The sequence below is a fragment of the Schistocerca gregaria genome, chromosome 3, assembly GCF_023897955.1.
Source record: "Schistocerca gregaria isolate iqSchGreg1 chromosome 3, iqSchGreg1.2, whole genome shotgun sequence".
NCBI classification, from domain to species: Eukaryota; Metazoa; Arthropoda; class Insecta; order Orthoptera; family Acrididae; genus Schistocerca; species Schistocerca gregaria.
This window is the reverse complement of record NC_064922.1, coordinates 382,357,673-382,495,716: the sequence shown is the minus strand read 5'-3', so window position 1 is coordinate 382,495,716 and position 138,044 is coordinate 382,357,673. Positions and strand designations below refer to the sequence as shown.

Here is a 138,044-nt window from a genome sequence, read left to right as displayed (position 1 = left end):
CAGCCTTGGAAGAGCCAGTCCTGACAAAACTCTACCATCTGGTGAGCAAAATGTATGAGACAGGCAAAATACCTTCAGACTTCAAGAAGAATATAATAATTCCAATCCCGAAGAAATCAGGTGTTGACAGATGTGAAAAATCACCGAACTATCAGTTTAATAAGTCACAGCTGCAAAATACTAACGTAAATTCTTTACAGACGAATGGAGAAACTGATAGAAGCCGAACTCGGGGAAGATCAGTTTGGATTCTGTAGAAATGTTGGAACACATGAGGCAATACTGACCCTACAGCTTATTGTAGAAGAAAAATTAAGGAAAGGCAAACCTACGTTTCTAGCATTTGTAGACTTAGAGAAAGCTTTTGACAATGTTGACTGGAATACTCTCTTTCAAATTCTGAAGGTGGCAGGGGTAAAATACAGGGAGCAAAAGGCTATTTACAATTTGTACAGAAACCAGATGGCAGTTATAAGAGTTGAAGGACATGAAAGGGAAGCAGTGGTTGGGAAAGGAGTGAGACAGGGTTGTAGCCTCTCCCCAATGTTATTCAATCTGTATATTGAGCGAGCATAGGTATTAAAATCCATGGAGAAGAAATAGAAACTTTGAGGTTCGCCGATGACACTGTAATTCTGTCAGAGACAGCAAAGGACTTGGAAGAGCAGTTGAATGGAATGGACAGCAACTCGAAAAGAGGATATAAGATGAACTTCAACAAAAGCAAGACAATGATAATGGAATGTAGTTGAATTAAATCAGGTGATGATCGGGGAATTAGATTAGGAAGTGAGACACTTAATGTAGCAGATGAGTTTTGCTATTTGAGGGGCAAAATAACTGATGATGGTTGAAGTAGAGAGGATGTAAAATGTAGACTGTCAATGGCAAGGAAAGAGTTTCTGAAGAAGAGAAATTTGTTAACATCGAGTATAGATTTAAGTGTCAGGAACTCGTTTCTGAAAGTATTTGTGGAGGGTGTAGCCATGTATGGATGTGAAACATGGATGATAACTAGTTTGGACAAGAAGAGAATAGAAGCTTTCGAAATATGGTGCTACAGAAGAACGCTGAAGGTAAGGTGGATAGATCACGCAACTAATGAGGAGGTATTGAATAGGATTGGGGAGAAGAGAAGTTTGTGGCACAACTTGACTAGAAGAAGGGATCGGTTGGTAGGACATGTTTTGAGGCATCAAGGGATCACCAATTTAGTATTGGAGGGCAGCTTGGAGGGTAAAAATCATAGAGGGAGATGAAGAGATGAATACACTAAGCAGATTCAGAAGGATGTATGCTGTAATACGTACTGGGAGATGAAGCTTGCACAGGATAGAGTAGCATGGAAAGCTCTGCATCAAACCAGTCTCTGGCCATCATTTGTTGGTGGCCAGTCATGCAGACAGACCGCTTTTTGGTTGTCATTCCCATGTAGAACACAACACAGCAGTTGTAGCTTAGCTTTTAGATTACATGACTGGTTTCACAGCTAGCCCTGTCATTGATGGGATAGGTGATGCTTGTGACAGGACCGGAATAGGTGGTGGTGGTGGTGGTGGTGGTGGTGGTGGTGGTGGTGGTGGTGGTGGTGGGAGAATGTACGGGATCTATGCCCATCCTGTCACAAGCATCACCAAGGCAGGGTTACATGTGAAACCAGTCGTGACCTACAAGCCAAGCTACAACCACTGTGCTGTGTTCTATGCGGTTATGACAACCGACACACTATCTGTCTGCTTGTATGGCCACTGATAAACTGTTGTCATAAACAGCTGGACCACCCAACTGGTGAGCATGGAGCCCAAAGTGGTGTTCTTCATTTCAATGACTGCTTCATAGCATGTGCCATCTGGAGTGTTTCTACCAACAAGCTTTTCTAAATTGTGGACATGGGAGCTCTCCCTGCAATATATCCTATGTTCCTGTAACCGTCCTCATCTCGATCTTTGCTAGTCATCATGCTCTACCCACCTATCACCTTCCCTGTTCTCATTCCAGCACAACATAGCCATATATTCCACCAACACACTCACAATCTTTACTTCTCTCCTTTTCCACTGCTCCCTCCACCCTCTGTCTAACCTCCTGACTGCATGTAGTCACCATATCTCTCCACCTTGTGCCTATTTGATCCCAAAAGCAGCACATTACTGTCCCCCTCCCTATCCCAGACATCTCCTTACCCCCACCACCCAGACTGCTGCCACTCACAGGCTGGTCTCAGCAGCCAGAGACTGGTTGCAAGTGCGCACAGCCGAAAGCTTACTTGTTTGACAGTCTTTTTGTTGTGTCTATCTGCGACTCAGAATATCTGCTCAATGGTGAGTAGCAATCTATCCCTTTCATAATTTTGTGGTTATTGTTTTAATTTGAATTTTAACAGTTGGATGCACAGGGAGTGCACTGTCTGTGTGCAGGCACAGGAGCAGCTGCCCATCACCTAAAGTGCTGCTTTTTTTGCACAAGGTTTTTGCTGCTGAGGGACCTTTCACCATACCTGACATGGAGAAACCGTACTCACCACAGTGAGTGAGTGTGTGTGTGTGTGTGTGTGTGTGTGTGTGTGTGTGTGTGTAGGGGGGGGGGGGGGGGGGGGGGAAGGTCATAACGTTATTCACTTAAGCCAAGTTGGAGAGTCAGTGTGGGGTCTGGATGTCTGGCCTCGTCCATCCACCCTTTTAGTGAACAAGAGGTCCCTCCATGAGCAGGGTCTGAATTGGCACTCGAGGAGGGTTTGCCGATTGAGAGCTCTCTTGTCAAACACATGATGGAACTCCTTACAAATGTGTGTCCAGGACTGAAAAGAATGCTGGCGCGATACATCTGCCAGTGGGGCAAATTCGAGATGCAGAGACAGCACTGCCTGCAGGTATCAGGGGTGTAGGGTGCAGTCATTTACAAGTTGTGGCTCATGTTAGCGTCAATGGTGTATGTCACTTGGGTTCTGAGGCCATCCTCAGTTCTTAGGGGCCGTTGGAAGAAGTGGTGAAGACTGCTGATCTTGCTCTTATGGTGCAAGCAGTGCTCGCCACTTGCAGTGTTGCACCCAGAATTGTATTGTATTTATTGGTCCTGGTTTTTTTTTTTTTTTTTTTTTTTTTTTTTTTTTTTTTTTTTTTTTTGCATAAGAAATTGGACAAGTCAAGTTATAAGTACACTTCTAAAAGTGATTTCTAGGCAAACTTATTTAAGGTTACAATAATATACTTACCGTATTAAGTATTTACAGGGTGACAGTTATTGAACTGTGTGAAATAAAATCATCGTAACTTCTAAACAGTCTGCTTTGGAATGTTCAAACTGCATGGTTGGCCAGGGGACATTATGGGAATTATGGGAATTAGTATTCATGTGCATATGCACCTTCTTGTTGTTGGCTATTTGCAGGCCTACTTTGCAAGCAATAACAGCCCAACTAAAGCTCAAACGAAGTCTGTGACCAAATCCAAGAGTGCTAACAATCAAGAATTAGATTTGCAAGTTTGTGAGAACAGGTAGTCTTTGTGATGACAATGTCTGTCATCCAAAAAGAGTGAAAACACTTGAAAACACCGAGAAGACATGCACTGTGTTTCAGACAAGTTGCACAACAGGTGGGAATCAACCGGGAGATCTGCATCTCCTCCCATATAAAATTCAACCCATCAGCCATTAAGTCCCACGGCCATGGATCAGGGGTAGTGTTTCGCCAACATATTGGACACAGAATTGATGAACAGGACTTTGATGTGAATTTGGTTTGGTTTAGCGACGAAGCCCACTTTCATTTGAAAGGGTTCATCAGTAAGCAAAGTTGGCGCATTTGGGGGACTAAGAATCCACATTTCATGATCGAGAAGTCTATTCAACCTCAGCGGGTGACTGTATGGTGGGCACTTTCCAGTCATGGAATAATCGGTGCAATATTCCTTGATGGCACAGTGACAACCGAATGGTATGTGAAGGTTTTGGAAGATGATTTCATCCCCATTACCCAAAGTGACTTTCATTTAGACCAGATGTGGTTCATGCAAAACGGAGCTCAAACCCATCAAAGCAGAAGAGTGTGTGTGTGTACCTGAGAGCCAGAATGCGGTCCCCATAGTGCTCCTCCCAGACATCAGAGGCCATTGGCATGGTCATTGATTGGCGGCCACCATATTTTCCGGATCTGAACACATGTGACTCCTTTTTGTGGGGCTATATTAAAGATGAGGTGTACAGCAATAACCCAGAAACCATAGCTGAGCTTGAAACAGCCATTCAGGCAGTCATTGACAGCATCAATGTTCCTAGATTTCAGTGGCTCATGCAGAATTTCGCTATTCGTCTGCGCACATCACCACCAATGATGGCAGGCATCTCTAACATGTCGTGGCCTAATTCCGAATATCGGTAGTGGCTTTTACATGTTGAATAAAGTGTCCACACACTAGTTTTTTTTTAGTTCAACAATTATTTTAAACACACACACACACACACACACACACACACACACACACACACACACACACACAATCACACAATTCATAAATTAAAATATTCTTCAATACAGTAAAAGCAGTGATGCTGTTAATATGACTCCAGAGATTTTCCAAAGGTTTTGAACTCAGTAATATCTTTTATTTTATCAGCAAGTTTGTTATAAAATTTAACTCCCATATGGAAAGTACCTTTCTGGCACAGAGATGCACTGATTTGGGTTGTGTGTAAAATTTTATGTTTTGTCTGGTAAAGTGATTGTGAATATCACAGGGTTTTTTTTTTTTTTTTATCTCTGCAGTCCTTACCTATAACATGTATTTTAAGAATGTAAGGGAGTTCTATAATGTACACACATGGTAATGGAGGAATACCAGGTATCGGATAGAGGTTTGCAAGGATCTCTAGGTTCGCATCCAAACAATATTCTTATAGCCCTTTTTTCTAGTATGAATGTGCTATTAGCTGTTTTAGAGTTTCCACAGAGTGTGGCTCCATATTTAAGCAAGAATACAAGTAGGTGTGATATGCCTTCATTACTGTTTTCCCACTACAGCATGATTTTAGTGAACAAAGAAGGTAAAATATCTTGTCAGTCTGCATTAAGGTATTCAACATGCTTATTCCATTTTACATTGCTCTGCAAGCCAAAGTCCTAAGAATTGGTTTCAGTACTGTTGCCAACTAGTTCATCATTGATGGAGGGCAAATATTATGAACATGTCCTTGTTTGGAACATTGTGGAATTTTAGTATGATTTTTTTAATACTTATTATAAGCTGGTTATACTGTGCCCATCTGCTGTTTAGTGACAACATTTACTGATTACTGTAATTTTTCATTGTTGTCTCTTTGTAGTAGAATCTTGGTCTCATCTGCAAATATGATTGTTTTACGCACATCCACATTTAAGTTGAGGTCATTTATATAGAGAAGGATCAAAAGGGGTCCCATTACTAATCCTTTGCAGTACACCGTATTTGTTTTCTTTATAGTCTGATAAGTGTTCAGATACAGTTTTAGGTGGATATTTGTATGCCTGATGCACACTACATACTTACAATTGCACAGGTGTTGGACAGACCTTGAGTATAATATTTTTCAAGCTCAGAAAGTAGAGTCTTATGGTCCATCAAGTCGAAACCTTTTGACAGGTCAATAAATACTCATATTGATTCCTGTTTCTTGTTCATCATGCTTCATATGGAATTTATGCACTCACAAATAGCAGTAGTTGTTGACCTCTTTCTGAATCCGTGTTGTCCATTACATCTGGTTTCGAGCGAAGTGGAGGCTATAAACCAGAGGCTCTGTTGACTGTGACAGTCTATGCTGCAGAGTCCTGGATCTGCTTTATGGAATGGGGAATTGTAGGACTGTCTGATTGATCAGGGGTGCACTTCATAAGCAGCATCTACTGGGGTAGTGAATGCTTGTGGACAGCACATGGGGACTTTTTAGGCAAGTTGTAGATTTAGATCCTCTGGAGTCTGGTTGCCAGTCAATTTTTCAAGAGTGAAATCAGCTCGTGTACAAAGAAGAGACACTGTCAAAATTTTATCAGTAAATTGCTGAGCCTTTGTTACAAAGTTTACTGTCTTCCAGAAAAGCTGTCATGCACAAATTATACTTGGAAAGGGAACCTGAAATAGAAAGATTCAAAACCTTTAACAAGCATGGAACATACACCGAAAAGAGAGGTTAGATGCTATGCAAGAGAGATTGTTTATTGCAATCAAGAAAAATATTGTGTGTATGAGATTGAGTCTGACTGCAAAGTTATCTGTACACGCATAACCAACCTACAGGACCTCTAATTGAACACTGGATGTTTTCATCGGTCACGCGATTCCACCGCAACAGGTGTGGAATCATCCAAAGTAAGTCTATGCTCAGTAGCAAGGAAGAATCTTGATCATGCGGCATCAGTTGGAGGTGACTACTCTACAGAATACAGACTGGGTCACCCAGAGATTCATTGCAGGTGGAACCAACAGTCTCATGAAGTAGTTCTGATTACATTTTATGAAAACTGTCTGAAGCAGCTAGTTAAAAAACACTACACACACACACACACACACACACACACACACACACACACACAATGAAAATATTTTAGATTTTATAGTTACAGACACACACATGCCAACTGGCTCCACAGATGAAGAAGAGATTGAAGAAATGTATGATGAGATAAAAGAAATTATTCAGATAGTGAAGGGAGACAAAAATTTAATAGTCATGGGGTACTGGAATTTGATAGTGAGAAAAGGAAGAGAAGGAAAAGTTGTAGAAGAATATGGAATGGGGTAAGGAATGAAAGAGGAAGCTGCATGGTACAATTTTGCACAGAGCGTAACTTAATCATAGATAACACAAGAAACTGAGAAAAGGTGGGAATTTAAGAAGGTGGGATCTGGATAAACTGAAAGAGCCAGAGGTTTTACAGAGTTTCAGAGACAGCATTACGGAAAACTGACAAGAACGGGGGAAAGAAATACAATAGAACAAGAATGGGTAGCTTTGAAAGATGAAATAGTAAAGGCAGCAAAGGATCAAGTAGATAAAAAGACAAGGGCTACCAAAAAAAAAAAAAAACTTGGGTAACAGAAGAGAGGCTGAATTTAACTGATGAAAGGGGAAAACATAAAAATGCAGTAAATGAAGCTGGCCGGAAGTGCAAAATGACTAAGCAAGGATGGCTAGAGGACAAATGTAAGGATGTGGAGGCATCTATAACTAGGGGTAAGGTAGATACTGCCAATAGGAAAATTAGGGAGAATCAATTGCATGAATATTAAGAGCTCAGATGGAAAACCAGTTCTAAGCAAAGAAGGGAAAGCAGAAAGGTGGAGGAGTATGTAGAGGGTCTATACAAGGGCGATGTCCATTTCCATAACATTGCCCTCAAGTACAAGGACGTAGATGAAGATGAAATGGGAGATATGATATTGTATGAAAGCTGCACTGAAAGGCCTAAATCAAAACAAGAACCTAGGAGTATACAATATTCTATTAGAACTACTGATAACCTTTGGAGAGCCTGCCATTACTAAACGCTACCATCTAGTGATCAAGAAGTGTGAGACAGGTGAAATACCCTCAGGCTTCAAGAAGAATTTATTAATTCCAATCCCAAAAATAGCAGATGTTGGCAGGTGTGAAAATTACTGAACTCTCAGTTCAATACGCCACGGCTGCAAAATACTAACACAAATTCTTTACAGGCAAATGGAAAAACTGGTAGAAGTGACCTCAGGGAAGATCAGTTTGGATTCGACAGAAATGTTGGAACACATGAGGCAATACTGACCCTATGACTTATCTTAGTAAATAGATTAAGGAAAGGCAAACCTACATTTCTAGCATTTGTAGACTTGGAGAAAGCTTTTGACAATGTTGACTGGAAACCTCTCTTTCAAATTCTAAAGGTGGCAAGGGTCAAATACAGGGAGCGAAAGGCTATTTACAATTTGTATAGAAACCAGATGGCAGTTATAAGAGTTGAAGGACATGCAAGGGAAGCAGTGGTTGGGAAGGGAGTGAGACAGGGTTGTAACCTATCACCAATGTTATTCTATCTGTATACTGAGCAAGCAGGAAAGAAAACAAAAGAAAAATTTGGAGTAGGAATTAAAATCCATGGAGAAAAATAAGAACTTTGTGGTTTGCCAATGACATTGTAATTCTGCCAGAGACAGCAAAGGACCTGGAAGAGCAGTTTAAGAGAATGGACAGCATCTTGAAAGGATGATATAAGATGAACATCAACAAAGACAAAACAAGGATAATGGAATGTATTCAAATTAAATCAGGTGACTGAGGGAATTACATTAAGAAATGAGACATTTAAAGTAGTAGACGAGTTTTGCTGTTTGGGGAGCAAAATAACTGATGATGGTCAAAGTAGAGAGGATATAAAATGTAGACTGACAATGGCAAGGAAAGTGTTTCTGAAGAAGAGAAATTTGTTAACATTGAGTATAGATTTAAGTGTCACGAAGTCATTTCTGAAAGTATTTGTATCGAGCGTAGCTATGTTTGGAAGTAAAACATGGATGATAACTAGTTTGGACAAGAAGAGAATAGAAGGTTTCGAAATGTGGTGCTACAGAAGAATGCTGAAGATTAGATGGGTAGATCACATAACTAATGAGGAGGTATTGAGTAGAATTGGGGAGAAGAGGAATTTTTGGCACAACTTGACGAGAAGAAGGGACTGGTTGGTAGGACATGTTCTGAGGCATTAAGGGATCACCAATTTAGTATTGAAGGGCAGCAAGGAGGGAGACCGAGAGATGAATACACTAAGCAGATTCAGGAGGATATAGGTTGCAGTAGTTACTTTGAGATGAAGAAGCTTGCAAAGGATAGAGTAGCATGGAGGGCTGCATCAAACCAGTCCCTGGACTGAAGACGACCACAAGAACAACAACAACAACAACAGCAACAACAACAAGTTTCAGACACTTGACATATTGACAGTGTCAATATAAAGACAGTAATTAATGACCATATCATAGTGACGATTGTTACTGAAATTCATATACCTATCAAGAAGACTAGGAAACATTCTATGTTAGAAATGGTAGATAAGCGGTTGTTAGCATATTCCTTAGATGATTAATTGACATCATTTAGTTCAAATATGATGTACATAGAGGAATTCTCGAAAAAGTTTAAACACACAGCAAATTGCACTCTGGAGAAGTAGGTGCCAAGTAAATGTACCAAGGATGGAACAGACCCTGTTTTATACTCTGAGTGCAACAATCTCTGCTTCCTGAGCATTTTCTGAATTTAATTATTAAACTGTGGTGGATGAGGAAATGCAGACAACTTACACAATTATATGTTACAAAAAACATTGCCAAAAACCTGAGCAAATTCCAGTCCTGTAAAATCACTAAGCAGGTTCAAGGGTTCTAACCATTCACTCTTTGACCAATCTGGTGTGGCAGAAGAAGATAGCAAAAAGAAGGATATACTTTTGAATTTTGCATTTAAGAAATCATGCACACAGGACAATAGGTTCCCAGATAAGCGAATGCTTTAAAGACAACTATATTTTATCGACTAACACATTTTTTCCTTGAAAAATTGCCTCAAAAATTCAGATGCATCTTACACTCAAAATTAATACAAAAATGTCCAGTGTTTGATTTAAAATTCCTGTCAGTCTTAAAAATGGCCAAATATTCGAGGGCGTGGGCAACCTATCTATATCTGGCAACACTGGATTGAACTGGTAGTAGCAGTGCACCAGTGGGACGAACACAAGTTGTGGGGATTCACAGGCTTGCTAACGCTGTCTCACTCCTGCCCCACTACCACAAACCCAGAACACTGTCTAGCCTATGATGTGCCGTAGCAGTGTATGGTGCCAGTGAACTTTAAACGAAAGTGATCTGTGTTACTCTTAACAGTACAATATTTGTCAGTAGCTAGTTTGAAATGGAAAAAAATAAAAGGTATTCAAATGATGCACTCTAAATTGAAAGTAATAGCGTGTGCAGAAGACTGTGGAAACAGAACAACTGAGTAGCATTTTAGCCCTCCACCAACATAAAAAAACCATTTGCGACTGCAAGCTAGTTAAGAAGAACTGAAAAAAATGAGGAAGACTAAACGTGCAAATAGTGGATTGAATGCAAAATTGCCAAAACTAGAAGATGACGTTTCGAAATGGATTCAAGGTCACTGTCAAAATGGCACTGGAATTAATACAAAAACGATTCAAATACACAATTGTGAGCTAGTGCTGAAGTGGAACTTAACAGACTTTAAGGGTGGAGCTGGTTGGTGTTACAGGTTTAAGAACCATCATGGACTTTGTATGTGAACTAAAACCAAAATATCACAGAAAATGCCACAAGAGTATGAAGAGAGAATGTTATCTTTCCATTGCTTTATTATTCAACATCAAAAGAGAACCAGTGTGGAACTGAGGCAAATAGCGAATATGGTTGACCTCCTCCGACATTTGATGTGCTGAGTAACACAACTGTTGCCGTGAAAGGTTCTAAAACTGCAACTATAAAAACAAGTGGACCTCAAAAAAATGCACTACATTGTTGTACTTTCATGCTGTGCTGACAGTACTAAATTCAATGATCATTTTCAAGAGCAAAACAATGCCAAAACCTTCTGAAATACCGCCAGGTGGCGGATTTTACCTACATGACAATACATCAGTTTAGTAGCCATTTTAAAAATTATTTGAAAGAGAAACTGAGGGAGGGAAATGCAGAGCTTGCTGTTATTCTGGGAGGACTGACTTCACAATTGCAATCTCTTGATGTCTCAATAAATAAACAATTTAAAGTGTATATGACAGAGGAATGGAAAAAATGGATAATGGATCAAACCAACATTAATTCATGCCGAAAGGAGCTTTAAACTTACTCTAGACCACAACAGTTTTATCCACTGACATATTTGTTTGATTGTAGTGAGGAAAGACATTGTTAAATTTTCCAAGAAGTGCAGCGTAAGTAATGCTCTCAATGGCAATGAAGACCATCTTATTTATGAAGAAAACGACGACGAATATGAAGAAGAAATTTCAGATGACAATTTTCAGGAATTTTAAAGGTCAGTCAGTTTTATACACCAAGGTTTTTTTTTAGTCTGGCTTTGCAATTTTACAATTAAAATGGTAAAAATGATATTTTAAAAACTGCTTAAAAATTAAGGTGTGTCATATGGTAAATAGTAGAGCCCAGTATGTTGCCTAGATGGTGAGAGTTCATCAGAGAAGGGTATCGTCCGTAGTGCCCCAGGGAAGTGTGATGGGCCCACCCTTGTTGCATATATGTAAACAGTTTAATGAATACAGTAAGCAGCAACCTGCACCAACTAGCCGATGACGATGTTGTGTATGAAGTGTCATCACTGAATTACTGTAGGATGATACAGGGTGATTGCAACATTAATTCTAGTTGCTGTGATGAATGGCAGCTCAGACTTTCATGAACAGTCTGCAGTGGGGCACTGTGTCAAACACTTTCCAGAAATCTAGGAATATGGTATCTGCCTGGTGCCTTTATCCGTAGTTTGTAGGGTATTGTTTGAGGATAGCACAAGCTGAGTTTCACGTGAGCAATGCTGTCTAAATCTATACTAATTTGTAGATAAATGCTTTTCTGTCTCAAAGAAATTTATTATATTCGAACATAGAATACGATAGGGAGCAAACTGGTGTTAAGTATATACGTATGCCAGTCTCCAGGTCCGTTCTTTTCCCTCCTTATATACAGGAGTCACCTGCGCTCTATTCCAGTCACTTGGACCTTTGTATTGGGTGAGAGATTTGAAATAAACACATACTAAGTTGGCCAATGCCAACGTCTACTCTCTATAAAACTGAATAGGAATTCAGTCCACACTGGGTGACTACTTCATTTTCAACTCTTTCTACTGTTTCTTTATGTCAGGGATGGCTGTTTCTACATTATCCATACAGGAGTGGATGTAATGATCAAACAGTTGTGGGTCGAGCTATTTCAGTCAAATATTGTGTAAAATACAAATATTTAACTCATTATTTGTACAAAAATATCATAGGCTTATATACCCCAACCACTCCTTGGGGGTGAGAAGCTGCAAGATGAAAAAAATATTTGTTAACAAGCAGTATTTACCCGAACCACAGCTTTAGGGGTCGCTAGAATTCTTCATAACAGTGACAATGGGACAGGGAGGGTGCAAAGACAGTGACATATCAGCATATCTCTAATGCCTGAAGGAATGTCTACCAAAATTGGCACACACATCACTTGCTGTCTGTAAAAATTTACATCTACATCTACATCTACGTCTACATCATTACTTGGCAATTCACTATTAAGTGCCAGGCACAGGGTTCATAAAACCACCTACCATTCTTGAACAGCACATGGGAAAAACAAACACTTAAATCTTTCCATGCAAGCTCCGATTTATCTTATTTCTATATGATGATCATTTTTCCCTGTGTAAATGGGTGCCAACAAAATATTTTCACACTCGAGAAGAAAGTTGGCAACTGAAATTTCATAAGAAGTTCCTGCAGCAATGAAAAAGTGTTCTGCAAATAAATCACAGTCTTTGCTTTGCTTTCCCCACATTATCTACCTGATTGTTTCAATTCAAGTTATTTGTAATTGTAAATCTGTAAGTATTTAGTTGAATTCACAGCCTTTAGATTTGTGTGATTTATCATGTGCCAGAAATTTGGTGGACTCCTTTTAGTACTCATGTGGATGACTTCACACTTTTCATTATTTAGAGTCAATTGCCACTTTTCCCACCATACAGATAGCTTGTTTAAATCTGTTTTACAATTCGTTTTGATCATATGATGACTTTAAAAGATGGTAAATGACAGCATTATCTAAAATATTCTATGAGGGCCAATCAAATCATCTCCTAAATCGTTTATGTAGATCAGGAGCAGTAGCTGGCCTGTAGCACTTCATTGAGTAACAAGATATTACTTATGTTACTTTCCGACAGGAAATCATGAATCCAGTTGCACTACAGAGGTGATACTCCATAGGCACACAATTTGATTAGAATTTCCTTGTGATCAATGATGTCAAAACCCTTGGAAATCGAAAATGTGGAATCAATTTGACGTCCCTGGAGCTAGCTCTCTTTACCATGTGAGAATAAAGACCTAGTAGTGTTTCACAAGAACGATATTTTCTGAATCCATATTGGCTATTTGTCAATAACTGTTCGAACACAGTTTGTGTAGCAAACTCCTACTGCAATTTGACATTAGTGATGTGTGTGTAATACATCAGATTACTCCTATTTTCTTTCTTAGGAACTGGTGAGAGATTTGTGCAACTTTCCAGTCTTTTGGTGCAGATCTTTCTATGGGTGGGCAATTGTATATGATTGCTATGTATGGAGCAATCATAACTCTGAAAGGAAATTGACTGGTTTGGAATTAGGAGCAGAGGACTTGCCTTTATTAATTGTTTTAAGCTGCTCGCTACACCAAGGATATCTACTTCTAAGTCACTCATATTGGCAGTTGTTCTTGATTTGAATCTAGAATACTTACTTCATCTTCTTTGTGAAGGAAAATCTGAGAACAATGTTTAGTAACTCTGCTTTTGTGGCACCGCAATCAAGAACATCACCATTGTTATCATGCAGTGAAGGTATTGACTGCACCTTGCCCTTAATATACTTTACATATGACGAGAATCTCTTTGGTGCAAACTGTTAGTCATCTCAAACTGAAGTTTGTGCTAAATTTCAAGCTTCTATAAAACTTCAACAATCTTGGGGATTCTGTGTCTTTTTAAATTTGGCATGTTTTTTCTTTTGGTTCTACAACACACTTCTGATCTGTTTTGTGTATCATGGGGGATCAATATCATCTGGCATATTAAGAAACCTTCAGTAGGGCTGAGAGTTTCGGGTGAGAAGGGATAACATAAAAGCATGTATCAAGAACATGTGGAATCAATTGCAACAAAATTTGATATATAAAATTATTGTAGAGAGTGCTAGTGATAAGCAGTGACAAAGAAACAATTGAAGATGGCTCGTTGGTATTCCTTTCCTGTAAATAGCTGACTTGGGATACTTTAAAAGTAGGAGGTGCAATATGACTTTTATCGGCCTTTTTTTTTAGGATGCAAAAACAACTAAGGTCATACGCTCCCATGTCAAAACTGTAAAAGACAAAGACAAAGAGTCCCAATTGACTGAAGACAAGACAGCTAAAAACAGGGATGTGGAGAAAGGTCTATAAAATATGCCATAGAAGAACAGAGGTCCAGAACTAAAAATTAAATGGCCTTTGTCATATTTCCACAATAGATAAAAGGTATAACAAGGCTGACACCCCGTGTGTCATTTGCTAAAATAGGAGATATCTCAGATGGCAAACACAAATGGGGACAGGAAAATAAGCGTTTAGAAAAGGGCATTCCATCAGGAAATGGTGGACAGTTAAAAGTTGGGTGTAATGTGCACAATGTGGTGGGGGAGCATCACTTAACACATGGCAATGACTAAAAAGGCAGCCCCCGATACGTAACCTAGTTAAAGTGGCCACCTCATGGAGAGAGGGCCGAGAGGAGGTCGTCCGAGCCGCTGGGAGAGGCTTAATAATCCGGAGCTTGTTCCCTGGAAGGGAGGACCAGTGGTGATGTCCAAGTGACACCACATGCTGACTGACAGTAACACAGAGATCATCAGAGGAAATGTAAGAACTAGTGGGCTGAGGTACGAGGACTGCAACCTTGGCAGCAGCATCAACTCCCTCATTTCCTGTCAGACCGATGTGACCAGGAAACCACATAAACATCACAGTGGCTCCATCAAGAGTGAGCAAGTGACAGCTTTCACAGAACCATCACACTAAGGGATGGTTGGTGTGCAGCTTGTGGAAGCTTTGAAGTGAGTCTGAGCAGATGAAAACTGAAAAGCCTGTGTCGCTGGATATACTGCGTGATCTGGTACAGGGCAAAGAGCTCTACTGTAAATACTGAGCAGTGTTCCAGAAGCTGATACCGAAAAATTTTGACACCAATGATGAAGGCATACCCGCACCACTGTCAATCTGAGAGCCATCAGTGTACACAAAGATACAGAAGATCCATGCCAAGTAATGAAACTGAAGATGACAGAGCAAGGCTGGAGTAGTGTTCTTAGAAGGCGAATGAAGGCCAAGGTGTGAAGGGTTCACACCAATCAGGAAATTTACAGTGAGCATGAAATTAAGCTGTCTGAGCAAGAGCCAAAAGTCAACTGCAGTACGTAAGAGAAGAGGGATACACCCCATACTGGTGATCAAAGGAGGTATTGAAGAACGAGGCATAGGATGGGTGAACATGCACGGTAGACAAAAGGCATGTATATCTGCTGAGGAGAAAGCACGGCGGTAGGACAGCAGTAGTTCGGCAGTTTCTGCATACAGACTATCAACTGGGCTAGTGTAAAAGGTGCTAGTGGCCAAACGGACACCACGATGGTGGATAGTATTGAGATGGCGTAAGAGGGACGGATATGCAGATGCATAAACAAAACACCCATAGTCTAGTTTCGAACGGACAAGGGACCAGTACCCCACGAACTACAATTGAGAACATGTATGATACAGAGACCGCATACAGTGGACTGCCAGGTAAGACATGTGGGAAGACCAAGAAAGTTGCCTATCAAGCATGAGCCCCAGGAACTTTGTAGCTTCAATGACTGGAAGAACAACAGGCCAAGATGTAAGGATAGTAGAAGAAACCAATTGTGCCACCAGAAATTCATACAGTTTTGTCAGTGGAAACACTAAAGCCTTTGTCAATGCTCCATGAATCAAGACGATTGAGACACTGCTGAAGATGTTGCGCAATGAGACAAGTCTGTGGAGAGCTGAAATAAATGGCAAAATCATCAACAAAAAAGGAGCTAGAGATGCCCGGTAGGAGACAGGACATTAAAGGATACCAGTCCTCCAGCAAGTGTCTTAGGCTTTCTCCAAATTGAAAAACACAGCCACTGTTTTATTTGTGTTGTTCAGCACATCAACTGTACTGTGAGAAAGATCACTGTAGTGAGCCAATAAATTTGCCAGCGTGTTTTGGGGGTCAAACATCATGCTACATGGCTCAATACCACAAAAAAATTAATGTCCTCTCTCTCAAGTCACAAGGTATAAAACAGCCAAGAATCAGACAGTACGAAGTGATCGTCCTTTTTCTTGAAATGACAATTGGTTACTGGTAGAATAAAAAGTTTCCTCTGAATTCAGATGAAACAGCAGGCTAAAATGCGCTAGGGCTACAGATGAAATGAATGTAAAAATACATCTAAAACATGTTAAATGTAGGCTGTTGTTGGGCCATATGAGAGAGAGAGAGAGAGAGAGAGAGAGAGAGAGAGAGAGAGAGAGAGAGAGAGACACTGACTTTAATTTAATGTGGCAATCTTGGAGCAAGTTTTAAATTCTTTCCTTTCTTGCCATTCAATTTGGAACTGTTTTGCCATAAATGAACTCATGACAAGAGCGGTCATCAAAATACAACACAGAACTGTTTCTTGCTTGTATTAAACTATCGTTAACTACTGGGTGCTTTGCAATGCTCACAACTTAAGTAATTAATATGTCTTTAAGATTTCTTTTGCATCATCATGTAATCATTAATGCAGACCTCTCGTTTTCACTTGTGAAAAACATATCAACTGAAACACTTTTAAAAGCATACTTTTACTAACAAAAAACTGAAAACAAGCTGCTATAATAATAAAACAGACAAACTACGTTGTAAGCAAATATTACATCTGATCACTGCTAATAAAATATTTTCTTTAGACAACTGTTAAGACACATGACAGTTATCAAATACACATCACCATTCAGCTCACAGATAAAACCATGGTGAGAAACAGAATGCACTGAAACCTGTGACTGTTTCTGGTTGTTCCAAATTAACTAGTTCTTCCCAGAGAACAAGATGGTAAAACATATGCTCTACAGAAAACGTGTGATCTTTACATAAATCTTACCCATAAATATTAACACAGATAACTTCTCTGAAACTGTTTCAAACAGGTTCATGCGGTATGCGTAGCACAACACAACCTGGGTCTCTTGCCATCGATAATTAACTTATATAAATAAAGATGAAACCACACAGAAAGAATGATGCTGCACTTTGTCAAAGAGTTTGTTGATGAAGTGTTACTAGTATCCGTAGCCACAAAAACCTAAATAATTCTTAGATTAAGTTTTAAGTTTAAGTGTTACAACACACTTCGACAACAAAGCTTTAAAGACATTTTATGATTCTTTTCTGTCATCTAATGATAGTAGCTGGCTTCTACTTGATATGCTAACTGAAATGTATTCATGCCTTTTGCCACTGCTCCCTCGACCATTTTAGTAACACTTTAAAAATCTGAAGTGGACACTTCTGACACAGCATATTTTTTCCTTCATTTTGCTCGTGGCTTCATCTATACTGTGAGCAGTGACCAGTTCCAAAAATTTAATTACTTTTACACATTCTCTTAATCTGGGATTTTGCATACAACAAATATGGAATTTACTACTGATAATTACATATATATTACAACAGTCACAAAATGAATTTCACCAGGCAGAAGCCAGAAAGCTATTAATATACAATGTGATACGAAAACATCTATAAAACTTTTAAGTGTAGAACACTTCAACATGTCATTCTTTCACTTTTCAGTCTGATATGGCAAGAATTTAATGATTTGCCACATCTTCATTACGCATTTTATTCTCCTGTTTGACTGTCTCACACATGTGATCCATCTAACTGCCCACACAGTTCTGCCATGCCAAACCACCACATGCCATTGATACGATGAAGTAAATCAGAACCTACAAGAAAATTGCAGACAAACACAATTAGCAAAATGAAGTTCATATTTATGAAATGCAAAATTTTAGCAGTGATATACAAAATTTTAACAGAAAATTTAATGTAAATTTCAAAAACAGGAGAATCCCACGTAAGTCTTCCCACAATCCATGATACAGAAACAGCAACTGTATAGTGTGTTATTAACTAACAAATAATAAAAACATAAAAATCAAGTGTTATTTACTTAAATTTTATCTCTATAAGAAAGAGCAATTATGACACTGAAATAATGTATGATGAGATAAAAGAAATTAGTTATGTAGTTAAACGAGATAAAAAATTTATGTTATGGGAGGAATGGAATTTGGTAATACGAAAAGGAGGGGAAGGAAAAATAACAGAAGAAAATAAAATGATGGGAAAGTGATGAAAGGGGGAGCTACCTGGTAGACTTTGGCACAGAGCACAATTTAATTGTTGGTGACAGTTTAAGCATGAAAGCAGTTCAATCACGTGAAGAGGCATGGAGTCACCAGAAGGTTTCATACAGATTACGTAATGGTAAGAGAATTTAAACTGAAAAACACTTACAGGGACAGATATGAGCTCTGACCATAATTTATTGGTAGTGAACTGCACATTAAAACTCAAGAAACTGCAGAAAATTAGGAAATTACGGAGATGTGACCTGGATAAGAACCAAAGCTTGTTAAGAGTTTGAAAAAGTATTAGGCAATGATTTCATAAAACAGAAGGAAAAAACAACAGAAAGCACACAGGTAGCTACGAGTGATGAAATAGTAAAGGCAAAATGGGATAAAACATGCAAAAATACAAAGTCCAATAGAAAACCTAGTGTAATACACAGGTTACTGAACTTCTAACACTTTAATTTCCTAGATGGAATAATGCATAGAATAAAGGCAACCACTAACCTATAGCTGACGGATGTGGGGCCTGTAGGATCACTGAACAGAATACAGTATTTACACTAACTTTCGACTTCTTGCATCATCCTTAGCAAAACACATATTCACGCACACAACTACACACATGGTAACACCTGCAGTTGCTTCTTGTCTTGCCGTGAGTACGGTGCAGTTGCGTGCGTGTACTTTGTTGAATTTAACTGATGAAAGGAGAAAATGTATAAAGATATCAAATGAAACAGCAAAAGGTAATACAAATGTCTAAAACATCAGAGGTTGGCAGAAAGCGCAAAACCGCGAAGTATGAATGGATAGAGGAGAAAGATGCATGCATGGCTATGGGAAAGGTAGAAACCAGCTAGAGAAAAATTCAAGAAACCTTTTGAGAAAAGAGAAATACCTGTAGAAATCTTCAGAGCTCAGATGCAAGTCAGTGCTGAGAAGAAGAAAGGAGACTGAAATGTGGAAGTAATATACAGACTAGCTACAAACAGGCAATGAACTTTACAACAGTATTACAGAGAGAGAAGACAAAATAAATGAAGATGAGATGGGAGATATAATACTGCAAGAAGAATTTGACAGAGAACTAAAAGACAGTGTCGCCAACTGTAGGTGCTTTCCTGTGGCTTCTATCTCAGACTTACTGAGATTCTTGGGAGATTATCCCATGGCAAAACTATCCCACCTGATGCGCAAGGTATATGAGAAGACAAAATACTCTTTCATTTGAAGAGAAATGTAATAGGTCATTGTTGCAAAATACTGACATGAGTTATTAATGGAAGAATGGAAAGTCTGATAGACGTTCACACCAGGAAGATCAAGCTGAACTTGATATATTCTTCATTATTATCATTGCTGACAAACTGCATCTTGTGGTGCCTCATCTGATATTGGGCAGATTGAAACCTGTAATAATTAATGAAAGAAGTAGTGAACTGAACAGTGTTTGTTCATTCATTACAGCAACCGTGATCATGGTTCCTGACACATGGCGTCTGACTGCAAGTTATTGTATGCTCTCACTGTCATATGAAATTACAGAGTATATCCAAGTATTCACTGACTGAAAGAAAATGTTCAGTGTTACATATAATCTATGTTGTTAAGAAAGTTATACTTCCTATGAAACTTCCTGGCAGATTACAACTGTGTGCCGGACCAATACTCGCACTCGGGACCATTGCCTTTCGCGGGCTCTACTGACTGAGGTAGAAGTTTCATATCAGTGCACACTCCGCTGCAGAGTGAAAATCTCATTCTGGAAACATCCCCCAGGCTGTGGCCAAGCCATGTCTCTGCAATATCCTTTCTTCTGCAAGATTCACAGGAGAGCTTCTGTAACGTTTGGAAGGTAGGAGACGAGGTACTGGCAGAAGTAAAGCTGTGAGGACGGGGCGTGAGTCGTGCTTGGGTAGCTCAGTCGGTAGAGCACTTGCCCGTGAAAGGCAAAGGTTCCGAATTCGAGTCTCGGTCCGACACACAGTTTTAATATGCCAAGAAGTTTCATATCAGCACACACTCCGCTGCAGAGTGAAAATCTCATTCTGTATACTTCCTATTGTTGCATCTAACAATTAAAGATAGCTTCTCCTTTCTTGCAAATAACCGCATAAAATTTTCTTCATGGTAGTAGAGCTTGAGAAATGTTTTGTTGTTGTCGTTGTTGTTGTTGTCATGGTCTTCAGTCCTGAGACTGGTTTGATGCAGCTTTCCATGCTACTCTATCCTGTGAGGCTTCTTCATCTCCCCGTACTTACTGCAACCTACGTCCTTCTGAATCTGCTTTGTGTATTCATCTCTTTGTCTCCCTCTACAATTTTTACCCTCCAATGCTAAATTTGTGATCCCTTGATGCCTCAGAACATGTCCTACCAACCGGTCCCTTCTTCTTGTCAAGTTGTGCCACAAACTCCTCTTCTCCCCAATTCTAATCAATACCTCCTCATTAGTTATGTGATCTACCCATCTAATCTTCAGCATTCTTCTGTAGCACCACATTTCAAAAGCTTCTGTTCTCTTCTTGTCAAACTAGTTATTGTCCATATTTCACTTCCATACATGGCTACACTCCATACAAATACTTTCAGAAACGACTTCCTGACACTTAAATCTATACTCGATGTTAACAAATTTCTCTTCTTCAGAAACGCTTTCCTTGCCATTGCCAGTCTCCATTTTATATCCTCTCTACTTCGACTATCATCAGTTATTTTGCTCCCCAAATAGCAAAACTCCTTTACTACTTTAAGTGTCTCATTTCCTAATCTAATTCCCTCAGCATTTAATTTGACTACATTCCATTATCCTCGTTTTGCTTTTGTTGATGTTCATCTTATATCCTCCTTTCAAGACACTGTCCATTCCGTTCAACTGCTCCTCCAAGTCCTTTGCTGTCTCTGATAGAATTACGATGTCATCGGCGAACCTCAAAGTTTTTATTTCTTCTCCATGAATTTTAATACCTACTCCGAATTTTTCTTTTGTTTCCTTTACTGCTTTCTCAATATACAGATTGAATAACATTGGGGAGAGGCTACAACCCTGTCTCACTCCTTTCCCAACCACTGCTTCCCTTTCATGCCCCTCGACTCTTACAACTGCCATCTGGTTTCTGTACAAATTGTAAATAGCCTTTTGCTCCCTGTATTTTACCCCTGCCACCTTTAGAATTTGAAAGAGTATTCCAGTCAAAATTGCCAAAAGCTTTCTCTAAGTCTACAAATGCTAGAAACGCTGGTTTACCTTTCCTTAATCTTTCTTCTAAGATAAATCTTAGGGTCAGTATTGCCTCATGTGTTCCAACATTTCTGCGAAATCCAAACTGATCTTCACCGAAGTTGGATTCTACCAGTTTTTCCATTCATCTGTAAAGAATTCATGTTAGTATTTTGCAGCCGTGACTTATTAAACTGATAGTTCGGTAATTTTCACATCTGTTAACAACTGCTTTCTTTGGGATTGGAATTATTATATTCTTCTTGGAGTCTGAAGGTATTTTGCCTGTCTCATACATCTTGCTCACCAGATGGTAGAGTTTCATCAGGACTGGCTCTCCCAAGACCGTCAGTAGTTCTAATGGAATGTTGTCTACTCCGGGGGCCTTGTTTCTACTCAGGTCTTTCAGTGCTCTGTCAAACTCTTCACGCAGTCTCATATCTCCCATTTCATCTTCATCTACATCCTCTGCCATTCCCATAATTTTGTCCTCAAATACATCGCCCTTGTATAGACCGTCTATATACTGCTTCCACCTTTCTGCTTTCCCTTCTTTGCTTAGAACTGGGTTTCCATCTGAGCTCTTGATAGTCATACAAGTTAGCCATTTTGCACTTCCTGTCGATCTCATTTTTGACATATTTGTATTCCTTTTTGCCTTCTTCATTTACTGCATATCTATATTATCTCCTTTCATCAATAAAATTCAATATTTCTTCTGTTACCCAAGGATTTCTACTAGCCCTCATCTTTTTACCTACTTTATCCTCTGCTGCCTTCACTACTTCATCCCTCGGAGCTACCCATCCTCCTTCTACTGTGTTTCTTTCCCCCATTGCTGTCAATTGTTCCCTTATGCTCTCCCTGAAACTCTGTACAACCCCTGGTTTACTCAGTTTATCCAGGTCCCACCTCCTTAAATTCGCACGTTTTTGCAGTTTCTTCAGTTTTAATCTACAGTTCATAAGCAATAGATTGTGGTCAGAGTTCACATCTGCCACTGGAAATGTCTTACAATTTAAAACCTGGTTCCTAAATCTCTGTCTTACCATTATATACTCTATCTGATACCTTTTAGTACCTCCAGGATTCGTCCACGTATACAACCTCCTTTTATGATTCTTGAACCAAGTGTTAGCTATGATTAAGTTATGCTCTGTGCAAAATTCTACCAGGCGGCTTCCTCTTTCATTTCTTTCAAAATGGTTAAAATGGCTCCGAGCACTATGCGACTTAACATCTGTGGTCATCAGTCGCCTAGAACTTAGAACTAATTAAACCTAACTAACCTACGGACATCACACACAGCCATGCCCGAGGCAGGATTCGAACCTGCGACCGTAGCAGTCACGTGGTTCCGGATTGAGCGCCTAGAACTGCGAGACCACCACAGCCGGCTTCATTTCTCTCCCCCAGTCCATATTCACCCACTGTGTTTCCTTCTCTCCCTTTTCCTACTCTCGAATTCCAGTCACCCATGGCTATTAAATTTTCGTCTCCCTTCACTACCTGAATAATTTCTATTATCATACATTTCATCAATTTCTTCATCATCTGCAGAGCTAATTGGCATATAAACTTGTACTACTGTAGTAGGCATGGGCTTTATGTCTATCTTGGCCACAATAATGCGTTCACAATGCTGTGGGTAGTAGCTTACCCGCACTCCTATTTTTTTTATTCATTATCAAAACTACTACTGCATTACCCCTATTTGATTTTGGATTTATAACCCTGTATTCACCTGACCAAAAGTCTTGTTCCTCCTGCCACTGAACTTCACTAATTCCCACTATATGTCACTTTAACCTATCCATTTCCCTTTTTAAATTTTTTAACCTACCTGCCTGATCAAGGGATCTGACATTCCACGCTCTGATCCGTAGAACGCCAGTTTTCTTTCTCCTGATAACGACGTCCTCTTGAGTAGTTCCTGCCCGGAGATCCGAATGGGGGACTATTTTACCTCCAGAATATTTTACCCAAGAGGACGCCACCATCATTTAACCATACAGTAAAGCTGCATGCTCACGGGAAAAATTACGGCTGTAATTTCCCCTCACTTTCAACCGTTCGCAGTACCAGCACAGCAAGGTCGTTTTTGTTAGTGTTACAAGGCCAGATCAGTCAATCATCCAGACTGTTGCCCCTGCAACAACTGAAAAGGCTGCTGCCCCTCTTCAGGAACCACACGTTTGTCTGGCCTCTCAACAGATACCCCTCCGTTGTGGTTGCACCTATGGTACGGCCATCTGTATCGCTGAGGCACGCAAGCCTCCCAACCAACAGCAGGGTCCATGGTTCATGGGTTTGTGGTTACCAATGCAAAAAGTGATTAAAACTTCAGTGAAAAGCTGACAAAAACACAGTAATTACAGTTATTTTTTAAGTGAACTGTTACACACTATTTTTCCTATATTTAACAAACAAAAATGTAAAGTTTCAATCAAAATCAGTTCCATACTGAGAAACTCATTAATTTTAATGGGAGCAGGAAGTTCTGATTACAAGCTTATTTAGAACATGGCAGACTCAGACTGCATTTGTGGTACCAAAATTGACCCAAGAAGAATTCAGGTAAACCTACTGCTAATTTTTTGGCAGTTATTGCAATGGTTAAAAACGGGTGCAAACTAAATTTTAGACATGATGCCTGTGATATAGACAGCAGGAAGGGAACATCTGTGTGCTCAGTGATAAATAATTTGTTATAATGATAAATAATTTGTATTTGAATTTAAATGACAGAAAAACTACTACATTGTACTAAAGATGTAAATTTGTCTCCAACTGAGAGTAAAGAACCTGTTACATGCATGATATGTCTAAGTGATGCAAACCAGATTGCCATTCAATAAAGCTCGTTTAAGAGCTTCGCAAGTATTACACCTGATTCACACAGGCAAATGGCGGTGTATTTGTATTTTCTGGATAATGAAATCAGTGTGTTGGGAGCTTCCAAGGCTTACAAAAACCTAGCAGAAAACGAAACCAAGAAGAAAATAAAAATCATCCATTTAGTGGTAAAGAGTAGTGTAAGAAAGATTTTGAAAACTTCTTGAACAGAAATGGTATTGGGCATCAGAAGACTACTCCATACTCTCCTCAGCTGCTTGCACTTTTAGACAACATTAACACAGTCACTGATGGAAAGAAGTGATTGTATGTTATTTGATGTTAGTTTACCTAAACAATTTTGGGCATAGGCAACAGTGACAGCTGCCAACATTATGAACAGATCACCTTTTAAAACGATTGATGGAAAGACACCTCTGGCGGTGTTGCATGGAATTCATGAAAAATCGAAACATAGTCTTTTCTACGGTGGAAGCAGAATACAAAGTGATGGCATTGGTAGCTCACGAAGCTCTGTGGCTTCAACAGCTACAAACAAACTTTGTGAACATGGAATAACACACTAGTCACACATTGTAACATTCAATCCTGGATTTTCCATTGTTTGACACTAGCCACACATTGTGACAAAGTCCATTAAAGACTGAACTGCTACGATGCAAAGGTGAAACACATCAATATCTGTCTACACTATCTCACGGGAAATTTTGTGAGAACAAAAATCAAGTTTGTGTTCATTAAAGGATGTGACATGGTAGATGACTAAAGGAAGAATATACGAAAAAACCATTTGTATTTTATCGATAAAATGTGTTTGCAATCTGGTGGGGATGTTAGACATTACAACGCAAATTGTGACTTGCAGACATGTGAAATTTCAGAATAACTAAGTATTCGCTGACTGGAAGATTACTTTCTGTGTTATGTGTTGTCTTTAGTATTAATAAAGTTACATTTTCTGTCACTGAGTTTAGAAGTTGAACACTACTTTCGTTCATTGTCAATTATTGTTATTTACAATTATTTCAGAAACCAGACTGCAGATGTAAGAGTCAAAATGCATGAACAGGACACACATTAGTTTAGAAGAGACAGACAGAATTACAATCACCCATGTTATTTCAGCATGTACACTGAACAAGTGGCAAAGGAAACCAAAGAGAAATTTGAAATGGGAACTAATGTTCAGAAAAAAAGAAATACTTTGAGGTTTCCTGATGAGACACTAATTCTGTCAGACAGGAATGGACTTGGAAGAGCAGTGTAACAGAATGGATTGGGTCCTGTAAAAAATTTATAAAACAAAGGTATAATAGAGGTAATACAATGCTGTTCAGTTAAATCAATCACTGCTGGGGGAATTAGATTAAAAAATAAGGACACTAAAAGAAGTAAATGAGTTTTGCAGTTTGGAACACAAAGTAACTGATGGTGACTGAAGTACAACATTTAAAATGCAGTCTGGCAACAGCAAGAAAAGTATAATAAAAAAATAAAATAAATAAAAAAGGGAATTTGTTAACACAAGCATTTATAGAAAAAATTGCTTTTAAATTTTGAATACATATTCAAAGGTTTTGATGCCTTTTCTGAAGGCATTTGTTTGGAATATAGCCTTGTATGGAAGTGAAATGTGGGTAATAAACAGTTCAGATAACAAGATACTAGAAGTTTAGAAAAATGCTTAAGATTAGGCAGGTAGGTTAGATAACTAACTAAGAACTACTGAATCACACCGGGGAGAAAAGAAATTTAAGGCACAACTTGACTAAAAGAAGATATGGGTTGACAGGATAATGAGGCATCAAGAACAAGATACCATCACTCAGTTTCATAATGGAAGGGGGCAGATGGGGGGGGGGGGGGGGGGAGGAGGGGAGGCAGAGAGAGAGAGAGAGAGAGAGAGAGAGAGAGAGAGAGAGAGAGAGAGAGAGAGAGAGAGAGAGAGAGCGCACTAGTTGGGCAGATGTGCAGAATCTTTTATGGATTTGACTAGCATGGAGAGTTTCATCAAACCAGTCATCGGATCAAAGACAATAAAAACAACAAATTCATTTCAAAGACTTACAGCAACGTTTTCTGTTAAACTTCATGTCACTACTTCTTTTGAGGAGTAATGTACATTTGATACAATATAATTTTCTGTACTACAACTGAGTCTTATCTGTTATAATCAATGTTTATTTTTACCACAATGATCATTTAAAATCTACACACAAAATGTTGTAAGGCAGATCAAATTCTCTGAACTGAATTAAGGTTTTTTTCCTTTTCTTTTTTTTATGTAGATCAAAATAACTAGCAGAGATGCCTCAAAGATGCACATTATACTTCCAAAACCAAAGAAGCCAAATCTGCTACAGAACCAACAGCTCTTCTAAGGTAATAAGGAATTTCACATGATTAACAGATAAACTAATATCAATAATGAAAGCAGGATACACCAAAGGCATGCAAACTCACTACTCACCGTAATAACTACACCAATAATAACATAGAGTTTGACATTCTTCCAGAACATTGACCTTGCAAGATTTCGGCTAGTTTTCCGAAAAGTGACCGACTGAAAACAAAGATACAGGTATCAGAATGTGAGGTCACATATCCAATAATTCTGTACGTTCCTAAACAGTACTGGGTACTTACATTTGCACTGAGATTTTCAGTCTTGTTCACCAGAAGCTCCAGCCTTTCCCCTCTTCGTGCAACATTTTCTGTGAAGAAATATTTTCATTTGAAATAGAGTGTCTATGCCAGGTTGCAATTACAACTTAATATAGTTATAACATCCCAAATATGCAGATGCCTCTACCACTCTCTTTTTTCCTCCTGCCGCCCAAAACATCCTTTTCCCCGATTGAATTTCATTTCACTTTGAGTATTATACTTCATAATACAGAACAAGTTTTCTCAATTTTGGTAAGGTGTGTGTTTGCTAACAACGAACCATTACTTGCCATACTACACCTCAAGCCACATTTTTTTTTCCAGAAAAATGTGGCCTTTGTTCCAAGACACTGTGTCAAGGATAACTCCTTGGCTATGACTGGAGATTTCACATTTCTTAAGATTCATGTGTATTCTCACACATACCAGAGAGGACTTTTATTGAACATTTGTTCAATTATATAATGGCATAATATGAGGGCTATCCATAAAGTACATTACGTTTAGGAATTAAAAATAAATGAAGTATTGGAATTTTTTTATATACAGATGAAAGCCACACTTAAATACTACTTTTCTACATAGTTGCCATTTAAATTAAGGCACTTATCATAGCGATGGACGAGCTTGGAAATTCCTTCATCATAAAATTCGGCCGCCTGCGCCTTCAACCACATGGTTAACCAGTAACCCGGTAGAAATACGATTTTTGTGGATTTCCTGGAAAGAGGCACTACAATAAATTCTGAAAGGTATTGCCAAACTCTGCACAACCTCAGAAGAGCAATACAAAACAAGCGCAGGGGAAAGTTGGGCTTAAAGATCTTGCTGATTCACGACAACGCCCGTCCCACATGGCAAATGCTACTCGTGAAGTTCTCTAATCTTTTAAGTGGGAGTTGTTTCCTCATCTGCTGTACAGTCCCGACCTGGCACCGAGTGACTTCCACTTACTCCCAGCAATGAAGAAGTGGTTGGCTATGCAGCGTTTTGATGACGACGCACAGCTCCAAGAAGAGGTAACCACTGCTTTCTTTGTTGCAGTTATTTCTTTTCCACTTTCATTGCTGAAGATATTTCTTTTCCACTTTGTTGCAGTTTGTTGTCAGTTTCTTTGTCATGCCGGTTCATTGCAGGTTTCTATATCTTAGTTGTTCAGTGCTAATTTGTTTAGGGAAGAGGCTTCTAAGAAATCTGAGACCATACAGTGAGTTCTGCATTTTCATGAGAAATTTGCCAGTTGATACAGTTGCGATGTGTTTTGTGAAAAGGACTGTTTGAAATGTCTTCCGACTGGGGCCACAGGAGAGTGAATTGTGCTGACTATTTGCATATCCATAAAAGAGTGATATATATAAGACAAACAAAAAAACAGACTTTGTTCAGGTTGAAAATATGTGTTCTCATTTGAAGACTGTTTCAAAGTGAATATGTTTCCAGTGACAACTTTGTGTGTTCTAAATGTTTTGACATAACAACAACAATGATAGTATCTGAACCAGGTGAAGCCTCCATGGTGCAGATCATGCAGATTTTGCATCAACAGAGGAAGAATTAAACACCCCGAATCAGTCAACTACAGAGGTGGGTGTTAGTCCTGTTAAACTGGTCAGTGAAGTCGAGTCGTAAGCTTTATGCATCAAGAAAGTGCAGAGAAATCACTAAAGCTATGTATGAACACACTACAGCAAAACTGACCACACTCTTCAAAGTAGAAATTCCATCTTCAAAATAAAATGAACCAAAGCACTCTTGCACCTTTGCCAAGAATTTTTCACAAATATCATTTCAGCTGTTGAATATTGTACATTCTACAGTGAAAAGGTGCAAGTTTTAACTATTATTCCAAAGACATTTTCAAAGAAAATGTTTTGAACCACGTGTCATTAGTATCAAAATACATGGTAGACAAATCAAGAAATGTGATGTCTGTAAAAGGAGTCTCTGGAAGACCAGATCCCCATTATGGCCATCCTGTAGAAGCAGCTCAAGTTCAAATAGTGCAGTCATTTCATCTGGAAGATAAATGGGACTGTTCTCACCAGAGTGCCAACAAAAAAAAAAAGACCCTATAACTGTAATAGTTGAAGGTCAAGAAGCTGTGAAAGTGAAAAGGTACACGACTCGCAGTATTAAAGAAACAATTGCAATTTATAAGAGCAACTACATAACTTCACATACTGGAAGATCAAAATTTTATGCACTGTGACCTAAGTGGATAGTTCTACATCCACCTAGAGATGTCTGTTTATCTGTGTACTGCACAAATTTTGAACTTTGTGTGGTAACTTTGAAGAACCTACTGGGGCACGTGACATATGACACCTTGGTTAGGCGTGTGAAGTCATTAGTAGTCTGTGACGCAAAGCGAGCGAGTTGTTTGTTTTAAGAATGTGGTGACTGTCCTGGAAAGGGATAGCTGCCTTTAGACACCTGGCCTGGAAGATGTCACAGATAAATCTGTTGGCATTACATGTGAGACAAGGGAGGAAAATAAACAAATTAAGAAAACTGTTGCCTTTGACCGTTTCATTGAAGATTTTATTAAATGGTCAGTGAAGCGGTGACACATCAGCATCTGAAGAAACTGCAACAACACATTGCAGATGTGAAAGGCTGTGTACAGGCTGAAGAACTATGTTTAGTGTTTCATTGCGATTTTGCTGAGAAATGGTTTGTAATTCTCCCACAAGAGTACAAGGGTATCATTGGAGTAATGGCCAGGTTTCAGTTTTTACAGGAAGGACATATTTTCAAAACAAGACCACAAGTATTGCAGTTGTAAGTGATGACACAGGACATGACTCAGCACATGCTATGCTATCCATGTGTAAAATTCTTCAACTGCAAACAGGGGCAGAGAAGATAATGTTATTTCTAATGGTGCTCCTATTCATTTTAAAAATTGTTACCAACTATTTGAATTGAGTAAGTCACTTGGGCCAACCGACTGGGTATACAGTGCTACTGGTCACGGGGATACGGCCTTGTGATGGTGTAGCAGCCCTGCTGAAGCACCATGCTACTAAATTTAATCCTTCCAGACCAAATACAGCTGCAATTCAAAATGCTGAGGATTTTATGAGAGTCATGAAATCTTACACATCCAAAGTCCTCGTTCTTTCATGCAAAGAGGAAATCGAAGAATTCTGTGAGCAGAAAAAAGAAGAATGGTCCAAACAAACTACTCCTGTGAACAGAATTCAGAAGATTCATATTTGGACTCAAAGTGATGAGCGAACTCATATTGCACGCACTTCAAAGAAAAAGAAAGAAGAAATTTTGTTCGTTTGGCCAACACCTCAGAAACAGCAAGGTACAGTTTGTTGCTGGTCATTCCCACATAGAAAGCGTCACAGTGTAGGCAGGTCAGTTGGTAAATCACATGGGTGCTTTCACATGTGGCTCTGCCTTTGATCGTGTACACCTTCCGGGTTACAGGACTGGAGTAGGTGGTGGTGGTGGTGGGAGGGTGCATAGGACAGGTTTTACACAGGGGGCGATTACAAGGGTAGGAGCCAGACGGTAGGGAAGGTGGTTTGGGGATTTCATAGGGATGAACCAAGAGGTTACGAAGGTTAGGTGGACGGCGGAACACTCTTGGTGGAGTGGGGAGGATTTCATGAAGGATGGATCTCATTTTGGGGCAGGATTTTAGGAAGTCGTATCCCTGCTGGAGAGCCACATTCAGAGTCTGATCCAGTCCCGGAAAGTATCCTGTCACAAGTGGGGCACTTTTGGAGTTGTTCTGTGAGAGGTTCTGGGTTTGAGGGGATGAGGAAGTGGCTCTGGTTATTTGCTTCTGTACCAGGTCGGGAGGGTAGTTGCGGGATGCGAAAGCTGTTTTCAGGTTGTTGGTGTAATGGTTCAGGGATTCAGGACTGGAGCAGATTCGTTTGCCACGAAGGCCTAGGCTGAAGGGAAGGGACCGTTTGATATGGAATGGGTGGCAGCTGTCATAATGGAGGTACTGTTGCTTGTTGGTGGGTTTGATGTGGACGGATGTGTGAAGCTGGCCATTGGACAGATGGCGGTCAACGTCAAGGAAAGTGGCATGGGATTTGGAGTAGGACCAGGTGAATCTGATGGAACCAAAGGAGTTGAGGTAATTCTGGAGTTGTTCTTCACTGTGAGTCCAGATCATGAAGATGTCATCAATAAATCTGTACCAAACTTTGGGTTGGCAGGCTTGGGTAACCCATGAATAGGTTAGCGTACGAGGGGGCCATCCTGGTACCCATGGCTGTTCCCTTTAATTGTTGGTATGTCTGGCCTTCAAAAGTGAAGAAGTTGTGGGTCAGGATGAAGCTGGCTAAGGTAATGAGGAAAGAGGTTTTAGGTAGGGTGGCAGGTGATTGGCGTGATTGGAAGTGCTCCATCGCAGCGAGGCCCTGGACGTGCGGAATATTTGTGTATAATGAAGTGGCATCAATGGTTACAAGGATGGTTTCTGGGGGTAACAAATTGGGTAAGGATTCCAGGTGTTCGAGAAAGTGGTTGGTGTCTTTGATGAAGGATGGGAGACTGCATGTAATGGGTTGAAGGTGTTGATCTACATAGGCAGAGAGATGTTCTGTGGGGGCTTGGTAACCAGCTACAATGGGGCGGCCGGAATGATTGGGTTTGTGAATTTTAGGAAGAAGGTAGAAGGTAGGGGTGCAGTGTGTCGGTGGGGTCAGGAGTTTGATGGAGTCAGGTGAAAGGTTTTGTAGGGGGCCTAAGGTTCTGAGGATTCCTTGAAGCTCCGCCTGGACATCAGGAATGGGATTACCTTGGCAAACTTTGTATGTAGAGTTGTCTGAAAGCTGACGCAGTCCCTCAGCCACATACTCCCGACGATCAAGAACCACGTTTGTGGAACCCTTGTCCGCCGGAAGAATGACGATGGATCGGTCAGCCTTCAGATCACGGATAGCTTGGGCTTGAACAGTGGTGATGTTGGGAGTAGGATTAAAGTTTTTTGAGGAGGATTGAGAGGCAAGGCTGGAAATCAAAAATTCCTGGAAGGTTTGGAGAGGGTGATTTTGAGGAAGAGGAGGTGGGTCCCGCTGTGACGGAGGACGGAACTGTTCCAGGCAGGGTTCAATTTGGATAGTGTCATGGGGAGTTGGATCATTAGGAGTAGGATTAGGATCATTTTTCTTCGTGGCAAAGTGATATTTCCAGCAGAGAGTACGAGTGTAGTACAGTAAATCTCTGATGAGGGCTGTTTGGTTGAATCTGGGAGTGGGGCTGAAAGTGAGGCCTTTGAATAGGACAGAGGTTTCGGACTGGGAGTGAGGCTTGGAGGAAAGATTAACTACTGAATTAGGGTGTTGTGGCTCCAGATTGTGTTGATTGGAATTTTGAGGTTTTGGAGGGAGTGGAGCTGGAAGTGGGAGATTGAGTAGATGGGAGAGACTGGGTTTGTGTGCAATGAGAGGAGGTTGAGGTTTGCTGGAAACGTTGTGAAGGGTGAGTGAGTTGCCTTTCCGGAGGTGGAAAACCAGGAGATTGGATAGTTTTTTGAGGTGGAGGGTGGCATGCTTTTGTAATTTGCGGTTGGCCTGTAGGAGGATGCTCTGAACAGCCGGTGTGGATGTGGGAGAGGAAAGATTGAGGACTTTTAGTAAGGACAGGAGTTGACGGGTGTGTTCATTGGCTGATTTGATGTGTAGGTGAAGGATTAGGTGGGTGAGGGCAATGGATTGCTCAGTTTGGAACTGGTATAGGGACTGATGAAAAGAAGGGTTGCAGCCAGAGATGGGAACTTTGAGTGTGAGGCCTTTGGAGGTAATGCCAAATGTCAGACAAGCCTGAGAAAATAAAATATGGGAGCGTAATTTGGCTAGGTCGAAGGCATGTTTGCGGAGGGAATGTAAATAAAACTTAATGGGATCGTTGTGGGGGTGTTGTGAGGGTGACATGGTATTAGAAAGTGGAAAGTGTAACATGAGGCTGAAATGAAAATGAAAATAAAAATATATGGGGAGAGATAAAGGAATTAGAAATCAACTGGAGATCTGGTGTGAAAAAAGGCGAAAAAGAGTTGGTTAAAGTTGAGCTATGTTGATCCTGTGGTGAACTTGGGTTGGCAGACAACTATGTGCATAAAGGTTAGGTGGTTGTGTTGCCGCCAAAACACGTTAAAGGGTGGAGAAATTAGAGAAAATTTCGGAAAAACTACGTGTAAATTTATTAAAAGGAGTGGTTTTTTGGTGGCAGATTATGAAAATGAGGCTAACAATTGTCCGACGAAGAAATAATGACGTTAAAACCTGTGGGAAGTGGCTAAAAATGATCAGTGATGTGGGAAAAATGGAAACGAAGCGAAAGTTATTGGACTGTTTGTGAACTAGAAACGGTGGATCATAAAGCAATTATCTTTCAAATAAAAAACCAACAAAATATCTAGTACTGTTCCAAAAGATTTTAAAATTTTTTCCAAAAATCCTATCTTCAAAATGGTATGCACAGTGTAATTTTTTGAGGGCTGTATCTCCGAGCAGAAATTTTTTTTGGAGGAAACAAAAAGATACGTATTTCTTCACTTTAACATATGCTAAATTCAATAACATCTGAGACAATGAATGTCAGATTTTTCCTAGCCTGTCTGAAGTTATATGGACTATGCCTAGTAAAAAAATTAAGGCCTGCCCCAAAACGGCCCACTCCACACTCTTATTTTAAGACACCAATGCTCAAAAGTCAATAGAGCATTCAAAACTGGAGACTGTGGGACTGAAAGTTGTAACCATACTACAAGCTGACACTCAGGGTAAAGAGAAGAGTTCACCAGCCTTCACACACACAGAAGAAAGAGAGGAAGAAAAAAAAAAAAAATCACTTGAAGCTCTCAGTAATGCAATTATACCTATTAAGACATGTCGTTTTATTACATGCAGGACCTTTGGGCATCCTATGGATTACAATCAAGTGACTTAAGGCTTGGCAGTTTTACAAAAAAACTTACTAGGATTTCTCAAATGCATGAGCTAAGGTTCCCAATGAAAATCAAGTCCAGGAACACTGCTGAATATTTTAAACCAAGAATAGATCACTCAAATATAAAAGTCAAATTAAGAAGAGCGATAAATAACAATGAAATTTTTACATTAATTATCTTACTGGTTAGAAAATAAAGACCAGTACTTCTCATCCAACCACCCATCGAGTCAGACTTCTCACAAAAACTTCCAACAGTTGTTCTGATACAAAGCTAGAAGCCAGGAAGAAATATGAAAGTCACAGAACACACCTACTAATGAAGACAGTGAACTTTTATCGTCATCGGGATTAATAGTAACAACATACAGTAACTCTTAAAACATTCGGTCAGTCTCCACACCTGAGTGGTCAGTGCAGCTGACTGCCATGCGGAGGACTTTTATTTGATTCTCAGTACTACCGAGGATTTTTCCTTAGTAAGAGGACTGGAACAAGGTGTACTCAGTGTCATGAAGCCAACTCAGGAGCTAATTGATTGAGAAGCAGCGGTTCCAGGTCACGAAAACTGACAATGGCTGGGAGGAGTGGTGTGTTGACTGCGCACCCCTCCATACCACGTCCAATGATGACATGGCGGTTGGTAAGTAGTGATGTGTCCACCAGGCCTGTGGACACAGTTTATGTTACTTAAAATACTTCTGAATTCTTGATAAAGTCTCATTTAATATAGTCATTTTGCTATCTGTATTTCTATACAATTGTTAATTAATTTTTCAATCAGTCCCATAATCTGTTTTGCTTGCTCTTACTGTCTTTACTTTTCGACAACGTATGGTAGTCATTGAAAGTCTACCCTTTAGTTCTGGATCTAATGGTTAGTTCTATCACCAACACTGTTTCATTATTGGTTGGTTGGTTGGTTGGTTGGTTGGTTGATTGGGGTTGAAGGGACCAAACAGCAAGGTCATCAGTCCCTTGTTACAAAGGCGGTCAGTTCCGACAGAGGGACAGCTCAGAAGAGTCAAAAACGATAAAAGGTAAAAGGCTAAAAAAGTGCAGTTGTGTCGTCAATGATAAAAACACAAGGAGGGAAGTCAGTAAATGGGCAACCTCAAGAGAGGAAATATCCCACCTGTGATGCAGTACAAGCAAGACCACATGCTATTTAAAAGCGTTCAACCGCCAGAGTGTAAAAGGGCGGATTGTAGAAGGGATTAAACAAACCTAAAAGGCGATAAAAAACAGTAAAAGGGAAAAAAGAAGGAACATGGCCAGGGAGGGGAGTCAGGAATCTCCAAGCACAGCCTACAGTGGGAGACATCCCAACCCTCACCGCCCTGCCCCTACTCCAGAGGGAGATGAAAATCCTTAAAACTGAGAATAAAAACCACTTTCACGGAGGAAACTGAGAACCAGTTCAACCATCCGGGAATCGTCTGCTAATATTAAGGGTAAAGCGCAGGGAAGTCTGTACTTAGTACGCAGAGCTAAAAGAAGGGGGCATTCCACCAAAATGTGGGCCACTGACTGGAAAGCTCCACAACCACAAAGTGGGGGTGGCTCACCACGCAAAAGAAAACCATGGGTCAGCCTGGTATGGCCGATGCGAAGACGACAGAGGGTGGTTGAGTCCTTTCGCGAGAGGCGTAAGGAAGAACGCCATGGGACAGGTGTCACCTTAATCGCACGAAGTTTATTAGACAAGGAGGTAGCCTCCCAGGATGTGGCCCATGATTGCGCAAAGTGGGATTTGAGATGAAGCCGTAAATCCGCCACAGGAGGGGTGACAGGGAATGGGGGATAAGTGACTGCTCCCCCAGCCAAACGATCAGCAAGCTCATTTCCTTGGATGCCCACATGGCCAGGGACCCAAAGGAAGCTAACAGAACAAGCAGCATGGTGGAGATCAGCGAGATGGTCATGGATGGAGGAGACCAAGGGATGACGGGAGAAACACTGGTCAAGTGCCTGAAGGCCACTCATTGAGTCTGTACATAACAAAACGCGATTGAGCTTGGACTGTTTAATAAAGGCCAGGGCCCGGGAGACCGCCATCAATTCCGCAGTGAACACCCCACATGCATTTGGCAGGAGATGATTTTCCATGCCTACAGAGGAGGTGAAGGCATAGCCCACACGATCAGCAGATTTAGAGCCATCAGTGTAAAAACCAACAGCATCCCGAAACTCAGATAAAATGCGGCGGAAAAAACAACGGAACACCATCGGGGGAACGGAATCTTTCGGACCTCGGCAGAGATCCATCCGAACTCGGGGCCGAGGAACTAACCAAGGAGGTGTGTTGGGGAGGGAACGTGGGATACAGGAAAAGGAAGGAAGCTGAAAATCACGGCGAAGAGACGCTAGGCGGAGCCCAACCGGTAAACCCGCCCGAGGACGGGAGTCAGGTGGGCGACTTCCTTGGGCAGGGAACAGGATAGAATAGGAAGGATGAGTGGGAGAGGAACGGACAGCGATTGCATACGAAACCAGAAGCTGGGAGCGCCGAACGGAAAGGGGGGGGATCCCAGCCTCAACCAGGAGACTATCAACAGGGCTAGTCGGGAAGGCACCGATGGCCAAACGGATACCACGATGGTGGACCGGATCCAAGAGGCGCAATGTAGAAGGGGCAGCTGAACCGTAAACTTGACAACCATAGTCCAAGCGAGACAACACTAAGGCCCGATAAAGGTGGAGGAGAGTGGAACGGTCAGCACCCCAAGAGGTGTGGGCAAGGAAGCGAAGGACGTTTAGTTTACGGAAACATCCTATCTTCAGGCGTCTGATATGAGGCAGCCAAGTGAGCTTGTTGTCGAAAAGAAGGCCAAGGAAACGAAACTGTGGGACCACAGGTAATCGTTGTGCATTGAGATAGAGCTCTGGATCGGGGTGGACTGTCACACGGCGACAAAAGTGGACCACTCGCGATTTTAAAGGAGAAAACTGAAATCCGTGTGAGATGGTCCATGCAGAGGCACGCCGTATAGCACCCTGGAGCTGCCGCTCTGCAGCGGCCATCGAAGAGGAACTAACCCAAATGCAGAAATCATCCACATACAGAGCAGGAGTGACCAAAGGACCGACGGAGGCCACAAGTCCATCTATAGCAATGAGGAACAGAAGTACACTCAATACGGAACCCTGAGGGATGCCATTCTCCTGGGTTCGCGGAGAACTTAAAACTGTACCAACCCTAACCCTAAACGAACGATGAAACAAGAACTGGCGGATAAAAATCGGGAGTGGGCCCCGAAGACCCCACTCATGAAGTGTAAGTAAGATATGATGGCGCCAAGCCGTATCATAGGCCTTGCGAAGGTCGAAAAATACAGCAACCAAATGGCGGCGCTGGGAAAAGGCCTGCCGAACTGCGGATTCCAAGCGAAGTAAATGATCGATCGGAGACCGTCCCTCTCGGAAGCCACACTGGTAAGGGAACAACAGACGCCGAGATTCGAGGACCCAAGTGAGCCGACGGGCTACCATCCGTTCAAGTAACTTACAAACAACGTTCGTCAGACTAATTGGCCGATAGCTGTCGACGAACAGGGGGTTCTTACCGGGCTTAATGACGGGAACCACGATGCTATCCCTCCATTGAGAAGGGAAGTCACCCTGGAGCCAAATACGGTTTAATACCCGGAGAAGATGTCGCTGTTGTGGAGCACTGAGATGTTGAAGCAGTTGGTTATGAATGGAGTCTGGGCCAGGGGCCGTATCATGAGAAGAGGAGAGTGCGGAAAGAAGTTCCCATTCAGTAAAAGCGTCGTCGTATGATTCTGACTGGCTGGGGGTAAAACATAAGGCGGAAGCTTCGGCCCGCTGTTTCTGGGGAAGGAAAGCAGCCGGATAGGAGGCTGATGCCGACGCTGTTGCAAAATGGGTCGCAAGGTGTTCCGCGAGAATCAACGCGTCCGTGCAAAGGCCATCCGGGAGGTGAAGACCCGGGAGGGTAGACTGCCGATGGCAACCTTGGAGAGAGCGAAGTGTAGCCCATACCCGCGACAGAGGGACAGCAGAACCGAGGGAAGAAACAAAGCGTTCCCAACACATCCGTTTGCTCCGTTTGATTAAGTAACGGGCTTTTGCGTGAAGGCGTTTAAAGGTAATAAGATTGGCAACGGATGGATGCCTCTTAAGGTGTTGCAAAGCTCGACGGCGATCACGGATGGCAACGACAATGTCCGAACTCCACCAAGGGACCTGCCGGCGGCGAAATGGTCCAGATGAGCGCGGGATAGCAAGGCTAGCAGCGTGAACAATCGCGTCAGACATGTCACATATGACATCATCAATACCATCCGACTATGAGGGAGAAAAAACGACCTGTGCAGTATACAGAGGCCAATTGGCACGTTGGAAGGACCAACGAGGTGATCTGTCCATGGGGGAGCGGGAAGGGAGCGAGAGAATCAACGGGAAGTGGTCACTATCGCAAAGGTCGTCGTGCGGTGACCATTTTAGGGAAGGGAGGAGGGAGGGAGAAGAGAGAGAAAGATCAATGGCAGAAAAGCTACCATGACCGGCACTGAAATGGGTAGGGGAGCCATCGTTAAGAAGGCACAAGTCGTGGTCGGTAATAAACTGGTCAATGAGATGACCCCGACTAGATGGAAATGCACTGCCCCACAAGGGATGATGTGCATTAAAATCGCCAAGTATAAGGAAGGGAGGAGGAAGTTGCTGAAAGAGGGCACTTAAGGAGGCAGGTGTAGGAGTTCTGTCAGGAGGGAGATACAGATTGCAAATTGTGACCCCAGAGTCCAGGTGGATCCTAACAGCAACTGCTTCCAATGTAGTTTGGAGAGGAATCTACGTGCTGGCAATGTCCGTTCGGACCAACGTGCAAACTCCGCCAGACGCCCGTAGGGGGCCCGACCCGATTTCGACAGAAAGCACGGAAGCCACGGAGGGTTGGTGAGTGACCACCAGTAAAATGAGTTTCTTGGAGAACCACACAAGCCGCAGAGTAAAACGAAAGAAGGGATTGCAACTCCGGTAGGTGACGGTAATAGCCATTACAGTTCCATTGGATAGCCAAAGAACGACGAGTCAATTGGGGGGTGAACAGGCTAATGTCAGTCATGCCGGTGGGTCACCACCCGTCACTGACAAGGAGGGGGCGACATCCATGAATAACAGGTCAGAGTCAGGTTGTGAAGATGGGGACGAGACCTCTGGCGACACCAGAGACTCCTTGTCCCGGGACTTGTGCTTCTTCTTTCTTTCTGTTTGGGATCGTGGAGGGCTGTGCAACAAAATGGAGCCAGCCACAGCAAGATCGGGAACAGAAAGAGAGCGGGCGATCTGGGGGCCCGCAGACCGTGGTTCTCGTGGTGGCCGCGTGGCAGCAGACCTTTGGCCTGGAAGGTGCCGGGAAGGGGGATCCCGCGAGGGGCGCCCATGACCGGCAGACGCCGAAGAAGCAGGACACTTCTCCAGCCGGGGAGAGGAAGCGGTGCCCGGAGGGGATGGTGTGGGAACCGCAGGGGGGAGGGGGGAGGAAAGGGGTTCGGGACTGGGGTAAGGAATGAGGAGGAGGGGGTGAAGATACTACTGAAGCATAACTAGTTGTCAGGGTCACTGGATGAAGGCGTGTATACTTTTTACGGGCCTCGGTATAGGTGAGACGATCAAGAGTCTTATACTCCTGTATCTTTTTCTCTTTCTGATACACTGTGCAATCCAGTGACCGTGAAGAATGATTCCCATGACAATTTACGCACACAGGAGGGGGAACACAGGAACTTCCCTCATGGAACAGATGTCCACAGTCACCACAGAGGGGGGCCTGCGAACAGCGCGAAGACATGTGGCCAAAACGCAAACACTTGAAACATCGCATAGGTGGTGGGATGTATGGCTTCACGTCACACCGATAGACCATAATCTTGACCTTCTCAGGGAGGGTGTCCCCTTCAAAGGCCAAGATAAAGGCACCAGTGTCAACGCGGTTGTCCTTCGGACCCCTCTGAACCCGCCGAACAAAGTGAACCCCCGCCGGCTTAGATTGTCCCGAAGTTCCTCATCAGATTGAAGGAGGAGGTCTCTATGGAAAATTACACCTTGCACCATGTTCAAGGACTGGTGTGGGGTAATTGACACAGGAATCGTACCAAGATGGGTACAGGCACGGAGAGCTGCAGACTGGGTAGCTGAAGCAGTTTTAATCAACAGCGACCCAGACCGCATCTTGCTGATAGAGTCCACCTCGCCAAACTTGTCTTCGATGTGTTCAACAAAAAACATAGGATTCGTATGAGTAAAAGTATCCCCATCAGTTCTGGCGCAAACCAGATAGCGAGGGAAAGGTTTTGCCCCCAGCCGACGAGCCTGGCCCTCCTCCCAGGGGGTAGCCACGGAAGGGAAGGCGGAAGGGGCAGAGGAAGCAGCACGTGAAGAATCTTTTCCAGTCAAAGAGACGGCCGGAGAACGGCCAGAGTTGTGGACTCTTACGCGTTTCATGAGCATAGTGTCCGCCCTGATACCACCCACTCCGATCAGGGGCTCTCCTCATGGGCGCCACCCAGCCACAGCAAGGGCCGTCTGGCACGGCGGCCATTGCTGGGAGTTCCGATGCTCCAGGACGACAAGCAACCAGTCCTAGGCTTACATGAGGAGGTCACAGCTCAGGTATCAGACGTGTGATCCCTGTGTTTTCAGGCGGCTCAACCAAAAGGGTACATAGCGACCCCACCACACGGGCTGGCTACCGTGCTGGCTATGGACCCTAGCGTCAAACAACGACGTAAAGGAAACGATGGAATCAATGATGGTTGCACACGCCGGAGACACTAGGTAAGGTGCTCTTCCCCAAATGGCTCACACTACAGAAGAAAATTTAGTGATGGAGGTCAAACCCCAGAGGGGACCAGAGAATACCAAAAGGATGAAGGAATTACAGAACAAGGCCGAATTGCAAGGTCAACAGAACCAGGAGAATAGCAGGGCCAACATAAGGAGGGACACCATAAGTAGGGACACCAAGAGAGGGAGAGGAGAGGTCGGAGGGAAGGATGACGGACAGGAAAGGAGGGGAAGGGAAAGGAAATGCAGCCCGGAAAAAGAAGGAAGGCTGCAATAGCTCGGGGCCCCGTGCTCGCCACGCACGTACTCACGAAAGGACCGCGAGCCCCCTGGGGGCGTTTCATTATTATTCTTTTATGTACTTAGAAAGCAAATTTAACATTGCAATCTTGTTCAAACTTTTGATTACTGATTTGCTTTAAAATTTCTATCCTCATATCAGGCCTTTGCACCATCATCATCAATACTTGCTAAAAAAGGCCCCTCTCTTAGTAGCATTTTAATATCTTCTGAACAACAATGTAATACTTCCTCCTCTTTTCTTTCTTTATATTGTTAACCTTATTATTTAGAACTTTTTCATTACGATTTTTTGACTCCCATTATTGGTTATGAACTGCAGATTGAAATTCGAGAATTAGAAATATATACAATATTAAGGAATTGGGAACGGGATAGTTTCAAAGAACTACAGGTTGTTTAAAGTTTCAGGTCAAGTACTAGGAAATGTTGGTTCAAGACGGAGGAAAAGAATACAAAAGAAAACAAATCGGTAATTGAGAGACAAAATGATGAAGACAGCAGAGGATTGCATAGATTAAAATACAAGACTGACTGAAATACTTGGATAATACTGAAGGTATTGAATTTATTTGAAGATTTCATTTTAAGAGTGGAGCACCTTCATGCCCACACTATCATAATGATCATCACAAAAGATCTACAGTTACCTCTGCATTTGTTAGTCTTTGAACCTAGTTCCTACAGGATGTGAGATCAATCTTCCCCCTATGACTGGATATGATTACTGACCAGTGCAGGTCCATCAGTGGATGTGAAAGAGATGACAATGACTGAAGATTAGCAGGTTTACAGGCAGAGGAAGAAAAGAGCTATGGTAAGTGTCACAGGATAAACAAAATTAGCAGTAATCTGGATGGGTAGTAAGGGCAGTAACAGACTGCTTGCTATCTGTCACAGATAATGCAACATTAAGTTATGTTAGTCGCGGGTATCATGCAGCTTGATACCATTGTCAGCCATATATTTGTCATAAAGAGCTTTCTCTGAATCTGTGTGGCATTGCTGTGCTCCGCTATGGTGCACCATCTATGGCATTCTTTCAATGGTGACTGGGTGTGGCAAGCTGCCAATCAGCTTCTTCAGCATGTTCCACAGACAAGGCCTTGCATGCTTCCCTTTCTTTCACCACAGCTTCTCCATGGCACACAATGGAATGGTACATCCTTTTCAGGTGCTGGCTGCACTGTAATCATTCCTGCTTGTGGCCAGAGAGTCAGAGCACATGACCCAATTGAAAAGCCTGTGTTGCCAGATGTGAGGCCTGATACAGGGTGAAGAGCTCCGCTGTAAATACTGAGCTAATACCAAAAAATGTCGGTTCCAATGACAAAGGCACATCCAACACCACAGTCGGTCTGAGATCCATCAGCATACACCAAGGTACTATCGCAAAGTTCCGTGTGAAGGTCGTGAAACTTACAGCGATACAGCGAGACTGGAGTAGTGTCCTTAGGAAGCGAATGAAAGCAAAGATCAACACGGGCTGCACCATGAAGCCAAGGTGGTGAAGGTTTTAAACCCATTGGGAAAGTGGCAGGTAGCCTGAAGTTAAGCTGCCACAGCAAGAGGCAAAAGAACTCCAGGCGGTAACAGAAGAGCGATGAGCCCCATATTGGCAATCAAAGGAGTCACTGAAGGAGGCGGCACAGGATTGGTGGCCACACAAGGTAGACCAGCAGCATGCATATCTGCTGAGGAGAAATCACAGTAGTAGGACAGTAGTAGCTTGGCAGTTTCTACAGACAGACAATCAACCAGGCTCTGTAAAACGTGCCAGTGGCCAAACAGATGCCACGATGGTGGACAGTACTGAGATGGCGTAAGAGGGATGGAGGTGCACATGCATAAATGAAACACCCATAATCTAGTTTTGAACAGACAAGGGACCGGTACAAATGGAGGAGGGTGATCCAATCCGCTTCCCAGGAAGTACCTCTGAGGACATGTAAGACTGAGGAACCACATACAGTGGGCAGGCAGGTGAGACGCATGGGAGGACAAAGAAAGTTTCTATATGAGCATGAGCCCCAGGAATTTTGTAGTTTCAATGAACAGAGGAACAACAGGCCCAAGATCTAAAGGTGGTACAAGAAATCAATTGTGTGCCAGAAATTCAAACAAACAGAGGAGAAACAAAAGCCATTGTTGATGCTCCATGACTAAAGACAATCGAGACATTGCTGAACACACCGCTCAAGGAGACAAGTCCATGAACTGTAATAGATAGCAAAATCATCAACGGAAATGGAGCTACAGATGCCTGGTGGGGAACAGGCTATAATAGTGTTAATGGCAATAGAAAAGCGGATGATGTTCAGGAAGAAACACTGTGGCACACTATTTTCCTGGATAAAATTGTCTGACAAGGCAGAGCCCACACGTACCTTGAAAATTCAATCCTTTAAAAATTCCTGAAGGAAATGGGGCATGTGGCCACAGTAGCATCAAATGTAGAGAGTATGGAGGATACCAGTCCCTCAGCAGGTGTCGTAGGCTTTCTCCACATCAAAAAACACTACCCCAGTCTGGTATTTTGGTAGAAAACCATTCATGATATCGGTTGACAGAGCGATGAGATGGTCAACTGAAGAATGGCACACTCAAAATTCACACTGTGCAGTGGTTATTAAATTGCAAGACTTGAACCACCATACCAGCTGGGCATGTGTCATACATTGTATCACCTTGCAAACACAGCTGATAAGAGAAATGAGGCAATATCTAGAAGGAAGGTGTTTGTCCTTACTGGGATTAGGTATGGGTATGACAGTTGCTTCACGCAAGTGTCTGGGAGAAAGTGCTTGCCTCCAAGAGAGGGGTTCTGCAACATCTGAAGGTGAACATTGTCTGGCCCTGGGGTGGAAGATGAGGATGAAGTGAGAGCATGATGTATCTCCCTCACAGTAAAGGTGCATTGTAGAACTCACGATTCTGAACAGGGAAGGGTATAACTTTGCCACCTCCACTCATTTGGGTGATAGTACGTGGAGCTTGAAATCTCTTCAAAATAGTGGTCCAAGGTGTTGGAGATAGCAATAGGTTCCAATATGACACAGTCTGCTACTGTCAGGCAAGAAATTGGCTAATGGACCTCGGTCCCAGAGAGCCATCGGAGATTGGCCCACATGACGGAAGAGGAATTAGAACTATTAAAAGAACTAGTAAATGAAATCTAGCTAGCTTTATGATATCCCAAACAGCGCTACAACACTGTGCATCCAACTGTTTACAATGAATGCAGTTTTCCATCATAGGATGATGATTAAAAATGCGGATAGCATGTCTCCGCGGGCGAATTGTGTTGCAGCGTGCCAGAGTTCGCTAAGGGACCAGGACACGGTGCGGTAAAGAGAAAGTGCAAGGAATGAAACATTCTGTGGTGGTAAAGATAACATTTGTAAGACATTCTACATGGTCATCACAACAGGGAAAATGTTTTTTGTTGCAGGTTGCCAGGGAGGAGTAAATACTCCAGTCAACCTTTGAAAGCTGGGGAGGGGGGGTGGGGGGGGGGGGGCAGGAATCACCAGTCATATAGCACATGGGAAATGGTTGCTTGAGTACATGTCGAGGTGCCTGTGGTGTCTGAAAGGAACGCAAGCGCTCTCATGTTAAGGCAAATGAGGTTATGAAGACTGAGAAGGTCAGCCATGAGGGAACCTCTCTGACAGGTTCTGGAAGAGACCCAAAGAGGATGGTGCATTAAAGTCACCAAGCCGCAGAAAGGGGTGAACGAGTTGCCCAATAAGCTGGAGGAAGTCTCCCCTGGTGACAGTGAATGACTGAGGAATGTAAATGGTTCAAAAGGAAAAGGTCAAGTGAGGAAGGAAAATGCGCACTGCAGCAGGTTACATGTCCACATGACTACATCCTTCGTGGAGAAAGATGTAGCAAGAGCAGTACTGTAATTGCCAGATGATAGAAACACGCAGTGTTTCCGACTAGCCAACATTTTGCAAGTGACAGCATAAGGCACTTTATCCTTCACCCGGATCTTTTGGACAGCCTGCTCATCAAGATACATGGAACAATCACAGGAGGAGACAGAATGGTCGCCATTGCAATTGATACAGCAGGGAGAAAGAGGCAGACAAATGCTCTCATGAGCATTCCTACCACAGGTTACACATTTGGATGGGTGTCGACAGGACATTCAAGTGTGGCTGTAACGATGACACTGGTAGCAGCAGAGTGTATGGTCGGACTGTAATAACTTCATAGCCTGCTTTGATCTTTGAAGGAAGCACCACTATCAGAAGTGAGAAAAGGCCTGCATGTGGGCACTAAGGATGCATCTACCGTTTTCATCACCTGCGGTACTGCAACGACACCCTGATCAGAGAGATACATTTGGATTTCTGTCTCGGTCAGGTAATCAAGCAACCTATTGTAAATAGTACCACAGGAAGAATTCCATGTTCGATGGGCCTCGACAAGCATGACAGCCATGGAGGACTGAAGGAGTGAAGCTGCAAGCAGTAGTTGTGCTTGAGAATCAGAAGTAGGCTCCAGAAAGTAAGTGGGAGCAGTATTTCATAGAGATGGCAATTGCATCATCACCCTTCTGAATAATAAATGGATTTACAGTAGGAAAAGGAGTGACCATCTTCAGTATATGAAACCATGAGGAAACATAGTGCAGTGGAGAGAGTCTTTGAATTGTTAGCCTCATTCCGTTTATATTTAGTAGATTTTTGATCGTGAAGATGATTGGCTCATTGGGAGAAAATCCCCACGATTTCCAGCATCTCCATTAGCACACTCCTTCCAACTGGGGGAACTCCTCAGAGGGGCACACCCACCTTAACTGATTGTTCACGCCTCCCAAACACCTGACAGAGGGTCAAATCGGCTATTCGGGAAGGTAGCAGCGCAGGCAATCACCCCTCTGTAGGCCTGGCCTGTACCAGGGGTATGTGTGAACTCAACCTGTTGACCTGGGATTGGGAATTACGTGTTACCTAGTCATCTGTTATGCGTCAGATGTATGGGCCATTCTTCAGGAGTGCACAGGGAGGAAGAAGAAAGAGAGGAGCCTCAAATGTCGAAGCAGAGGAAGGATAAGAAGGGGAACAAAGAAAGAAAAAAAAGAACAAAAGCAGTGAAGAGATTGTTCTGATATTGCCTACTGAAAACACAGAACATTTCAAACAAACATCTGAGACATGTTCCCCAAGGGAGGAGAAAAAGAATATCAAGGAGACAGGCATGCAGCATGCAGCATGGAAGGGAAAAGATGCTGCAAAGGCTATAGCCCCAGGGAAGCCAAGCACAAACCCGCCAAAGCATGGCAAGCCCCCTGGGAGCATACATAAATTTTAAAACCCAAACTTTACCATTCTAGTGTGTAACACCCTTATTCAATATTAGCAATGGTGCTATATCTCTTAGTCTTCTCTACAACTGAATTTCTCGATTATTCTTTCCCAAATGACCTATCACAGTAAGTATATTTACATAATCTTTTTACTCCAATAATGATTTGTGAGTTTGTCAAGCTGGGGATTATCACCTAGCCAATGACAGTTATAATTTACAAACAAGTAAGTACAGATCACAAATATACTGTTTACTGTTTCTATTGTTTTTATATCTCCAATGCATACAAGTGACACTGACCCAGCCCTGCCAAAAAACCCAGTTTATTGCTTCACACTAAAAGTTCAGGTATGCTGCAAATGCAGCACAAATGATTAAACTGGTGATCAAAAGGATGGTAATTTTGTTGTCAGTATCCCAAAACAGTTACCTCAGTGAGTCAATCTCACAAGCAGTGCCAACCAACTGATACTTAAATCAGAAATTACACACAGCACAAACAAGGCCAACTCATGAAATACTGTTAGCAAGACAAAGATATTCTTAGACACACGATAACCAGCTGTCACTGCATGACTATGAATAACGCATTGCTTGATAAGCAACCACATGAAAGAATAAGCTTAAAAAGAGTAAATAACTATGACATCTGATAATATAATATTCCCAAATGCTATTCAATGTATATATAATTTAATATGCACTTACCTATATTTTTTACCATAATATCTTTCAGATCATTTAAGTCACCACGGACTCTAGACATAGTATCGATCTCCTTCGATTCTGAATAATGTCTCTGAAATAAAGATTATCTTTACGTAAGTACAAAATAATACTGAAACCATGAAAACTTCAACAATGACTGGTGAATTATATGATAAGAAAAGGAAACCCTACAGATGAGATAACTAATAATGTTATTAGTTCTACTGCCACATTTTGTTACACATAACATTTTAAGGCATTTTCTAATGTGTATGTTTCTCACATATTACAGTTGTTATTGCTGTGTAACACTATCATCTGATACAATTAGGTTGATAAGTAATTCAGTACTAGGAAATACCAGTCAGCTTTAGATTAATAAACTGTGGCTAAAAAACCGATTCTTAACAATATAATAAATCTTACCATCTCATTTGCTAAGACAGGTGCGAACTCATTGTTCATTCCATATGCTAGGGCAGTGCTTGCCCTTGCACCATATGTTAACTGGAATCTCTGCTTTATCTCAGCTAGGAACTGGAATGCTCTTATTCTTTCAAATTCCTGAAGGAAAAAATAAATTACAAATGAATTATGGGGCTCTTACTGCAATAACTGTATCAAAGTTACTGATCAGCTTAGAAATCTTGATCCAGTAGACAGTTACACCATCTACCTACCAGATGCCTACCTGGAACAGTACCAAGAAATGTGGCACACTGGTTGACACAAGGGACTCTGGGAAAGAACGATGTTCAAATTTCCATCCAGCCACCCTGATTACGGTTTCCCTAAATTACTTCTGGTGAATGTCCCAATGGCTTCTTCATGAAGTTCACAGCCAATCCCCTCCCACATCCATGTCCAAATGAGCTAGTGCTCCAGTCCTCAATACAACAGAACATAAAATACTGACCTGCCCTCTTTCCTTTCAAAAAACAGTAGCTGGGTTCACTCTTTAAATAAGACAGTTCTAGCTTTTAGCAGTTGCTACATTTCCAGGATAAGGCAAGACAATAAGCAAGTCCAAATATGTAATACTAGTGATCGTGCAGCAGCAGTCATTTCTGGTAAGGTGTTAGTGGAAATGGTTGCCCACAGTTTCTTTCAACCAGTCTGACATGTGGCAAGTAACGAAATATTGTTTGTGATTACTTTTAAAGAGTGGCTTATCACTAAGAATGATTACACATATAGATGTGTGGGAGAAGGCGGAGTCCAGCGATTGCATAGCTTACTTTAAAATGGCAACAAGCAGGCTGACAAGTATCATACCATGGTGAAAGTTACTTCCACTATCCCAGATCAAACTACCTCCACCCAAATGGACTACAACTACCATTCCACGTATTCTATCATATATGGATTTGTGTAAGAGGGAGTTAAATGAAAATGAAACAGATGGAAAATTGTAAGCATACAGATAGATATGAAGTAGTAACTGGAAAAAAAAATATTTTGTGTAAAGAAAACTTATGTTAAAGTGACACATTTCACATCATTATGAAATGTTGTATTCATTATCTATGAAAGAAGTATTAATGTGTGTAACTGTTTCGATGGGAAGCCCTTACACAACCCCCATGCAATCCCAATCTCTCCCCATGCGATTTCCGTATTTCACCCTGAAGAAAGACATTCCCGGCTGTTAATTTGCTTTGGACAAGGAGGTGCAAGTCTGGGTACAATCACAGTTCCATAGGCAACTGCAAACATTTTTTCATGAAAGCACAGACCGTCTTGTCTTGCACTGGGTTAAATGTATTAACAGTTAAGGTGATTATTTTTGAAACAACATACAGTTTACTTACTTTTTCCAACTATCTTATTTTCATTTGATAGTCCCTTACACAAGGCAAAAGAAGGAAAACTTGAAAGTTAGTAGACAGCTACTGAAAATGCCAGGTACAATGAGTGCATAAGCATCTGCTGATTTTGGAAGACTCAACTTTCTTCATTGTTGAAATTCTGATAGTATTCCCCCTCCTCTTCCTCATTTTACCTAGACTGCCTGATTAAAAAAAGAATGCAGCACCCAGAAGGGAATGTAAAATGTTGCATACTAATCATGATATACAACCAACATCATGCGCTAGCGGTTTTACCCACTGGAGGAGGTGCCTAGCTTCAGCTGTATTGAAGCCACTTCTTTCCATATGTGAAAACAGACATATTAGTCATACCAGAACTGTCAGCTCCACTGGCCTTCATTTAGCTTGTGCCTCCAGCCACTTATTCTCCCATTGACACATAATTGCCCACTTCAACAAGAAACTAACAGCACACAAGGGGACAGCAAAGGTTAGTACATATTTCTGTTGCACATGTCCATTACTATTGTGTAAGACTGTTCATTTCCCTTAACTCACACATGACCTGGTACCCAGCAGAATGATACTTCCTTCCTCAGAAGACAACATAGTGTGTGAAGTGTATCTTTTGTTATGAACCACTTTGTCTGCCAGGCACATTCACTGAATGGTCTGTAGGGTATATAAGGAATCACGGCAGATAAAGTTATTCAGTCGACTACACATCATCTGCTCCAAAATCTTTAGGATTGCACACAGCTCTTTGTCAAAGACTGTAAATTTGTCTGGAAGTCTAATTCTAAACAGAGTCAGAGCAAACTAGTAAGAATCTCACAGTATGGTCCTGCTTAGACCCATCAATGTAAATAACTGTTAAATTATGGTGCCCAGCAGAAATTTTTGAAAGGCTTGTTTAAAAATAAAACCCGATGTACAAGATCTCTTGCACATTGCCCAGATTAAAAATGCCTTGGTCTCACTGCTAATCAAGAAGGATACTTGCTCCAACTCTATGTTAAAATGTTCAAGCTCGGTTATCAATACGGGCCATGAAAGGCAAGGTTCTTAGTTCAGATCCCAGTCCAAAGCAGAGTTTTAATATGCCATGAAGTATCACAAATATTTTCATTGTTAATTCACAATTATATTTATGTAAGAGTGCAAATATGTACAAAATGTCTAGCACAATATATGGATCCATTCAGGGTGGAAACTTAATTTCATCATAAACTTTCTCTAAGATATCCAGGCTGAAAGTCCATATCTCACTGAACAGTTGTATTCTATGTGATAGCAAGTTTTACTTTAGTAGTTTTCATTGCTGCAAATGAATTTTTCTAAGTTGTCATGATTACAGATTATTCCAAACCCAGCATGGATTTACAGTTTTATTAACAATTCTGAGAGTTCTAAGACCTTGTCACCCAGGAAATTCCTTCATTGCTGTCATCTGTCACAATTTGGTGTCATGCAATGTCAGTGTGGAATGACCAAGTATATAAGAAATCCTTGCAGGAACACATTTTGAACTGTTATCACTGGAATATAATCTCAATAGATTCTGACAGCAATGATGCATCATGTTTCAAACTGATTATAGTCCTCATTATAGTTATTATGGACTTTAAGCATGACACTATGCTCCAGTCATGAAAGTTCTACTACGCACTGAAGTTAGTATAAAAGAACTGAACCTTGAATATTCAAAGCTGATTAACAAAACATGTCTTCCGATATGGACCCATATTTATATATTTTTTTATAGAAGTAAGAAAACCTATCTTTGCTTCTGTGTGAATGAGGAGAATTCACAGGTACATCACAAATTCTTACACGTGCCACTCTGTTGTATTCACAATCATGCAATGGGAAATGTTACAGTTCAGTGTCCTCTTACACTTTTCCTTGCACGACTATGCAGTCAATTTTCTCTGAAGCAGGATACCAGAGTGATTTGTAACAAAATGAACCTGGATCATTTCTTTCTACCAATAAACAGTTCAGCTCCTCTTAAAGTCTCCCAGAATTCCACGAGGTTTTCACTAAATTCAATTTGCCTGGCAAGCTTCCAGGTTTTTCAGACAAGTAGCCAACCTGTAATTTCCTTTCAATTAATAAAGTCTTAGATTTTCATTTTTCACATAAATCATCCACAAATCTAAACATCTGGAAGATTCCAACAGTCAGCTATCCAACATTAGCTTGAACTGAGTAGATAAGAAGTGAACAACCAGTTCCAACCCTGTACCATCTACGACAAATCCACAGAAAACAAAAGAATTCTAACAAGTATCTTCTAGAGTCCCACTGTTCCAAAGTTAACATCCATTGCTGTCTCAAAGCCAATAGCTAAACTCATCACAACAATACTGTATTCTTCCATGATTTAGATGTACACATTCTAGTACCTTTTTAAATTTTTCTGTAACTTCACAAAAAGAAAGGTTCTCACTATTTCCTTATGAATAGTACTTTAGAAAGCTGCTATGTTACACTGTTGTTAGTAACTTAAAATCCACAAAATTATATGAGGCACAACAATAATGTGTGCACTAAAATGTGACATGACAACGCAGTGTCACATGGGACAGAGATATAGATACAGGATTACAGGAAAGTCATCAGTGGCTTATGGCTTGCATTTATAGTGTGTGACTGATCTCCAATGTTGGCGTATATAATACAGGGTTGAATACTCCTGCATGATAAAACAAGATGTGAGATGGCTCCCTGTACCGTGGATCAGAAGTCCAGCATGATTTGGGGTAGTGCTACCCATTACTGAATCTTGGGATCACCAAGATTCCAGTACACTCATCCTTCAGTCTATAGTGTCCTATGCAGATGGCATTAGATTTTAATTGCTGGGAATGAGCTGGCAACTATGGTGGGTGGTGATCTCATGTTGCACATCCTCACACAGCACACAAGCTGAATGTATTCAGGCATTATCAGTAATATGTTGGAACCAAGGTCCATAATAATCACAATAAGGGCAAACACACCACAGCGAGTAATCACGACTGTTGTTGTTGTTGTTGTCTTCAGTCCTGAGACTGGTTTGATGCAGCTCTCCATGCTACTCTATCCTGTGCAAGCTGCTTCATCTCCCAGTACCTACTGCAACCTACATCCTTTTGAATCTGCTTAGTGTACTCATCTCTCGGTCTCCCTCTACGATTTTTACCCTCCACGCTGCCCTCCAACGCTAAATTTGTGATCCTTTGATGCCTCAAAACATGTCCTACCAACCGATCCCTTCTTCTAGTCAAGTTGTGCCACAAACTTCTCTTCTCCCCAATCCTATTCAATACCTCCTCATTAGTTACGTGATCTATCCACCTTATCTTCAGTGTTCTTCTGTAGCACCACATTTCGAAAGCTTCTATTCTCTTCTTGTCCAAACTAGTAATCGTCCATGTTTCACTTCCATACATGGCTACACTCCAAACAAATACTTTCAGAAACGACTTCCTGATACATAAATCTATATTCGATGTTAACAAATTTCTCTTCTTCAGAAACGCTTTCCTTGCCATTGCCAGTCTACATTTTATATCCTCTCTACTTCGACCATCATCAGTTATTTTACTTCCTAAATAGCAAAACTCCTTTACTACTTTAAGTGTCTCATTTCCTAATCTAATTCCCTCAGCATCACCCGATTTAATTTGACTACATTCCATTATCCTCGTTTTGCTTTTGTTGATGTTCATCTTATATCCTCCTTTCAAGACACTGTCCATTCCGTTCAACTGCTCTTCCAAGTCCTTTGCCGTCTCTGACAGAATTACAATGTCATCGGCGAACCTCAAAGTTTTTACTTCGTCTCCATGAATTTTAATACCTACTCCAAATTTTTCTTTTGTTTCCTTTACTGCTTGCTCAATATACAGATTGAATAACATCGGGGAGAGGCTACAACCCTGTCTCACTCCTTTCCCAACCACTGCTTCCCTTTCTATAGACTACAATTATCACAGGACTTCAAGTATACAAAATAATGTGATGCCACAACATATGTAAAAAGCAAGCACAGTGTTTTTAATCAATATATTGGGAAGATTCTAGCATAGCCCAGGAGTGATACAGGGGAACAGATTGTAATAATCAGTCACTTGGCCCAACAGCAAATCACATGTGAACAGAAGAGCATGACCCAGAGGCACTTGTGAAATCTTTAGCTATGGCAGGTAATGTTCTGATTAGACAAAGGACAAGAGAATGATGCTGCTGCTGGGCTGTTAACACCTCCCCTAATTTGCCCACTCTGTTGACAAATGTTTTCTCCCTGCTGAAATCATTTCTGCATTTGTGACATGAATAAGCATTCTACTGCTAGCCAGCCTTGCACTCTTGCTGCCATTCTCCAAACTGCCAATGAGTTGGCCAAACTAAATTCAAACAAATAAGCTCATTGTACGAACTTTCTTCCCCACAATGGAAGAATGTGTCAACTGCACAGAACACGCAGTCAGAACATTACATTCAACACCTCTGCCACATGGACTGTTGCAGGCCTAGTTCAGAAATACTGGTGAGCTACATCGACCACATATTTCAATGTTGTCCCACCAATGTTTAATGCATACACTGTTACCATGATTGTACTTTTTTTTAATCACAAAAATCTCAACTTGCAGAGACAGAGGTACGAAATTATGCTTTAAGCAGTTTTTCTCTAAACTTTGTATTTCAATAACATACTCCACAAATTATTAAAACATTCCAGTGGCTGACAACATCTTATTTAAACAATCACTTCATTAATACCATTCCCACAGTAACTCTTTATTCAGTAATTATCGTTTGTCTTCAGTTTCTTGATGATATTAAGCATCTTTGATTAAACTTTCTGTAACTTGCAGAATTGCTCGTGATTCTGGTCAAGCAAAGGCTATATTCATGTAATTTTAATCATTTCAGCAATAAAGAGAAGTTTCTAACAACAACGTGATGAACTGGAACAGCAGTACTGACAAACTGCCAATGGAAAATAGCTAGTGAATTGTAATCTGGTGTTCCAGTTTCAATAACTAGTTAGTGTAAGCTCTTTTTCACAGGCATTCCAGATGTTATCCCCAGTTGTTAGCTTATTTGTGTACAGAGAAGCAAAAACTATCAGAGCTAGGAAAAGGATATGCCATGTAGCACACCACTGAAAAGATTATGGTGATGAAAAGATATTACAATTTATATACTGACCCTTGTTCAATGGAAAATAGATACGACATTTACCTTCTGTACAGAATTCTTTAAATCTGAAGTATTTAGTTGCTGTGAGCAGATTCAAACAAAACAATTTTGTATAGCTGTAAAAATATTTGAGGTGCAAAACAGTTCTCCATGGAACCTATCCATAGTTCCCACAAGGATACCACCACCTTCATTCCAATCTGTGTAACATAATCGGCACAATAGTATACCTTTTGCCCATGCACAAAGTATCCCTTTGGCTTATTGCTCACACAGCATTTAGTTTTGCACAGCAAGGCAACTGTGGTAGATTTTGAAGCATGTGGCCATGTCCTACTGTATATGTACTCAGTTCAATTGCTGCAGGGGTTTAAGAGGGAAATTGTCAGTAATAAAGACAAAATTTCCAAAATAACATGTTTTATCTCACTCTTAGCAATAATTTTGTTCAAAAGTTTTAATTTTTTGTAGGTTTTTGTATAATATTTGTAATTGGTGTAAATTTTTTATTACGAACCATCACGTGATTATGTTTGTGTGTGTGGGTTTGCACAGCCAATATGTAATTCTTTTTAATGCACTGTTTCTGCACCTAGAAAAATTATTGTTTTATGTGCAAAACATTTGTAGAACATTTTCTAGCCAGATAGCTGACTGTGTGTGGGGTGCACACCAAGGGCTTTTTAGATTAGGCGAGTCTCCACCCAATCCAGATAATGACAGCTGTAGGAAGCCCAAAACTAATAGTAAGATTGAAGGAAATGCCTCCCACAGCTGAGGGTATTAAAATATTATTGGTAAACTACCAAAGCATTTACAACAAAGTGCCATAATTTGAAGCATTCATGGAAAGTAGTGATTACTCACATAATACTAGGTACAGGAAGCTGGTAAAACCTGAAATTGATAGCAGTGACATTTCTGGGGAAAATGTATGCAAATATTGAAAGGATAGCAAGTGGGAAACGGAGGTGCTGTATTTGTCACAGTAGATAAAAAACTCAAATCAACCAAGACAGAAATTGAAGCTGAATGAGAGATTGTTTGGGCAAGACAGAGTACCAGGGGTGGGCATTAAATAATAATTGGATCTCTGTGTCACCCACCAGACCCATCTCCTGATGTAACTGAAAACTTCAAAGAAAACCTCAGTTTACTAGTACACGAGTTTCCCAATCATGCTGTAATTATTGGTGGTAACTTCAATCATCCAACAATCAATTTGTTAAATTAGAGTTTTGTCAGTGATGGGTGTGGTAAGACATCCTGTGAAATTTTGCTAAAAACCTCCTCTGAAAACTACCTAGAACGGATAGTTAGGAACCCTACTCATGATGGAAATATATTGTATCTAATAGCAACAAATAGACCTGACCTCTTTGAGGATGTCCACATCATAACTGGCATCAGTGACCATGACCTGGTTGTGCCAACAATGAGTATCAAACTACAAACAACAACTGAAACAAGTGGAAAGATATGTATGCTCATTAAACTAAGATAAAAAATAAATAATAATAATAAAGAAATCAGTAATGTAATATCTTAATGAGGAACTTTAAACTTTCAGCATGGGTCAGGAGCATGTACAGGAACTCTGGCTAAAATTTAAAAGAATAGTTGACCATGCACTGGATAGATTTGTACCCAGTAGAACAGTTCATAATGAGAGGGAACGTCCATGGTGTACAGTCATTGTAAAGAAAAACAGATTACTGCATAATAGGTAAAAGAAAGCATAGGGCTATTGACAGATGATGAATGAAACTCATTTGCTTTCAAGAGAGCAATGCGTGATTCCTTCAATGACTAACATAGCAGAATATTGTCAAATAACATTTCACAAAATCCGAAGAAATTATGGTCATACATAAAGGCTGTTAATAGCACCAAAGTTAGTGTCCAGGCCATACCGAATGAGAAAGGAGATGAAATAGAGGATAATACACAAAAAGCTGAACTTCGTTTTCAAATGTTGCTTTACAAAGGAAAACCCAGGACAACTGCCCCACTTTAAGCCTAGTATCACTGAAAAGATGAATGAAATAAGTATTAGTGCCAGCGGTACAGAAAAACAGCTGACGACGTTAAAATTGAATAAAGCTCCAGGCTCCGATGGAATCCCTGTCAGATTCTATACTGAACTTGTGGCTGACTCAGCCCCTCTTCTCACAATAATGTGTTGTAGAGCTCTCAAACAAAACATCGTGCCCAATTCTTTGAAAAAAGGCACTGGTCACACCTGTCTACAAGAAGGGTAATAGAAGTGATCCACAAATATACCAATCGATTTGTTGTAGAATCTTAGAACATATGATAATGAGATATTTTGAACAGACTGAGCTGCTCAATGCTGACCAGCATGGTTCTCGAAAACACCAATCATATGAAACCCAATTCACACTTCTCTCGCACAACATACTGAAAGCTCTGAATCGAGGCCATCAGGTAGATGCAGTGTTTCTCAATTTCCAGAAAGGATTTGACTCAGTACCGCACCAACACTTATTGTCAAAAGTATGACCATATGGGGCGTCAAGTGAAATTTGTGAATGGATTGAGGACTCTTTGTTAAGAAGGACAAAGTAAGTTATCTTTGGTGTAGAGTCATCATGAGATTGAGAAGTAACTTCGGGTGTGCCTCAGGGTAGTATGTTGGGGCCTTTGCTGTTCATGTTGTATATTGACCACCTTAAAGACAATATTAATGGTAAAATTAGGCTTTTTGCAGATGACACATTTATGTATACTGCAGTACTATCTGAGATGAGCTGCATAAATATTCAGTCAGATCTCGATAAGATGTCAGCATGGTGCACAGTTTGGCAATTTGTTCCAAATGCTCAAAAATGAAAGACTTTACACTTCAGAAAAAGGAAAAGACATAGTATCTTATGACTACAATATCACTGTTAGAATCAGCCGACTCCTAGACGTACCTGGCTGTAACAGTCTATAGGGATACGAAATGGAATGACCCCTTGGCTTCAGTTGTGGGTAAAGTAAGTAGTAGTCTTTGGTTTATTGGTAGAACACTGGGGAAGTGCAATCAGTTTACAAAAATGTTTCCTTACAAATCACATGTGTGACCCATTCTAAAATCTTGCGGGGAAATTGAACGTACACAGAGAAGGGCAGCACAATTGGTCACAGGTTTGTTTAACCAATTAAAGAGAAGGGCAGCACAACTGGTCTCAGGTTTGTTTAACCGATTAAACAAACCTGTGACCAATTGTGCTGCCCTTCTCTGTGTATGTTCAATATCCCCTGTTAGTCCTATCTGGTAGGGGTCCCACACACTTGAGCAAGATTTTAGAATGGGTCACATGAGAGTTGTAAGGAAATGCTTTTGAAGACTGATTGCACTTCCCCCAGTGTTCTACCAGTAAACCAAAGGCTACTACCTACTTTACCCACAAATGAACCCAAGGGGTTACCGCTAGCAGCCTGCCTTTCCCACTTGAGCAAGAATTGAAAGGAAAATGCCACATGTTCACACTTGGTGATAACCACTTTGCTCACAATGGTAACTCCATGTAAGTGGCACAATAATAGGTGTCCGATGGGTCCATCATTTGGTTTCATCACATATCAGATTTGTCTGGAACACTTCATACTGACTTCCCTGTTTTTTTCATGTCTGTAAACGCCAGAAACCTAGCAGCAATAGTGTCAAAATTGTTTGGTGAAGCTAAAAACTGCAGTTTCTGTTGGCAGCGCTGAGTGCCAATCACGATAGCATTTCCTCTCCTATGTCTCTCCACCGCCAAACCAATCTTGTCATTTAGATTTTTGTTCATAATTTTCAGCAACTGTTTTGTAAGAATTCCAATGTTTAACGCAACTGGTGTGCTATTTCTTTACATTGGAAATAGTGTTACAATCTGACTTCCTCTTTTGTGCCACATATACTTGCTTCACATGGAGAAAGGTTGTACATGATGAAAGCTCAAAAAGTAGCAAGACTGAGGGGGAATAGGGATAGAATTCAAACAGCATGGATATTGAAGTAGGAAGTGCACACTTAAACTGGAAAGGGAACAGTACTTTAAACATTTGTGTTCATGTTTTTTTGCAAATTTTTCTTTTATGTGGCATGACTGAATAATTCTAGGTCTTTCTTCCAGAGGCACAACACAAACCAGTGCTACCAGTTCAATCAGCCGAGCTATAGAATGTTCCTAGCATACTAGCTGTTGTTGCAGAAACATTACAATAAGATAGATACATTAAAATTAAGCACTCTGCAGACAATGGTGGGTCAACAGTGTTAGTAAAATGAAATAGATCTAATGTATGTTTCTCATCTAAAAAATAATGTAAAATATATTCATGGCATATTAGAAATAACATGTACTCACATCATCTGTAATACACATGTATATGATTCTATCTTCACATATGTAATGAAACAAGTATGCATCATGTGAATAAGTCAGTTTATGGTTCTCTGGCGAAATTTTTGCCAGGATCTTCTCAGTGACTTCAGCAAAGTTCCCAGCACATGCGGCATATTTGGCAAGCACAGTTGTGCCTCTTGCTACTACACTGTAAAGAATTGACATTGTGCCTGTAACAAAAGAAAAGCAATTAAAGAACAAAAGCCTTACATTTCAGTCAGTTTTGTTTTTTCACAGAAGGGTAGTAATTTATTAAAATTCTTTTCACTTCAGAAATATTCATCTGCTCCACAGAGGTGAAGTGTCAAGTATAACTCTTGTGACTATAAACCTCAAATAATTTGATTTGCTGATTCAGCCCTAACTTTCAAACAGATTGCAGATACCTAAAAATTCTGAGTGATATTCCTACACAATGATCAACATGGTTGTGTCCGTAGAGTAAATTTTTATTAAAAATCATTTCTTGATTGATCTAGAAATGATGTGGAATACAGTATAATCCTTGCCAGTCTTGCCAAGTGATAGAAAGGTATGATATCCCAAGTTTACAATAATTGGCAGGAAGCAACATTGTATAAAGAAGATGGGATATTGAAGGATTGAGGAATGATGAAGGGTGTTCAAAATTCTCTGAGGCTGTAAATTCTGTGATAAAGTAAGCTATGGTAAGGAGTTTAGTAAAAAAGAATTAAAATCTCTAAAAAAGAGTAATAACAGAAATTGGACAGACAAATACAGTTACAGAAATTTAACTGTGAGGAAATAGTAGGTAACCAAATAAATACCTAAACTGTTTGATAAAAGAAATACAAAAAAGGAAAATAAAGGTGTACTTAAATGTAACATACCTAGAATTTAAATCAATATCAAATACAAGAAAACGAAAGAGAAATGACTGTTAAAGAAGTAGTTGGAAGGACAGGTTCAGCATATAGATAACTGACAATAACTTACAGAGAAATTAAAGGCGATGGCATTAATATTCAAAGTCTAAAGCAAGTCCACTGTTAAATACATAAGAGAGAATGGACTTCTATGAAGGAGAGAAACTGTTTGCTGTGGTACAAGAAGGAAAGTGTGTAACTCTGAGATACAGAGGATACAGTGCTCAATGTTGCTCTGAAGGGCACGGGCACGTTCTGACTGTTGACAGGCGCAGCTAGTGTAGGCTACACACCAGGCAGTACATGCACTAACCACATAGCAAATTCTGCCTGCATGTGCACAGTATGTTCAGACTTGTCACACAGACTTCAGTCTGTCTGTCTGCCCACCCACAAGTCGGCCTTTTGCCCACCCTCACTAACTTGTGCCTGCAGGCAGGCACATGATTTGAAACAGCCCAAGGCAGGGGATCCTGTAGTGGAGTCAAGAGTTTAAAATAACTTTGTAATAGTTATATGCAAATAAGATGGGGATCCAGTCTTTCCACTAATGTCCAAACTACACTTAGAAGAAGCCACAAAGAAAGTAAAAGGGTGACTCAGAAGGGGGATTAAATTTCAGAATGAAACAATATCAATGATACAATTTGCGAATGGAATTGCTGTCCTCTAAAAGAGAGGAGAAATTAAAGAATCTGTTTAACAGAATGAAAAATATGGAGTGATCCAAAGAAAGATGAAAGTGTTATGGAGTACATTAACAACAATCCTGTCAAAACTGGGGGCTGTGTAGTGGGTAAAGTGAAGGAATTCTGCTATCTAGGGGAATAAATAAATGCAACATGAGCAAAACAAAGATCATGTAAGAAGCAGAGATAATTCCTCATCAAAAGAAGTGTTCTAATATAGAACACAGATCATAATTAGAGAAAAACATTTCTGAGACTGAATATCTAGAGCAGACCATTGTATGAAAGTGAATTACAGATTACAGGGTAACTGGAAAAGAAGAGAATTAAAATAGTGGAGATGTGGTGCTATGGAGAAATGCTAAAAATTAAGTTGACTGACATAGTATCATCAAGGAAACAAATGTGTGGAAACCAATAACAATAAGAATGGATAGGATCATAGGACACACATTGAGACATCACTGAATAATTTACATAATACTAGAGGAAGTCTAGGAGGGCAAAAAAAAATGGAGGGAAAGACAAGAGACTAGGATACATCCAACAAATATCTGAGGACACTGTAAGTGCTCCTTTGATACGAAGACGCTGGCATAGCAGAGGAAATCTTAGTGGGCAGCATAAAATCAGTTAGCAGCAAAGGACTGATGAGAATATAGTTGTGACAGCATGCATAAATCCAGTTCCTTTCTTTATGTAAAAGAAACTAATATACTTGCAACTGGCATTCCTGGCACTATGCAAGCCAAATGAAATGAAACCAAATTCCATTGGAAACCAGTAATACACACACTTATTTATAAATTTTAGAGAAACAGATAGCATGAAGTTCCACAGACAAAAATCTTAACATGGTCTTTCATTGGTTGGTTGGAGAAGGGACCAACATATGTGGTCCTAAGTCCCTCTGACCTTGGATTAACTAAAACTGATAAAATACCACATTAGAAGAGGGAACTACAGTGTCCATAAAATGATAAACTATTGACAGGGAAGGAAGGAAAAGGGCGGAAGAAAAGGTGAGGGAAAGGAAGTGACGAATTACAGGGACGTGAAGGAAGAAGCACAGGAACACAGGAAACGAGAGACGCTCAAGACATAACAGACCCCATACGGAAAGGAGTGGGAAGGCAGAGGGCTTGGGTGAACCATCAAACCCAGTTGAAGACAATCCAGTAGGGGCGAGGGGGGAGCAAGAGGGCCCAACAGCCCCTCCACTCACTGATAAGGTGGAAGGTCCCTCATTTAAATAAAGCGATAAAAATCCCCATCACAAACGTAAAACAAGATCTTCCGCTGAGGCATTGTCAGCCAACACCAGCGGTAGCGAGTATGGAAGGCTAAAAGTGTGTCGCAGGGTGGTTAAGTTTGGGCAGACTAATAAGATGTGAGGCACAGCCACCATCGATCCACAACAACAGAGAGGGGGGGGGGGGGGGGGTCCTCATGACGGAGGAGATAACTGTGAGTCAGCCAAGTATGGCCGATGCGGAGCCGGCATAGGATGACAGAGACCTTATGAGAGGTCTGTAAGCAGGACCACCGCAGAGCTGTCGAATCCTTAATCGCCCTGAGCTTGTTCGGCAAAGAAAGAGTGTGCCATTCTGCATCCCTAAGACCCAAAACCTGATGATGTAATGCCGAGCGAAGATCTATTTCCAGAATGCCAATAGCAAGAGATGGCCTGGCAGTAGCCAATTTAGCCAGTCTATCAGCAAGTTCATTGCCAGGAATCCCAACATGAGGTCCAAATGAAAACCATTGAGCATCCACGTTTAGCATGGAGAGAAAGGGAGTCCTGGATAGCAATGACCAACGGGTAGTGTGGCAAGCACTGGCCGATAGCGTGCAAACCGCTCAATGAGTCACTACAGATTGTGAAGGATAGTCCTCAGCAGGAGCGGATATGGTCCAGTGCGCGCAAGATGGCTACCAATTCTGCAGTAAAGACAACAGCCATCTAGAAAGGAACGAAGTTCCGCACATTGCACATAGGTGTAAGCAAAACCAGTGCGACCAGCAACCATGGAGCCATCAATATAGATCACTTCTGAACCCTGAAAAGAACTGAGGAGACAGTATAACTGGTGGCGAAGAGCCAACAGAGGGACAGAATCCCTTGAATCAATTGAGAGAACAAGACAAAGTTGAAGCCGAGAGATGCACCATGGAAGGGTAACGTGTGCGAGTGGAGAAAAGAGGCGGTAAAGGTAATAGCTGGAGCTCAGAAAAGAGTGACGGAATGGGGACTGCCATGGTAAGCCCACATTGTGGCCGCCGCTGCAGCAGGGTGATCTCCATGTCTGGATAAAGGAGACCATAATTAGGGTGCTTTGGGGTGCAGCAAATGCGGAGCGCATAAGATATCAGCTGTTGTTGGCGCAAAACTCGCAGTGGTGGAATCCCCGCCTCTGCGAGAAGGCTAAGTACAGGGCTAGTCCGGATGGCACCAGTTGCAAGTCAGACTCCACAGTGGTGGATGGGATGTAGTATCTGCAACGTCGAAGGCGACACAGAACCATAGACAAGACTTCCATAGTCTAAACGAGACTGGACCAATGCTTGATACAATCACAGGAGAACAGAGGGTCGGCACACCAAGTGGTATTGCACAAACACCTAAGAACATTGAGATTGGACCAGCACGTCCTCTTCAGTTGGCAAAGATGAGGGAGCCATGTCAACTGGGCATCGAAGACCAGACCCAAGAAGCGATGGGTGTCCACCACCTCAAGGGGCTAGCCATCAAGGAACAGTTCCGGATGGGGATGGACTGTATGGCGACAGCAGAAATGCATGATGCATGACTTGGCCGCCGAAAACTGAAAGCCATGGGAGACAGTCCACGAGTGCACCCGGCATTCTGGAGCGCCCATTGCAGAGGATGCGATGTAGGTGCAAAAATCATTAGCATACAAAGAGGGGGACAGTGTCGGCTCAGTCGGCTCAACAGCTGTCATCAGATCATTAATGGCTAAGAGAGAGAGAGAGAGAGAGAGAGAGAGAGAGAGAGAGAGAGAGAGATGCTCAGCATGGAACAGTGTGAACTACCCCATTTTCTTGCCAAAGGGGAGTGCTGTAGGAGGAGCCAACTTGGACCCAAAAAGAGTGACAAGAAAGAAAGTTACGGACAAAAATGGGCAGAGTGCCACGAAGGCCCCCATTTGTTAAAGGTGGTGAGGATGTGGTGGTGCCATAGGCTTTAAGAAGATCAAACACGACTGCAAGGAGGTGTCGCCGATGGGCAAAAGCCAACCAGTTAGCAGACTCCAGGTGGACCAAGTTAGCCACTGTAGAGCAGCCACAGCGAAAACCACTTTGAATCAATGACAAAAGATCATGGGCTTCAAGGATCCAAAACAGTTGCTGACTCACCATGCATTCAAGGATCTTGCCGAGGGTGTTAGTAAGGCTAATTGGATGGTAGCTATCCAGCTGAAGAGGTGGTTTCTCTGGTTTCAATACCGGAACAACAATGCTTTATTCGCACTGGGTAGGAAAGACTCCTTCACTCCACAGACGGTTGAAGACGGTCAGTATACGAATGTGGCCAGCCACCAATAAGTATTGGAGCATTTGGTTATGTATCCGATCCAGTCCAGGAGCCGTGTCAGGACAAAGGGTGAGGGCACTGGTAAATTCCCACTCGCTGAATGGGGCATTATATGGCTCCGTGCAGCAAGAAACAAAAGACAAAGGCAATCGTTTTGAGCGTTCTTTCAGGAGAAGGAACGTGGGTGGATACTGAACCGCTGCTGAAGCTTGAGCAAAGTGTTGAGCGAAATTTACTGGCACAAAGTCCAGATTGGTAAGGACAACACCATGCACGAAAAGTTCTGCAACTCCAGTGGAAGGACAGTGGGCAAAAATTCGCCTGAGTTTCACCCAGGCTTGTGAAGAGGGGGTGTGTGGTCCTACGGCAGCTACATATCGTTCCAAACAAATCCGTTTCTGAAATTTGATTAGGTAGTGGGCCCAGATGCAGAGTCGTTTAAAGACCACAGGAAGAGCAGTAGAAGGGTGCCGCTTGAAGTGTTGAAGAGCACGGTGGCAGTCTTTTATGGCTGCAGCAATTTCCGGAGTCCACCAAAGGACCGTCTTCCGGCAGGGAGGACCTGAGGAAGACGGGATTGCTGAAACAGCTGCTGAAAGTATGGCGGCAGTCAAGGAAGGTCAAAACAATCAGGCAATGGTCGCTGTCACATAAGTAATCATGGACACCCCACTGAATGAAGGGAAGAAGGCCGGGACTGCAGATAGAGAGGTCAATGGTAGAGAAAGTGCCGTGCGGCGCACTAAAGTGTGTGGGAGCCCCTGTGTTTAGTAAACAGAGGTCAAGCCCAGCCAGAATAGCTTCAACTGTCCTGCCCAGGGAAGTAGCCATATGACTACCCCCAAAGAGGGTTGTGGGCATTAAAGTCCCTAGTAGCAGGAAGGGAGTTGTTGAAGGGTGGTTAGGGCAAGGGATGTGGGCAGCCTGTAAGGTGGGAGTTAGAGAGTACAGATTGTTATTGGAGTGGCCAGATGGACCCTGACAGCAATGGCTTCCAGAATGATATGGATGAGAACCTATATACTAACAATGTCCTTGTGGACCAAGGTGCAAACACCACCAGAAGCGTGCAAGGGGCCAATTTGGTTCTGACAGAAACCCTGGAACCCACGAAGGCCGGGTGAGTAAGAATTGACAAAATGGGTCTCCTGGAGCGCAATACAAGTGACAGAGTAGAAGGAAAGAAGGGGCTGCAACTCTGGAAGGTGACGCAAATATCCGTTACAATTCCACTGGAGGATTCTCAAGCCGGAGTCCAAATGGGAAGCGAATGGAACGGAGTCGGTCACCCTGCCAAGTCGTCATCCGTCACCAATAAGGATGGCATAATATCCATATAGGTGGGGTCAGACTCTGTTGGTTCATTGACTGGAGGAGAGGAAGGCTGCACCTCAGATGGTACCAGACAGGCCTTGCCCTTGTTCCTGTGTTTCTGCTTCTTCTCTTGGGAAGTAAGAGAAGGGCAGACTTCAGCGAGAATGGGCACGTAATTACACTGGGCAATCTTTATGCCCACCGGCTGCAGATCGCACTGCCAATGTGGAGCAGCGAATTGCCTTTCAGGGGAGTGCCGCGAAGAGGAGTCTCAGGAGAGAGCTCCAGTACCGGCAGCAGCCGAAGGAGGGGAGCACTTCTCCGGCAGGGGAGGGGGAGCAGCACCCAAAGGGGTGGGTATGGCTACTGATGGTGAAGGGGGGGGGGGAGGGAAGAGTGCCAGTAGGAGGAGGTTGAAGGCATGGGGCAAATGGGGTAGGGCTGGGAAGAGGAGGGGGAATGGATGTAACTGAAGCAAAAGTAGAAGTCGTAGACATGGGATGGAGCCAGTAAAACTTTTGTCGAGCCTCAATGTAGGTGAGCTGGTCTAAGGTTTTGTACTCCTGAATCCTCCTTTCTTCCACAAACACCAGGCATGCAGGTGAGTGTGGAGAATGCTGTCCATGACAATTTACACACACTGGCGGGGGAGCACAGACATTCTTCTCACGGAGGGGGCACCTACAATCACAACAGATGGGATCAGTGGTGCAGCAGGAAGACTTGTCGAAATCATAAGCATTTAAAGCATCTCATGGTGGTGGAATATAAGGTTTTACATCACATTGATACAACATGATCTTGACCTTCTCTGGGAGGACGTCCCCTCGAAGCCCAGGATAAAAGTACCCATAGTGGTGTGATTGTTTGGAGGGCCTCGCTGTACACAGTGGATAAAACACCCCCCCCTCCCCCCTGTCGCTCGAGGTTAGCACAGAGCTCCTTGTCAGTTTGGAGAAGAAGATCTCAGTGGGTAATAATGCTTGTACCGAGTGCACAGATTGGAGGGGGGTGACAGAGACTGGGACATCACCAAGACGGTCACAAGCACACACGGCATCAGATTGGGCAGCACAAGATGTCTATGAGCAAAGCACTGGACCACATTTTACTCATCGATTGCACTTCACCATACTTATCTTCAATTGTCTCCATGAAAAACAAAGGCTTGGGCATGGCAAAACTTCCACCATCTGTCCTGGCACAAAGCAGGTACTGAGGGAAAGGTTCAACCCAAGCTGATGAGCTTGACCCTCCTCCCAGAGGGTGGCCAGGGAGGGGAAGGCCGAAAGAGTGTCACGTCTGTTATCATTCTTAGAGACGGACATAGAATGGCCAGGATGGTGAAGATATTGTCATTTCATGTGCAAGGTGTCCACTCTAGCACCACCCACTCCAATCGTGGGCTTGATCCATGGGTGCCACCCAGCCACAGAAAGGGCCAGCTGGCACGGCGGCCATTGGTGGGAGTTCTGGTGCCCCAAAGTGATGAGCATAGACTCCTGGGCATACGCGAGGTGTTAACAGCTCAGGTACTAGTATTGTGATCCCTGTGATTTCAGGGGGCTCAGCGAAGTGGGTACTTAACAGCCCCACCACACGGACTGGCTGCCGTGCTAGTGTCCTAGCAGGAGGGGGGCTAGGGTGCAAACAGAAAGAGGAGGGGAGGCGGGAGGAACCTGCACCATGGAAGCTAGGTAGGGAGTTCATCCCCGAAGGTCTCACACTGAACGGAAAATTTTGGAAATGTAGGTCAATCCCCAAGGGGACCAAAAATGAGATGGAAACAGCAGGCTAAACAATAGCACAGGCCAAAACAAAGCCAGGAGGATAGCCAGGTCAACATAAAGAAGTTCACTAAGAGGGAAAAAGGGGGCAGGGACAAAGGAGCAAGGATAGGGAGGGAGAGGAAACAGGGATGGTAATGTAGCCTGGAAAGGAAAGGAGACTGCAATAGCTCGGGGCCCTGTGCACGCCACACGCATACTCACAAAAGAACTGTGGGCCCCCTGGGTGGGAACATGGTCTTTCATAGAAACAGTGTAAGTATAATAAGGGAAACCTAGTTCCTTGAACTGGATGTTACTGATTAACCTATTTAGAAAAATTTTACCATTTTGGTAAGACAACACTGCAGCTGTAGGAAATACTGCAACCAGCCATTTGTGGCAGTGAAATCATATTGGATTAACAACAAATCATCTCAGCAAAGTTTGGTATATGTGTAAGCAAGTGGGAGAAATACATATTATAGATAAATTGAAACCTATGTATTGTATACTCCATTCAAGATTTGTTATGAATAATAATAAATTTCTTTTATAGCAGTAAATATCAAACTGCTTTAAAAATTCAAGAAATAAGTAATTAGACCAATATTCTTTTATAGGCTGGCAGAGCACCACATCCCTCTTGTGACATTTTTGAAGTAATTATTTCCAAGAGAGAAAAATGTGGAGACTTTACACAAAAATAAACATCATCATAACTATACCTAAAAAGAACATAATTCGGTTACACGTAATGATCCATAAAACCAGTTATTTCAGTGTGTGCATAGAAATCTGTAACGAATAATGAATTATCTATAAAAGTCTTTACCAACAATGCACTGCCACATAATATACAAGACTGAATTCAACTAAATTGTCTCACTACTGTATGTTCTTAACTACATGCCTGCCACAATGAAATGTAAAGATTCTGGTAAAATCAAACTAACCATCATCAACACGGATTTATATTGTTCATAAATGCACATGTTAGAGAGCCATATGGCTGCAAAATTTGCAATATTGGGTTAAGAGGAATAGTCAACAATAGCCGTTGCTTTGACCAGTGGAATAATGTTAATGGCTGCTGTGTAATCACCCTTGGTGCCCATTTTCGAAGTTTGTAAGTTTGTGTAGCCACTGAATGTGAAAGCAAAAACTCTGGATGCAGTGGAACTTTGATCTGTAGATTGGCCCGAGATCTAAGTCAGATTGTAATGTCTGAATTTGATTTGAAGTTGACAAAGCCAACAAATGTCAATGCAAAATAAAGGTCGAGGAAACAAGATTTACCCATTGCATAGCCTGATGTCCCCATTCATGACACATTTAACACATTTTGTCACAAAAACATATATTAAAACCAATTGTATTACACCATGGCCAAATCCCTAATGAACGGCTTAGGGAATTTTATGTTCATATAGCTTACATAAGCTATGAAAATTGATTCTGTGTGGTAGTCTACTTGTATCCTTTACCTTCAATAAACCTTTCTTACATTTAAGAAAAGTAGGGCTTCCCACACATCATCTTTCCAATTATCACCACTTAGAGCATATTGGATGGACTACCCCTAACTTAATCATAGCTAATACTTGGTTCAAGAATCATAAAAGAAGGTTGTATACATGGAAGAATCCTGGAGATACTAAAAGGTATCAGACAGATTATATAATGGTAAGACAGAGATTTAGGAACCAGTTTCTAAATTTCAAGACATTTCCAGTGGCAGATGTGGACTCTGACCACAATCTGTTGGTTATGAACTGTAGATTAAAACTGAAGAAACTACAAAAAGGTGCTAATTTAAGGAGATGGGACCTAGATAAACTGAAAGAACCAGAGATTGTAAAGAGCTTCAGGGAGAGAATAAGGGAACAATTGACAGGAATAGGGGAAAGAAATACAGTAGAAGAAGAATGGGTAGCTCTGAGGGATGAAGTAGTGAAGGCAGCAGAAGATCAAGTAGGTAAAAAGACAAGGGATAATACAAATCCTTGGGTAACAGAAGAAATATTGAATTTAATTGATGAAAGGAGAAAATATAAAAATGCAGTAAATGAAGCAGGCAAAAAGGAATACAAACGTCTCAAAAATGAGCGACAGGAAGTGCAAAATGGCTAAGCAGGGATGGCTGGAGCACAAATGTAAGGATGTAGAGGTTATCTCACTAGGGGTAAGATAGATACTGCCTACAGGAAAATTAAAGAGACCTTTGCAGAAAAAGAGAACCACTTGTATGAATATCAAGAGCTCAGATGGAAACCCAGTTCTAAGCAAAGAAGGGAAGGTGGAAAGGTGGAAGGAGTGTATAGAGGGTCTATACAAGGGTGATGTACTTGAGGACAATATTATGGAAATGGAAGAGGGTGTAGATGAATACGAAATGGGAGATATGATACTGCATGAAGAGTCTGACAGAGCACTGAAAGACCTGAGTCGAAACAAGGCCCCGGGAGTAGACAACAATCCATTAGAACTACTGACAGCCTTGGAAGAGCCAGTCCTGACAAAACTCTACCATCTAGTGAGCAAGATGTATGAGACAAGCGAAATACCCTCAGACTTCAAGAAGAATATAATAATTCCAGTCTCAAAGAAAGCAGGTGTTAACAGATGTGAAAATTACCGAACTATGAGTTTAGCAAGTCACGGCTGCAAAACACTAACATGAATTCTTTACAGATGAATGGGAAAACTGGTAGAATCCAACTTTGGCGAAGATCAGTTTGGATTCCGCAGAAATGTTGGAACACATGAGGCAATATTGACCCTAAGATTTATCTTAGAAGAAAGATTAAGGAAAGGTAAACTTACGTTTCTAGCATTTGTAGACTTAGAGAAAGCTTTTGGCAATGTTGACTGGAATACTCTCTTTCAAATTCTGAAGGTGGCAGGGGTAAAATACAGGGAGCGAAAGGCTATTTACAATCTGTACAGAAACCAGATGACAGTCATAAGAGTCGAGGGGCATGAAAGGGAAGCAGTGGTTGGGAAAGGAGTGAGACAGGGTTGTAGCCTCTCCCCGATGTTATTCAATCTGTATATTGAGCAAGCAGTAAAGGAAACAAAAGAAAAATTCGGAATATGTATTAAAATTCATGGAGAAGAAATAAAAACTTTGAGGTTCGCCGATGACATTGTAATTTTGTCAGAGACAGCAAAGGACTTTGAAGAGCAGTTGAACGGAATAGACAGTGTCTCGAAAAGAGGATATAAGATGAACATCAACAAAAGCAAAACGAGGATAATGGAATGTAGTCAAATTAAATGCTGAGGGAATTAGATTAGGAAATGAGACACTTAAAGTAGTAAAGAAGTTTTGCTATTTAGTGAATAAAATAACTGATGATCGTCAAAGTAGAGAGGACTTAAAATGTAGACTGGCAATGGCAAGGGAAGCGTTTCTGACGAATAGAAGTTTGTTAACATCGAGTATAGATTTAAGTGTCAGGAAGTCGTTTCTGAAAGTATTTGTATGGAGTGTAGCCATGTATGGAAGTGAAACATGGATGATAAATAGTTTGGACAAGAAGAGAATAGAAGCTTTCGAAATATGGTGCTACAGAAGAATGCTGAAGATTAGATGGGTAGATCACATAACTAATGAGGAGGTATTGAATAGGATTGGGGAGAAGAGAAGTTTGTGGCACAACTTGACTAAAAGAAGGGACCGGTTGGTAGGACATGTTTTGAGACGTCAAGGGATCACAAATTTAGCATTGGTGGGTAGTGTTGGAGGGTAAAAATCGTAGAGGGAGACCAAGAGATGAATAAACTCAGCAGATTCAGAAGGATGTAGGTTGCAGTAAGTACTGGGAGATGATGAAGCTTGCACAGGATATAGTAGCATGGAGAGCTTTATCAAACCAGTCTCAGGACTGCAAACAACAACAACAACAACCCCTAGGAAGCATGACTATTATAAAACTGCACAAATAGGACTATTTGACTAGGCACCTTACTGTGTATGTAAAAAGTTTAACACTAAGTACACTTCCTTAGAGGTGCCATTCTCTTGGAAGAATCACTGAGGTAGTAGGTCTCCAATTCTAAAATGAAGAGAGCATGTACTCAGGAAAGAATACAAGATGGCACCCTAGTATTGTCAATGCATGAAGTTTTCTTCGCAATACCGTGCCTCCAAACACCAGAGTGTACTCTCTCTAAAACGAAGAAGCAAGACTGTCTGCCTTAACAACTGCAAGTAGTGGCCATCGGTTAAAATTCTCTTATCTCTTCCTGGTGAAATACAGTAGGCCACAAACAAGTCCTAACTCCCGCTCCCACACTTAACGTAAGGTTTTGTAACTGTGTGCCGTTTGACACTATTTTGACTCCTGCTCTAAGCAAACAGAACATAGAGCTTTGCTGGCTGAGATTGTGATATGGAAGGAGTATTCATTTGTTGTCTGGGTTTGATCATATGAAGTGGGAATTTTATGTATATATACTGTATATAAACTACAAAAAATGCTTCCCTACACCTTTCCTATTTGTAACCCTCTATCCTTACACCTTTCTTGCATTTGAAAATGAAAGCTAGCTTACTGCACAAGCACCGTCATTATTCCAACCATCAACATTTAATGCAAAATGTAAATAACCATTTGTGCATTGTGTATCAAAACCAGCAGCTTGTTTGGAGGAAACAAAGTCAAGGCACACACTCATAAACTGAGAATGTGCACAAAGTGAATTCTCTCACAATTCTTAATAAATTTCCACATTCTGCTTTGATCCACATCGTCAAAAGATGTATACATAAGAGTGTGTATCTGATTGCTGAAACTCACATTGTAGTATACAAGAATTCTATGAACTGAAAATGCTGATATCAGTTTGTAAGATTATTAACTTTTAAGATAAATATTGTTCACAATCTGAATAATTCTTCTCACGTATCATTTTAATTTATTAATAAATGTATTTAATCCAATGAATATTAAATAAATGTATTTAACATTTTAGAAGTCATTGCTTCTAAGTATTTGCACGTTAACCGTAATCATATTTTGTTACTTACTGAACCAGTGACAAAGATTCTTATCAAAACAACTTCATAGCATTCAGGAGATGGATTAAATTATTGCTGTAAGACCATTAGCTTGTAAACTCTTATTTAATATTCCACACACATCTTTAATACAGTTACAACTTTGACCAGACATAGAGGACTCAAAATTGCATACTGATTGTCTTCGTGCTATGATGCTCTCCCCCCCCCCCCCCCCCCCACACACACACACACCAAAAACAATGAATAAAAAACAAGGTTACTGACTAAAAATTGAATTTTAAGCACCGTACGATTTTAAAAATAGTATTAATATATTTTTGTGTTAATTAAAAATTGTCGCACAAGGTATGGCAATGCCTGCAAACAGGTTCTTATATAATGTTTCATCTCGAGAATGTAAACAAATTTTCCTTTGATACTAACTCTTGATGAATCTGGCCTCTTGAAAATGAAGAATCTATGTTTGTAAAACTACGCGGGTTAACTCATCACAGCGAATTGTCCATCCATAAATCTAAGCAGCTGCTGGTAGGAAACATTCTAAACACGACAGCCTTGCAACCTCGTTCTTGTCAACCTTGAACTTAGCTAGCACGAGGACTACTGAGCCTTTGACAACTTTCCGTGGCACACACGTCTACCTGAAAATTTTGACGTTCTACGCAGTCTAGGCAATTTTACCCCTATTTAATTGTGTTGCCTGTACGCCTGAAATGCGTGTCTACGCGAGATGTTGGGATGTAATGAACTACTATATCAACAGTTGTGTTGGTATCTTCGCAGCTAATGAACATAGTCAAAAGTGACACAAAAAAATTATAAAGACATCGCTTAATGTGCATCGCCCTACACTTTGCGCAGTCAATTTTTATACAGGGTGATTACATAAATTATCCGGTTTTGCGTGATGTCGGATGAAGACTTTACACAACTTACAATCTTTTGCTGGAACGCAACATTAAAACTGTGTAATCATAAACAAGAAAGCAGGAATAATAATGATATAGCGCTTGTCAGTGCGCATTTGAGACGTACTAATATTTGTACACACCACGAATGATATCTCTTCAACAGATGTCCAACTGCTATTTTTTAGAAGTGCATTTCCTTATTCGGCTGTGCTAGAGGAAGTGTCAAACAGGTTTTCCAAATTAAGACACGCTACAAACACTTGCGATATATCACACTTCACAAACGTCAAACACTGTTTTCCTGTATCCACCAGCCTTGATAAGTAGCTTTGACTCAGAGATAGCAGCAGCATTTATTCACCACCAATGACGAATTGTCCTGTATTTTCAGGCTCTGGAGAGAAATAAGTGTATCTTCTTTTTTTGTTGTTGTTGTCTCCTGAGCTAATAACCTGTTGGCGTGGTGCCGAATTTTTGTTCTATCACATTAAAACACTAACCGTACTATTAAATGAGGTACATACTCTCGCGGGATTATTTTATGCCTAAATGCAGGTAATATTTTGTCGGCCCAAAACATGTGCCATTCAACGCGACATTGTGCCAATAAGAGTATTGGACCGGTGTCCACGGACAAACCGTTCAACAATCCAGTTGTCGTATTCAAATAGGAAATAAGTCAAACTTGTTCAGTTGGAAACAAACACTCGATCAACATTTCAAAATAAAATGGTGCGACGCGCAACACGAAAGAGTAACCGTGGACCTAGGTTTGATCCTGGGGGGAGGGAAGTTCGCACTGGTTTTGGGCCGAATAACTAAATAGTGTTTAGGTTTCACAACTAATGACTGCTACTAGTCAATATCTATAGCACGTTTTGGCTATTTTTCAAACTGAAACTGAATCATTAGCCGTATATCTACAGGAGATGTATTAATGAAGGAAGCATTAAGATTTCTAATTCATTGTTAAAAACTCAAAACTGAGATTTGAATAAACATGACAGTTTACATAAGGAGTTTGAGTCATCTTTAATTTGTTACAAACTTAACTCCATTCCCTCTTAAGGAAATGGAAGTAAAAAGCACAGTTACTATCTGGATAACACAGAGCACTTTAAAATCCTCAGAGTGATGAAATTAGTAAATCAGCAAAGCAAAATCCAGCTCTGAAATAGTATGTCAACTCTTACAGGAAACTGTACAAGAAACTCATTATTGCAGCAAAAAGTTAAACAATGTTTCTTTTATCAGTAGAAACAAGTCCAACAAAAAATGAAATCAGTTTTTATAGTGACCAATACAAACATAGGCAAAAGTAAGCTGGGAAACAACAACATTGTTATTAAAACTGAGGACAAAACTATAAAATGTTCTTTACATATTGCCAATATATTCAGGTATCATTATATAGGTGTAATACAAAATCTTGTAAAAACTCAAAGTCATACAAAGATTAATCACAACTAATCTACACAGCCCAAGACAATGTTTTTGTATCCTGTAATAGTACAAGAGGTAGTCAATGCAATCAGCAAACTAAAAAATAAATTTTACTGTTACACTGGTGGCACTCCAGATACAACAACAAAACACAGAAAACATATTGCTACTCTGCTTGTAGATACAATTAATGCACTTTCACCACTGGTACTTTCCATAGAGAACTTAAGGTCTCAATTATAAAACCATTATATAAAAAACTACAGATCCTATCAATCTTATCTTGTTTCTCAAAAATTATAGAAAGAATAATGTACGAAAGACCTTCTGCTTTCCTGACCAAAATGAATATTTATGAATGACAAAATGGCTTCAGAAAGAATAAAACGAATGATACAGACAAGTAATTTTCAAAAACTTAGCTTAAATTTCATTGATCACAATGAAGCAAATTATGTAGCATTTTCACATTTATGCAAGGCATTTCAAATTTTAAACATCAACTATCGCTCGAAAAGCTCTGCTGGTTTTGTGTCAACGGTACTGTTCACACGTGGTTTAAATCATACTTATATGACAGATACCAGAAAATAGAAATAGTTCACGAATGAAACTCATACTTTTCTGAATATAAGAAAGTTAGTTATGGAGTACCCCTAGGTTCGATGCCGGGGCACCTGTTGTGCCTGATGTTCATAAATGACTTGCCAAGCTATTTAACGCAAGCTGATGATGAACTTTTTGCTAGTGATACAAGTCTCTTTATTAAAGCTGAGAATTAGATTGAGTTGCACAAAAAATAGAAATAACAGCAGAAGAAGCAAGTAAATGGTTTAACGATAACTATTCATTTGCAAATGAGAAAAAATATTATTGATGAATTTCAGCCAGGTATGGAATACCACAAAGCACAACCTAATGTAGTTATGAAGTTGGCTAAATAGAAGATACTACAAACTCCAAATATGAAACTTTTATAACTTTGATTAGATGAGTGTGTAAAGTGGGGTAAGCATATAGAAGTGTTCAATAAAAAGTTAAATAAATTCTGCTATGTAATTTTAATGCTTAAAAATTGTTACAATGAACAAACAGTAATGTGTATCTATTAGGCATTTATGTATAGTCTATTGCAATATGATGTCTTATTTTGAGGTAATTCAAGTCTGGTTGAAAGCTCATTTACTATTCAAAAACAAGCAATAAGAATAAAAAAAGGGGGTGTATCTAGGAAGCCTTGAAGGTAAATTTTCAAGACAGAGTTCACAGCGCATGGCAAGGCAGACCAGCTAGCTGCCTAAGTAATGAAGCTGCTGCAACTGGAATAATGCCAATGCAGTGCGGCACAAGACCCCAGTCTACCACAGTGATGACCTGGATTACACCATACTAGGTGCCAGCGCAATGACACCTTGGTTGACAGTATTCTAAAAGTGGCATCCTGTGCTAATATAACAGGTATGAGCACCTTTAAGTAGTTGTTCCTTTGACCTGTATCTTGTCCCTCCGCTGGTGACTATACTGAGACAGTCAACAGTCCTATGTGGCTCATTCAGCTTCGTCTACACGCACCTGGATCATCTACTAGCTGCCAGTCTATGGACCTTATGCTACTGTGAGGTGAGCTGGGGATAACAAGGAGGTGCCACCATCAGGGTGACCTTAACCAACTTCTGAGCGTATCCAAGGGGTCCTGGGTTTGGGGACAATGAGCTAGAGCAAATCAGGTCTAGCTGACTGTCGGATCATTGTGGCTGTTCTACACACACACTTGCTACTGCCATACCCCTAACATCAGCCTAGTATCAGGGAGGACATGTCAACTGTCACTGCTTTTCTGTGCCTGTGTTGTGTCGCCCTTGCGCTCTTGCTTCTCTCGATCTAACCACATAGCTGGGTGCTTCGCAGTGAAGTAATCGCTACTGTGTGGAGATTGACCGACACCACTGAATTATCGACTTAAGCGACAGTATTAGCATCTCATTACATAAACAATATTGTTGTTAGAAGCACTCAGTGACTAGCACACCATCTTGAGAAGTCCATCCTGGTCTATCATAGTGTCTGCATCCCTGACACTATTACACTGGTATCCTAAGTGTTGCTACTTATTACAATGGTGTGAAAGAGAGTCAGAGATATCAGGTGATAACATGGATCATAATGCAACAGCATCATCACTGTATGATGTGGCGTGTTCAAGGTTTGACATGTGAAAATGAAGTCAGGTGATGGTTTGAAGGGGTTTAGGATGAACACTGCAGAAACACATGCTGATTTGCGCTCAGTTAGTTGTGTCCAGTACAGTTTTTTGGGGCATAACATCCCACGTGTTCTATCATCAGCTGTGGTCTGCATTAAATGTGAAAAACTTGAGCATTACACCAGAGAATGTGAAGAGGCTGCTCAGCTGACACTCAAGCATAATGGTTGAGAAGTATTAATGGAGGGTGTAACAGCGTTGTTAATATTAAGTCTTTTTCTGTGGTATCCATCCTTGTGTATTTTTTCCTATTTTCCTAGACAGAAGGTTTACAACGAGTAAACCAGGGGAACAAGAGATTACCGTTACAAAGGCAGTCTTTGTTGGAACAAATGGCTCAGATGAGGGCAGAAAATATAACCTAGTATAGGCAGTCGGATGGATTAAAAGGGGATAGAGTCTTAGCCAGTTTATTAGAACCCATCTTAGATGCTAGTGTCACTACCCTAGTTTCTCCTTGTTTGGTTAACGTAGGAGAGGATGTGCTGGCAACAAAATGCTGAGCTGTTGGTCACAGGGAAAATAGTTAAAAACAGGCAAGTTACATTTAGTGAATTGTGATTTATTTGTCTCATAAAGTACAAACACTAATCATTTAGAGTATAGGAGACACATAGAACATTGTTAATACAACTTCAATGATACAAAACTATAATTAATAATATAGAGCAGCATTTAAACATTAATGTAACTTTTTGGGGAAAATACATCTGTACAAGGTGAATCACCTAAAACCTGCACCACAGATATTGTGAAGATGGAAAGCGCTATTGATGTGCAATTTTCACACAATTAATTGATAGTCAGGGACTCGTATTGTTAGCCAACTAACAGACTGTAATTATACTTAGAAAGTGTATCTTTTGTGCAAACATACACTTTTTAAATGGAACAGTGCCTATTGCCATTAACACTCTAAATATAGGGTAAATTAGAAAGTCAGCAGTTTTTGTTGCAGGATTGTAGTGCGAGTCGTTACGAGATATTGTATTTTGAAAAGTTTTCACACTGACACTTACTTGTGCCATTCAGCCTGCGTTGTTGCTAGGTTTCTTGTCGTTATATTTTCTTACTGTGTACTCGTGTATTCCTTGAGTGTATTGCCACTTGCTAGTCAGTCAGTGTGTGACAGTCCACGCAGTAGGTCGAGAGTGGAGTATGGGATTTACCAAAGCAGAAAAAGGCACATGTTCATGGTGTATGTAGAGTGTAGGAAGAATGCAGTTCATTCTTGTACTGTTTATGTTTCAGGATATCCCAGTAGCTGTCAATCACCTCGTAGTTATCTATCAACTGATTATATGCCTTGCTTTATTCATTGTAACAGAATGAAACAAATGACGACACAAGAGGGGGTACTTAGTATTCCTGTTGTGGTTGATCTGAATGTTAGCTCCAGCACAATAGTATAAAGAAGTGACATGAAAAAGGCAAGTTTCAATGCATTTTACATAGACATATGTTCCATCCCCATCACCTCCCTCTGCATCAAGAGCTGGATGAAAACGATTATGAGAATTGTGTTAACTTCTATAAATGGCATTAAGACAGGATACTACAGATACATCGTGTATGTTGTTTAATGATGAATCCACGTTTACCAATCATGGTCACGTAAACCGTCGAAACATGTGCTGTTGTTCTGTTTGTTGACAATCCCTATTGGCTTCATCAGATGAACAGTCAGCGTCCATGAAGTGTAAACGTATGGTGTAGGATAGTGATCAATCAGCTGATAGGCCCATGTTTCATAGATTATCACAGCCTCCTAACAGACAATCCCCCACAAATGCGAGAATATGTTCCTCTGCAGACTAGGGGGAATCCACAGTACCAACATCAAGGCAGTTCAGCCCATAGTGCATGAAACAGGAAGGTTGTTTGAAAGTTCTCACAATGGAATAGAAAAAAATACTTACATCACTGACACTTTTTTTATTTTTCAATGTAGTCTCCTTGTAGATTAATGCACTTTGTCCAACGATGGTCAAGTGCCCGAAAGTGAGTTTTTTCCAGGCCTGCAAAATACAATCCTGGAAATGGAAAAAAGAACACATTGACACCGGTGTGTCAGACCCACCATACTTGCTCCGGGCCCTGCGAGAGGGCTGTACAAGCAATGATCACACGCATGGCACAGCGGACACACCAGGAACCGCGGTGTTGGCCGTCGAATGGCTCTAGCTGCGCAGCATTTGTGCACCGCCGCCGTCAGTGTCAGCCAGTTTGCCGTGGCATACGGAGCTCCATCGCAGTCTTTAACACTGGTAGCACGCCGCGACAGCGTGGACGTGAACCGTATGTGCAGTTGACGGACTTTGAGCGAGGGCGTATAGTGGGCATGCGGGAGGCCGGGTGGCCGTACCGCCGAATTGCTCAACACGTGGGGCGTGAGGTCTCCACAGTACATCGATGTTGTCGCCAGTGGTCGGCGGAAGGTGCACGTGCCTGTCGACCTGGGACCGGACCGCAGCGACGCACGGATGCACGCCAAGACCGTAGGATCCTACGCAGTGCCGTAGTGGACCGCACCGCCACTTCCCAGCAAATTAGGGACACTGTTGCTTCTGGGGTATCGGCGAGGACCATTCGCAACCGTCTCCATGAAGCTGGGCTACAGTCCCACACACCGTTAGGCCGTCTTCCGCTCACGCCCCAACATCGTGCAGCCCGCCTCCAGTGGTGTCGCGACAGGTGTGAATGGAGGGACGAATGGAGACGTGTCGTCTTCAGCGATGAGAGTCGCTTCTGCCTTGGTGCCAATGATGGTCGTATGCGTGTTTGGCGCCGTGCAGGTGAGCGCCACAATCAGGACTGCATTCGACCGAGGCACACAGGGCCAACACCCGGCATCATGGTGTGGGGAGCGATCTCCTACACTGGCCGTACACCACTGAATAGTGCACGGTACATCCAAACCGTCATCGAACCCATCGTTCTACCATTCCTAGACCGGCAAGGGAACTTGCTGTTCCAAAAGGACAATGCACGTCCGCATGTATCCCGTGCCACCCAATGTGCTCTAGAAGGTGTAAGTCAACTACCCTGGCCAGCAAGATCTCCGGATCTGTCCCCCATTGAGCATGTTTGGGACTGGATGAAGCGTCGTTTCACGCGGTCTGCACGTCCATCACGAACGCTGGTCCAACTGAGGCGCCAGGTGGAAATGGTATGGCAAGCCGTTCCACAGGACTACATCCAGCATCTCTACGTTGGATAACTGGAAACTGCCATGTAAAAAGTTGATAATATCATAGATACATAGGGAAGCCACTGTTAATACTTTCAATTGTTAAATAATGGGCAACATGATTTCCTTAGATGCAGGCAAACATGTTTCTAATGATCCTTTTCTGTAGTTTCAGTGTACACAAAATATTGCTCGAATTTCCCCAAAAATTCAGTACCATACCTATAGCTCTGGCATGTAAATTTCGACGTGTCCATATCAGTTGCACTAGCTAATACTTGTACAGCAAATACAAAACTACTTAATTTTTTTGCTAAATATAGAACTTTTTAATCTAATTTAAATTCTTTTCTCGCTTTCATCCTATAAAGTTCACAGAATCCACTGCTTCTATATCTTGATATATTTCCTGGGATTTGACTGTTTTATTCTGAATTGGGTCATATGGGTTTTTGGGATGTACAGGGTTAATACACTGAACTGAACCCACTTTTCTAAGAGGTCTATTGTACTGATGGTGCAGGAGGTATGCTTTCGACTCATGACCTTGATTAATACAGATTTATGATCTGAAAATAAAACCGATTGGGCCATCTGTTGTTATTTGTGGGCCATAAATATGAACAGAAAGGAAATAGATCTTAGGATAGAACCTTGAGGGACACATTGTGTTACTGTCTTCCATTTGGAAGAATTAAAAGGTGCATTTGGAGATACAATCACTCTTTGTTTTTATTATGTGGGTTCAAAGCAAGCAAATGTGGAACACTGCTCCTAATTCTGTACCAGTCGATTTATAATAGGTGTGGCAGTGAAACGACCGATTTTACAACCTCCACAGGCGATTCAAATTTATTCACACCGATATGAAAGGAATATGACCTGAATTTACAATGCTTGCAATTCAAAATCTCCATCACTTGAAAATGACATGATGTAGGTGGTCACCATTTTGTTTCACACACTTTTCAAGTCTGTTACAAAAGTTAGGCATCACCTGTTGCAAGTTGGCACTGGAATTCGATTAAGTCTCCCTCCCCCCTCAAATGTTTTCCTCCAGTTGCTTGGTGGTGTGTGTTGGCTGACACTTGAAAATCTAAGATTTAAAGTGACCCCAAAGGAAGAAATCAACACTGAACGGTCAGGGGATGTTAGAGGCCAGGATACGGCCTCATTCTAGGAGATGGGACGACTAGGAAAGATGTTCCGTTGCACATTAATGGAATATCATGAGTGAGGCATGTGGTCCCATCTTGCTGGAACAACGTGTTTGCAGGTACAGAGAGATCAGCAAGCTGTCACTCAAGTAAGTGGTTTCAAGTGTGAACATGATGTTCTGCATTCATGGTAACAGCATTGCCACAATTGTCTTCAAAAAATATGACCCTATGATTCCAAATGATGATATGTCACATGACACTATCAATTTCTGACTGTGGAGTTCCATTTCAGGGTTTTCGCGTGACCAGTATCTAAAGATTAGCTTTTTAACAGAGCCTAAGATATAAAAATTGGCCTCATTGCTCATGATCAGTTTGTTCCAAAGGTCTGGGTTGTCGTTCATGAATTTCAACAATTCCCAGCCAAATTGTATCTTTTTGGGGGCTCATCTACGTTTAATTTTCGCATTGTCTGAATTTTGTACGGTTGTTACTGCAGTTCCTTGTGGAATATTCACTGTAAACTGCGATTCAGTATGTCGAGTTGCTGCATGCTTGTGTGCAGAATGCTTGCGGTCTTTGGCGGAAGCCTTCTTCTGCTCTTGCAATATTCTCTGGCGTGCACATGTGTATTACAATTTCAGCCCTCCTTCTCACCATATCACCAGTTTCCTCAATGTTCTGTGCCCTCACTTCGATAGAATTGACCGACGGGGCTGGGGCATGACATGCGAAATTGTTATGAGCACATAACACACACTGCACGCCCATGTAACTGTTGTTGTTTTTGTAAAGTGTCTTCACGACAACAACGCATTGTTCAATGGTAAATGACATCAGTATCATGGTCAATGTCAGAGGTTTTTTGTCCAGATGGCACTACTCTTGTTTTCTGATTTATAATGTAGTGTATTATTTCCAGGGTTGCCAAACAGCCCATTTCACTACCGCACCTATTAGATTAGAAGTGCTTGACTTAATGAATCAAAGGCTTTTGTGAGGCCACAAACATGCCTGCAACTTTATTCTTTTTGTCTAATGATGTGATAAGCTGGTCAACAAAATTATTAATTGCATCTATAGGGTTTTTCCCATGCTGCAAGCCAAATTGATTTTTCAAAATAATCTCATATTTTTTAATAAAACTTCGAATCTAGATAGCGGCACCTTTTTCAAATACATTTGACAGAATTGGAACAAGATATATGGCACAGTGATTTCCCATATCCTCTCTTAACCATATTTGAACAGTGGTTTTAAATTCTACACACGTTAGCACCTCTGGGGAGGATCCATTTTCAAAATATTAATTTATGAATATAAATAGTGATTTCCTATTATTTTATGAACAAAGTTAAGTACTTTTGTAGGTATCCCATTCCAAACCACCGAAGTTTTGTTTTTGGTTCCAGTATAATACTTTCTGCTTCTGTTGCCAAACCTGTTTGAAATTTTGTGAGGCATTCAGACATTTGATCTAGTCCAAAGGGATATACATTTTTCTTACAATCTGCGACACTGACATCAGATTTCACTGCATGAATGAATAATTCATTGAACCACTCTGAGATTTGAGCTTGATTTACAATAATCTCGTCTTCTAGTCCAATTTTACAGATTTAGCAGTTAGGGGTCTTAATACGTAATTCAGATTTCACAATCGACCACTCTGCCTTTGACTTATAATGATGTATTAAAATTGATTTATTATTTACAATATGCTTTGCTGCCTTGACAATTTTCTTAAACATAATTTTGTATCACCTAACATATTTTTATTATGTCTTAGTTTCTGGAGTAGCTGCCTTTCCACAACATTAAAGATTTTTAAACCAGTGGTCACCCATTTACATTTTTTGTTGCTTTATTAAAACAAGTTTTACGTGGAATGATTTCACTGAAAATACTAAAAGTAACCACTTAATACCCTTCAAACTTTGCAGTGCCTGAAAGATTTTGGCCAGAGTTCCATTGTGTCTCATTCACCTTTTCATGAAATAAAATCAAGTTTTCTTGATTAAAGTTGGTTTTTGTGTAGAATTCTTCACTTGCAAATCTTTAGTTGCTCTGGGCTACTCAAAAAAAGATGAATGATCAGAAATTCCTAAATCAAAACAAAGTTTATATGCACTTACAAATACACACTGCAATTAGTAAAAATATCGTCAATACATGTTGCTGAGTGAACATATTCACTGGTAGCTGCAGGAAAATTTAATTTAGAAGCACATTTTTTGTTAAGTCAATGAATTTTGATATCTTAGAGTTTCCATTCAAGACATTGACACTGAAATCAGCTCTTTTTTTGGTTATGTGTGTTAACAAACTGAAATTTATGTTAGAAGGGCTTTGTTGTCATTTCCCTGGGAATCTATAAATCGATATTATTACAATATTTATGTCCCTTAAGTCGACACAGCAACCCTCAAACATACTATCTTGATTTAATCAGTTAAACTTACACATCTAAATCGGGCTAAATATGCATGAATCTTCTTGTGACTTATTTTTTCTAAAAAAGCTGGTAGCTATCTTAAGCATTTCAATATTGTTTAAAACTTCTTATGGTTCCTTCACCAAGCCATTAAACAAATAAAATTTAACATTTTTAAACCCACAAAAAATTTCAATTAATCTGTTTTAGAGCTTTTGTCACTTAAATATTCAGCATTTTAACTATTAAGATTATAAGATATATATATTTGTACTCTTAGTTTTATTTATAGTTCTATGTATACTGTTGGCTGAGAGGCGTTTAGCTTCATTATCATCTCCATTAGCACTTATTAGTTTCTGTTATTTCTTATGATATGGCAAGTATCAATGAAATTTTTCTAAGTGTTGTGAAACCTGATATGTTAAAATATACGCCATCTTTGCCCAAACGTATATTACTTAAAGATTTATTGGGATGTGTAAATACATCTCCTGACTCGTGCCATGTATTACTAGCCTAAAAGCTTTATGACTTGTCTGGTCATCCGAATTATATTTCTTGTTTCAAAGACAATTTCTTCCTCACTGTTGCTTCAAGGAGAGTTTGTCCACGCTTTTGAGAATATAATTTTGTAATTCCAGCTGGATTTATCTTGTGAGGTTTCTTTCGAGCAAAATGTGTTATTAAAACTTTAACTCATTTGATGAGATTTGTTTTCTGGCTGTACATCAATTTTTGTATTTGGTACTTCATGACATACCTGCTGGTTATAATGACAAACTCGTCTTTGGCAGTATTAGTTTCACTATCATGCTGCTTCTTTAGTCTTTTTTTGCTTGTTACTTTAGTCCATTTATATTTATTCATTGATTTACAGTCTTCATTTCGTTCCATACATGCTACACTTACTTTTCAAGAATGAGAAATTGTATGATTCTGGTGATTTTTGCACATACTTTTCAAGTTTTCTTGGTTGTGGTTTGCCACAACTGGTGTCTTCTTGCAACTTGCAGTAAAATTTTCTTGACACTTCAAGTCTTCATTTTCTGCCTTCATTAATTGTATCTCACTTTTCAGAAAGTTAATAGCTATTTACAGCATTTTTTATAATTTCAGCTCTTGACTTCACGAGTCTTTTATTCTTTGAAAAAGTTTCAACCACTGGAAATCATTACTAATATAGTTTAAACATAATTTTCGTTTCATGTACCATAACCAGTATTTGCACTTAATGCACAGAATTCCTTATCTGCATGTTTTTAGCGATTCTTACATGTTTATTTTATTCCTTTTCGAGAGTGATATGACTCTGTACTCTATACACAGTGCCATTTTGAATTCCAGTACAGTAGGATATACGAAAACGTGTCATGTTTGACGAGACGTTAAGTAATGATCAGGCATATAAAGTACTAAGGAAAGGCTTATTGCAGCATTATAGGAGACGAAAAAGTTGTGAATATTACAGGGAGCTTTTAAATGGTGTGTCACAAAGATAAAGTTTCATGAATCGAATAAGGAAACTCAACGTAAATACGTGTGACTAGATGGAAGTGATGATACAAATAAGGTTCTTCTGCGAGAAGCACAGCAAAGGCTAGCCACCTACAACCGGTGATGGAGTTCATTAGTCGACCATTTTTTGGCAGTGTTATTAAAGAAAGTATCAATTCGTGGCATGCACCATTGATGATTTTTATCAAGAAAAGCCGATGGAACCTAATTATAAGGATTTTGCTGTGGCTATAGGTAACTCAATAATGTTCAGTTACACATGCATAACTGATTCAAAATATGGCAGGTGCTTTAGACATTTAGGAACAGAGTAAGTATTTTTCTACCACAGATGTATGGAGTGTCTACCATAAGCAAGAAGTAGGGATGGCCAAACACTGCACTTATGGTTCCTTCTGAACACCACCAGTATCGTTGTACACCGCTTGGGTTAAAAAATGGGTCAGCAACATTTCAGGGTCCCTTGGTTGGAGTTTCTCAAGGGTTAAAATCAAGGAGGTGCATGGTATATTTGGATGATGTGCTTTACTTAATGAAAGTGTTTAAAAAGTACATGCAGTGGGCCTGACTGTCAGTATAGAGAAGTTTTACATCATGCTACAAGAAGTAAAGCATTACACCATGCGATCAAAAGTGTCCGGACACACCCAAAACGTACATTTTTCATAATAGCTGCATTGTGCTGCCACCTGCTGCCAGGTACTCCATATCAGCGACGTCAGTAGTCATTAGACATCGTGAGGGAGCAGAATGGGGCGCTCTGCGGAACTCACGGCCTTTGAACGTGGTCAGGTGATTGGGTGTCGTTTGTGTCATACGCGGTACGCGAGATTTCCACACTCGTAAACATCCCTAGGTCGACTGTTTCCAATGTGATAGTGAAGTGGAAACGTCAAGGGAATTGTACAGCACAAAAGCATACAGGCCGACCTCGTCTGTTGACTGAGAGAGACCGCCGACAGTTGAAGAGTGTCGTAATGTGTAATAGGCAGACATCTATCCAGACCATCGCGCAGAAATTCCAAACTGCATCAGAATCCACTGCAGATACTACGATAGTTAGGTGGGACGTGAGAAAACTTGGATTTTATGGTAAAGCGGTTGCTCATAAGCCACACATCACGCTGGTAAATGCCAAACGACGCCTCGCTTGGTACAAGGAGCATAAACATCAGACGATTGAACAGTGGAAAAACATAGCGTGGAGTGACGAATCACGGTACACAATGTGGCGATCGTATGGCAAGGTGTGGGTATGGCGAATGCCTGGTGAACGTCATTTGCCAGCGTGTGTAGTGCCAACAGTAAAATTCGGAGGTGGTGGTGTTATGGTGTGGTCGTGTTTTTCATGGAAGGGACTTGCACTCATTGTTTTCTGTGACACTATCACATTGATGTTTTAAGCACCTTCTTGCTTCCCACTGTTGAAGAGCAATTTGGGGATGGCGATTGCATCATTCAACACAATCAAGTACCTGTTTATAATGCACGGCCTGTGGCAGAGTAGTTACACAACAATAACATCCCTGTAATGGACTGGCCTGCACAGAGTCCTTACCTGAACCCCATATAACACATTTGGGATGTTTAGGAACGCCGAATTCGTGCTAGGCCTCACTGTCCAACACTGATATCTCTCCTCAGTGCAGCACTCTGTGAAGAATGGCCTGCCATTCCCCAAGAAACTTTCCAGCACCTGATTGAACGTATGCCTGGAAGAGCGGATGTTTTCATCAAGTCTAAGGCTGGACCAACACCATACTGAATTCCAGCACTACCAATGGAGGGTGTCACGAACTTGTCATATATTTTCAGCCAGGTGTCTGGATACTTTTGTTCATGTAGTGTATGCCATTTGATTAATCATATGGAGCTGGGGCGGATCATACACTCCTGGAAATGGAAAAAAGAACACATTGACACCGGTGTGTCAGACCCACCATACTTGCTCCGGACACTGCGAGAGGGCTGTACAAGCAATGATCACACGCATGGCACAGCGGACACACCAGGAACCGCGGTGTTGGCCGTCAAATGGCGCTAGCTGCGCAGCATTTGTGCACCGCCGCCGTCAGTGTCAGCCAGTTTGCCGTGGCATACGGAGCTCCATCGCAGTCTTTAACACTGGTAGCATGTCGCGACAGCGTGGACGTGAACCGTATGTGCAGTTGACGGACTTTGAGCGAGGGCGTATTGTGGGCATGCGGGAAGCCGGGTGGACGTACCGCCGAATTGCTCAACACGTGGGGCGTGAGGTCTCCACAGTACAGCGATGTTATCGCCAGTGGTCAGCGGAAGGTGCACGTGCCAGTCGACCTGGGACCGGACCGCAGTGACGCACGGATGCACGCCAAGACCGTAGGATCCTACGCAGTGCTGTAGTGGACCGCACCGCCACTTCCCAGCAAATTAGGGACACTGTTGCTCCTGGGGTATCGGCGAGGACCATTCGCAACCGTCTCCATGAAGCCGGCTACGGTTCCGCACACCGTTAGGCCGTCTTCCGCTCACGCCCCAACATCGTGCAGCCCGCATCCAGTGGTGTCGCGACAGACGTGATTGGAGGGACGAATGGAGACGTGTCGTCTTCAGCGATGAGAGTTGCTTCTGCCTTGGTGCCAATGATGTCGTATGCGTGTTTGGCGCCGTTCAGGTGAGCGCCACAATCAGGACTGCATACGACTGAGGCACACAGGGCCAACACCCGGCATCAATGTGCGGGGAGCGATCTCCTACACTGGCCGTACACCTCTGGTGATCGTCGAGGGGACACTGAATAGTGCACGGTACATCCAAACCGTCATCGAACCCATTGTTCTATCATTCTTAGACCGGCAAGGGAACTTGCTGTTCCAACAGGACAATGCACGTCCGCATGTATCCCGTGCCACCCAACGTGCTCTAGAAGGTGTAAGTCAACTACCCTGGCCAGCATGATCTCCGGATCTGTCCCCCATTGAGCATGTTTGGGACTGGATGAAGCGTCGTTTCACGCGGTCTGCACGTCCAGCACGAACGCTGGTCCAACTGAGGCGCCAGGTGGAAATGGCATGGCAAGCCATTCCACAGGACTACATCCAGCATCTCTACGATCGTCTCCATTGGAGAATAGCAGCCTGCATTGCTGCGAAAGGTGGATATACACTGTACTAGTGCCGACATTGTGCATGCTCTGTTGCCTATGTCTATGTGCCTGTGGTTCTGTCAGTGTGATCATGTGATGTATCTGACCCCAGGAATGTGTCAATAAAGTTTCCCCTTCCTGGGACAATGAATTCATGGTGTTCTTATTTCAATTTCCAGGAGTGTAGATTAATAAAGGCCTTACAGGATTTTCCAACGCCTCGTACAGAGAAGGAGTTAGTCATTCTTAGTGTTAGCAAATTATTGTAGAATGTTTGTCTCAAAATTTGCAGAAATATTATGATGTTTCATTCAAATATTGAAAAAAGAGATTGAGTCCCATTGTACATCAGAGTGCAAAGAGGCATCCAGAAAACTGAAAGAACTGTTGACAACTAGTCCAATGTTGAGTTATCCAAATTATGAGAAAGTGCTGATACTGCCTTGTGGCATGTGATTGGCTGCATATTAAGTCAAAACGTAAATGGGGTTTAACATCTACTTACCTAACCTGGCATCAGTTAAATAAAACAGAGAGACTTTATTCTCTAAAGGAGACGGAGAAGCTAAGCCTTATATATGGCGTGACAATCTTCTCATGTTATTTGAATAGCGAGAATTTCTAAATGATATGGGTCACTTGGTATTGAAATAGTTAATAGGATTGGAGGATCCATCTAGTAGGTTAACAAATTGGGCATTCAACCTTAGTGAATTGGATTTTAAGGGAATCTACATGCCTGGCAACAATTACAGGTATGTGGGGCTCCCCAGAATTGAGGTTGGCGTGTTACATAGTGTAAGTCACGCCATTGTTGAGTGGCAGGCAGTGAAGGCTACTGATGAGCACTTTAAACTATTTACAAGACAGTCACACTTCATTGTGCCCACTGGTGTGTTATGGAAAACAACAAAACTTAGACTGTGTCTTGTGGTTCCAGCTATAGTGCAGGAGGAAGCATTGGAATAGGCACATTCTCACATATTGCCAGGGTGTGTGGGTCCAAGACCCACAGAACATTATGTGATCACACAGTACTTGGGTTGTACATGTAAACAAGATGTACAGCAATATGTGAAGATCTATGTACAATGTGCGCAGCAGGCAGAAATGAGTCATCAGTGCACTCGATTGCCAAAATTACCAGTGGCTAGTAAGTCATTTGAAATTATTGGTATCGTCTTCTTAGGGCATACTGGACAAACGCTGACATGAAATTGCTGTATATTGACCACAATTGATCTCTTTTCACACTACATTGGAAAACCAGCAAGTTGACATAGTGGTACAGGGAAACATAAACAATTTGTTGTTGGGGTTTGGTTGTCCTGGAATATTAAATATAGATCAGGGCACCAATTTTATATTAGACTTAATGAAACAGCTTTGTTATCCATCACATATTCGTAAGTTAAGGTTAAGTACATTGTGTCCTCAGGAGAATAGAAGAACAGAGTGAGTCCATCAGACAGTAAGAAAGATGTTAAGCCACTACATAAACAGCCATCATAGTGACTGGGATTCACTGTTGCCATATGCTGTCACTGCTTAAAATTCTAAGGTTCTGAAAAGTATAGGCTTATTATCATAGTAGCATGCAACCAGAAAACTCCAGCACTACTCGAAACAATTGAGCTTAGTGAGAAAGAATGGAGAGCCAATGCGGAATTTCGCAAGAATTTTATGGGAGATATGAAAGCACTTACAGAAAGCCAATACAAAGGCCCCTGAATGTCAGGAACAGGTGGGATAATATAAAGTTAAACTGAGTACCATGTAGGACAGCGGATGATGTTAGCGAGCCAGTACACACCAAAAAGGAAAAACAAAACAAAATTCGCTCATTATCGGTGGCCATGTCAAGTAGTCGAAATGACTCATCAGTGTACATTGAGCTACTTCCACAGTACTCATATTTGTTGGGTGTATATGTGCCTTTAGGTTTACCACATATACTGGTGCCAGTCCTAAAAAAGGGGGACGAAATAGTAAGAGAAAAGCACTACAGCAGATAGATCAAGCTACACCACACAAGCTATAGATGCTTTGCCATATGCTTTAAGACCCAGAGTTATGACAAGGTAACCTGGATGGTATAATATCATCAATTTTTTGTGTTTTAGTACGTTATTCTTCGATGAAGGGTTTTTTATTTATATATATTTGAATTTTTTGAGTGAGAGTGTATCATCATCTAGAAGAATGGGCATTACATTGGTATGGACTGGCAGACAGGTGTGGTTGCAGATGGCATTTACAGTGTTAATTTAGGTGTTATAATGTGTGGATTAAATCCATTCTTGTGAGGCATTAACAGTTATCTGAGGGATACCATATGTTTTCTTTATTCGAATTTTTTCTCGAGTAATAATTTTAGGCTATGTTTTATATTAAACTTCAGGTGACAGAAAATGTTTGTTTATTTTATTGACATAGTATAGTATAGGTAGGGTTACTTTCAGGTTGTAATTTTAGGAAGAGCAGGCATACTGCAACCTATTATCTTTGCCATGGAACATTGGGAGAGGAAGTATCTCACATTTGGCATGTAGTGTAGCGTTGTAGAGATCATGACACTTGAATTGCTTTTGTGTAGTGTCAGTTCTGGTAGATCCAAACACCAAAAAGTCACAGAGATGTGTGAAATGTATTGTTCCAAGTAAGGCAAGGTCTGGTATGATGCCCATAAGACATTACGCGCCACAACCTTATTTCCAGAAGAAAAGACCTCATGAGGTGTACTCATGATCCAGTTACAGTTATTGACATGTGTTGTGAGAAAGGACAATCTAAGGATACAGAACATTCAGAACTACAGGACAGCAGGATACTTCTAAATTACGTGCAGTATAACATACCAGGGCTAACTTTTCGGCTTCCAGCAATAATAAAATTGTCTGTGATCTAAAATATGATGCGTCCACTCCTGTAATTGCCTGACAATCCTTTAGAAACGTTGCCAACTAGGAACCTAATCATCCTGAACAATACTCTGGATCCCACCTTCCTGAGTTCTCTAGAAGAGCTTGTAGCTGTGTAGAAGGGATGCATTAGCGTAGAACAGATATTCCAACACGTTCAGCAGTATTACAATAGACACCAACACCAAGTCATGGTGATAGAAATCTCGACTTCAAGTACCATCTTAAGCCTGATCCTAGTTTGTGCACACATTTTGTATCTGTAGCAGAGAACCACCAGCTCTTCCATAATATTCGTCCACCACATACTGATAGAGTGGGTTACCCATAGGGTTTAAATAGTCAAGACTGTACTTGTTTCCATAGACCTTGAGTTGGAGTGGACTAAGTGGAAAAAAGTCAGTGTGTAAATCGTAAATTAGGGTGTGAGGAAACGTAAATACTACTATATTACTTTAAGTGATTCACAGATTTAGCAACAGCTTTGCACTCAGTGGATCTAATTTTCTAAAAAGGACACTAGTGTTGTGCCAACACCTCTCTATCTCGACAGTTCATGACAAGCTGGTTCCAGATCTGGGGCGGTGTGCTAGCGCACCTCACATCTAGGTGACTGCCAAGGTAGTGTGGCTATTTTACCCATATGCCTGCTGCTGCTGTAGCCTTGATGTCAGCATGGCATCTGTGAGGACACAAGGTAGTGTCATACGCCCTCTGCTGTTCCTGACTTACATAAATGATCTAGCTGATAATCTGAGCAGCGCCCTTAGATTGTTTGCAGATGACACTGTAATTTACCGTCTAGTAAAATCATCAGACGATCAATTCCAATTTCAAAATGATCTAGAGAGAATTTATGTATGGTGCGAAAAGTGTCAGTTGGCACTAAACACAGAAAAGTGTGAGGTGACACACATAATTACTAAAAGAAATCCGATAAATTTTGGGTTACGATAAATCGCACAAATCTAAGGGCTGTCATTTCGACTAAATACTTAGGAATTACAATCATGAGCAACTTAAATTGGAAAGATCACATAGATAATATTGAGGGGAAGGCGAAACAAAGACTGCGCTTTGTTGTCAGAACACTTAGAAGATGCCTAAATTACACTTGTCCGTCTTTTGCTGGAATATTGCTGTACTGTTTGGGACACTTTCCAGGTAGGATTGACAGAGAACATCGAGAAAGTGCAAAAGAAGTGCAGCTCATTTCATGTTATCGCGCAATAGGGGCGAGAGTGTTACTGATATGATATGCGAGTTGGGGTGGCAGTCACTGAAAGAAAGGCGGTTTTCTTTGTGGCGAGATCTATTTACGAAATTTCAATCACCAACTTTCTCTTCTGAATGCGAAAATATTTTGTTGACTCCCACCCCCGTAGGGAGAAATGATCGTCATAATAAAATAGGAGAAATCAGAGCTCGAACTGAAAGATTTAGGTGTTCCTTTTTCCTACGCGCAATTTGAGAGTGGAATAGCAGAAAAGTAGTATGAAAATAGTTCGATGAACCCTCTGCCAGGAACTTAAGTGTGAACTGCAGAGTAACCTTGTAGATGTAGATGTAGGAGTAGATGTAGAGTAGGTGCTACTGATTTCCTATGCCAGCGTTCTGCCATCCATCTGTTCTCACCTGTTACGAACCAACCACACGGTCAGGTGCTTTGCTGAAGCAGTCAGTATTGCTTGGGGTCAATACATGCCATCGAATCACTGTCTTTATTCACGGTATCATTGTCTTATTAAATTAAGAATGAAACTGGTAATTGAGCATTTCTGATTCCACCAACTATAAGAAACTGATATGCACTGAACAATCTGCACATCCTCCTGAGCCAAACATCCTGGAAAATTATAGTGTCAGTATGCCTGAACCTATCACACTGGTAACTAAAGAGACGCCAGCTGTTAATAACAGTCAAGTGAGACAAATTTTGTTCTTCATGGATAGTGAACATTGGCGCTGTATATGAAGACAAGGTTTAAATAATAGGCCTTGCAACGAGAAAAACTATGTACAACAATAATTAAGTACATGTTTATTTATTGAATGGTGGATTTGTATTGCAGAAGATGACAGTGGCCTAATTTTATGGATAAAACATTCTAAATTAAGTTTTATGCCCTTTTTTTCATTCTACATATTAATGGTATACCTCCAGCTATAGTTGCATTTGTAATAATGCACGAAATGGTATCTATCTCATAATAAAAAGTCACTCATTGGAAGAACTGGTATCAAGAGCCTGTGAAAATTTGAAAGGGACTAGCAAATATTTCAGTGAAAATGACTTGTTTGTAAATGCAAGTAAGATAACATACATACATACATGCATACATATACAAGTAGAGCTGCACAGGCTAAAGATACACTACTGTCCTATACCAACCCACTTTCTCTTAGGTATTGACTTGGCACTTTAAGCTAAAATTCGATCTGCAGCTTGACATCCTGGGAGATCTTTATATTTTTCGTATGCAATGTAGTCTTCCAAACACGCTTTATCAAGCAACTTAATCCCCATATCACCACAAGCCAAAAGTTTTTGTGGCTTTGTACTAGGACACAGAAATTATAGTATGTCAAATTCGACAGGACGTTTGTTGAGAATATCAGCGTCTCCTATAATGTCTCCTGTCACGCATGTTATACTACTGTGCTGCTTGTGCTCTGTGCACACCATTGTACAGTAAATCGTCGGAGTCAATCCAGCTGCTCTGTGTTGCAAGAAAACCAAGCCATTTAACTGGTGCTCTATTCCCTTGACATCTTTTGACAAACTCTATCAGAAACTAACGTGGCTCTGAGATCTTCTGCATTTTCTCTGTACAAACGTATCCTGAAATTCCAACGCCACTGCTATCTTTTAAGATGTAAGTTCTTTGATTTGTTCTCTGGACTTTGGGGAAGCTGTGAATATCTCACTCGACCATTTTGGGAGGTATTACTTTTCAAATGCTGTCTTGTGTTTTTAGATGCATACCAAATCACCCACATTAACTAACTGTTTAGGTGGGTAGAGCGTTTTAATACACTACTGACCATTAAAACTGCTACACCACGAAGATGACGTGCTACAGATGCGAAATTTAACTGACAGGAAGAAGATGCTGTGATATGTAAATGATTAGCTTTTCAGAGCATTCACAAAAGGTTGGCGCCGGTGGCAACACCTACAACGTGCTCACATGAGGAAAGTTTCCAACCGATTTCTCATACACAAACAGCAGTTGACCGGCATTGCCTGGTGAAACGTTGTTGTGGTGTTTCGTGTCAGGAGGAGAAATGCGCACCATCACGTTTCCGACTTTGATAACGGTCGGATGGTTGCGCTGGCCAGAGTGGCTGACCGGTTCTAGGCACTACAGTCTGGAGCCACGCGACCACTACAGTCGCAGGTTCGAATCCTCCCTCGGGCATGGATGTGTGTGATGTCCTTAGGTTCGTTAGGTTTAAGTAGTTGTAAGTTCTAGGAGACTGATGACCTCAGAAGTTAAGTCCCATAGTGCTCAGAGCCATTGGAAGCATTTTTGCGGATTGTAGCCTATCGCGATTGCGGTTTATCGTATCTCGACATTGCTCCTCACGTTGGTCGAGATCCAATGACTGTTAGCAGAATATGGAATTGGTGGGTTCAGGAGAGTAGTACGGAACGCAGTGGTGGATCCCAACGGCCTCGCACCACTAGCAGTCGAGATGACAGGCATCTTATGCGGATGGCTGTAACGGATAATGCACCCCCGTCTCGATCACTGAGTCAACAGATGGGGAAGTTTGCAAGACAACAACCATCTGCACGAACAGTTCGACGACGTTTGCAGCAGTATGGACTATCAGCTCGGAGACCATGGCTGCTGTTACCCTTGACGCTGCATCACAGATGGGAGCTACTGCAATGGTGTGCTCAACAACGAACCTGAGTGCATGAATGGCAAAACGTCATTTTTTCGGATGCATCCAGATTCTGTTTACAGCATCATGATGGTCACATCCGTGTTTGGCGACATCGCGGTGAACACACTTTGGAAGCATGTATTCATCGTCGCCATACTGGCGTATCACCTGGCGTGATGGTATGGGGTGCCATTGGTTACACGTCTCGGTCACCTCTTGTTCACATTGACGGCACTTTGAAGACTGGACGTTACATTTCAGATGTGTTACGACCCTTGGCTCTACCCTTCATTCGATCCCTGCAAAACCCTACATTTGTAGGATAATACACGACCGCATTTGTAGGTTCTGTACAGGCCTTTCTGGATACAGAAAATGTTCGATTGCTGCCCTGGCCAGCACATTCTCCAGGTCTCTCACCAATTGAAAACGTCTGATCAATGGTGGCCGAGCAACTGGCTCGTCACAATACGCCAGTCACTACTCTTGATGAACTGTGGTATCGTGTTGACGCTGCATGGGCAGCTGTACCTGTACACGCCAACCAAGCTCTGTTTGACTCAATGCCCATCAAGGCTGTTATTACAGCCAGAGGTGGTTGTTCTGGGTACTGATTTCTCAGGATCTATGCACCAAAATTGAGTGAAAATGTAATCACATGATAGTTCTAGTATAATATATTTGTCCAATGAATACCCATTTATCATATGCTTTTTTTCTTGGTGTAGCGATTTTAATGGCCAGTAGTATATGATAGCACACCTTACCAATGAGTCCATCAACAGGAACATCCATTAGGCTCATTTTTATTGTTTCATGTTTGGTCTGACTGTACTGAACAGTTATTTCTGGGAGAATATCTGTCCATTTGTATGAACTGAAAAGATTAAATTGTGGTCAAATAACTTAAATATTATGCATCAGTGTAGGTCCTGAACAAAATATTTGAAGAGTTTATGCACTTAAAGTCAGAAAATTTAAACATTTTACAAATGCAGGAGACTAGATGGAAATATACTTTGATAAAGTAGAGAGAAGAGATTAAAACACTTTTGCTCAACATTACATGCCCATTTCTATGTAGATATCTAACTATGGAGAATGCTAAGAGATGAGACAAAATAGACATTGTAAAATAAAGTGATGAATTAATACAAGCACTTGAAAATTGTCATACAAACATAACTCCAGCCAACACTGGCACTTCTGAAGATAAGAAGAGAGTTTAGAGCAAGCTAATAAGAAAAACCAAATTTAGTTTCTACCAAAGTGAAAATTCAAGTTCCAGTAACGTCTCTAAGACCACTAAGATGCTGTATAAATGCAAGTAAGAAAGGTTGTGATAGGAAAGAAGAGAGTAATACAAGACTGAAGAAGAATAGAAAGATATGTCGGGATCAAAATATGTTCATTAACACTTCCAAACAATATTTGGTTGAGACAGTGGAAATGCTCACATCAGTCCCTGTAGCTCCCATGAATAAAAAAAAATGAATGGGAACATGTCCAGTATCACAAAATTATTTTTCAAAATATTTAACTCTCTAAAACCCAAAATCACAGCGAGAATTTTGGAAATATCTACAAGTTTTTATAATGTTATACTGGTTTTTAGTGAGATCCCTAAGTGATATGACAAATTAGCCTACAGGAAAAGGGATGTTTCCAGAATGCAAGAACAAAAATAATCTTGCGCTCATTTATAAGAATAATGATATGGAAAATTCTTTAAGCTGTAGGCCAATGGCTATTGCAGCTGTCTCATATAAAGTAGTCGAAACTGTCATAAAAGTTTGGATATTACATTTTCTAAAGAAGACTAACACTGAATAAGGCATAAATATGGTTTTGGAAAATTTAAGTGTACCATCACAAACCATCTGATTTGCATTTGATGTAGTTGTGGCATTATATGATCCAAGAAATGTCAATAGATTTTTTCTCGATCTTTCAAGGTATTAGATTGTACATATTTAATGCTATAACACAGAAAGTAAACTGTTGTGTTATAAGGGGCAAAGCAGCTGATATCATAAAGTCATTTGTGGAAAACTAAGAGCAGTCAGTGGAAGTAAAGGATAAAACGAGTGATAGTGTAAGAGTATGTTCTAATTTTGAACGACTAAAGTGCTGTGTACCTCTAGGATCAGTTCTGGAAACAACATCTTTTCACTCTGTTTATAAATTATATGTTGTCAGCTATAGATCACTATGTTGTGCTGTGTATGCAAATAGTGTCTCACTCATAACACAATGCGACTCAGTAGAAGCACAGGAAATCACAGCATCCTTAAATCTGAGGACAGCTAGAAAATATTTCCATGACAACAACTGGTTTGAAAATCCAAAAAATGTACATTTTTTTATGAACAAAACAGCTTAGATTACATTTTGATATAATCTATTAGCCTAAGATGGATTTAGTTATCAGAACTAATCTTTCACTCAAAGGCAGAACATGTGCTAATCTGAAACTTCCTGGTAGATTATAACTGTCTGCTGGATTGGGACTTGAACAGAGAACCATACCTTTCACATGCAACACTCGTATCGACTGAACTACCCAGGTATGGATCACGATCCACCTTACAGCTTCCTTTTTAGAGTACTATTCTCTTACTTTCTCAACTTCACAGAAGTTATCCTGTATACCGTATCTTACAGGACCAGCGCCCCTGAAAGAAAGAAGTGGATCATCAGCCATTTCTGGATACCTCGGTCTGTATGAGGCAAGGTTACAGGTTTGAATTCCAGTTGCTCACACAGTTTTAATCTGGATATACACAACTGGCCATTAAAATTGCTACACCAAGAAGAAATGCAGATGATAAATGGGTATTCATTGGACAAATATATTATACTAGAACTATCATGTGATCACATTTTCACTCAATTTTGGTGCATAGATCCTGAGAAATCAGTACCCAGAACAACCACCTCTGGCTGTAATAACAGCCTTGATGGGCATTGAGTCAAACAGAGCTTGGTTGGCGTGTACAGGTACAGCTGCCCATGCAGCGTCAACACGATACCACAGTTCATCAAGAGTAGTGACTGGCGTATTGTGACGAGCCAGTTGCTCGGCCACCATTGATCAGACGTTTTCAATTGGTGAGAGACCTGGAGAATGTGCTGGCCAGGGCAGCAATCGAACATTTTCTGTATCCAGAAAGGCCTGTACAGAACCTACAAATGCGGTCGTGTATTATCCTACAAATGTAGGGTTTTGCAGGGATCGAATGAAGGGTAGAGCCAAGGGTCGTAACACATCTGAAATGTAACGTCCAGTCTTCAAAGTGCCGTCAATGTGAACAAGAGGTGACCGAGACGTGTAACCAATGGCACCCCATACCATCACGCCAGGTGATACGCCAGTATGGCGACGATGAATACATGCTTCCAAAGTGTGTTCACCGCGATGTCGCCAAACACGGATGTGACCATCATGATGCTGTAAACAGAATCTGGATGCATCCGAAAAAATGACGTTTTGCCATTCATGCACTCAGGTTCGTTGTTGAGCACACCATTGCAGTAGCTCCCATCTGTGATGCAGCGTCAAGGGTAACAGCAGCCATGGTCTCCGAGCTGATAGTCCATACTGCTGCAAACGTCGTCGAACTGTTCGTGCAGATGGTTGTTGTCTTGCAAACTTCCCCATCTGTTGACTCAGTGATCGAGACGGGGGTGCACTATCCGTTACAGCCATCCGCATAAGATGCCTGTCATCTCGACTGCTAGTGGTGCGAGGCCGTTGGGATCCACCACTGCGTTCCGTACTACTCTCCTGAACCCACCAATTCCATATTCTGCTAACGCGACCAGCAATGTCGCGATACGATAAACCGCAATCGCGATAGGCTACAATTCGACCTTTATCAAAGTCGGAAACGTAATGCTCCACACTTCTCCTCCTTACTTGAGGCATCACAACAACGTTTCACCAGGGAACGCCGGTCAACTGCTGTTTGTGTAAGAGAAATCGGTTAGAAACTTTCCTCATGTGAGCATGTTGTAGAAGTTGTCACCGGCGCCAACCTTGTGTGAATGCTCTGAAACACTGATCATTTACATATCACAGCATCTTTTTCCTGTCGGTTAAATTTCGCGTCTGTAGTACGTCATCTTCGTGGTGCAGCAGTTTTAATGGCCAGTAGTGTATTAAAATGCTCTACCCACCTAAACAGTCAGTTAATGTGGATGATTTGGTATGCATCTCAAAACACAAGACAGCATTTGAAAAGTAATATCACCCAAAATGGTCGAGTGAGATATTCACAGCTTCCCCAAAGTCCAGAGAACAAATCAAAGAACTTACATCTTAAAAGATAGCAGCGGCACTGGAATTTCAGGATACGTTTATACAGAGAAAATGCAGAAGATCTCAGAGCCACGTTTGTTTCTGATAGAGTTTGTCAAAAGATGTCAAGGGAATAGAGCACCAGTTAAATGGCTTGGTTTTCTTGCAGCACACAGAAGCTGGATTGACTCCGACGATTTGCTGTACAATGGTGTGCACAGAGCACAAGCAGCACACTAGCATAACATGCATGACAGGAGACACATTATAGGAGGCGCTGATATTCTCAACAAACGTCCTGTCGAATTTGACATACTATAATTACTGTGTCCTAGTACAAAGCTTCAAAAACTTTTGTCTTGTGGTGATAGGGGGATTAACTTGCTTGACAAGACGTGTTTGTAAGACTACATTGCATACGAAAAATATAAAGATCTCCCAGGAGTCAAGCTGCAGATCGAATTTTATCTTATAGTGCCAAGGCAATACCTAAGAGAAAGTAAGTTGGTATAGGACAGCGCAATGCAGCATTTTTAGTCGATCGAACCATACATGATGAAATTTTGTTGGGCTTGGGTTTGAATTTTAAGCAAGTTATGAACACAACACTTCATACAGTGAAGAAGAAGATAAAGATGAAAAAGAAGAAGGGGTGTTTAAAAAACTGTATCCTGACAGTGATGATGCAGCTAAAAGGGCCCTGAAGTGTAAATGACACGTTAATGCACCCAAGGTTCTGCCAATACCCAATACATCAGATGGAATTATCCCCCTCCTCATTCCAGCTCTCGCAGGTCTCTCAACGATGGGTTCATTGGTTGGTGGTGCTGTGGCTATTATCAGAACAGTCAAGAACGCCCAGAACTCCCAGGAGCAGCTAGAGGAGGCAAGAAGGCAAACCGTATGATGGAAGCAGCAGCTGTCGGAAAAAGACTATACCTGAAAACATACAGGAAAGTAGTAGGTCTCTTCATAAATAAAAAAAGCCCAATAGTTATTCTACTGGACAGACCGCTTACAAATACAGATTTGCTCTAGTTTGTTATGGAAAAATTAAACATTCCAAGATTCCATGGTGTGTTTATACAGGTTGTATTACCAAAGACTGTCTGGAAATCCAAAGAATGTGGAATGGTGAATTTAGATGTTGCTGGGGAAACAGGAACCCATTGGGTGGCGTATGTTAAGAAAAATACAAATAATGTCTACTATTTCGACCCATTTGGAGACTTGCAGTCCCCAGAAGAATTACTACGACACTTCATCGACAGAAGATGTGACTCCTACAATTTTAATGACTACCAAGGTTTTAATACCCACTTATATGGACATCTGCGCATCATGTTTCTCCTTACAGTTACGAAGAAACATATATATATATATATATATATATATATATATATATATATATATATATATATATATATATAAGGCGGTGCATTAAGCATCCACCTGTCAGTTGAGGTTCAGATGGCGTGACATATACTCTGACTTTAAAATAACGATTGTCAGTATTACGCAGAATTACTTCCCACTGTCTGATTTAAGCAATGGGGAGTGGAGTATTGTGTTGATCAGACTGGAAACCTACAACAACATTCCGAATGTCACATAGGATAACAACAAACTTCATCTGGAAATTAATGGTGGAAAAGAAATTGCGAAAGTAGAACCTGGTGCAAATGATGTTGACGATTTAAACAAAGTTTTAAAATAGTCTGGAAAAGGGGTTGCGCTATGTGCAAACAGCGGTACACTTAAATCTGAAATAAAGACAATAACTGTAACGATTGACTTTAACCAGAATGGCTCAATAGGACAGCTACTGGGTTTTACAAAAGGACAGGTCTTGAAGAAGGATCCTAATAAATCCCACAGATCCGACCACTCAGTGGATATACTTCCTGTTAGTGCAATGTGTGTCGAGTGTAACATTGCAACAAACTCTCATCTCAGCAACAGATTGACTCATACAGTTTAAGATTTCTTCCCGTCAATGGGAACAGGATACGAGGTGTGACAATAAAGTAATGAGACTGATGTGAAAAAAAGTTGCTTACCGTTTTAGTCAAGTTTAGTGTTGTCTCCTTCAAAGTAGTTCTCTTCTGAATGCACACACTTTTTCCAGCGCTTCTGCCATTGATGGTAACATTTCTGGAACTCATCTTCTGTAATATCATCCAAGACCCTCGTCATAGGTTTTTGGACATCTTGTGTTGTTTGAAAATGGTGTCCCTAGACCGCCATTTAAGACTCTTGGAAATAGAAAAAAGTCGCACGGAGCGATATCTGGTGAATAAGGTGGCTGTGGTAGTACTGAAATTTGCTTTGACGTTAAAACTTGCTGTACTCACAGAGCAGTATTGGGTGGCGCATTATGGTGATGCAGAATCCAATCAACAGCAATGTTGCCACAGACACGAAGAACTCTTTTACGAAGTCTTTCTAAAATTTATTTGTGGTAATATTGGTTAACTGTTTGTCCAGGAGGCACCACTATTTATGAACATTCCCTTCAAATCAAAGAAGCACACAAGCATGCATTTCATTTTTGACTTCGACATGTGAGCTTTTTATGGTCTGGGTGATCCCTTTGAGCACCATTGCTGTCGCTGGATCATACTGAAAAAACCAACTTTCACCACCAGTGATAACACAGCTCAACAATTCTGGATTGATTTCCGTTTGCTCTAATAGATCGGCTGCCACATTTTTCCGTGTTTCTCACCGTTGTGGTGTGAGATTTTTGGGAACCATTTGTGCACAAATCTTTCTCATACCAAGATCTTCAGTTATTATTAGATGAATCGTTTCTCAATTGATGTTCAGTTCCTCTGCAATCATTTTCACTCGTAATCTTCGGTCATATTGTATGAGTTCTTCAGTTATTATTAGATGAATCGTTTCTGAATTGATGTTCAGTTCCTCTGCAATCATTTTCACTCGTAATCTTCGGTCATATTGTATGAGTTCATGCACCCTGACCAAGTTGACATCTGTCCGTGAGGTTGATGGTAGTCCACTGCAGTCTTCATTTTCAACATTTGTTCTGCCTTCAAAATGGTTCAAATGGCTCTGAGAACTATGGCACTTAACATCTGAGGTCATTAGTCCCCTAGAACTTAGAACTACTTAAACCTAAGCAACCTAAGGACATCACAAACATTCATGATCAAGGCAGGATTCGAACTTGCGACCATAGCAGTCACGCGGTTCCAGACTGAAGCGCCTAGAAACCCTTGGCCACAACGGCCATCGTTCTGCCTTCAATAAACTTTTTATGCCAACGAAAAACTTGAGCGCTTGACATAACCTCCTCTCAGAAAGCCTTCTGGAGCTTAACGTAAGTTGTTGTTGGGTTTTTACCCAATTTAATGCAAAAAGAAATTGCATACCATTGTGCAATATGATGCGGTTCTATTTCCGTGACAAGAGACACAAACATGTCTTAACTTATTACAGCACAAGTCATGGTTGAGCAGTTGCATCGATGTGCCTTTTGGACAAGAAGCAGCTTATAGACCAAGGTCAAAGATATTGTGCCTACACAAGCCTGCAGGGTTGGCACATCTTGCAAAGAAAATCAGCCTCATTACTTTATTGTTGTACCTCGTATAAGATCGTTGATACCCCTACCAACGCTATTTGCCTCCCAGGAACAACTCAGGCACTGAACTATCTGGAGCTGTGTATTGAGGACTAGGATAATCACCTTGTCTATTTTCGCGGCGAGGAAATCATTGTACACCTTCATCTATAGTGGAACCAGCAGTGACCTTGAACGTGCAGAGATCCAGACGCTGCGGCGGCGGCCTTCAGCTAGCCAGGACATGTTGGAGGCAGAAGCCACCAACTTTAACTAGGCTGGACCGCAAGCGTCGGCAGCGAGTTTCAGCCAGTCAGGGATTGCCGCGGTCTCATATTCTCAATGAACACAGGAAGGTAGTAAGGTATAAAACCAAACTGCACAATGCACGGCACGGCAATTCCCAACAGAACAGCAAGTTGATACCACATCCAAACTACGAGTTTCTTAAATCTGTAGGCCTGAAGCTGCACAATGACTTCGATCAATAGAACTAGCCCGGTGGAATGTGATGAGTGAATTATATGCAAGGAATAGTTCTTGCATAATCCTTATGGATCAGCCACATTTAATAAGAATGATGAAATTAGGATTGTCACCCAACACCAAGGCGCTTTAACCCTCCCATGTAAGAGTTTCATATATCTTGATGGATCTTTTACGTAATGGGATGGTACTGCTATATTGGCATCGAATCTTACAGGTAACGCTTCAACGTTTCTGTTTGATGAGATACGATCTGAACTTAACAGGGTCGAGACTGACTGTACAAGCAATGTATGCATAACTTGAACTCCTAAACCGTATGTCTCTGTTTCTCCCTTAAATGAACGATTCAGAAAAAGGCTGGATGGTTCATACAACAGCCAGTGAACAGAACTGTGGAGAATTACAGAAGATTTAGTGCATTTATACCTTTAAAATTGCCCATGGGATACTTTGAGGACACGTGGAAAATTGATTTGAATGCTAAACAGGAACCTATTCTGGTATGAAATGCAATGGATAACAACTCAAGGAAATCAAGAGGATACAGAGATCACCACCAACAAAAATAATGTGGGAAATGCCACACATCACTGCATCCGATGAGCAGCGATTGAAGCTTTTAAAAGTTCTGAATACCGATGAATTCCTACCGTTATCTTTCCGTTTGTGGGAGGTTTCCGAGTACCCAGAGTTGCCGACTGGTATATTAAAGCGTACATTCAGCTGGAGACTCACAGGTTCATCATATTTGTGTTTCAGACCAATAGAAGAGGCACTATAGCAAATGATCCTACCAAGTTTGATAACTGCAGGTTAACTAATGCCATAGTTAACCTGAACTCCGAATTCCACCCATATGATAACTCACATCTGCAGTGGAATGAAAATGTATACAGTATGGCAAGTATGCAAGGTCCCTTGCTTCATACTATGAAGAGGAAGGATGTCTACTCACCCCACAGAAATTCAAGGAGCTGCCGCCCACCATCGTAACAGACTTCTCTAAACCGAACTAGATGATTAAATCTGGACCAATAAATGTACGAATTGAATTTGAATCTTCGACAAATTTCACAGAACACACTGCAGTATATGCTCTAGCTTTACACGATCATGTGATTAACTACTTCTCCCTCAATTGTGTTGTGCAACGAGCTGTATAAATGAGCAGGTACTATGCCATACCCAGAGCATTCCACAATGGCATCTCGAGGTGTGAATATCATTGCAGTCACTCAGGGTTTCTTTGATGATGAGCGTTGATAGTACATACACTCCTGGAAATTGAAATAAGAACACCGAGAATTCATTGTCCCAGGAAGGGGAAACTTTACTGACACATTCCTGGGGTCAGATACATCACATGATCACACTAACAGAACCACAAACACATAGACACAGGCAACAGAGCATGCACAATGTCGGCACTAGTACAGTGTATATCCACCTTTCGCAGCAATGCAGGCTGCTATTCTCCCATGGAGACGATCGTAGAGATGCTGGGTGTAGTCCTGTGGAACGGCTTGCCATGCCATTTCCACCTGGCGCCTCAGTTGGACCAGCGTTCGTGGTGGACGTGCAGACCGCGTGAGACGACGCTACATCCAGTCCCAAACATGCTCAATGGGGGACAGATCCGGAGATCTTGCTGGCCAGGGTAGTTGACTTACACATTCTCGAGCACGTTGGGTGGCACGGGATACATGTGGAAGTGCATTGTCCTGTTGGAACAGCAAGTTCCCTTGCCGGTCTAGGAATGTTAGAACGATGGGTTCGATGACGGTTTGGATGTACCGTGCACTATTCAGTGTCCCCTCGACGATCACCAGAGGTGTACGGCCAGTGTAGGAGATCGCTCCGCACACCATGATGCCGGGTGTTGGCCCTGTGTGCCTCGGTCGTATGCAGTCCTCATTGTGGCGCTCACCTGCACGGCGCCAAACACGCATACGACCATCATTGGCACCAAGGCAGAAGCGACTCTCATCGCTGAAGACGACACGTCTCCATTCGTCCCTCCATTCACGCCTGTCGCGACACCACTGGATGCGGGCTGCACGATGTTGGGGCGTGAGCGGAAGACGGCCTAACGGTGTGGGGGACCGTAGCCCAGCTTCATGGAGACGGTTGCGAATGGTCCTCGCCGATACCCCAGGAGCAACAGTGTCCCTTATTTGCTGGGAAGTGGCGGTGCGGTCCCCTACGGCACTGCGTAGGATCCTACGGTCTTGGCGTTCATCCGTGCGTCGCTGCGGTCCGGTCCCAGGTCGACAGGCACGTGCACCTTCCTCCGACCACTGGCGACAACATCGATGTACTGTGGAGACCTCACGCCCCACGTGTTGAGCAATTCGGCGGTACGTCCACCCGGCCTCCCGCATGCCCACTATACGCCCTCGCTCAAAGTCCGTCAGCTGCACATACGGTTCACGTCCACGCTGTCGCAGCATGCTACCAGTGTTAAAGACTGCGATGGAGCTCCGTATGCCACGGCAAACTGGCTGACACTGACGGCGGAGGTGCACAAATGCTGCTCAGCCAGCGCCATTCGACGGCCAACACCGCGGTTCCTGGTGTGTCCGCTGTGCCGTGCGTGTGATCATTGCTTGTACAGCCCTCTCGCAGTGTCCGGAGCAAGTAAGGTGGGTCTGACACACCGGTGTCAATGTGTTCTTTTTTCCATTTCCAGGAGTGTATTTAAGTGAACATTCCGGGATGGATGTACGTGTTTTTATTGTGAGTGGTAGCAATGTGTCTTAGGAGGAAAGAGAAATCCTCTTATAAGCGAGCAACTATTAAAAAAACATAACAGCAACGACTATATTAGGCTACGAGTGCATCCCAGCCTTGTTTCTACAAGAAGACGAAATACTGTAATAACATCACACAATTATCGAAAAAGAAAACCTTCTATCAGAATTGTACACGTGCCCTCACGTCAGTTTGTAGACATACACTAAGCAGCTTAGAACCAATCTTACCACCCCTCCTACCTCCCCTCCCTGCTACCTCTCATTCTACCTCCCCACCTCCCTTTCTCCCTTCCCCCTTCTCCCTCCCCCATACGTAGAGTTACTGAATTTTGGGCATCGTCTAACCTGTCGCTTATGGTAGACAAAGATGTCCATCCACTGCAGGTGCTCTCCTTTGGTCGGTGTCAGGATGACACTGATACTGTTTCAGGTGTGCAGAAATCAAAAGTATTTCTAGGAAATGCCAAGCCCTGGAACAATAACGAGATACTTGACTATTCATCATGGATGGAGTAAAGGCAACTATCCAGGAGAACTACCAACAGTATGCTATGGCCCTTGGCTAGGTCTCGCAGTGGGAAGAGGCAGCTCCAGGGGGCTGCACTCGCCAGCCGGGTGGGTGCCGCGACCAACAGCTGGCAGCCCGCGCCCTCTCCTAGCCTCCAAGCACTCACAATTAGTGCCCGTGGAAGTCTCGTAATAAACTGTCATGCATGTGGGAATTACATTCAGACGCACAATTATCAGTACAGAACAGCGGATTTCAAGTTATCTGTTTGTATTCTGGAATTCACCGTCATTTTTGCACCCGACAGCAAACGAGAATTCGCATCCCCTCCGTCCTCGTTATATCGTAACATCCAAATGAGTAAACGTGCGAACTTGGTCTAAGATACTGTTGCCGATGACAGATGAGTAAAATGCCGGGATCAGAGCTCTGTAACAATCATTTTTGTCGTACTTTCCTCAATTTTACGTATTTTCCATAAATTTTCTCAACTTTACTAGGTTTTTGTAATTTCAAGACATTTTACCCCATTATTCGTGTTCAAACCGTTGCTCTCGACGACTTGTCACGTAATTAAAACGTCTCGTCACGTCAATCTCCTGATGCTACCTGCCAAAGTTACTGCAGCATGGTTCTTAAATTCTGTATCACTGTTACACCACTCTCTCCCTTACTCTGGAAGTGCTACATAAATGAGGACATATCGTGAACCCTGTTATACTGCCTGCATAACATGACACAAATACTGTTTCATAGTGTGGGAAATAGTCAACAACAGAGAGGAGTTGCAAAAACTACGTTCCTTAGCCGAAACACTTTATAAATTCGGTAAGATATTATTTGAGTTGTCCATCTCTTGGGAGTCACAAAGTCAAGATCTCACCAACACCTTTGATAATTTACACCCCAACAAACGAATCATATCGCAGCAGCACTCTGTCCTCTATTTCGAAACGAGCTGCCCCTTCGTTGAACCTATCGCCTAAGGATCCTGGTCTCTCCATTCATCTTGTAACTGTTCCTCTGTCTTAAACCAACTCTCTCCACAACGTCTCTGATTTAATTTGGAACTGATCAGAAATAGGGGAGCACTATACCCGCTGTATTCGATGTCTCATGAAGGAACAGAATGTGCTGAGTTCCATGTGACTAATACACTTTGATATTTTTCTTTCGTGAAGAGTATAACACATATCCCAAACTCGCACAACCGGCCGACACCACTGATATATACTGGTATTCTCATTCTAATATCGTTACTGCCGTTCTACGAAGACTGTTCTGTACCAGTCTTACTCACGTCACCCATCCCAGTAGAGATGATCTCTGTAGACACACACATGCCGAGAGGGTTAGAACTCATTATTTGTGTATCGCAGATATGGCCCTGATACATCTGAGAATGTTGCGGTGGTATAACAGACTGTTAAGAAGATGAAATTTGTGGTTTATGCACGTTGGAGGTCCAGACAGAAGGAGTTTGAAACGTTTTACAGGTAAGTAAATCACTTGTGCTATAAGTTCTGGAGTAAAGTTCTAGTGTTTGGAGTCCATACCAAGAAGGTATCAGCAAGAGTGAAACAGAATGGCCGGCCGGAGTGGCCGAACGGTTCTAGGCCCTTCAGTCTGCAACCACGGGACCGCTACGGTCGCAGGTTCGAATCCTGCCTTGGGCATGGATGTGTGTATGTTCTTAGGCTAGTTCGGTTTAAGTAGTTGTAAGATCTAGGGGACTGATGACCTCAGATGTTATGTCCCATAGTGCTCTGAGCCATTTGAACCATTTTTGAAATAGAATGTAAACACAAACTCCTAAGGTTACTCGATTCTGCACTTAAATATGCTATAATGTTAAAACAGTGTAGTTTCTGATACATTAGTCATGAAATCCAAAGCGGTTAATACTCCAATACAGGCGCTACTATTTCCAAAACCTGACATACATTCACCCTGGAAGCTTTGAATACCACTCACTATGATGACTATCTTTAAGATGGTAAAACTACTACCTTATAGACTAAGGAAAAAACATAGATTCTTTGGGAAACATGCACTATATGTGCTCCAGAGGTGTGTAGAGCCTGCTGTTCACATCCCATTACAGTTCGGAAATAATGCTATGCTTGCATCAGTCCTATAAAGGATATTCAGCAATAGAAAATGCATGAAACAATGGCATCTTATAAGGAATTAGACAAATGCATAGCAGCAGTATTTGAGACATGAAATTACTCGTCATGCTGCGCTAACCCTGTGAACAGAACACAGTCTCTTCCACACAAGCAGATGTATACACATGGACTGCAGTACCTGAAATAGATTTCCAATCGGTTTGGTGGACATGATTCACCACAAATTCGTGGAAGTTCTCTGCTGACTGTGGTATGGAGAGCTTTGCTGTTAATGATTGCAGCTACAAAGCGATCTAAATCACACCCATAAAAGGCAATTGAATATGAATCAAATGCAAGTTATGGCACACAACTGATACGACCTGAGAGAACAATGGAAAAAATGCATTTGGTGACAGTAAACCGACTAGTACACTACTCTGCTTGCCTCCTATAGTTTTGACAAATGAAGCTTTTTGGTAATTAGGGTGTTTATTTGTGATGATTCAACTGAAGTACCGTCATGTGAGCTACATTTTCATTTTTTTATTCTTGTGTCCTTGAAGATACGACAAACATATGATTTATCAATAGTTGGCACAAATGTGACCTATTACTAAAAATGGTGAAAGTATGACTTTATATACGCAAAAGAAAAACATTTTTCCACACTAAAATACCTGGATTCGTGCATAAATTATTGTAAAAATCATCCTAAAGTTTAGGAAAAAATATGACTTGTTACCGAAATCCGTGCTCTACACATCACATATACACCGTTTACATGTAAAAATCTTATTAAACTTTATTTTAAAGCACAAAAGAATTGATTAAATCGTCTTTTAGGGGAACAATTAGAGAATGACGAGGTGCATGACAAAGACGAAAATTTGGGGAGCAATTCTGGTTAGTGCTTTATTATAATAACCAGCAAGCCACGTCAAAGAAACATGAACTGATGTCGTACCAATGGCAAATACATAGACCCTTATTCGTATGATGATCTTACTTAAATAAAATTACAGGACAAAATCAACATGACACAAGGACGTGAAAATTGGAAACCCATTTGAACAAGGTGGATAATCATATGCAACTTAGAGACCAAAAGAGACATTTCCTTTTCCATGATCATTGAAGCACCCAGAAGAAAGCGACTGAGCTACAATGTGACTGAAGTGGATGTCAGATAATTGATAATTCTGTAACTAAGCTAGATCAGGACGTTGTGGGTCAAGCCCTGTTCTGCTAGATGAAGACTTATTGAGTCAGTTAAAGATGTTTACAGTGTTTAAAAAAGTAGGGTGGTCAAATACCGATGGACCTACTGTGCATAGTATCTATAAGTTCCTCCAGGGAGGGCATATGAGGAAAGATGCAGCTGCAGTACGTGGAAGACAGGAGAGTGCTGAGTACCGGCTTGGCGTCTGGCATACAGTGCATTTACCCAGAAGATGCATGCAGAATAAACGGGGCTATGCCACTGTTAAGGAATCTCTTAGGAGAAAAACAAATGATGGTTTTTTAAAGTAATGTAAGAAAGCTTTTGTATTACTTTAAGATTGGAAATTTAGACTTCTACTTCATTGAACATGTCTTTGACAGGAAATTACATAGCTCTTTATCGTTATTTGTTTTCTTGTTACCCATAGCAACTGTATCTTCTTGGTTTATGTGCTCTTTGTTTATTCGGCAAATTTTAAGTCGTTAATGCTCTTTCTTTGCAGTTTTTCTGCGAGAACACGGTCGCCATGTACGGCGAAAAAATTTACATTTTGCATTTTGGTTTTGTTAGTTCGTTTAGTTTAGTCTGGTATCGCACAGTTATATTGCACTTTCACCCTGTACCATGTGTCACAATGTTCTGTTGAAAGATTACTTTTGCTTTGATGAATCTGGCTTGTGTTTATGCCACCCACTATGTAGAATTTTGTGTATCAGCTATGCTGTGTCACTCCCATGTGGACTTCTCTGAAGCATCTTCTCTGCTGCACAGAATTGCTAAGGCTTTCCGACTAACGACTTACACCAAATTATCAAATGACATGTGAACATGTATTTCACTTTCAACCATCCATTCACAGATGTTAATTCATAACTGCATGTATAACTCAGTCCATTAACATGCTGCTAATATATCCCTTGTCTACGAGAACTCAAACAAGAGCACACTCAGCCTGAAAGTAATACAAAAGCTTTCTTATATTACTTTAAAAAATCATAATTTGTTTTACTCCTAAGAGATTCCTTAACAGTGGCGTAGCCCCGTTTATTCTGCATGCATCTTCTGGGTCAATGCGACTGAGCTACAATATGACTGAAGTGGATGTCAGATAATTGATAATTCCGTAACTAAACCATCGTTAACATGTTAGTGGAACAGAGTACTGAAGAAGTTTAGGATCAAAGCACCCAAATCAAATTTATAGTGATGTCTTCTTGGCCAAGCTAGGCGAAAGCAGTGGCTATGTTTGCAGTTTTAAAATAAAAAAAAAACGGAACCTTTCTTCTGCAAGCTGTATCCAGTACGAATTAGTCTCAGAAATGATGTCCAGGAGGAGATTAATAAATTGATAAGCCAACATATAATTAAGCTTACTTTTAGTGTATATAATAATCCTATATTAGTAGTAAAGAAAACTACAGGTAGTGTTCCACATTGTTCTCGATGCAAGGACTTTAAACACATCAGAACAGAAGGAGATAGGCCTGTCACCATAGATGAGTTTGTCGAGTTCAGCTCAACTGGCGACTGTCCGACCTTTGCTTAACGCGATTCAGAAGAATGAAGACCTTCAGTTGAGCAACAATATCTTCATTGCGAGCGCGTATCTGACGACGCCCGGCATGCATGGACCGATCGGAGTTACAAAATTTTGCTTCTGGCCTCTACAGAAGGATCCTTAATCCTCGATAACTTCCGTAGTTAGGAGAGAATACAGTACTCGTACACACCAGCCAGGAGGCACGGAACTACTAATAACTCAAAAAAACAAGGAATAATAATAATAATAAACAGAACGTATATAAAAGCTAGAAAACACAGCGCCTCTAGAGACTGGGCGCGGAACTACACAAACGTCTTGTACAGTAATTACGACCGCACAGCACTGCAGTGACACACTCGCATACACCACACACACACACACACACACACACACCGGGGAGCTTGAATTAGCGCGTGGCAGCGTCGCTACAAGTTATTAGCTAAATTTGCAAAAGCTAAGAATTTTACCTCAATGGATTTAAAATTTAGTTACTGGCAAATAAAATTAAGTGAAGAATCTAAACAATATACCGCATTTTTGTACAATGGAAGATCATGCAAATTTCAAGCATTCCCATTCAGACTAAATGTTTCTGTACCAGTTTTTATTACAGCACTAGGTCAATCAGTACGGAGTTAGCTGCTTCAGGAGCTTTTAGTATATACTGACAATATCCTTTTCGTTTCATCCAATTGGGAAGAACATTGTAAGCTTTTGATTAAAACCCTAACCATGTTTAGAGAGAAGGGTTGTTGTTGTTGTTGTTGTGGTCTTCAGTCCTGAGACTGGTTTGATGCAGCTCTCCATGCTACTCTATCCTGTGCAAGCTTCTTCATCTCCTAGTACCTACTGCAACCTACATCCTTCTTAATCTGCTTAGTGTAGTCATCTCTTGGTCTCCCTCTACGATTTTTACCCTCCACACTGCCCTCCAATACTAAATTGGTGATCCCTTGATTCCTCAGAACATGTCCTACCAATCGATCCCTTCTTCTAGTCAAGTTGTGCCACAAACCTCTCTTCTCCCCAATCCTATTCAATACCTCCTCATTAGTTATGTGATCTATCCACCTTATCTTCAGTATTCTTCTGTAGCACCACATTTCGAAAGCTTTTATTCTCTTCTTGTCCAAACTAGTTATCATCCATGTTTCACTTCCATACATGGCTACACTCCAAACAAATACTTTCAGAAACGACTTCCTGATACATAAATCTATATTCGATGTTAACAAATTTCTCTTCTTCAGAAACGCTTTCCTTGCCATTGCCAGTCTACATTTTATATCCTCTCTACTTCGACCATCATCAGTTATCTTCCTCCCCAAATAGCAAAACTCCTTTACTACTTTAAGTGTCTCCTTTCCTAATCTAATTCGCTCAGCATCACCCGACTTAATTCGACTACATTCCATTATCCTCGTTTTGCTTTTGTTGATCTTCATCTTATATCCTCCTTTCAAGACACTATCCATTCCATTCAACTGCTCTTCCAAGTCCTTTGCTGTCCCTATCAGAATTATAATGTCATCGGCGAACCTAAAAGTTTTTATTTCTTCTCCATGAATTTTAATACATACTCCGAATTTTTCATTTGTTTCCTTCACTGCTTGCTCCATATACAGATTGAATAACATCGGCGAGTGGCTACAACCCTGTCTCACTCCCTTCTCAACCACTGCTTCCCTTTCATGTCCCTCGACTCTTATAACTGCCATTTGGTTTCTGTACAAATTGTAAATAGCCTTTCGCTCTGTGCATTTTAGCCCTGCCACCTTCAGAATTTGAAAGAGAGTATTCCAGTCAACATTGTCAAAAGCTTTTCTCTAAGTCTACAAATGCTAGAAACGTAAGTTTGTCCATCCTTAATCTAGCTTCTAAGATAAGTTGTAGGGTCAGTATTGCCTCATGTGTTCCAAAATTTCTACGGAATCCAAACTGATCTTCCCCGAGGTCGGCTTCTACTAGTTTTTCCATTCGTCTGTAAAGAATTCGCGTTAATATTTTGCAGCTGTGACTTATTAAACTGATAGTTCGGTAATTTTCACATCTGTCAACACCTGCTTTCTTTGGGATTGGAATTATTGTATTCTTCTTGAAGTCTGAGGGTATTTCGCCTGTCTCATACACCTTGCTCACCAAATGAGTTTTGTGAGGACTGGCTCTCCCAAGGCCGTCAGTAGTTCTAATCGAATGTTGTATACTCCCGGGGCCTTGTTTCGGCTCAGGTCTTTCAGTGCTCTGTCAAACTCTTCACGCAGTATCGTATTTCCCATTTCATCTTCATCTACATCCTCTTCCATTTCCATAATATTGTCCTCAAGTACATCGCCCTTGTATAGACCCTCTATATACACCTTCCACCTTTCTGCTTTCCCTTCTTTGCTTAGAACTGGGTTTCCATCTGAGCTCTTGATATTCATACAAATGGCTCTCTTTTCTCTAAAGGTCTCTTTAATTTTCCTGTAGGCAGTATCTATCTTACCCCTAGTGAGATAAGCCTCTACATCCTTACATTTGTCCTTTAGCCATGTCTGCTTAGCCATTTTGCACTTCCTGTCGATCTCATTTTTGAGACGTTTGTATTCCTCTTTGCCTGCATTTTTGTATTTTCTCCTTTCATCAATTAAATTCAGTATCTCTTCTGTTACCCAAGGATTTCTACTAGCCCTCATCTTTTTACGCACTTGGTCCTCTGATGCCTTCACTACTTCATCCCTCAAAGCTACCCATTCTTCTTCTACTGTATTTCTTTCCCCCATTCCTGTCAATTGCTCCCTTATGCTCTCCCTGAAACTATGTACAATCTCTGGTTCTTTTAGTTTATCCAGATCCCATCTCCTTAAATTCCCACCTTTTCGCAGTTTCTTCAGTTTTAATGTACAGGTCATAACCAATAGGTTGTGGTCAGAGTCCACATCTGCCCCTGGAAATGTCTTACAATTTAAAACTTGGTTCCTAAATCACTGTCGTACCATTATATAATCTATCTGAAACCTGTCAGTATCTCCAGGCTTCTTCCACGTATACAGCCTTCTTCTATGATTCTTGAACCAAGTGTTAGCTATGATTAAGTTGTGCTCTGTGCAAAATTCTACAAGGCGGCTTCCTCTTTCATTTCTTTGCCCCAGTCCATAGTCACCTACTACGTTTCCTTCTCTCCCTTTTCCTAGTACCGAAATCCAGTCACCCATGACTATTAAATTTTCGTCACCCTTCACTATGTGAATAATTTCCTTTGTTTGATCATACATTTCTTCAATTTCTTCGTCATGTGCAGAGCTAGTTAGCATATAAACTTGTACTACTGCAGTTGGCGAAGGCTTTGTGTCTATCTTGGCCACAATAATGCGTTCACTATGCTGTTTGTAGTAACGTACCTGCACTCCTATGTTTTTATTCATTATTAAACCTACTCCTGCATTACCCCTATTTGATTTTTTATTTATAGCCCTGTATTCACCTGACCAAAAGCATTGTTCCTTTTGCCACCGAACTTCACTAATTCCCACTATTTCTAACTTTAACCTATCCATTTCCCTTTTTAAATTTTCTAACATATCTAGCCGATTAAGGGATCTGATGTTCCATGCTCCGATGTGTAGAATGCCAGTTTTCTTTCTCCTGATAACAATGTCCTCTTGAGTAGTTCCCACTTGGAGTCCGAATGGGGGATTATTTTATCTCCAGAATATTTTATCCAAGAGGACGCCATCATCATTTAATCATACGGTAAAGCTGCATGCCCTCAGGAAAAATTACGGCTGTAGTTTCCCCTTGCTTTTAGCCGTTCGCAGTACCAGCACAGCAAGGTCGTTTTTGTTAGTGTTACAAGGCCAGATCAGTCAATCATCCAGACTGTTGCCCCTACAACTACTGAAAAGGCTGCTGCCCCTCTTCAGGAACCACACGTTTGTCTGGCCTCTCAACAGATACCCCTCCGTTGTGGTTGCACCTACGGTACGGCTATCTGTATCGCTGAGGCACGCAAGCCTCCCCACCAACGGCAAGGCCCATGGTTCCTGGGGGGAGTATAGAAAGTATATACAAGGTCAATAAATGAATGAGTGTCTTCTAGCCTATTTAAGAAAAGAGCAATATGGGTATGGAAATATGATGCATCCAGAGCTTTCCAGGGTATAAGAAATGTATTGGTTAACGTTTCCATTTAAAAACACCCAGTGATGAGTGAAGCTTTTAAACTAGCTACTGACGTCTCAGAATATGGGACAGCCACAGAATTATTTCCGGGCGAATGAGAAAGGCATATAATTATTTCTTTTGGAAATAATAGACTGGGGAAACATGAGTTAAATTACATAGCCACTGAAAACGAATTAATTGCCACTGTTTAGGCTGATAGTCTATACATGTCATCAGACACTCGCCTTCTTAATAGAGATTAATGCGCTGGGTACTTTTTCTTCCACAATATGATACTGATATTAAGTTCAACAAAAAACGTCAGAATCAGGTACCAGACACATCATTTAAGTAGCCATTAGGAATGAACAACATGAGATGAAGAAACTGACCTAACATGAATTTTGCTACCAATTTCTTAAATATAAGATGTATGCAACATGAAGTACACACCTTGGCATCAAAGCAAGAAGCCATTGAGGATGCATATTTCAGAATGAATTTACAGCAATGTCAACAGGCAGATTTAACCTAATTAAAAAAGTATTGATGGAAAATAAAAGATTAAATATTATTATATTTTGGCGAGAACATCGAAACACATGCCAACACCGACACATTATTTCACTGCATGCAGAATTGTTTTACCAATGTCGGGAAACCTAAGAGACTTTCAATTGATAATGGTCCACAGTTTATAAGCCATATCTTTAAAGAATACTTAGTGTGGGTATGAATATGTCAGATAACCGTATCTAAATATAACCCAAAATCTAATCCTTGTGAATGTATCATGAAAGGAATCAGGAGGTTATGTAAGATATACCATTCAAATAGACACACAACTTGGACACAGAAAATAACAGAGTTACAAGTAACAGTTTACAACAAGCAACAGATAAAAGTCTACATAAATATAATGAAAAATCTACTACACCCAATGTGATGTGGATGAGTTGGTACTAATGAAGGAAGTACATTACATTTCGGACCTGAAGAAATAAATACACAAGTTTTTCCATTTATTATAGCGGTCCTTACAATGCTTTAAATGTACCACATCCCAAAGCAGTTTTTTGGTTGATACAGAAACCAGTCAAGAAAAGAGATTGTATAATATTAATACACCAAAGCAGTATAAGCCAACATTACATTAAACTTGAGAAAATAACACAGTGGCAACAAAGATCTTTCTTAATGGTGAAGGTACTCTGAACTGCTATTAAATTCATTCATCTGCTAAGTATTCTTTTAATACATCAGAGACTAAAGAGGAAGGGTACTTACCAATATATGGTAAAAACAACATACAAAGTTGAGAATTGGAATAACGTCATGAACAAACATGAGTATTTCTCAAGTAAAAATAAAGCAATAAGACATAAAATAAAAATATATCATCCATTAAATATAAACATAATATGACAAAGTGAGTCGATAGTCATTGACTCCTACTCTAGTCACACAAAGGACATGGACAAATGACACAACTTAGTCATATCAGATTTCCAAGGGAAACATAAACTATGATGATATGGATACGCCGTATTTGGTGAATATTTACTATTGTCAGAGCAAGTGCTTCAATAAGTGCTGAAGTGCCGAAGTGATAAGGAATACCACTCAATCTGTGATAAGAAGATTGCCACACTGATCATCACTTCAAACAGTTTCTATAAATGGACGTTCATGCCACCTTCAAGGACCTTACTGTTACACATCATTGGATTTGTCTCGATAGCCAGTATCAGAAAGTAAGTACCAAACAGTAGCATCCCATTTAAAAAACAAAGTGGACTTTCATATCTCTGGCGTGACCCCCTCCCTCTAGTGACAAATAACCAACTTCACATTATGGCCCCCATTGTACCATGGAACATTTGTCCCACAAACTTTTGGGCTCAAATCATACTTTCAGAGTTTTTATAGGTAGCAATAGTTAGTGACTCGCCATTTATATTCTGGTATAAAAGGTGTAAGTTATTGACCTAATCTTGGAAAAGAATGTTATTCAATTAGCATTTATAATTAATTAGTTACTTATTTAAACTAGAAAAGCACCACAGAGGGTACTTACAAAATAAATGAAACTTAAATTAGTAGCACTTAATCTAAACAGGTCATTAAAAATCACATAAATATACACATGATTCGAAGGTAATCAAATTGCAGATTTTCTTCCTGGACTATTTCTGAAATCTCAGCTTGAGGTCAACATATGACACAGATATGCATAAAAAAACAGATTAACCAGTTGGGTGACCATCACATAAATGACAAAGTATAAAAGATAGAATAAAAACTTATTGCATATTATGAATGCAGAAAAACAGAAGACAGATTCTCTCTATATTTATCCAAATACCACCCAAAACATCAATCAAAGTGATACCCAAATGTAGGTATTGCCATACTGCAACAAAGAATGGCTTAAAAACAAACTAGCATAATAGGCAGTACAATATAGATATACATGGTAATACTAGATGAAGCTTAAAAAACAAACCCTAACGTGCTACTCAAAATTTAAAACAGAAAACACTGCATGTTTACACAAGAAAGAAACAAAAATTCTAGGCATCAAATATGGTAAGGTGAACATTCAATTCCAGACCACTATCACAGTCATAATACATATGTCACTATACAAATATGGAAGTCAAAATTATTAAACAATATTCCAGGAGCCCCCCCCCCCCATGAACCATGGACCTTGCCATTGGTGGGGAGGCCTGTGTGCCTCAACGATACAGATAGCCGTACTGTACGTGCAACCACAATGGAGGGGTATCTGTTGAGAGGCCAGACAAACATGTGGTTCCTGTAGAGGGGCAGCAGCGTTTTCAGTAGTTGCAGGGACAACAGTCTGGATGATTGACTGTTCTGGCCTTGCAACACTAACAAAAACGGCCTTGCAGTTGTGGTACTGCGAACGGCTGAAAGGAAGGGGAAACTACAGCCGTAATTTTTCCCGAGGGCATGCAGCTTTAGCGTATGATTAAATGATGAAGGCGTCCTCTTGGATAAAATATTCCGGAGGTAAAATAGTCCCCCATTCGGACTCCAAGTGGGAACTACTCAAGAGGACATCGTTATCAGGAGAAAGAAAACTGGCATTCTACACATCGGAGCATGGAACATCAGATCCCTTAATCGGCTAGATATGTTAGAAAATTTAAAAAGGGAAATGGATAGGTTAAAGTTAGAAATAGTGGGAATTAGTGAAGTTCGGTGGTAAAAGGAACAAGACTTTTGGTCAGGTGAATACAGGGCTATAAATACAAAATCCAATAGGAGCAATGCAGGACTAGGTTTAATAATGAATAAAAAAAATAGGAGTGCAGATAAGTTACTACAAACAGAATAGTGAATGCATTATTGTGGCCAAGATAGACACAAAGCCCTTGCCAACTGCAGTAGTACAAGTTTATATGCCAACTAGCTCTGCAGATGATGAAGAAATTTATGAAATGGATGATGAAATAAAAGAAATTATTCAGGTAGTGAAGGGAGACGAAAATTTAATAGTTATGGGCGACTGGAATCCAACAGTAGGAAAAGGAAGAGAAGGAAACGTAGTAGGAGAATATGGATTAGGGCTAAGAAATGAAAGAGGAAGCTCCCTGGTAGAATTTTGCACAGAGTGCTAACACTTGGTTCAAGAATCATGCAAGAAGGTTGTATACATGGAAGAACCCTGGAGATTCTAGAAGGTTTCAGATAGATTATATAATGGTAAAATAGAGATTTAGGAACCAGGTTTTAAATTGTAAGACATTTCCAGGGCCAGATGTGGACTCTGACCACAATCTATTGGTTATGCACTGTAGAATAAAACTGAAGAAACTGCGAAAAGGTGGGAATTTAAGGAGATGGGACCTGGATAAACTGAAAGAACCAGAGGTTGTACAGAGATTCAGGGAGAGCATAAGGGAACAATTGACAGGAATGGGGGAAAGAAATACAGTAGAAGAAGAAAGGATAGCTCTGAGGGATGAAGTAGTGAAGGCAGCAGAGGATCAAGTAGGTAAAAAGACCAGGGGTTGCAGAAATCCTTGGGTAACAAGAAATATTGAATTTAATTGATGAAAGGAGAAAATGTAAAAATGCAGTAAACAAAGCAGGCAAAAAGGAATACAAACGTCTCAGAAATGAGATCGACAGGAAGTGCAAAATGGCTAAGCAGACATGGCTAGAGGAAAAATGTAAGGATGTAGACGCTTGTCTCACGAAGGGTAAGATAGATACTGCCTACATGAAAATTAAAGAGAACCACTTGCATGAATATCAAGAGCTCAGATGGAATCCCATTTCTAAGGAAAGAAGGGAAAGCAGAACGTGGAGGGTCTATACAGGGGTGATGTTCTTGAGGACAATATTATGGAAATGGAAGAGGATGTAGATGAAGATGAAATGGGATATATGATCGTGCATGAAGAGTTTGACAGAGCACTGAAAGACCTAACTCGAAACAAGGCCCCGGGAGTAGACAACACTCTATTAGAACTACTGACAGCCTTGGGAGAGTCAGTCCTGACAAAACTCTACCATCTGGTGAGCAAGATGCATGAGACAGGCAAAATTCCCTCAGACTTCAAGAAGAATATAATGATTCCATTCCCAAAGAAACCAGGTATTGACAGATGTGATAATTACCGAACTGTCAGTTTAATAACTCACAGCTGCAAAATACTAACGCGAATTGTTTACAGACGAATGGAAAACTGGTAGAAGCTGACCTCAGGGAAGATCAGTTTGGATTCCATAGAAATGTTGGAACACGTGAGGCAATACTGACGCTACGACTTATCTTAGGAGAAAGACTAAGGAAAGGCAAACCTACGTTTCTAGCATTTGTAGACTGAGGCAGGGATCTGAAAGGGAAGCAGTGGTTGGGAAGGGAGTGAGACAGTGTAGTAGGCTCTCCCCGATGCTGTTCAATCTTTATATTGAGCTAGCAGTAAAGGAAACAAAAGAAAAGTTCGGAGTAGACATTAAAATCTATGGAGAAGAAATAAAAACTTTGAGATTCGCCAATGACATTGTAATTCTGTCAGAGACAGCAAAGCATTGCAAGAGCAGTTGAATGGAATGGACATTGTCGGGAAAGGAGGGTATAAGACGAACAACAACATAAGCAAGACGAGGATAATGGAATGTAGTCGATTTAAGTCAGATGACGCTGAGGGAATTAGATTAGGAAATGAGACACTTAAAGTAGTTAAGGAGTTTTGGTATTTAGGGAGCAAAATAACTGATGATGGTCAAAGTAGAGAGGATATAAAATGTATACTGGCAATGGCAAGGAAAGCGTTTCTGAAGAAGAGAAATTTGTTAACATCGAGTATAGATTTAAGTTTCAGGAAGTCGTTTGTGAAAGTATTTGTATGGAGTGTAGCCATGTATGGAAGTGAAACATGGATGATAAATAGTTTAGACAAGAAGAGAATAGAAGCTTTCGAAATGTGATGCTACAGAAGAATGCTGAATATTAGATGGGTAGATCACATAACTAATGAGGAGGTATTGAATAGAATTGAGGAGAAGAGGAGTTTGTGGCACAAATTGACTAGAAGAAGGGATCGGTTTATAGGACATGTTCTGAGGCATCAAGGGATCACCAATTTAGTACTGGAGGGCGGCATGGAAGGTAAAAATCGTAGAGGGAGACCAAGAGATGAATACACTAAGCAGATTCAGAAGGATGTAGGCTGCAGTAGGTACTGGGAGATGAAGGAACTTGCGCAGGATAGAGAAGAATGGAGAGCTGCATCAAACCAGTCTCAGGACTGAACACCCCCACAACAACAACCAGGAGTCAAGAAGGACAAAAGTGTATACAAAAGCATATAGAACAATCAGTTGTCTTTGGGTTTTCCAATTTGGATGTTCTTTGGATTAGTCATGTGCCATTCCCTCATTATGTATACTCAAGCACAGTTGAACAGCAATCTCCTTGTCTTAAACCTGTTTTTATGATGAATTGCTAAAAGAGTTCCCCCCTGAACTTAACTTTTGATAGTGTTGGTTTAAGTGAGTTCTATCAATTTGATTAATTTTGTATGGAGTCCGAAATTTCTTAAGATTTTTAACATTGAAATTCTATGGATACAGTAAAATACTTTTTTAAAGTCCATGTAGGTTACTACAAGAGGTTTGTTTTGTTTCTTGTAATATGCTATGGCTAATTTTAAAGTGATGATCTGTTCTGCACAGCTTCTCCAAGGTCTGAAGCCTCCTTGGTATTCATCTAATTCTTCCTCTAGTTGCTCTTTGATCCTCTTGTATAGGATTCTGGAGAAAATCTTGTATGTGCAGTCTAAGAGTGAGATACCTCTGTAATTATCTGGGTTGCTTTTATCTCCTTTTTTGTTGAGTGGGTGGATTATGGCTGTGGTCCAATGTTTGGTAAACTTTTCTGCTATCCAGATTTTTGTTAGAGCGACGTGTAAGGATGTTCAAACTGTTTCACTGGCACATTTCCACGTTTCTCCAAATACTGGTCTTCTCCACATCCCTAATAATTTTTCATCTCTCTGAGTACCGTTTCCACCTCTTGGAATGTTGGAGGACTTATGAGATCAGGTGAAGTCTTGATGGATGTGTCTGTATTATCAGAGCATAAGTATCATAAATGTTTCTCAGGAGCATTATATTCATATATATGAGTATATTCCCAACGATTGTACAACAAGTGTAAAGTAATTTCAGTTATCCAATCCTCCACAGTTCTACTGACAATCCATAGTATCCAGCATCATAAAGATATATTTGTGTAATCGCATGTAAAAGGAAAGTGGTATTGATGAGTAAAACTATAGAGGCAAATACCACATTAGCTAGGGACCTTGCATTTGCCACATGCATGATGCACAAAGAGTGTACATGCAACTCAACTCGTTACAACAGCCATAGTGTTGTTGTACTGGATAGTACCCGTTTCATTAATCCTCCACTTTAACATAATCTGCAACTATCTCCCCACAAATTGTGTTTTGCAGACAGGAACTGAATATGGTTTTATAAAGAAAGGCTGGTGGCCTTTAAACGTTAATTTACATGCATAGTTCTTGACTTGACCTCGTTTCTGACTAACTGTATCTTTATAGGATCTCAGTACTTCTGACTTCTCATCTCCAGTAAACTTGTCTGCTTCTTTTATGCTGTCAGTAACAAGTTGATCAAAATCCATATCAGTTGTATCATTACATGATAAATTGTCATCATCTATATATGCTCTTTCTACCTCAAAGTCGAACCATATATTTCATTACCAGAAGTGTCATCAACTTTTAAGTGTAACCCAGTATAACCAGAAAAATGTGTATTGGCATTAGAAAAATTTACTCTAAACTTTACCCAGTCAAATGTACATCTTTTTTCAATATCCAATCCATGCCTAGAAATATCTCCTCATTCAGATCATTGACTATCATGTATCCTTGTTCAAAAACCGCATATAGCAACATGAAATGTGATTAAATCTTGTTTGTTTAAAACTTTACTAAGTTTACCTGTAGTACCTTTAATCCAAACTCCCATTACAGGAAATTCAGTGTACTCAGAACTCTGCTTAACTCTATCCCTGAATTTTCCAGAAATAATTGAAATGGCACTACTTGTGTCAATCAAACAATAACCTTGCCAATGGCCAACTGTAATTTTGATGTAGGACCTGCAAACAAATCCTGCTGTTTGTTAATATTAGTTCATCTAAGAAAATCCTCCTCTATATATTCAAAATATTAATCTTTCTGCAAATGGTTCTCATTATCATTATAGTTGTATAAGGAAATGTAGTACCCATATGTCGGTGTCATAAATAACTGCTAAAACTTAATTGAACTTACAAATTGGACTTGATTTCATGTACTCATTAATGCTACAAGTAAAATTTGACTGAGAATGATCAATAAACTGACTATCTGAACTGAAATCTGACTCATCTTTGCCAACATCTCCGAAATGCCAATAACCCTCTTATTAACCTCACAATGCTGTCTTCTAATGGCCTGATATTCACAAAAAATATCACTAATGTCGACTGGGACACGTAGACTCTGCTGAGCCTCTCCACTAGCCTGGTCATGATCAATTACTTCAACATAAACCACACTGTCCAGCCCTTCTAAATTAAGTGTATCAGCTTCAGCTTCAACCACTAAATCATTAGTGCTGACGCTAATCACCTGGGTGTCACAGAGATCCATCACCACTGACTCATGATAAGCCTCTCCCTTATCATCACTATCACCTACAAAAGTCTCCTGCTCAAACTACATTGAAATACCAGTACCAAAGTAATCGCTGTCAACATCTACATCTTTCATAGAACATTCAGGGCTAAACAATTTTACTATAACACAATTGTTCAAGTTCATAAGGATCCACAGTAAATTTCTTACCACTATACACCTGTTTAACTATCACATCCCAAGATTTACCTTCAATATTAATTGCTTTAACAGGATAGTCACATAATTCTCATCATCACACTCCTTTTGATCTAAATTTGTTATGCTCATGAATCGATCACCTATAGTTGCATGTGGAGATAGTTGATGATGTTATTCACGTTAGGTAGAAGGTACTCTAAATTCAAAATCATGTATGAATATATAGAGCAGGAACGTGCACTCATCGAACAGAGACTAAAACTATACACTAGTCAAATTGGTAATCAAACTACCAATGTTAACAATGAAATCGAGTCTTTGTGTGAAAATTTATAACAGGTGAACATCTGATTAGGTGATGTTGCAACAAATATGTCATACGCGCAAATCATGGGAAATTTTGTACCATTTTGTAACAATTTATCCTTTAAATATTGTTTGGTGATTTTAAAATACACTTGGTGAACTTCCTATGGCAATGTGAAGATAGTTTTCCTCCGATTCTGCGAAAATTAAACTCGCCAAACGTTTCTTTGATGGTGAAGCGTTGTTATTGGCCAATCAAAATTCAAAGCCAAACAAAGCATTTAATTAATTCAGAGAGATGTTCTTGAATAAATTCTGGTCCGAAAGTAAACAGGTGGCCATCAAAACATCATTTCTGAACGGTAATAGGTACAGACCAAGTAATCTCTAGTTGCGCGAATTTTGTGAGAAACAGTTACGTAAACGTGCTCACCTAGAAAAAACCTTTCGAGGATCTTATTGTTATTGACACCTAGAAAAGACATCTACCAATGAGTGCACATTGGGGCCTTGATTACAGTCCCAATGATTCGTTAGAGAATTTTTTACAACATGTTGACAAACTTGACAAAGCTTTTGAGGAAGAGGACAGTGTTAATAACTCACATTACAACAGAACAACAATTACAATGGGAGGTCATCTCAACACAATCAGCATAATAGACAGAATGGCAACAGGAAAAACCATAATACTTATAATAACAGATTAGATTAGATTAATACTTGTCCCATAGATCATAAATACGACACATCATAATGATGTAGAATGTGTCAGGTTAATAAAAGATGTCTGTACAAGATATTACATTACACAAAATATTGCATGACACTAATGTTTAAGTTGGGTTTTTCCCCTCCCTTAATTTATATCTAAAAATTCTACTTTGAGGAGAAGGAGTTGTCATCTAGAAATTCTTTTAATTTATTTTTAAATGTTGGTTGGTTATCTGTCAGGCTTTTGATGCTGTTTGGTAGGTGACTAAATAATTTTGTGGCAGCATAATTTACCCCTTTCTGTGCCTAAGTCAGATTTAACCGTGCATAGTGAAGATCATCCTTTCTCCTGGTGTTATAGCTATGCGCATTGCTATTACTTTTGAACTGGGTTGGATTATTAACAACAAATTTCGTAAGTGAATATATATACTGTGAGGTTAATGTGAGAATCCCTAGATCCTTAAATAGATGTCTGCAGGATGACTGGGGGTGGGCTTCAGCAATTATTCTGATTACACGTTTTTGAACTATGAATACTTTTCTACTCAACGATGAATTACCCCAGAATATGATACCATACGAAAGCAGTGAATGAAAGTAGGCATAGTAAGCTAATTTACTGAGTTTCTTATCAGCAAAATTTGAAATAATCCTAATAGCATATGTAGCTGAATTCAGACGTTTCAGCAGACCATCAATGTGTTGCTTCCAGTTTAACCTCTCATCAATGGACACACCTAAAAATTTTGAAAATTCTACCTTAGCTACAGGCTTCTGTTCAAAGTCTATATTTATTACTGGAGTTGTGCCATTTACTGTACGTAACTGTATATACTGTGTTTTATCAAAATTTGAAGAGAGTCAGTTTACTGAGAACCACTTAATAATCTTGTGAAAAACATCATTTACAATTCCATCACTTAGTTCTTGGTTTTTTGGATGTTATTACTATATTTGCATCATCAGCAAAAAGAACTAATTTTGCATCTTCATCCATTTGGAATGGTAAGTCATTAATGTATATCAAGAACAGTAAAGGACCTAAGATTGAACCCTGTGGGACCCCGTACTTGATAGCCCTCCAGTTTGAGGAATCAGCTGTTTTAACATTACATGAACCATTTATTTCAACTTTCTGCATCCTTCCAGTTGAGTATGAATTAAACAATTTGTGCACTGCCCCCTCAAACCATAATGATTTAGCTTATCTAAAAGAATTCCATGATTTACACAGTAATAATAATAACGGAATGGTAATGATAGTAATCAAAACACAAGCCATAGTAACTACAAGGTGTGATTGGAAAGTTTTAAGAATGTATCCGCTACTGCTTACTGGTTTGGCTGGGGCAGGTACATGGAGGGAGGGGAGTGAGTCATTGCCTTGTCCTTGAACGCCCTCTGACAGGAAACTGCGTTTCCTTTATTCAGTTCGTTGTAGCAGCAGGTTGAGTGTGGTCTGTTACAGCTTGTTACTGGAAAATGGAGTTTGTGTGAAATTTTGTTTTAAAACCGGGAAATCAGCTTCTGAGACTTACAAACTATTAAAAACAGCTTTTGGAGATAATTTTATGAGCCAGCCAAATGTTTTTGTCTGGCTCAACAGGTTCAAAAATGGCCGCCAATCATTTGAAGATGAACCACGATCCGTCTGTCCTTCCACCTCTCAAGCGAGTCAAAATGTGAAAGTTCGCTACTTACGGCGCTTTGATTGTAGACTTGCAATTAGGAAATGGCTGATGAACTTAATTTAAGTTTCTAAGCAGTTCAGACAATTTTAATTAAAGATCTGAACATGTATCGAGTGTCCGCAAAATGCATTCCAAAAGTGTTGTCAAGTGACCAGAGACAATACCGACTTGAAGTGTACCAAGAACTGATTAATCGGACTAAAAATGACCCACAGTTATTACATAGGATAATTATAGGTGACGAAACATGGATATATGGATATGATCCTGAAACCAATGTGCAGTCTTCGCAGTGGAAGAATCCAGGTTCACCATGACCGAAAAAGCAAAGTCGGTCGAAGATGAAGACAATGTGGGTGACTTTTTTCGATTCTTCCAGTATTGTGTGTCATGAATTTACCCCTGGAGGACAAAGAATTCACTAGGAGTACAACAAATGTGTCCTTGAGCGTTTGTGTGAAAAGAAGCAGGAGAAAAGTCCTGCATTGTGGAAAGACAGGGGTTGGGTGCTACACCATGACAATGATCTGGCTTATCGTCCCTTCTGCATCGTTGAATTTTTGGCCAAATTCAAAATTCATGTGCTTCCACAACCACTATCTCTTGTACACAGCTGATGTGCTCAAGCCACCCCCACTTGTCCACCATCTCCAATGACACTGCCTTCCTGGCTCTCTATCCTACCCTTCAACAGTCCCAATGCACCCTCCAAAACCACCTAGACCAGTTCACCACTTGGTGTACCCTGTGTTTCCTTCGTCTCAACCCATCCAAAACCCAGTCAATTCATCATAGGACACACCACCCGCTCCTTCCATTTCCATGACTTCTACCTCACCCTTTATGGTCGTCCCATCCAGCTCACCCACCACCCTGAGATACCTTGGCCTCACCCTCGATCATCTCCTCACCTGGTCCCCTCACCTGGACCCCTCACCTCCTGACCATCCAGCAGAAAGCCCACTCCCGCCTCTGCCTCCTGAAACTCCTGTCTGGCTGGACATGGGGATTGCATCCTTCCACCATCCTCCACATCTACAAATCCCTCATCCATCATATCCTCTATTATGCCAGTGTTGCCTGGATCTCCGCACCAACCTGCTTTTACAAGGCCTTCCAAATCCTCGAATGCCATGCGCTCCACCTTGCCTTTCATATCTGCCTTCCTTCCCCCACACAGCTCCTGTATGACCTCATCCCCTTCCCCCACCTCCTCCTTTTCCACCAACATCTCTGCATCCTTTACATTGTCTGCAGGCTTGATCCCCCACCTCCCTCTCCACCCCCATCCATTGCCGCGCCTCTATCGCTGTATCCCTCCCTCTCTCCACCTCCACACCCTCCATCTGCTTCATCAGGGCGATTCCCAGCACCTCCTCCTCCCAGATGTTGAACTTCGCCATGACATATACCCTTCATTCCAACTGTAACCTGGCCTTGTCCCCCCCCCCTCCCCAGGGCTCCCCTTTTCCTTTGTCCTCCTTCTCCCAGACCGGACCTGTTTTCCTCCGCCCCCCCCCCCCCCCCGAGTCCCTGCACCCCATCCTTGCCTCTTTCACTTCCATGTTCTTCCCTCCATGGTCCTCTTCAGCACGCCCCCTGTCCACCTCCCCTCTCTCTTCCCCTCTCCCTTCTTCCCTTCTTCCTCATGTCCCTGCATATGGCAGATTCTCCGTTTTGCTCATTGTCGTTAATGTGCTACGTCAGTTTTGTGTTTAGTGCTGTTCTCCTGTGCCTCAAGAGGTGTGGCTTTAATTTTGTCCTGGACTTGTACATAGTGTTACTGTCAGTGATTGTTATGTGCTAAGCCATCCGTCGATACTTTTATGCTCCGGTCATACTTCACCTTGTGTTCTTTTAATGGTCCCTGTGTGTGGTATTTTGTGTACACAACTTTTTTACGGCTTTTATCTCCATTTTACAGTCGCCCCTTTTTGTCTGTTGTCTTCCATAATGTTCTCCCCTTTTTTATATCTATGTAATCATATTTTCTCTTTTATATTATTTTTAAATGTCTTCTATTTTATGTTCTATGTCTTTCAGCTGAAGAGCGGCGCATATGCTGCTGCCAGCCTGCCCCAATGGGGAATTGAAATACAATAAAGAAAAAATCAGTCGCGACTTGCAACAGTAACAGCAGCAGCTACCACCACCTGATGATGTCGAGCAAATGCATCGATGAAATATTGTGCGAGTTACGCAATACGATCTGGCGTCAAATACGAGAAGTATATTTCCAACTGATCCGTCAGGAAAGCGTGAAAAGTCACACATGTAACACAGTTTACAAATTTAAACCTCCACATGGGTAAAACATATCGCTTGGCCTTCCAGTTCTTACTTTTCATTGATCACTTGGTCAGAGCTCAGATGGTATTGTGGAGGGGGGATATTGCTGGACCCTATATTATTTCCGTTCTCGGTCTTTGTGTCAACCAGAGAGTGTGTTTTACCTCTTTGATGTGAACAAAAAACGGGTTTCCACATCTAGCAAAAATGACACCACATAACCGTCAGTATAGTGGTGTTACCAAAGTTTCATGTGGAAACATCCGAACTCTTGTGGCACCACTCGAGTGACGTCACTTTTAGCCATACAACCAAAGTTAAAAATCCTTTAACTTTGTGATGCCAGTTTTCTTCTTCCCCACAGATTAGAATCAAGAAGAAGCCACCATCTTAGAAGCTACAAATGGAGTCACAAAGGATGGTAGTCGAGTTTAGGCTCGTTCTGAGCACCTACGTCATGATCTCCAACAGCCAATGAGCGCTTCGTGTCCACTGCGAGCATTAAACGTAATCACACTGAGTTATTTTATAAATTTTTATTCCATTTGTTGCGAGTTGTTATGGCTGATGGAGTTGGTAATCAACAAATTCGACACAAGCAAGCGAGAGAGATAATTTGCGGAGTACACGCTTTCATTAAGCACAAAACTTGGATACGGTAATAGTACAATTCCTGTACGTTATCTATATCTATACTCAGGAAACCACTGAGAAGCGCATAGCAGAGGGTACATCCCATTGTGCCAATTATTAGGGATTTTTCTCATTACATTCACATACGGAACATGGGAAGAATGACTTTCTAAATGCCTCGGTGCTTACTGTAATTAATCTAATCTTGTCCTCATGATCCCTGTAGGAGCGATACATAGGTGGTTATAGTATATTCCTTGAGACATCATTTAAATCTGCTTCTTGACAGTAGGCGATCTCAGAATTAATTTATATTTATCAGTTTTTCTGCATCTCTGTGACTTTCTTCCTTGGATCAGACAAATCTAGGATCATTTATGTACACATTCAATATCTCCTGTTAGTCCTACCTGGTATATGTACCACAAACTTGAGCAACATTCTATGATGGGCCCCACAAGTGATCTGTAAGCAGCCTCCTTTGTAGAATGATTCAATTTTCCCATTATTCTACCAATAAACCAAAGTCTACCACCTGCTTTACCCACGTCTGAGCCTACATAATCGTTCCATTTCACATCTGAACAAAGTGTTACACTGAGGTATTTGCACCATTTTAAAATCTTATCAATATCTGATTGAATATTTATGCAGTTTCTTTCAGACAGTAATTCATTATAGATAAATTCATCACCTGCAAAAAGTATGAAGTTTCTGTTAATATGTTCTACAAGGTCATTAATATATAACAAGAACAACAAGGGTCCCAAAACACTCTCATGTTGCACACTCAAAGTTACTTCTACATCTGTCAGTGACTCTCTATCGAAGGTAGCTAGCTTTGTCCTCCTTACCAAAATTTTTCAGTCCAGTCATAAACTTCGCTTGATATCCCATATGATCATACTGTTAATAGTAAGAACAGATGTGATACTGAGTCAAATGGTTTTTGGAAAGTAAGAAATACTTCACCTATCTGACTGTCTTGATCCAAACACTTTCGGTAAGTCATATGATCGATATTTTCGGAATGTATGCTGATTGGCATGGAGGAAGTCATTTTGTTTGAGATGCATTATTACATATGAACCATGAGTATTGTGGTTTTCTGCAGTTCAACTAAAAATGAATGTCAAGGCTACTGGACAGCATTATGTGGATCACTTATCCCTTTGTTGCCTTACAGTACTTAAAAGTACCAGTAAGTTTTGACTCTCAATATTTTCTCATGGTGCATTTTCGTGATCTGAGAGCCTGTCGTACATAACAGTAACTCTGTTCTAACGTTTCATAGATGTTATTGTGCAATACATAGACCTCTCTGGCGGTCAGTGCTTGAAATAGTTTTCCACACACTGCTGTAAAAAACAGAAGATTGTATGTGCTTGTTTGCATGGTGTTGCCTGAATTTGTGCACAATTTATTGAAACTTCCATTGTGTTTTCCACTATATGTACTTACCTTCTTTGTTTTTTTATAATAGTTTGAAGCATTACGTTACAAGTGAATGAGATAAAGTGGAAAATGTAAAGCGGGCTTATTAGTACCATCAGGTTGTGTGAACACTTTATTGTAGCAACAATGTGTTACCTCTCACTAGTTGTTCTGTCTACTTTCTCTCACACAGATGGACAAAAATCGTAAAACTGGTGGCTACTTAAGACCTTTGAGTGATGCAGATATTGAAGCAATTTTGTATGAGGACATTCCCTCTGATATTGCAGAGGATACTGACATCAAAGATGATGACGATAATGTTAATAATTTTGACAAAGCTTTTTCGTCCAATTTTCAAGAAGCAGATTGTGAAACAAACTCCACTTGTTCGGCTAATGATGCATCAGAGAGTTCTTTGCGTTTACACCTTCACCTCAATGAGACTATCACATAAGCAGAATGTGGAGGAACTGTGAATACAGAGATAGTGAAGGTATCTTCTTATGCTTAGATTATCATAAATTCTTTTTCAGCATTAGTCAATTTCTTATTTTTCACTTCACGAACTACTCTAGAATCCTGTTCCATCTGTTAGAACTGCAGTACTATTTCCATTCAAGTATTCCTTTTGCACGGCCTATGGAAGAATTATTTCAGGATTTCCACACAGCTACTGATGTTTTTATTTTAATTTTGAAGCCAATTGTAGAAGAGATAATTTTCCAGAGCCATATTTACGCGACAAAGAAGGGAAAAATTTTAAATCTGAAGGAACATGAGCTGTTTGCTTTTTTGGGAATTAATTTATTTATGCATTACCACAAGCTGCCATCATGGAAACACTACTAGTCTGCATGTGATGACCTTGGTATTTCTATTGTAAGGCGGTGCATGAGTAGGGGCAGGTTTGAATTTAATTTGAGTAATTTATATCTTAATGATAACACAAAATGCCAGAAAGAAACACTGATAAATTGTATAAAACATGCCCGCTTCTGACTGCTTTGAATAAACAATTTATATCCATAAAAAGGGGCACTAGAGAACTCAATATTGATTAATCAATGATTGTCTTCAAGGGAAGAAGTAGCATAAAGCAATAAAATGCATTAAAACCAATAAAAAGAGGCTATAAACTATGGGCAATTTGTGATGAAAAAGGATACACACTCAATTTTGAAGTGTATCAAGGTAGAAATGAGACACTGGAGAAGGACTTTGAAGGGTACGATTTAGGGGAGACAGTAGTACTGAAATTGTCTAAACCACATTGGGGTCGGAAGAAAATTGTACTTTGACAAATTTTTTTGCTTCTATTCCACTTTTGGAGAAATTAAAATCCATAAATACATTTACCTGTGGAACAATTAGAACAAACAGGAAAGGTTAACCAGTGAATTTACCAGAAGAAAAATGTCTAAAGTGTGGGGAATCAAATCACAGATGCCAGCCGCGGTGGTCGCAGGTTCGAATCCTGCCTCGGGCATTGATGTGTGTGATGTCCTTAGGTTAGTTAGGTTTAAGTAGTTCTAACTTCTAGGGGACTGATGACCACAGATGTTTAGTCCCATAGTGCTCAGAGCCAGTGGAAATCACAGAGTGTCATCTTTAGACATAACAGTATTTCAATGGAGGGACAATAAAGTAGTGTATTTTGCGTCAAACTTCCATGGCACTGAACAGAGCGTAGTGTCAAGAAAACAGAAAGATGGAACTAGCATGGCTATACCATGTCCAGTTATTTCAGGTGATTACAATGAAAACATGAGTGGTGTGGATCATGCAGACGGGCGATCAAAGAAATGGTGGCACCGTCTCTTCTGGGGAGCAATAGAAATTGCTTTTGTCAATGCTTACATAATTTTCAGTGATCTACGTTGGACACTGCCACTGCTGGAATTCAGGCATGCTGTGGCTAATGAATGAACAGCAAGTGCCAAATCTCAAAAAGAGAAACTCTGGTAAAGATGAAATAACTCCCCCAGATAGAAGGGAAGATAACTATTGTGTTCCTAAGGATGTACGTCTTGGCAACTGAGGAAACCATTTTGTAGTGTTCAGTTGTAAAAGAGGACGATGCGAAATGTGAGCGAAAAATAAAATCCAGTCGAGACCACTTTCACAATGTAGTACATGTAAAGTGTATTTGTGCTGCAATGAGAAAAAGAACTGTTTCCTACAATTTCATGAGGCATCACTAAATATGTGATATGTATATACTGTCAAAATGTATAGCTCAGGTACTATATATTGTGAAGTTGCTCTAGAAGGTAAATTTATGCGAAGTTAAAAAAAATTCAGACATTTCATATTTTTGTTAATTAATTTTCTAATGTAAAACTATTTAATATTTATGTGCAATAAAGTACAAGATATAAAAATTGGAGCATTTTTCTGCGCATGTTGTGATTCTGTCCATGGAGTCTGGTGGTACTTCTGAGTACCAGGAGTGAAAAATGTTGTAAAAAATAAAATAAAATTTTACAAATATCCTACCGTCATTTGAGGAATAATAGCATCAATTCTGCAAAGAAAATGTTAAAAAGTAAATTTTTTCTTATGACAGGAAACAAATGGTTATACTACCCTTCTCGTAGATAGGTGTGACCTGTGCTTATTTTCAACTTCTGGGCACAGTTTGTTGTTCAAGCGATCTACAGTAGGAGCTAGCTCGGCCACTTGTTCAGATAGAATGTGCTGGGGATTCCATCAGGCCCTGGTCTTTGGTGGTTTTCGTATTTATGCATGTATATTACGAAATATGTAATTTTAGTGATACACTACATTAAGGATATCTCCAAAATGCAGAGTATGGTTTATTATGCTACAGTATATTCAGATAATCAGATTCAACGCTCTTTAAACACTTCCCTAGGGGATTTCAGAAAGGAAGTAACAATGTTTCTAGTAACAGTATTACTTCAGATTGAGTGTAGATTTCAATGAAGGACATCAAATACCGTACAGTGTCTTTTAGTGCACTAGCATGAAGCTTATCTCCAAAATTTGTTATATAATAAGTTTAATATTTCGTTATATTCATCTGAAGTAGGGTGCAAGAGTGAAAATATTAACTTTTAAAAGAGTTTCTAGAGCATCTTAAATGGTATCCAATACATGACATGAAAACTTTGAATTTTTACTTTTGAGATGGTAGTAGGAAAGATGTAATCACAAGATGTCAAATATGAAGGTGTCACTTCTAGTTTTAGCTGAGCCAGGCCTGCATCTGTAATAGGAGTATCGGATTTTTTAATACAGCTTGAATCGTATCTCTACAAGTAGTCGAAATTAGGGCCAGTTCACACTGGCCAACATGTCACGTCACGTTAAGGTACCATCACATCAGGATGTATTCACCCAGTGTGTCACGTCATGTCAGTTCAGTTTCCTTAACCCAGTACCGAAGAGCGAAAGTGAGGTTGTGAATTAACATCTGTGATACAAAAAATCAGATTATAGTATCCGAATTGAAGAACTAGCAGCAATAAAGTTTATTAGTGGCCAAAACAAAACTTATAACGTCTATTCTTGATCACAGCTGTGTGTGGTAAAATGCCAGGAAGTGGAACAACACTTCAAAACATGGACATTGATTTGCTACCCAATATATATATATGCAAAAACATCAAACAACATTTATAAGGGAATAAACAGAGCATTTTTATTTTATACATTATGGTTTTTTCGTCACATACCTAATAACGTCATAAACAACTACATTTTTCTGCTTCATTAGAGCTAACTTTTACACTTAAAGTGTTATTTAATGGAATTTGTTTCATCAACATATGTCCTTGTTTATATACAATGTGGACGTCACCTCTGTTCTATTGTAGTAAAACCTAAGTAATTTGTCACTTTCAGGTGTCTGCCCTGTTAATGGAAGAACGCCCAATACAATAGTATCCAAGTTGCCAACCATGCACAGTAATAAAATAAATATCAAGAAGGAAAAAAAGGACGAAATCCACTACTCTCATCACGAGTGAGAGCAGCGAAAATAGCCTAACTTCTAAAGTTAGTAGACGACTTGGTGTGACGTGCCATGACGGTCTATTGATAGCCTGTGTGAATGGCGCCTTTTGAAATGCATTGTGGATTGTTTTGACAAGACATGTCATGGTGTGACACAATGGCCAGTGTGAATTGGCCTTTAACTTCCCTTACCTGAAAGTGTTTCATGTACGGGTCTTCATTTATGAGTGCTATATCTATTACTTTGTTTGATTCCACTTTGTTATTCGTGCATAAATTCCACTTCCAAATTCGACATTTGTACCTTCTCTTTTTTTATTGTATTCTTGGATCAGTTATAATACCATAACCTGAATGATGACGCCAATGTCCTTATGACGCCATACTGAAAACAGTGCCACAACAATTTTGACAAGAGCGTGTGGGAACAGCAGCATACGGCGCCACAGCCGTATCGGCTGTCACGTCATTTGCTGTGGTGTAACTCTGTTGTATATCGAAACTTGGCCAGGAGGTGGTATACTAAATCTGGAGTAGTTTGTGGGGCGGATAGTGAATTTGTGGATGGTGATGGAATTACCAGCGAGTTTTTAGATGTAACTGTAGTAGTTTGTTTGTCTGTGGAGTTTGGTTGTAGGTAATTTTGCACTTACAAAATCTAGATGTCTGTGGCTGTGTCGTGGACAACTCTGTGCAAAGTGTGTTGTTTGCATGTAGCGTCGCTAACGATATGAAAGGAAAAAGTCAGTTGTGAGTCAGATACTTTCTTGCTCCTCTCCATTTTGTATATCTTTTTTTCTTGATGATAAAGATACAAGTTGGCGTATAAATGATGATTGTGTGCAGATTCACTATTGCCTTAATGTATTAGGGTGTGACTCTCATTCTTTGTAAAGTTAAACTGTAGAATACCTTTCAACATTAGTATTACATACCTCATTTTTATTGTCTTATGTGTGTGAATAAGATGGTTCTCAGTTAGGTGTGTACTTTTTATCTTTTGTGTAGTGAACTGAAAATTTTTAGTGAGCTCATACACAAAATGACATGCAAATTACTAATTGTACTGCTCTATGTTGGGAGCCAATAATTAAGTGACATCAATAATGACATGAACTCAAACAGCGGAAGGCTATGAGATTAATGGATTGATAATTGAACGGAACAGAAGAATAAAATAAGAAATGGCTGCATATATTTTTGTATCTTTTATACAAACAAACTTCCAAATCTCAGTGCTGATTTCGCTAGTCATGAACACGACTAAGTTATTAAGGGGAATGAGCGGGGAATGAATTATCTACCCATTCTTCATAGTCATTTGTCATTGGTGATTATGACGGGAAATGCCAGGTAGAGAGTGTGTGTCGCCTTGGAACTGTGTGGTGGCAAGTTGGCTGCTCCCCTTGTTTGTGCACGGCTATGGAGTGAGGGTGCAGAACAGTGTCTGTTTTAAGTGGTCGCCATGTGTTGCTGTAGTTGAAGCCGGATGGAAGAGCTCCCATGTCCTCTTGCTTCCACACTGTTTCAACGACTGTCCTCTTCCCTTCTCATCACTTTGCAAAGCTCAATGACTACTCTAAATTTTCCTCCTCTCAGCGTTGTAATTGTCGGACTAAATTTCCAATGCTGCCCAATGACTGATCGCCTTTTCATGACCACGTCTCCAGTGCACGTTTGAAATTTTCTACTTTGCATGGACTGATGTGTGACTTGAGATTCAGAGTCTTTCTCACATTTTCACTGTGAGACTGCTGTGGAAAAAGACTCACAACACATATTTATATTGGCTACTTTGGCTTGAGCCCAAAACAATCTCATGTTCGTGCTTCACCTAAGAATCTGTTTGCATTCGTGATTTGTGAGCAAACTCCTTACTGTCGAGTAAATATTTTTTTAAGCTGGTTGACTTTTTCCACGGTTCTTTAGTTACACACGCTTCCTGTAAGAATTCTTGGCGTTTTGTGTCTACGCTCCTTCCTAGTGTTAGCAAGAGTACCTCAATTATCTGCACATTTCACATTGGCCGCCAGGCTCTTCACAAGGTGTCCTCTCTTAAGCGATGCTGTGGCATCTGCTGAGCTACCCCTTCATGTCTGCAGAATGTGTCTCAGACGCTCGTTCTATTGGATTCGATTTCTCCTCATGCTGGACCGCTGGCGCTGTAAATTGGTGAAAGTGGCCACTGGCAGAGGTATCACAACTCCATATATTAGCATCTTACTTTTGTGTCTTATTAGGAGTTTTCATTAAGAGGCCAATCAGAGTTTTCCAACCTCTCAAAGTGAAGTCAGTTGTATGAATTGTCTGGGGATACCTGCAACGAGTCTGATGATGAAGTGTGCCCAGGAGCTGAGTAACCAACAGGTGCTCGCCTGGGACTGTTATTCTGCTGTCTCATGGGGCCTGGATTAGTGGTGGGCTGACTAGAAGGCCAGTGTGGGGTTGATACTCACATTCCCCTGCCTGCAGTCTGGTTCATCTGTACAACTCTCACTCAGTACCTATCCTTGGATTGGCAATTAACTGTGTCCACTTCTATGCCCCTACCATGGCGACAATGTACCAACTGACAGACTTACATCCAGAGCGGCCAGACGTCATCACAGGGGCGTATCTCACCTGTTCAGCAGCACAAGGGTAAGCAGGATGCCAGTGCGCAAGTTCCCTCAGAACAGGCTCATCACTACCAGCAGTGGTGTGGCTAAGATGAAAACTTTCGCTCCACTTGTCTTTGTGCGGAGGTATTAGAAGTCGTGGTGCACAGCTTGTACCTGTTTTGTTTATGGTCAAGCATTGTCAGTGGCCAGATGACAGACTTTCATTTCTGAACGGCCATAATGCTGAATAGTGAATTTCTTGAGATAACTTTCATGACAATAGACAATCTTTGTACAAAGTAGAAGTGGGACACTCATAGGAGAACGGTCTTATCGCATGGATATTAGTTTAAAATGTTCTCAGGGAAACTGAAACGGGACTCGAAGTTTCCTTTAGTGGTCAAATAAACTGTGATGTTGACAGCTCAATGTGAAACTGTCAGTTGTAACACTCCTTATGATCAAATGAGAGGACACTTATCAGATAATAGCAGCCAGTTGTCACTTGTGGAAACTATGCATACTTCAGAGACACGAAACCTAATCAACATCGTTGATTATCTGGAACCGCCTCAAGATGGGAAGGCTTATCATGGACGATCCCGATCACTTGCGAGAGACATAAGACTATCAGGGTTGGGAGAAGTCCATCAATAGAATTGGGGAAAGCAGAGAAAAGGCAATCGTTGTGAGAAGATGGAGTTTGCATCAGTGGACTGCAAACAAGCCTCGTTTTTTGGTGCTACCGATTCCACCCATACCAGTATGTTGGGAAGAAATGGTCTCTGTTAC

At 40.9% G+C, this 138,044-nt stretch overlaps 1 protein-coding gene across 3 annotated transcripts; it reads right to left on the bottom strand.

Annotated features, from left to right (window-relative positions):
* Window positions 1-16,650: 16,650 nt before the first annotated feature.
* Window positions 16,651-73,327, bottom strand: LOC126355017 (vesicle-associated membrane protein 7). Of its 3 annotated transcripts, none has more exons than XM_050005159.1 (7): window positions 72,738-73,327; window positions 58,407-58,615; window positions 47,465-47,602; window positions 47,039-47,129; window positions 26,951-27,018; window positions 26,775-26,867; window positions 16,651-17,815 (listed from the first exon to the last, which is right to left on the bottom strand). In XM_050005159.1, the coding sequence occupies exons 2-7, from the start codon at window positions 58,608-58,610 to the stop codon at window positions 17,747-17,749; spliced, it is 663 nt and encodes a 220-aa protein (XP_049861116.1). In that variant the 5' UTR covers window positions 58,611-58,615; window positions 72,738-73,327; the 3' UTR covers window positions 16,651-17,746. The 3 variants fall into 3 exon arrangements, with proteins under 3 accessions (XP_049861116.1, XP_049861115.1, XP_049861117.1); XM_050005158.1 differs by having other exon boundaries at window positions 72,722-73,050; XM_050005160.1 differs by having other exon boundaries at window positions 72,110-72,744.
* Between the last annotated feature and the right edge of the window lie 64,717 nt (window positions 73,328-138,044).

Bases quoted from the DNA above. Each gene is read 5' to 3' on its own strand.
- LOC126355017 (XM_050005159.1), bottom strand. From the start codon at position 58,610: ATGTCAATTCTTTACAGTGTAGTAGCAAGAGGCACAACTGTGCTTGCC. The intron at 47,603-58,406 runs GTGAGTACATGT...TTTTTCCTTCAG, and splicing joins ACATGTGTATTACAGATGAT to GAATTTGAAAGAATAAGAGC. The intron at 47,130-47,464 runs GTAAGATTTATT...TCTTTATTTCAG, and splicing joins CTGTCTTAGCAAATGAGATG to AGACATTATTCAGAATCGAA.